Raw genomic sequence first — 125477 nt, forward strand, 5'->3', positions numbered from 1 at the left:
GTAGTAGTCTACTTGGACGACATCTTAATGTATTCAAAGACTAGAGAAGAGCATACGACTCTTGTACGGGAAGTCTTGGAGCGACTGCGACGATACCATCTATACGGAAACCTCGAGAAAACGGAGTGGTATCAACAGGAGGTAGAATTCCTGGGATTTATACTATCGGGAAAAGGGAACCGAGTATCACCAAAGAAAGTCCAGGCGATCGAAGGTTGGTTAGCCCCAACCAAGGTCAAGGAACTTCAGTGCTTCCTCGGGTTCGCCAATTTCCTAAGGCGGTTTATCCGCCGATACTCTGAGGTGTGCAGACCTATGACCGATCTCCTGAAAAAGGGGTCCGTATGGAAATGGGGCAGGGAACAGCAAGATGCGTTCGACGAGCTCAAGAAGAGATTTACGTCTGCTCCAATAGTCCGACACTATGACGAACACCGCGAAGCAATCGTGGAGACTGATGCGAGTGACTGGGCCGAGGCCGCAGTACTCTCTCAGGTGTTCGAGGACGGTATTCTACATCCGGTAGCTTACCACTCTCGCAAGTTCAACGAGGCAGAGGTTAACTATGAGATCTACGACAAGGAGATGCTCGCAATAGTTTCTGCTCTTTTGACTTGGAGACATTGGCTGGAAGGGACGGACATCCCTATCCAGATACATTCGGATCACCAAAACCTGCAGTATTTCACAACGACCAAGAAGTTGTCGAGAAGACAAGCCAGATGGGCCGAGAAGATAGCACCTTTTCGCTTCAAGATCCATTACCGACCAGGCGAAAAGAACGGCAAGCCAGATGCACTCACAAGGCGTCCGGAGTTCGCAATGGAAGGGGGAGTAATGCGTGAGCAGCCCGTAAAACAGCTACTCAGCGCAGAACAATTTGTCAGGAAATCACGGACCAGCGTAGAAACTGGGTCTGAAGTGATTGGCAACCCGAAGAAGAATGGAATCAGTTGGATCAGTGGTACGACATACCGAGCGTAGAGCTGCCTCAGCCACTACAAGGTTGGTATGAACAGGAAAGACGATGGGTTCGGAGGATGGTTCCGGATGAACACCTCCCTGACTCAAACCTTGAGATCTTTGGGCCACCGGAGGCTGCCATCGTAAAGATAGAGCCTGCCGCTGAATGGAGTCCCGATTCGAATGACCCCACCCACGATGGTCGATGGGTAGTACCAGGATACGCGGTCAAGCAGGTCATTGAGGAACATCATGATCGACCCGTAGCGGGGCATCTAGGAAGGGATAAAACCCTTGAGTTGATCGATAGGAACTACTGGTGCCAGGGATGTCCACGGATGTAGCCAATTTCGTCAGGACTTGCGATGTATGCCAGAGAGCCAAGCAACGTCGGAGACACTTGTCACTCCCTCAACCCCTAGAGTTAGCCACCATACCTTGGACTGATATCTCGATGGATTTCGTAGTAGAAATGCCTAAGGAGAAATCAGGATTCCGTAACGTATTGGTAGTCGTGGACCGTTTTACGAAGATGGCTCACTTCATTCCAATGACGGGAATCAATGCGGAACAGACCGCTAACGCATTTGTCAAAGACATCTGGCGTTTCCACGGACTCCCTAGGAGCATCGTCTCAGATAGAGGGACGCAGTTCGTGTCAGCATTCTGGACGGCAGTCACGGAACGATTGGGGATTCGTAGGAGACTCTCCACTTCATTCCACCCGCAAACCGACGGCCAGACAGAACGAACCAACCAACACATGGAAGGTTATATTCGGGCATATACGGCAGGAACAGGCAAGAAATGGAAGGACCTGTTACCTATCTGTGAATATGCCTACAACAATGCGAAACATACGTCAACGGGGCAATCGCCGTTCTACTGCAATTATGGCTTCCACCCTCGAACGGATTGGCCTACGGATGCAGAGATCAAACGATTAGATGCCAATGGGAACAACTACTTGGACGAGATCATCACGGCTCATGAGTTAGCGAGGGATACTCTACAGAAGACTTTCGACAAGATGGCGTCAAAGCCAGGACCAGCAGTACAGCGGTTCACTATCGGCCAGAAAGTCTTGCTGGATACTCGAAATCTAGGAGGGTACTCCAAGTGGTCAGATAAGTTAACAGGACCATTTACGGTCTCAGCAGTGGTGGGCAATCGGGCTTACCGCCTTGAACTTCCGGTAGAATGGAAGGTTCATGACGTCTTTCACGAGATGTTGCTGCGACCCTATCGTGAGGATCCGAATCCCACCAGAAAACAGAATACACGAAAGCGATTGGCAACACCCGAGCCACAGGAGGCATTGGCAGATGAGAACTTCCAGCCAACCTCGAACATACGACCCCACACACGAAGTCAAGGCCTAGCGATCGATAATGACCGGGCACGCAAACGACAACGGAACAGGCGGGACTAAGCTCGATACCTTTCCCTACTCTATGACTTTTCCCACAGGGTTTTTACCATAGAAAGGGTTTTAACGGTCGAGGGCGACGTCTAGGAAGGGGGAGTAGTGTTACAGGAACTACGGAACACTGTTCTAGAGGCTTAGAACAGTGAGGAATACGAGTGACGGGTTGTGACGCGAGGGACGGTCGGGTAACGGAAGGACAAGCATAGAAAGGTATCGGGTAGAGTGGGGGCACGCGGTGTTACCACACTAGTCCCATACTATTATGGCGGCACGCTTACTATTGGGTGTCTCACCCGAAATAGAATAGGAAGCGGAGCTTACGGCTGTAGGCTGTTCTACTTAGGGAAGTAGGTCTAGGATAATAGTATGGTACAGCCCGATGACTGGCAATTGCAAGGTTCATGGTTACGTGTCGGAATTAGAATGGAGGACGGAACTATGCGGGGGCGCTTTTCTATCTGGGTTATCTTCGGGAACATTATCTTATTCTATTATCGTTGTATCAGTTAGTATTAGAAAGCGGGCCTTGGCATAGGTTCCAACATGTATAAATAGGGCAGGATTCTGCGAAGACTTGGGGGTATCATCAACCATCAAGTCAAGGGAATCCGGTTTACAATATCATCAGTTTAAACGCTACAGAATTACCGCTTAGCACTGGCTATTTCCCCAAACACTCCCATTCACAAGCAATCACTCGCCTCATTCCTAGCGCTTCCCAATTTGGATAGTTGTCGGCACAGGGAAGCACGGGTCACGGTGTTCCTAGATCATGGATCATGGATCCTTCTGGAACATGCCCAATTAATAAACAGACGACGGCCTTAAGGCGTCCGGTAGCACCGGAGAGGTCGGTCTAAACACGGCCGAGCAAAATATTTTATGGATGACTATATGAAAAATTCGAAACCAAAGCCGGTTTCTTGGTGGGCGATATCTGGTATGCTGTTTGGCGCTGGATCTTGTAGGTGGATGACGGGCTGTTTCTGTCTGTTTGGAACACCCATGTCAATGGTTGAAGGCTTGGAGAGGCATCAGGTCATAGACGGTCACTCGCTCACCTCAACCGTCGAATATCCCTCGGTGTAATAATTTATTTTCATTATTCCAAACCCAAATCTCTTTTTATTCCATAGTAAGTTGATGGCGAATCACTTAGAGGCGGACATAATCACTGCCGGCAATCAATAAAATGAAAAGAGCCAATTGGTGTCAAATATCGACTAGATAATATTATTCCTCTCTCCAACGACTTGCGCCAAGAAGACTCAAAGATTAGCTAAACGCAGGGGTAAATATTTTCTTCTGCTGGTATAACTATACTCAATCAGTTGGATGCATGGCTAAAATCCTATTCAATCACACAAGACTCCTATATAGAGTCAGTGACCGCAATCAGCCGTTGTCATAGTCATTGATACCCTCAGCAAGAAAGAAAGAATAAGATAGAGAACTGTTTGAACCGCCGCTTCCGTGGGCTTAGGTAAGCAACTACATGAAATTTGTTTGTCAGTGATATCGACCGTTGGAGTTTTCTGGGAAAACTAACGTAAAATTGGCCTGTCTTATTGATTCTGGTGATAGAAGATATGCCTGTTAATTGACTCCAGCCTGTGGTCAAGTTACGAGAGGATGTCAATAGAACTTATCAAGAGGGTAGCAGACTATATAACGAGCCGTGTTTTCTGGAGCTCATTGTCCCTAGCCCGCATAAGCCACACTAGTGCAATCGGGGGGCCCTACAGGCATAAGGAAGACGCCTGTAGTTACCGCTGTATACATATAAGCTTTATAAAAGTTCAGATAGTCCAGTCACTGCATGGCGGGTGCTCCCGTAGTGTAACGCATCTGAGCCGGGATCAAGCGCAATATATAAGCTTCGACTTGAGGGGGCTGCTGGTTTGCAAGTGCACGACAGGAGATAGTAAATCTCGGTTAATTGCACACGTCACTTATTAGTATCAGATATTTATATGGTCCAAAGTTATTGCAAACCTTGCTTATGGTACGTTGGTGGAAGCTTCTTATTTCCACTGGCCAATGGAGCTTGTATGCTCAAACCTCCTCGTAGTTCACTGGGAAATTAGACTTCTACTACATGTACTCTGTATACTCTGGTTCTGAGGTAACTCGAAGTATGTTTATCATAGAATTTGAACAGGGTCACACTAACGTTTGCATGTCTCGCCCCCGACCAACAACTATAGGTCCTGAGCACATGTTCTCAGTAATCCATGAGCACGTACATGTATATTAGCAGTATTAAATTATATAAACACCTCTTATATCCATCTCTCGTGTTTGTTGCTAGCTGATGGACACATGTATACAACTCTGCAGCTATCCAGCTGCAGCCGTATGTGCAAGCCGGTTAAGGTTCTCAATAGGAAATTTAAAGCCAAGGCAGGCTTATATTAAATCTCTTTGTTGAATTGACCTATGTGATTGTCTGGCACAAGCCTATCATTGCAATTCCTGCTAGTGAAAAAAAAGAAAAAAAAATGTGGGATGGCGAATGTATAACTATGTTGTGCACATTAGACTCCCCCCCCATAGCCAACCTGCTACCTTCCTTTGCCCTCATCTCCCATCCTCCCCTTCTCCACACTTCCCCACACTCCTTCACACATCCCTCGACTCAACATTCCATTACTAGTTCCTTCACATCTTGTTCTGCAGCTTATCCATCCTACCTCATTAATTTCCATCTCGGCCAATCCACTCCACGCAAGATGATGCTCCCCAAGTTCCTCTTCATCCTCACCTTTGTCACCGGCATCATTGCACAAGACGCACTCAGTCCCACCGACTGTGTCATTGAATGTGTCGAACTCGTCCTTGGTTCTGGGATCACCGACTGTGTTGGGCCCCAGAAATCACTTGACCCAACACGAGTCCCCTGCCTATGTGAAGACTTCACCTTCATGAAAGCCACCGTCGAGTGCGTCTTGAACTCCGGGAAATGTGCGTATCCGGCCCATATCCATTTTCTCTATCTGCACTCATGATCATCAGTGTTTTATCCCACTGCCGCTGCTAACACCAAAGCCCAACAGGTAAGGACCAGGACACAATCCAGCGTTCGTTCAAGTACGCTCACGGGCTCTGCGATTCCGCCGGGGTTGACCTCGCCGGGAACAGCGCCCCGGAGCTCCCATCAGTCTATGGAGTCCTCACCTCTGTGTCCAGCACCAGCACAGGCACCAAGACATCTACTCCCACCCTTACCATGGTTGACGAAATCGTCACCACCGTGATCTCCAGGTCTACTAGTATTGCGTGTCCGTTGGTTTCCGGGAATGCGACCTACATCGTCATGAATGGCAATACTACCTACACGACGGTGCCAGCAGCCACCAATACACCGTGTGGAAACATCACGGAGACCGTCGATGTCACGTACACGAGGAAGGTCGTGGGCACTCAAACCGGTGTTACATCTACTACTGGCACGGGAAGTACAACTGCTACCAACCAGCCTACGGCCACGGCGGAGAGAGGGGCGGCTGTGGGAAGTGGCGATTTGAATGCCATGGGGCTGCTGTCGTTTGCTGGAATTATCATGTGGCTTCTCTAAGGGTTGCTCGTTTTCGAATCTATCGAGGTGGAATGCATTAAAAAAGACATACATACATGTATTTCTCCTTCTTCTTCTGTTTGGCACTATGGTCTCTCTCTTGTCTGATTTGGTGAACTTGATATTCGGGAGGAAGGAAGCTTAAGCGTGGCTTGATCACTCAGATTTATGGGTCCTATTTTCAGTTTGCAAAAAATTAAATATATTTCCTCTTTTTCTACTTTAGGCAGATCGCCCTTTTTCATACATTCTCACTCGGTGCTTAAGATCTGCAGCGTTATATATCATTCCGCCGCGATAAGCGAGCAATATGGACCCTGTCGGCGACGAGCGATACCCATTGTAACGCAGCGCGGAAACGAAAAATCCTCACGAAAAAAAACCCCCAAGCCCCCCAACTGCCGGGACCACCGCTCTTAGCTTATTATACATACAATGTCGAGCTATACATTATCCCGCACTGCCGGGTTTGCATGCACTGATCCACAGGAACCTACCCCGCTCCGTGCCCCGCGCTAACTCCACGGTTTTATTGGTATATAAACTCGATACCCTTCTCCCGATGTTTCGAATCCCCTCCTCCTCCTCCTCCTCTACCTTCTTTATATCCATCGACAAACCAGCTACAATGACCACCGAGCTTAGAAAACGAGTCGTCGACTCGCCCAAAGGTATTACACCCACCCCTCTCTCTCTCCTACCCACCAGCCAGAACCAAGCGCTTGTCAGCTCCCAAAGTCCTCAAGCCAGGCTCTCAGGCCTTCCAGCTGCCGTGATCCATCAAAAACCCTACTAACACCCCACAACCACCAGTCTGGACCGTCCTCCTGACAAACACCAAATACCTCACCGGGCTGCTCCTGCTCGACTACTCCCTCAAGCGCGTAAAAACAAAATACCCGCTGGTGGTGCTATACACCGACACCCTCGAGCCCGCGGGCCATGCCGCTCTCGACCGCCGCCGCATCCCAAAGATGCGCATCGAGTACCTACTGCCAAAGGCGTCGAAAGACTTTAGTAACACTCCGCGCTTCTACGACTGCTGGAGTATGTTCCCCCCTCCCCTCCCTTCTCCTTCCTCCTCCCCCTCACTCGGCCGCTGACTAGACGGTGAATGGGCAACAGGCAAGCTCCAGCCCTTCTCTCTCATCGAGTACGAGCGCGTGGTCCAGCTCGACGCCGACATGCTCGTCCTCCAGAACATGGACGAACTCATGGACGTGCCCCTTGCGGACAACATCTTCGCCGCATCGCACGCCTGCGTCTGCAACCCGCTCAAGATCCCCTTCTACCCCGCCGACTGGATCCCATCCAACTGCGGCTTCACGCACCAGCACAGCAACCCGGACGCCGCACAGACCGAGGGCGCGCCGTCCACGACGGGGATCGGCCAGTGCAACGGCGGGCTGCAGGTCGTGAGCCCGTCGCTCGCAAACTACGAGCTCATCACCGCGGCGCTGCTGGATCCGAAAAAGACGGATGAGTATGGGTTTGCCGACCAGACGCTCATCTCGGATGTGTTTGCGGGGCGGTGGCGGCCGCTGCCGTATGTGTATAATGCGCTCAAGACGCTGCGGTGGTGCCATAAGGAGATTTGGAGGGATGAGGAGGTCAAGAATGTGCACTATATTTTGTCGCCGAAGCCGTGGGAGGATAGAGGTATTGAGGAGCCGACGCATAAGTGGTGGTGGGATATGAATGATAAGAGGTTGGCGGATGAGAGTGCTGCGGGGATTGAGGCGGATGGGTTTTGAGGGTTTGAGGGTTTGGGTCTTTGGTTTTTGGGTTAGTTATAAGATACCACCTGGTTTATTTTGTTCATATTTCTCTGGGTTTTATTTTATTGTTTATTTCAAGGTTGGGAAATCTAGCTCGTTGTTCCGAGACAATATACAATTCGTTATCATTTCTCATACAAAGCATACTAGCCAAAAATGAAAAGAAATATCTTTTGAAGGAAACACAATGAGGCAAGACTCCACTCAACAGACCATTTACGAAATGACAAAACAGACTGTGTGCATGGAAAGGAGGGACAAAAACACCGAGAACAAAGCTGCGGTACCCCCTCTCCATGCATACAGTCCGTTCTACGATTTCTACAGCTGTGAGTGATATCTACAACATCATGTTTCCCATATCATTGACCTTTTCAAAATAATAAGTTCATCCGGCAATCAAAAAGCAAATTCTAATATCTATAACTTATCCGTCACCCTGCTCGCGGGTAAGCTCAGCTCACTGGTACAGATATTTAGTTGTCAAAGTGCTCTGGCATCCTCTGTCTGAAGAATGCCTCCAAGCCTCCCGGAGTGCTCACTGGTCCCGCCAGGTACGCATCTCCCTCGTCGCTCTTATACGAGATAGTCTCCTCTCCTTTTGAAACGGACTTGCTAAAGCTCTCATGATGACCCTCGCCCCCAGGACAGCTACAGTCACCAACGACCTCCCTGCACTCAGAGCAGACTTCAATGACCTTCGGCCTCTGGACCTCGACTTGCTTCTCAACACAGGTCTCGCACACTTCAACCACCTTCTCGACCTGCACTTCCTTCTCAACGTCAACGTAGCGGGTCACCTCGACCGGCTCGAGCTTTGGAACCGCGCGGACAGCCTCGCGGGTAACCTCGACCTCAGTCACCTTCTGTACGGGCTTAAGGACGGTCCTCTCCCTCTCTTCGAAGACAGTTGCGGCATGCGGGCACGGCTTGCCCTCGGGGCAGATGACCTGACCGGGGTGGACAATGGCGTTGTAGCCGACTTGTTGGACCTGCTCCCTTGTCACCGGGATGGTAGCGACCTGGGCGGCTTGCTGCTGCTGCTGCTGCTGAATGTAAACTGGGGCCGGGGCCGGGGCTGGGACTGGGACCGGTGCGATGTACTGGACGGGTGCGGGAGCAACACGCTGGACCTGTGCGACTTGCTGGACCGGAGCAACCTGCTGAACCGTGGCGAACTGGGCGGGAGCAGCCCTCTGGGCCTGTGCCTCTTGGGCGGAGATTGGGAAGGCCTGGACTTGGCCGTCGTAGATCTGGCGGCATTGTCCATCAGCAGGCCCGCAAGACTGGGCTTGCGCGGCTGCAGCTGCGGCTGGGACTGCAGCTGCAGGCCCAGGGGCAGGAGCGGGAGGGCGGGTGATGCGGGTGATCATTGTTCCGGGGGGATATCCGGGTCTGTCAATGTTAGTATTTTTCAACACATCCGAGTGAGAATTCGTGAAGATTACCCTGCAGGTACAGCAATCTGACGCTTCATGAGGTTAGGCTGCTCCTGTTGGGACCTCAGCTTTTCCTGGGCCTTGTTCCTGGGCCTCTGTGCTCCCGGCCCCCTTCCCTGAGGTCTCTGTGGGTTTTTGCCCCTGCCCTGGTTCGGCATGTTTCCCTGCTGGCGGCCCATAGGCTGGGACGGCTGCTCCTGCTGCTGGGGAGCGGGAGGTGTTGGGTTACCAAGAGCAGGGGGATCCTGCCCCTTGGTCTTTGCGAGTTTCCCGGCCTTGTGCGGGGGGACGAGTCCACCGCCTCCAGAGCCGAGCTGTCTTTCTGCAGGGGCAGCCGGAGCTGGCGGGGGAGGAGGAGGAGGAGGAGCCTGTGCGGCCTGTGCCTTCTTGGAGTTCGGGCCGACAGGGAAGGTGTTCTTGGGGCCGGCATTCTGAGCAGGCTCGGAGGCCGGGACCTCCTGGCCCTTCAAGGACGCCTGGGACTGCGGGTCGTTGTCAATTGTCTTCTGCCCCTTGGTCTGCATGGTGGCCGCGCTGTCCATCATCTTGAGCGCCTTCTCCTGGATATGCTCAGGCCAGTCACGCTTTCCCAAAGAACGCTTATCGACGACGTCGGAGGAGCCGACGAAGCTGTTGCCCATCATCCTCTCAATCTTCGAGAGGGCGTCAGTCTTGCGCTCGAACTCGTCATGGCGGTTCTCGTAGGGGTCGTGGTACACGAGGGAGTCGCTGACGACGCCGAAGGTGAAGGAGCCCCAGTTACCGTCTTGCTCCTCCTGCTCCTCAGACGGGATGGTGCCGTCGAATTTGGGGGTGGCTAGATCAGCAATATCTTCGAGGCCGCCAGAGCGGTGCTCGGGCTCCTCGGCTTCATCCTCGGTAGCCTTAGCAGCACCAGTGGTCTTCTTCTTGCGTAGGCCAACACCGGGGCCCTTGGTGATGCGGGTATAGCTCTTGTCATTGTCACTTGGGGTGTCATTGGTGATCTTGATGTTCTGGCCATTGCCAGAATCCTCTGATGGGCCGCTTCCAGGGAAGCCACTACCGGAGTAGTGTTTGATGGCCTCACGAGCCGGATACTTGGTATCGGTGAAGGAAGGACGCTGCTCCTTCCTCTCGGTCTCGGGAGCAACGACAGAAGCGGGGCCGCTGTATCCGGGGGCAACCTCGGGGTTGTAGGCCTCGCCCTGCCAGTACTTTGGGTAGTCGCCGCCATACCCAAGGTTCTGCGGGTGCTGGGGGAAGCGGGAGGCGTAGTATGGTGTCTGCGCGAGCGGGATCGATAGGGCTGTGAGTGATCGGTGGTGATGTTAGCACGGGCCCAGGTAAGTAAGAAGAAAACGCATTCGCAGTCGGCACATACCAGTGCCAAAAAGGCCTGCCAGAGCCCAGAGGGCTAGCGGTGAATCGTGTTTCATTAAATGAACGACTGGGGTGAAAAGAGAGTGATAAGTTTTTTGGGACTGGGTTGGGAGGCCCTCGTGCGGGGAGACATGGCTTGTTCTTATATAGCCGTCGTTTTCTGCTCCAAAAATGGGCACTGAGCAAATGCGTAAGAACCAGCTGCTCGGAGAATACTACTTGCTCCTCGGTTTATTGATGTTGAGGGGAATCCCCTCTCTCGCGTTGGGGTCTAGGCTGGCACGAACGAGCAACAACTCCGGAGTCCATATTTATCGAAAATCGAGCCTAGTAGTGTTCCCACAGCGCTGTATGAATCCACTCAGAAGCATTCACACCCCCTCAGTGTAGCAAGCCCCTCCTTTTATATATAGTGGTGCTGTGGGGCAGTAGAGTGTGTGTTCCGAGCCAAACGATTGGACAAGAGATCAAGAGACGATGGCAAAATCAACAGGACCACGAAGGTTTCTAGCTAGCTTTATACAGCATGATTGAGGACACCTTGCCATGCCCCCAGCTGTTCCTCGCCATAGGTTCACAGCTGTAGCATACAGCACCGTATGTGGATGACAGCCGCGTATCCTGCACAGCGGTGCTTACATAAATGGAACTGGCCGCCGAGTGACGACGCTAGCGGCCGCAGAATACCGCCGCGAGTGACAGTTCGTGATGACGTCTGCATTGGGTAATGGAGCCGAAAATACTCATTCACCCCGCCAGAGGAAAGTATTACGTGATACACCTCGTCGGCCATGGAAATGACGAGGCGGGATTTCTTCTTTACCCCTCATCACACCATTCTAGCATGACTGATCTCGAGTCGCCGATCGACTAAGTGAGTCCACAAGACTGGTGAATTGACTCGACCTGTGGACTTGGTCAAGTTAGAGACTCGACGTAGGGACTCAGTTATTTGGTAGTTCGGTTAATAACTCAGGACCCAGACAGTCCGCGGAATCAGCCCAAGGTCAGGTTAACAAAGGCACCACCCTCAACTCTCCCGGCTACTAGCGAGAATACCAAATCTCTCCATTTTGGTACGTCGTAGTATGCGGATTGTGGTTTCTCTCTCAATGCACGCGCCGGCCATCATGGTAACAATCGACTTATGTTCGGTATCGGCTTTTAAACCTGATCGCGAATTGAATTGGCACAAGTACCTCCACTCCACCTCCCGATTTTTCTAACTATTCCCTCACCAAGTCCGTCAATCGAAACCCAAACAAGCGCAAATGAAAAAACACACGACATGTCCCTATACACACCACACCATTTTTTAAGAGCATAACTAAGTAAGAGTAGAAGAAAAAAAATCCATGAAACGCAATCCGAAAATAAATATAAAGAATAATAGAAACAATTATGGAAACAGAGTAACAGTCCAATTGGGTATTGAAAAATGTGAGGCTTAATTAAAGCCCCAAGGGAAAAAACAACCATCCCTCAAGCCAGCCGAGTGATAACGCAACCCGCAAAGTGACAAAATTGCAACTTAAATTTTTTGGGGCAATATATATTGACGACAATTCAGGACAGGGCTGTCAATCATGATACGAAATTCTTTAATTATTCATTATAGTGGTAGACCTGTCGCCTGTTAGTTCTAGTTTTCCCATACAGATGAGCTAAGAAACCTACCAAATAATTCGGCAGACCATATGGTTGATGTCCCAATCGTTTTGCCATCTTCGCGAAACCCTCGGTTTCAATGAGATTGTAGAATGCAAAGGGCGGGAACATAGCCCCATCTCTGTGCACCTCCGCTTTCACCAACAATGCCGTCCCACCAACACCATCCAATGTCGTCTCAGTGTGGATGCTTTGGCCTTCCTGCCTTTCATAGGCCATCAATGACCTCCAGGTCGCCATTTCCTTATATCCTTCCAAGATGATTTCATCACGTCCCATCTTCGCTGCCATGTCCAGGGCGTCATTCGACTCGTGCCATGAATTGAAATCGTACGGCCGGACCTTTTTGACACCATTCTCGGCATAGCGCTGGAAGCAATTCGGAACAATGACAGCCCTATCGTGCTTGGCAAGGTCCTGAATGAGAGTGGGGGGGGTCTCAACGATATCTGCATCCAACCACATAACCCAGGCGGTATCGGTTCCAAGAGTGGTGTAGAGTAACGAGTTTCTAGCTCTGCTCATTGCAGCTCTTCGTGCCTTCTGCGCAGCAAGCGCATGGCGATCCTTCTCGCTTTGGGCCACAGGGGTGTCAAAGTCTTGGCGGATGATCGTCACCCCCGAGAATCTGTCCTTTTTCTTTCCAGTCTGTACCTTCCTCACCGCTTCCTCCAGCTTAACGAGAGCGGCATTGCCCTCGCGTGTCTTTGGAACAATGAACCCGAGCTCGATAAGATCATGTGGGTAGTTGAGCTTCACAAGATTGGCCCAGTACTCGTCGTAGAAGCGAGCTAGGGGTGTGAGGAGTAGCACTTTTTCGCGGTTCTTGATGGGTTCGCTGGAGGTTGTGAGATTGTTGAGATAGTAGTGAACCACCGGCGGTGCATCGTAGGAGCCAGAATAGCTCTTTCGCGATTTGGACCCGACCCTAGGAACAGATGGTGATGAAGGGGTTATCATGAAGATTAGGAAGCCCAGGAAGAGCAGGAGCCCCAGCAGGAGCGTTATAGGATTGGAACGACGCAGTGCGCGAGCGGCCATTGTGGATATAAACGAGTAACTGTCAAGACGGGCGGAGAGTCAGTTTCAGAGCTCGCAAGCAGCAGCACCTTGGCAGGTAGTCAGGCGCAAATGTTCCAGAAGCTGGATGGAGAGATATATACCGGACTACACAATGATGAAAAACAGAGAAAGCAGGGGCGAGATGCCAGCCCGCGAAAAGACAATAAATAAAAGTTCGGGTACAATAGAAAGCCGAAGCCTAGGCAAGGGCGAGAATGGAAAGAAAAGAAGGAAGAGAAAGTGATGATGATGATGATGGGGGGAGAGGTGTTTGAGGTTTGTCGGCTTGACAGGTGGTAGGACAAGCACAAAAGGGGGAAGAGGTTAGACTAGGGACAATTTTCCGTCCACCTTTCTTCTTCGACGTCTTCCTCAGCCAGGGTGCGATGTGCGTGGGTCCTTAATTTGGATCGTTTTCGAGGACAAGTGCCCGATTGGCCCATTGCTGCAACGCCAAACATGACTAAGCCTCCACACTTCCGTATCGTACCTGACAAGCCGTCATCTTAGAGCTGAAAAAATAATCATGCATCCGATACATGCGTGTATGGCAACAGATCGACGTAAAGGTTGAAGTATTTGTAATTCTAGAAATAAAGACAGGCCTGAAGTCAGTTTCGCACACAGTGTCAATGACAATCTAGATCACAGCCCTAACCCTATCCTTAAGATCAAGATTAGATTAGATCGTATTTGCCAAGACCGATACCAAAGCGTAGGTAGCTCATTCATTTTCCTCAAACACTTTTATCGAAGCTCCACAGGCAGGGTTCTGGGGAAGGTTCCGATACGATACGATACGACAAAACATCTGGATACGAAGATATAAATAGGACAACGATGCATGTCATCCATACCCAAACGGGTCATGCTCACTACATGACCGCCAGGCAATTAATTGGTGCTTGATGCAGTACTTTGAGGGGACCAGCTGGAATCTTGCAATTAATGTTTGCCGCCCATGAAAGCACATCATGAATGGGCACGCTACTCACAGGAGTTGAATTTAAGTTGAAGTTCCAGGGGTCCCAACAGCCAGGGATAGCCATAATTCACCACTCGCCTGGAGCATTTACCAGGCCATATATATTCAGCGCTGGGCTAGACCGGGCAATTTTTGATCAGCCCGACCAGCCAGATAGATCGTGGTTTGGATCCTACAGAAGTAAAACTTTCATAGCTACATGTAGAGAACCATTGTTGGTGTTTTGCCCCGGGGGTCGAACAGTCCATGTTACAACAGTGACTGGGCTGGGTTATCAATTTCGGGCCGTACATCAATTATTAAACGTCGAACGGTCTACCCATAGACAATTACAACCATCAAGTAGCTGAGGTCTTTAGGCTCTGGCCCAGAACAAAGTCACACTGTTACAATTAATAGCAGCACACACGCTGTATCCCGAAATGCTTTACACACTTCAGGATAGTCTCCGTCTGCTGGAAATCAATGTTCTCCACGAGAAATCTCATCTCGCCTCGCTTGAGTTACAAGATCGAGTGAGCACCCATGATTCGAGCCCCGGAAAAGGAAACTTATATAGCCGTTTTTTTATATTTTTTTATTTTTATTTCCTCGTCAAAACATGTACTGGGGACCTATGAAAAACGGGCCCATGATACATACAATGGAATGGCAGTAAACAAGAGTGGTATCCATTGTATAAGCTACATGTAGTGTATCGTGGCAATCTTCGGCGTTCTTTCAGGGAGACAGTAGGACTAAATCTGTCCGATACTTTACAGCCAAAGCCTTGCGCAAGTTCAGTTACGTTGCATCAGTAATATCAGGATGAAGTTAGACTGTATGCATAAGAGTTGGGTTTACGATTCATATGCACGCCCTTTCAATTTGGCAATGTCCTATTGTAACAGACCGGCAGAAAACCTGGTTAGTCTACGAGATTAACGGTAGTCAAACTACCTCCTCCAGAGGCATTGATTAATAGATGTTTCTATATACGACCCATGGATTAGCAAAGTCTTGCGATGCACAAAACTTCCCCCGACCCAGGGGACCCGGAGGCATAGTCTTTAGTCACAACGCCTCATAACAAAAACGTACTGGGCCTGTTGTAAGAGGCAGAGTCATAACCAAATATTTAGGCAGAGGACTTAGAACCAATTACCACTTTTCCGGGGCCTGATTGACCGACAAAATCCAGTCACTCACTCTTCCAGGTAACGCGGGGCTAACTCTAGCACTGCCGTTATTTGTAAACATGAATCGTAGCTCTACTCGTCTATCAGACTCAATACAACCAAAATGTGGTGCGGCCTGGCTTTGTTACGGAGGTGCAGGGCGCAAATACTACACCGAGGGTTTTTTTTTTTTTTTTTTTTTTTTGTTGTTTAATTCATATGGAGCCGAGGGATGAGTTGTGGTAGAGAAACTAATAGGATCGCCCCCTTCCTTGCTATAATCTCAAGGGTGAGGTATAGATAGAGACTATAATTCTAGCTACAGGCACATGGCCAGGCACATGGTCACGTCGATAGAGACGATAACCGACATTTTCCCGTCCCGAGTGATATCTTATGACTAAAACAACTACTTACTTGCGCTACAGACCACGCGTTGTGTCTTCTTCAGATACGAGACAAATGATTCCATGTGCCCTTATCTAGCATAAGCGGATCATAAGTACAGCGGTCAGTGTAGGACGGGGTGGGGGTTAGTGGGTTGGTGGATTGGTTGCGGTTGATGGATCAAGACAGAACCACAAGTTATCACTCGTTCGTTATCGAACCATACATACATGTAGCCGGGAGGATGCATGTACTCATGTAACTTGGTAGAACTGTTACTCGCAGCAAGCGATTGCAGCTGTTGCGGACAACTACATGTACGTACATACATCTTTGCTTCGGACTATCTGTACTTGTGAACAAGCCGTTCTCTCGCTGTAACTATAAAGGGACTTCCTTCTCCCCCTCTTCTTTTAATACATCGGTACTTCTCTCTCAACTCCTGATGAGACAATCAAAAACTAAAACAGCGGCTTGTCTTCACATATATTGGTGTCAGATGTCCCAGCTTTCAAATTGACAGCTTTGAAACCCGAAGAGTTGGAATATGATCCGTTCAAACCTTGTACTAACCTGTCCGAACCGCGACTTCATGTATATATGGGTTGACGAATCAAATCACTTCAGAATCTCACCCTACCTCTCAACAAGCTCCACAACGACCGCCTGTATACCCTCCGCCCTCCGCCCAGCTAGCCATGGACCTTATCAGACGGCCATCCACCCTCCATCCCCGCCAGACCTGGACACGGACCCAACCTTAACATACACTGCCATCACTCTCACAGACCTAAAGCCCATAACTCAATGGGCTGTAGGTCAGACCACATTCACTTACTCCCTTACTCACTTCGCTCCCCACACGCGATATAAGCTCAAGACCGCATGAATACGATCGATTCAAACCCGGGAAAACCCCGCCCCCTTTCCCCGCAAACCCGGGGTTCACTATTAGATACCGGTCCCAACGGATTCCCACGCGTTCCCCGCCTTGACACGCACCATATCAGCATCGAGCCCAGCCAGTCCTCCCGCTGACTGACAATCGATATGATACTCTATACAAATAGAACCCTCTAGATATGGAGTACAGCATCAGCGTCACACAACACAGCACAGAGTAGGGAGGGAATCGAGCATCCTAACCTCTTTCCGATCATGCTCTACCACTTATTACTGCGCCTCTGATCCCATCCCCCTCTCGATTCCCCGTATCTACAAACACCTATAAGCGAATCACAAATAATCACTCACCGCCCTTAGCTGCCCCCACACCCCGCCCCTCCCCGAAACCCCCCACGGAGCCAATCAAAAGTTCAAAACACGTGCCGCACGTGCACTGCAGATCTCCCTCGCGTGCGCAAACAAAACGGTCGATCATCAAACATATTTCACACGCAAGCACTGATCAGATCATGACGCGCTGGCTGTTTCTCGCGGGATTGTTTCTCTATCTACGCCTCCGTTGCAGGCAAGACACGCTGTCGGGAATCAAACCCAGTTCAATCGCTGTCTCAAACACATGATGGCGTCTAACTCACTCGAGAGAATATTCCACCTCGCCGACTCAAAACAACAACAGCAGCAATAACAACAACAGCGGGCGTGGCGGCAGAGTAGAGAAGAGTATCGATGTCATCAGTGTAAAAAAAATAATGGCGCCCCGGTTTGTTTGTGCAGCAATGTACATGAGTTTTAACCGCCAAGAGATCATGATTGAATCGAATCGGTGATATCTGCAGGTCGCTTCTTGTCGGTCCCTCAGCTTGACCTACATACTACAGACCGGCTAAACCCCGCATTTCGGTGGAGTACATGATTGTGACTGTGGGGTGGAGTGTATTCTGCCTACATTACATGGCGCTGCAAGTATCCGCCTGAGATTCCGATTCCATCGGGATGAGGAGCTGGAATGGTTAATTGTTCAGTAAGAATTATGGGCTCTCTATCCTCGTGATCAGAATGGGGAGCGTACACTACATGTCCATGTACATACTCTAGCCCCGATATACCAGACTTATCATCTGATGCATGACTTGTGCAAAACCAAACTCGATGTTTGGCCCGATCAAATCTGATATAGACTTATTTGAAGTTCGCTTACCGAGATCGCGGGTTTCTGTGGTATGTACGGGGAGGGAGAATCGCATATGCAATGCACGCTTAGGGCATTTTCTGATTGCTATTCTTTCTTCACGGGTTGGCTATTTACAACCTAGAGTACAAATCATTGCCATCGTTGAATAAGTGTCAATCTACTATAGTACAGCTCATCTCATCTCAAAACTTCATCATGTCATGTACCGTACTCTACTTGCAGTAAGCACCCCACGTTCCCGCTCTATGAAGTGCGAGTGCACCCGGTGTTGGCGGTCAATGCCGCCGGGCAGGTAACAGACTGGAAGCTGACAGTCGGGTTATCAGATCCGCCAAACCACTAATCAAACAGCATCAGTCAGCGATCAATACACTGCATTTTTTTTCGAAAAGTCAGGATGGGGTGCATACATCGAATCGCCAGTAACAACCAGCCCTAATAGCAGCAGGAAGAGCGTCGCACTCAGATCTGCTACTAACACCACCGTATCTCTGGCCCCAACCGTCCGAGGGCGCGCCGTACTGGGCGGTGCATCCGTTGAAGATACCGACACCACCGCCAGGCACTAAAACCAATCAATCCACATTAGGCAATGCAACGCAATGCAGTGAGACATCTGTCAAGCGTTATGAAAAACTTACTAGCGATATCAAAATGGTTGTTCCCAAGATCACCACCAGTGTTTGTGGCCTGGAGAATCATCTTCTTCCCAGAGGCAGGGCCAGAGGTAAAAGTGAGCTCATAGCAAGCACAGCACCAGTCAGACTCGGTCTGGCCCGTGATTCTGACGGCACCGTATCCGTAGGCTAGAGTGTCGCTCACGGCCCATGGGATTTGGTTGTTGCACATGAAGGCGACTCCACCGTCGCAGCCAGACTTTGCGTCGACATTTGTCAAGACGTTGTTGTTTGCATCACAGGTCTTGACGGGAGATGTCACTGCAGCCTGGTTTCATTCAAGATATCTGATCAGCAAAACCGTTAAACATTGCTAGTAGCAAATACTATCACATACCTTTCCAGTCCAGGCACAGCTGGGCTTACAGCAATCCCAGTAACGGGTAGTGCTACCAGTTCCACTAACAGCGGCCGCTTGTTGAACTGACAGGAGCATTGGAAGAGCTCCGAGGGCGAGGGTGCTGAAGCGGACCATGGTGGATATTATTGGTGATGCTTGGCTTGAAGACTAGAAAGTTGTCGAGATGTGGGATGAGACAGTATTATCCAAAAAGGAGAAATTGCGAGTTTATATAGAGCTTCAACGGCTCAGATATCTCCACTACTCTATATGAACTCTCATGCCTCTTGGATACTTTGAAGCTTCAATTTGGACTTCATGTCCGGATCAGGGTATCGGATCAAAAGTGCCGTAATGTTCAACTGCTGTGACCGCCTGATAATTAGAATATTCCGGCTTATGCTTGCTCTTGTATCCTATCCACAAGGGTCTACGCAGAGAGAACTGCATGGAGGATGCAGGTTAGTTTTCTCTTTATGGTTATCGACAGCAGTATAAATTGAGGTACCCTCCAAGGAAGCAAGAGGACATCGGCCCAGGGCAACAGGATCGACGGCCAAATTTCGGACCGTCTCCCGGACGGACCGCCGCGAACAGTAAGTGGACAGTGCGTACGTGCGGAGGTCATGCTTACTACCGGGCTTGGTTGTCCGCAATTTCTGCAAGGCACTATTCTTCCTTGGATTTAAGCTTGTTGACTCCAGGATTCGGGATATCCGTGCATATATACCGACGGGAACAACGGGCCGGGTATTATATTGAGAGTGAAAGGGCAAAACCTGGAGTTTATTCTCCGGCCCTGCTGAGATCGGCACTCTCAAACCATGTGCCGATATATTCGACGAGAGAATCATTACTACATAAATGTAGAAACATGAATTCGATTGGTCCAAATTTTCCGTGAAGTATGAAAGGGACCGTTTGGGGAGGCATCTGAGTCTAAATGCCCCACCAGGGTTCAAGTGGGGTAACATGGTTCAAATGCCCGATAATCTATTTCACGGGACCGTTGCGCATCGTGTAGAGGCGTTCTTTGACAGGTGCAGACGAGAGTGAGTTAGTACATGTTGACAGGGATGTTAATGTTCGGGAAATAAGAACTATTCCGTAGCATTACTCTATTTCCTCGTGGAATGCAACGGTATGACCATCTCGAGGTGAGGTTTTGTAAATTAATCAACGGAAAGGGCCTAGAATGCTGCCGGATTTATTGAGGTTCGTGCAGGATGCCCGCTGTACCTATCGTTGGCATCATGATAAATACAGCACTCGGCGGATACGCGGATGTCCACGTACTTGAGATGCTCGACCAACCTCGTATTTTTGTAGCGAATAATACGCTCCATATCATTTATAAATGTGTGCCATAATCATGAAATACAGTGATAAAGAGTTGGTATTGGTTGCAGGTACTTTGAGAGGAATGGAGAGATTCAAACAGGCTGTTACAGACCGTCGACGTTCATAGAACCTTAAGTCATGATTGGTTAAAAGTTCATAAGTGTTCTCAGCCCTACGTATTTTCACTACGTCACGTAAACCGCGTGGCATTGTGAAACATGTATTGAAAAGCTTATTGTTCTGTTATCTGACATTTATGTATAGAAACATGGCAGGGGGGGGGGCACTCTGAAAGACACCAGTAATATACCGCAGATACTTCTGTGAAGAAATAGAAATTACCCCGGGTACGAAACCAAGGATCATCAGGATACGTACTCTATACCATCTCCATTAAGCTTTTGATCTGCATCCCCAACGTTGAGTCAGCAACCGGACTATGATACAGGGTTAGGTATAGGTAGGGCGTTTAGGATGTTTGATGCGCTTGAACGCTTGCATCAAAACCTTACGCGTTTACTATACGAATAACCGCACCCGCGCTCACGTTGGCACTTGGGCGTGATCCATAAACTCTAGGTTGCTTTTGTTCATTATGCACGCGCACTCCAGCCTCCACCAAGCTCTGTAATATTTGTACATACAGAAACGCATAGTGTAGTAAGCACTGATCCTAGCCCTAAGGCAACTTGCTTGAAGCCAAATACTGATTATTGCCGCCCTTCGCTTGAGTGGGAACTTTTGCCTAGGCCATGATAGTCAATCCTTTCAACTTCCATCCTTTCAACTTCCACCCCACAATGCTGGCTTGGGCAATATGTCACGGTCAAATCTCATCCAAATTCAAAGTCTCCTCCCAATTAACCCCTTCATCGTGCCTCTTATGCCCCCGACAACTCGATGCTTAGCAGAGTCTACTAAGTTGGAACAGGAACTATTATCGGACGAATCAGAGAACCATCTTGAGTTTTAACTCAACACGAATGATGGCCTCTTCCTCTATCATATATTATGCATACAAAGTATGTTCTCAGCTACATGGTATCAGGCGCCTACAACTATGCGTACCCACTCAAAATGTGAAAACACCGAACCTCCGATCCCATGATCGGTGTGCCATAACACCCACCTCGCATCAGCATTAAAACTTCAGCCTGCCGCTGACAGCTGAAGCCTCATACTAACCACTTCTTGGGTGGGCGGCTTGGCAGTGGAAAAGGAAGAGGAAAGGTCTTCATATCTATATCCAAAGGAGGGGACGGCTCTACCAAGAACCAATGTGCTGGCACCAGTTATCACATTTCAGAACCCTGGCCAGTCTCGATAGGTGCGGGGCAAACAAATTTGGCGCCGTAATCGTTCGAATACAGGAATTGGGTTAAAGTCGACACCTTTGGTAGCCCGTTTAGAGATGTCTGGTCATGTTACTCCTATATCTTGCAGGAGAGAAGGCGCATTTGGATGGAAATTCTTGCCGGTGGATAGTTCGGGATGGCTGCATATATGGTACAATTCACTCGCAAGGTGAGATATTATTATCTGCTTGTGTGGGTGGGCAAGTTCCTTCTTAGACGCCATATTCCTTACTAGCTCCTGGGATTTTTGCTAGAACAACATGTCAGGCTTTAAAACATTGTGGGTATCGAGTGATTTATGCATGTTGACTTTCCATAGGGTTCGATAGATTTTAGTTTCCAAAAATCCGGAACCTGAACCCACCATCCTGGACTCCACCTAGCCATGCAGCCTACAAGGTAATGACAATGATAAACTTGTTTCGAGGCTGAATATTGACAAATCAATAAATGGGTGTGTACATATATGGTTAGTGCTCCTAGAAAATTTAGTTCTCTGTGATTTGATAGTATTCTTTATGGGACCAATCAATAGGTCATATCTTATGCAGTACGATGCGGCACAGCTAATTGAACCTCGTGTTCAATATACATGCCTTTGAGATCATTTACCGCCGAATTAGCTACTGATAGCACAGGAAAGAGGCAATGATTGCCATATTCATGCCAACAGGACTATCTCCTCTCGATAGCCTGTTCCACACCACCAATGGCCCGGTTGTGCACTTAAGCACCTAGGCTTAATTCAAATTTTAGCTAATAAGGGTTTTGAATAGACGCTCTGGGAAAGTACAAGAATATTAAAGTGGTCAATCCTTATTTGTTATCCCCTTAATCTCTCACTCATTAGTCAGTACTCTACTATTACTGCAGGCGGATCACCAAATGTCTGAGAGAATCGGTTACAAAAATATACGAGAACGGCCCGAAATAGCACTCAAAAGGAATTTGAATCTTTGTAAAACAAGGAGTCAATTTAAGCTTGTGTAATGTCCAAATTGAGGCAGCTAATAGAGACGGGAAGCCTGTCCCCGGGAAAGGAAAGGAAAAAGCAAGAAGCCATTTCGATGGAGAGAGACGGCAGAGTTTATCTTATATCCCAAAAGGGAGTCCTTTGGTTATTGTTCTTACTACTGAGGAATATCATAGGGTTCCGGGTACCCAAAAGCATGGAGTTGATAATTTTACCTGGTAACAAGTGGTTATGACGAGGGTCACAATGACCCTTGGCGGTATCCTCTACTCTCATTCGCCCCTGTTATCTTAGCGTATCTTTTTGCGCTTCGGCTACTACCGAAATTCATGCCTTAGATGCTTTAGATTAACCTGGCGAATGAGGTTGTTGCCCACTACGTGACGGCGTGACAACGTTGAACGTCTGTGCAGCACCTAAGCCACACCGGGAATATATATGTATCGCCGGCGATGACTGTTGATGCATAAACCAACAACTGTCTGAGAAAATATGTACCCCGCGCAGGAGCCGCCTTCCTTCAACCTATGCTGTTACCTCTTTGGTGACTGTCAACCTGCTACCATACCACAAGCCACACCGTTATAGGACGGAGTCGTCGGCAAAACTGATGGCTTAGTGGCTTAAGGAACCCCCTTCACAGGACAGAATTTACTCTTGAAGTGCGGACACAGCCCTCGCTCTGCCACCTATGCAGGAGGAGGCAAGAAACAATAGCGTTACTATTCTTTGATTGAGTTCAAACATCTTCAATTCAACCGGTTCTTAATCTGGCAACCCTGAATTTAACCTTGGAGAGTAGGGGTGGGGGCTTGCACGTGACCTTTTCGACATAATTGCGACACTTGGGTTACTACTACTTACTAGCCATCGGTCAGTATCTAAAGCTTAAATGTGGTAGGATTATTATTATTATTACTAGGATATATACGAACGTCATGCAGTATCTTCTTGGAGCAAGCACCTACATAGAGTACTTATTTGGCTAAAAAGCTCCTCTGCGCATTCGAATGTCTGTGATTCTGTGAATGCCACCCACGTGTGAGAGGGTAAGGCTGGTTGGAGAATTTCTTTTTTTATGTCTCTCGGGTTCTTGGAAACCGCGGTAAGCACATCTACTCCCAGAAGCCTGCGGGAAGGGCCCGTCATGGCTTACCTCTTTGAGGACCAGGAGTATGAATCGAGCTTAAACCATACATACCGGCTAGATACTCTACCGTACACGGCGCCAATTGCCAAGGGGACACCTATTCTAAGGATAGAGTACCTATTCTTTATCTTGATTCTCTCCACTTGCTGCGTGCATCGTGGGTAAGATTGCCGATGGTTCTAAAGTCCTATGTGTGTATATGCATGGTGGCTATGTGAAGCTGAAGTTAAAAAAGATTTAGGGGGGAAAGGGGAGAGGGGTAGATACATATTTACCTACTTACATATTTTCATACCATTTTGCATTGGATATGTAGCTGAGCGTTCCAACTAGGGCCCGATACACCGTCTCGAGACACAAAGTGACAAACCCACCATCACGGTTCAGGCTCACTTCAGATATCGATCTCCGGTTCCGTACATAGGTAAGTAGCCGAGCCGAAGCGAACAAACGAACGAACGAACCAAACCCCTCCGCTGCACCCGCCTTTTCCTTGCTCGAAGAAAAGAACGAAGAGGGTGAAAACCAGATCCTCGCGTTACCAGAAAAGCGTAAATGGTGGGTATGACAGGCCTCCAGCAACGTGTTTAATTGCAGCTCTGCGTGACCAACAGCCTTGGCAAGACTTGCTCCAAATCAATGCAATGGCTGCATGCGGCGCAGGGCGCCCAACAGTAATACAAGCCAATCATCGCAGGCCGTGATGGTGATTTCCGAAGTCACAATTTCCATTTGGGGGGGGGTTTCTGGGAGGGCTGAGATGTCATGAAATTATGCGTTCAATGTATGAATTGCCAATCTCCGCTGCCTACATAACTGATCGGCGGGAGCCCACTTCTTTGGGAAGAGACAGTTGAATCAGTTCTGACAACTGACAAGAACGAATGTAGAATAGAATACATGTGGGGAAATAAAATAGAAAATAAAAAATAAAAAATAAAAAATAATGAAGAGAATTAGCAAATGAGCTAAGTCATGGTAAGTGGATACAAGAAAGAAGGAAAAAATGCTAATATGATATCAGAAAACCTTTAACGATCGTGAGTCAACTCCGGCCAAAGAAGGATAAGAAGAAAAATAAAAAGAGAATAAAAAAAAAAAAAAACTCCACGCTTAAAATACAGAGAGAAAAAAAATGCCCGTCAGTAAATGAAAAACTCCATAGATCTATGCACCCATATACCCGAACCTAAAAAAAATGCCAACCAAAGCAAATAAACAAAACAAGATGACCGCTGTAGAGAAAGAAAGAAAAGGAAAAAATAATACAGAAAACACCAAACCATTTAACGAATGTCCCAAAGGTGTCAAAAGAGAAAAAAAAGAAAAAAACTTCCCAAACTACCTGCAACTCCAATTATCCTCTCTGTCAGTTCTAAAGATCGCCTCAAAGTCCATCATCACATCTGGCATTCCCTTCTCGCACCCATACGTCCCACTATCCCTCCCCATCCTCTCCAGCTCCTCCAAGCCCACATCCCACCCCACACCGCCCTCCCTCCTCCACCCCATATACTCATCATTGACACCCGCCACACCCCTCCCTCCATACCGCCACTCATACTCCCTCCCCACCCTCAGCAGCCCCAAATCACTAACCACGATCTTCGGCCAGCTCCTCAAAATATACCCCTTCGTCAACGGCCTGCCCCTGTACACTCTCACCAGCCTCCTCAACAGCACAACAGCATCCTCGACGTCCTCGGCGTCGCAGTAACTCGATACCGCCTCGAGCTTGCACTTGAGCGCGAAGCAGAGGTCGACCGCCAGCACGGTCAGCCCCTCGGAGGAGAAGATGATCTCGTTCTGAAGCAGGGAGCGGTGCAGGAGTGTGCTGTTTGGTGCGGTGGGCGCGATGCGCGCCCAGGTTGGTGGGAGACTGAATTTCTGGGAGGCGCGGTGGAGGGCGCGTGTTAGGTGGGTTTGTGTTCGGGGGGTGAGGAGTGTTGTGGGATGTAGGTTTAGAGAGGATCTGGAGATGGGGGTGTTAGTATTGCTTTGTGACTATTGATTACTGAGCTGATATAGGAATTTGGGTAGTGTGAAATGTACTAGGGTGGAATGACTACTGATAATAGGAAAAAAAACTACTGGAAAACTACTAGTGGTATAACTAGTAGAAAAAAGGCAGGTATAAAGATACCGGAAATGATAGGAATGTAGTAAAAAAAAAATATTTGTACAACTTATGAAAAGAAGAAAAGTATCTATACGCAATACTAGTACTGGAAGAAAAAAACCCAGTATCTACTAATTCGTATATATAAAACTAAAAAAATATAGAAACAAGAACAACAACAACAACAACAATAATAATAATAATAAAAAGGTTTACTCACGTCCTATCCCTCGATCCCAAAAACAAGCACCCCAAAGCCTCTCCCTCCAGTATCATCTGCACATGAATCCCCTTGGCAATCAACTTCTGCGAAACATACTCCAGCGCCGCCAGCACCGTCGTCTCCGTCATCGTATCCTTTGGATACAGCATTTCGACCTCTGGCACAAACGACCGTGAAGCGGCCGTCGGGTGCATATTGTTATTGTTGTTGCTGAACGGAAGCACGTTTGGTGGAAAAGTAGCACTTGTTGGCGAGCTCGAAGGCGAGCTCTGTGCGGATGCGGTTTGGCCCATGGCTTCTTCTTTCTTTTCTTTCTTTCTTTCTTTCTTTCTATCTTTCTAAATGTGTAGTCTTTTATTTTTTTATGTAGGATAGGTTAAGGTCGAGGTTGAAGCTCAAGTCGGTGGTAGTGGTAGTGGTAGTGGTGGTAGGTAGTGGGTTGGGATTGATGGGGATGGGATGGGCAGGGCTATATCTATGTATTACATAGTTACCTACTTCCAGCAGCACCGTGTAGAGTTTTTTTGGGTAGGAGTTGAGAATGTGAGAGTGCAGGTTTACCTATTCTTGGGACCTTGGTGTTATGCATGTCTCATTGGCTTTGGGTTGGGTTGGGTAGGTAGGGTCTGAGCGGTGCGGGTGAGGAAGTGGGTGTGGTGGGTGCGAGTTTCATGCAGATAGCTTTTTTTTTCTCACGAGTGGTGGGTGGGTGGGTTTATGCAGTGAATGCTCAGCTGGGATGCTACTGTGCTCGTAGAAAAAGAAGCTAGCTATGTCGGTATGTGGAGTAGCAGAGGAGGAGGAGTGAATAGGGAGGAGGAGGAGGAGGCATTGGGAGTAAACGCTGTAGGCGCGATACAAGTATCTCTACTACCACTACATACTACATGTAGCTCTACATATGAGCCCGTACAGGTGAAAGCAGCAGCATGAGATGCATGTAGCTTCGTGGAGCAGAGTACTAGTCGGGACAGGAAAGCGCAGAAGTGAGTACTTACTAAGACTTACAGCGGATCAGTTCAGTTCAGTTCAGTTCAGTTAGTTGTTAATTACGCACACAATTGCACAATTCCACGTTTCCACACACTGCGCGCTCTCTCTCAAACTCTCACTCACTCCCACGTACGTCTCTCTCTCCCTTCCCTATGAGCTGCCTCCGGCCCCCAATTCCAAATCCACTTTCCATCCCGGAGATGAAAAAACAAACCGTCGGGAACGACTATCCCTCCCAGCAACCTCCCAACCCTAATGATGTGTGGCAGGCGCGTATTTTTGGAACATTCCAACCTTGGCACTCCACTCACCAAACTCGATTGGGCCGGGGGGGGGGGGGATGCTAAAAAAGCGTGGGGAAAGTACAATGTACTCCTACATACCCATGTACCTACATGTGTAACGGGAGATTAAACAGTGACGGACAACGGACCCGGGGGGGGGGGGGGGGGCGGGTGACAATGACGGTGACGGCGACGTACGTAGGTGGGAATTTAACGGTTTGTTTCGCTGAGAAACAGAAACAGTCTCTCTGTCTGCAGCGTGGGCGTTAACGATGGATGCTCTCTCCTCCGCCCCGCTCCAATAGTGACATTGGAACCCTAATTACACAATTACACATCTAACTAACACTCCACTCGCTGACGTTAAGGTTCGTGATTCCCTTCACAGCTTTCTTGTTGGTAGATAGGCTTCCTTGCCCAATCCATCATCACCCCCCCCCCCCCCCCCAATCCCAATCCCAATCCATCCATACACTAATCAACCCCAATCATCATCCCTTGCCTAGCTTAGTACTGTAGCTAACTAACTTTAGAATAGTAGTAGACCGCATCCATCCCCACCCAAACTTTCGGGAACAAACAACCACTCGCCCAACCCTGGCCCCCGTCCCCAACAGGCAGGTCCTATGCGGGGCGCGATAGACGCAGGTCGGCGTTCGCGTGTACGTGCATATGCGCCTACATGTAGCTGTGAAGTATTAAACAGAACATTACTTGCTCCATCGCGCGATCGTTAACCACTTGGTTTACCCTATGAGAATTTTTTCTCTCTCTCCCCTTTTTTTTTTTATTTTTTTGCTGTTTTCTTATTTACACGATATGATATGATATGATGATATGATATGATAGTAAGCGCTGACAGTACTGAGTTGATATCATGTACCTGGACAGATATACATATATCTGGCCGGCCGGTACTCCGGGTCTGCAATTGGTACGGTACAATAATATATAACTCCAAACGCAGCATCATCATTCCCCGGCTAACGTAATAACCCAAGCGCTGATGACGATACTCATAGCTACTATTGCGGCTAATATACCACTACCTCGAAATAGCGACTACTCGGAGGAATCGACCACTGATAATTTTTCACCTTTCCGACAGGTGACGGTGACAATCTGGCGAAGCACATAATACAATGCGCGCATATACATACATACATACATGTAGGTATGCGTATGTAGAGTATAGGTATCAAGCATTAAGCGCGGTCCGGCCGGACAAACCACCTGCCTAGCTAGCTAGAAGATATCACGAATCCGCCTAGAGCACCACTACACTACATGCTAGCTAGCCAGGACAGAGTTTTTTTTCTCCTGGTCCGCATAAAACACAAACATGGATAACGTGGCATACCTCCCAACCTCCTCCCTCCACTCACAAGCGCAATGACATCGGCCCGCGGCAGTTTTGCCCGCCCATGAGCTCCTCTGTTATCTAGCTCCAACCCCCAATATGTGTTCTACGTGGCATTATCAAGCGCACCATTACCGTTACAGTCGCTCACCTACTAACGGCGGATCCTATCCAATGGTTCTATTTGCAGTAATTTTCCCTTGGCGTCCAAAAACCTAACTCTTTTGTTAGCCTCAAGTCCCTGGCCGCCATCAGACAGGATCCGCCTTCACCCCGTGAGTGACTGTACCATGAATTCTAGTACATGTAGTTGCCCGGAACCCTGAAGCCTAGTCGAAGCGCAGTACGAGTTCGCGGCTGATTTGCCCGCCTGTGAGCTACATACATGTAGCTAGCGCCTCTAGCCACCTCTCTAATATATATTTTACCGGGCAGTATTGCAAGCGCACCACTACCAGCGCAGTACCATCATCATCATGCGGAAGCAATCTACATGTAGTAATGTAGCTACCAGGGCCAGAGCCTATTCTAGAAGCGCAGGACTCCCGAGTTCGAATTCGCGGCTGATTTGCCCGCAGGCAGGTCGGCGGTCTGGTCTGTATATACACGGGAGGGGACCGAGGGTCGAATCCTGGTCTCGCGGTTAGCTGGCCGTGTTGATTTGTGCCAGCGTGGAACTGCATATAACATACATACATACATACATACATACCATTGGGAAAGGAAAGGAAGGGCTGGGAGAAACGATAAGAATGGCTGGGAGGAGGAGGCGAGGCCCGTAGGTACATACTCCTGTGTGTAGGTAGGTAGGTACAGAGTTGGACATGATAGGGTGGGATGGTAATCGAATGTAGAACGGCGGGGGTTTTAGAGCGGGTGGCCCGGATGGACGGTGCTTCGTTGCTGCTGGTTTTGTTGTGCGTTTGCTTCGTTTCGCATGTATATATATATATATATATATATATATTGGTTCTGGGGGTACGTACGTGTGTATACTCTACGTGGAGAGGGTATGTGCGTGAGTTGGCGGTGAAGTTGGAGTTGGAAGATGGTGCTCTACCAGAGGGTTACTTTCTAGCTAGATGCGTATGATATCTGCCACGAACTACCCTAGAAAGAAAGAAGGAAGCACCTCGCGCTCGGGCGCGGGCAGCAAGAAAGATTACCTACCAAGTTTTCTAGGCAACAAAGACATATGTACATGCAGTGCAGAACATGTAGGCAATTAAACTCGGCACGGAATACTCTACTCTACCTCTACGTGGCCGTGAAGAAATCTGGAAACTTGCCATGGAAAGGCGCGAGGTCGCAACGCCTGAACACAAAATCTTTCACCACCACCGATGGCGCCCAGAGACCATGTACCCCGCCAGACAGCTAGGAGGGAATGACCAGCCTCCCTGCTGTGGCAAAAAACCGGAGTCTTACAACTCTGGTTGGAGGAGAATAGGGTAGATGTTCTGGAGGACTGGCTTGCCTATTCCATCCCATTGAACATGTTTGGGTACACCTCAAGAAGCTTTACCATCAACAGTACCCACATTTGGCATATGGTACTAGATCACCTTAAGTATTAAAGCCCCTCGTGGAGGAAGGTCTAATTTATTGCTGGGAACTGTTATCTGATGATTTATTTAGTAGCTAGTTGAGAGCATGCCTAGGAGAATAGAGCTGTTATAAAGGCAAGGGGTTGGTACACAAGATATTAAATGTCAAATTATTTTTATTTAGCTACTATTTAATAACTATACAAAAAACCAGCTCTCCAAAGGATCGATTGTGGTTGCTGGGTGGGTAGTCGTGATGGCCCGGGAGGTTGCTACGCCGCGCCTTCCCATGGTTTATGGCCTAGAACTATAGCTATTTCAAGATCCAACTACATACTGTACAGTATTTACCACGTCGACAGAGGGGCCCGCTCAGGAGTTAATTGCGTCCGCGGGGCGAGCCATGCAGATAACTACAACATGTGCTGATTCACTACATAGCACTTTGAGCGCCGAGGTCGAGATGATCGTGTTGGATCTACTCTATGTACAGACGGGCCGTTTTTTTTTATGTAGAGTACGGGACGGGTAGGTTTATGTAGGTACATAATGCTTGATTGATTCACTTCTTACTTCAAGCCGTTGCACTTAAGCTTGACGGGCGGGCCGCGGGAGAGAGGCCATTTGGGGAAATGATTGGTTGGTTCTGTAGAGTTAGATGAGTAATCTCATCATACCTAATCATATGCATCTCTTGGCGCCTGCTCCATCAATCAATCACTCGAGCTCGGTCTACTTTTAGCCACCCAGTTATGTCAGCCGGCCAGTTAGCCGGCCAGTCTATCATTCACCCATCCACCACACCTAACCCACCACCGCACCTAACCCACGTGCACTCGCCCACCACTCCACGCCATCACTCCACCCCAGATAGAGGTAGAGATAAAGATAAGGATCCAAATCACGCCCAACCCCCATCCCCATCCTCATCTCCATCCATCTCCTCCATCACGCCTAGCTGGCCATCGACCCCATCCCCATCCCCAATCTCATCACCCAGAATACCCGGACCCGGTCGGTGCACAGCAACCAAAAACGCCAGTGAGCACATGTGTGGATAAATAGCCATCCACCCCCCCCCCCCCCTCCCCTTCTCAACCGCACGATAGTGGTATGTATATATGTTGGATGGGCAATGAGTCAATTGTTTTTTTCCCGCCCGGCTGCTCTACATTTCGATCGGGGGAATTGAATTGGCTTACAATTGTTTGTAGGTTTGTAGAGGCGCAACGCAACGCAACGCAACTACCGCAGTAATTCTTCTCAGCGGACGGTTGCACAGACGTCGAAGCTGCCTTTTACAGCGCGTATGAGGGAAGATTAAGGGGGGCGTTTTCAAGACAAATGACCAGAATAAGTAATTTCAACGTCAATGTGAGTGTCCGCTGAGACGAATTACTGTGGTATGTAGCTGTATGGCGACTGCGACTGCGCACGCTGCTAAAATACAATACTTAAGGCCCGGCCGGTACGTACGGTAATAATACCACAGTACCTACCCACATGCTAGCTGCCCTTTCTCATGTGGCAAGTATCAAATACGGCAGCAGCAGCAGCAGTCTCACAAGTCCTCCGGCCCGGTAGGCAGTAAGGCAGGCAGAAATGGCTAAAACACTTCCTCCTCATCACCCATCGCCCATCGCCATCACCAATTGCACGCAAAATTGAGATCCAGATCGAAAACAAAAAAAAGAGAGGAAGAGGGGGTGACAATATCGAACTGTCCCCCTCCCTCTCTCCCTCCGGAAGAATGGCATAACAACTAGCAAACTAACTAGCTAACCAAAATACAAATAAACAAAACAACCCTCTCCACCGTTAATTCCCTACAAAAATAAAAGAAGCAATCCGGCCTCACCACTGAAGAAAGAAGAAAGAAGAATAATGGAAAGAATATAAGAATAAGATAGGATAAAAGAAAGTACGAAAAGAATGAATAAAAAATAAAAAAAGAATAAGAAGGATATCATCAATCAGCAACTAACCATACACGACGCGACACAACCACCAATTGGCAAAACAAATATAAAAAAAAATCCACCCCAGATCGACCCCCCTCCTCCCATCCATATGCTGCCCGCCCAAAGAAACAAATAGGAAACCGGAAAAAAAGAAAACCTCGCCCAGTTTTTTTTTATCCACTCTACATGACCAAGAAAAAAAACCCACCCAGACCAAAGAAACCAATCCAAAGAATACATATAATAAACCATCAGCCAACCAAAAAAAAAAAAAAAGATACATGATATTTTTATATCCCCATGAAACGCCTGCCTGTTACAAATATACTTTTCCACATTGTCAATGTTCCGTGATAACCATAAAAGAAAAATAAAATAATAAAAAAACCGAGTAATAATAAATAAAATGAAATTGGGGATAAAAAAAAGAAAGAGGCATTATTAGGGGGATGGATGGGATGCAATCATCGACATAAACCAAAAGAAAAATCCAGATGGGGAAATAACACAAGATAAAAAAAAACAGAATGGATAAAAGAAACCCAGGAAGGAGTAAAAAGACTACCGAAAGAAGTAACAAAGAAAAGCAAAAAACCTCCTCTGCTGCACTGCAGTCCACAACAGCCTGCCAGCTCATCCCACATGAAGATCATCAACGATGCACATGGTGGTGCCCATGCCCATGTCCATGCCCATGTCCATGTCCGTGCGTCTGCCTCATAACTCCAGCACCCAACCCCATGTTCGCACGCTGTCCATTCCTCGACAACGGCCTCACAATCTCAACCCGCCTGCCCAGCCTCGAGCTCGGGCGCTCAATAAAGTCGACCTTCCTCCCCAGATGGTGTGCCGCAAAGCCCAACCTCGACAACGGCCGTTCAATATGCACAGGCACGCCGCGCATCCCCGTGCGGGACAGCGGTCGGTCCGCGAAGCGAACATGCGGCTTGGTGCTCTTTGGCTTTGTGAGTTCCTCAGACTCGGCGAAGCCCTCGTCCTCCCAAGCGTCATCTTCCTCCTCGTCCTCGTCCTCGTCCTCGCCCTCGATCGTCTGGTCATCGTCGTCCTCACTCCCGCTCTCGCTCTCGCTGTCGCTCATGTCGGTCTCGTTGTCATCGCCAGTCTGCACGATCATGGACCCGTCAAGGCTCATGTTTGAGAGCTTGCGTGTGAGCGTAGCCTCGAAGCGGAGCTGCTTGACCTTGGCGTTGACATTATCACCATATTGCGGCTTCTGCTGGGCCTGGGGCGGCTGCAGGGTTGAGCGCGGCTCCGGGCGTACAGGTTCCAGGGTATGTGGGCGGACAATCTCGACACCGGGACGCATCTGGCGCTCACTGGAGCTGTTTGCACTGCGCTGCGGCTGCTGCTGCTGTGGCTGGAGTCCCTCCGGGGTGACAATCTCGTATGGTGGACGTCCCCGGAGTTCATCGACGGCTGCAGGAGCATCGGTGGAGTTGTTGGAGTTGGAGTTGTTGTTGGTGGTGGTGTTGGCGGGACGCTGGGCCTGTGGCTTGTGGATCTGGGGCGGGGTCTTGTGTGCTGGGACTGGGGGAGGCTTGGACTGCTCGGGCTTGAGAAGCTCGAACTCGTACTGGCGCTGACGGGCGTGCTCGCTGGAGTGCGATGAGCGGTCATGGGACATTGTGTTCCTCATTGGCTGTGACTGCTGCTCCGGCTTGTGCTCGTACTGGTGGGAGCGGTCGTGGGAGCCGGTGTTGCGCATGGGCTGGGACTGCTGCTCTGCCTTGGGCTCGTACTGGTGTGAGCGTTCATGGGAGGCAGTGTTCCTCATTGGCTGGGACTGCTCGACCTTTCTGCTGCCGTCCGCTACAGGGCTGGGACGCTGGAGGGGGCGCTGGATCTGGCCCTGCTCTGGCCTTGGCGGCTCGTAGGGGCGTCCGCGGGAAGAGACGGTGTCGGCGCTGTGGCGATCAGTGGGCGGGATGGGCCTCTGGATCTGGCCAAGCTCGGGGCGCGTGTTATCATACTGCTGACGCCTGGCTGTCTCGCTGGTCTGGGAGTTGCGGTCGCAGGGCTGGGGGTGGGACTGCAGGTCCTGCATGAGGACCTCGTACTGGCACTGGCGCTCGGTCTCGTACTGGCGCTGCCTGACGTGCTCACTGCCCTGGGAGGAGCGTTCGTTGGACATGCTTGTGCTACGTTGGGACTGCTGGGAGTGGGCACGGGACTCAGGAAGACCGTTATCGTATTGGTGGCCTTGCAGCTCGACACCGCCAAAGTTCCATTGCGGCGGGGGCTCGGTGCGCTCGTGCTCGTGCTGGAAGGGCCGCATGGGGTCCATAACGTCCATGACGTACATGGGGCGCTCTGGGAGGACGCTGGCCTTCTGCTGCAGTGGCTGGGGAAGGGGAGCTTGCTGTTGGGCCTGTGGCTGGGGCTGGAACCTCTGCTGCATTGGCTGCGGTTGTGGTTGTGGTTGCTGCTGCTGTTGCTGCTGCTGTTGCTGCTGCTGCTGCTTCTGTGGTTGCGGCTTCTGATACTGCTGTTGCTGCTGCTGAGGCTGCGACTGTGGCTGCTGCTGTTGCTGCTGCGACTTCTGCTGCTGCTGCTGAACTGGCGGCTGTGACTGCTGCCTCTGCTGCGGCTGTGGCTGCTGCTGCTGGGACTTCTGCTCCTGAGCCTTGGCCTGCTCCTGCTGCTGCTGGTGTCTCGGCTTTGGCTTCGACGCCGTCAACTCCACACGGTCCGGAATCGGGCTAACCTTCATCTGAGGGAGTAGTGGTGGCGGCGGGTCAGACCTTGACGCCTGGCGGCCTCTGTGTCGCTCCTGGATCTCCTGCACGGTGTGCTCGATGACGATGTTAGCCGCCTTGGGCGCCTGCTGCTGCGTTGGCTTCACCGGCTTGCTGGGCACGTTCTCGGTCTGCGAGTTTGTCCTGCGGGGCTTCTCTGTCTTGCGGGCAGGGGACTGGGGGCGTGACCTTGACTCACGTGCTGCGGGGGCGGGAGCGGGAGCGGGAGCGGCGGCGGTGGGTGCTGGTTGTGGCTGTGGTGGAGGAGGAGGAGGAGGAGGGGCGGCCTTGGACTCGAAGCGGGGGACAGCATCGATGCTTGTGGCGCTGCTGCTCGACGTCTGACTGGACGCGGAGGAGTAGGTCTGCGAGGACTGCGAGGACGGGAAGGAGGAGGTATGGGATGAATGCGACATCTGGCTGTTTGCGCGGAGATGTGTGGGGCGGATCTCGTGGATTGGCTGCTGCTCGTAGCGCGGCACCTCGGGCATTGTCATAGAGCGGTCGGCGGCGAAGTGGCGGCGAGGGTCGGCGGGCATGGCGGGCTGCGGCTGCGGCTGCATGGAGATTGACATGGGCATGGTGGGCATCTGGTGTAGCTGGTGCGGTGGGAGCTGGTGAGTGAACTGCTGCTGCTGCTGCTGTTGGGCGTACTGGAGATGGGCAGAGAGGGGCTCGGGGGCTGCGGGCTGCAGGAACACGCGGAGGCGCTCAGTCAGCAGCGAGTAGTCGTTCTGCTCCTCGGCCGAGTACTTGTCCCACGGCTGCTGCTGGAACATCACGAGCGAGTTATACAGCGACTGATACTTTGGCGGCGACTTGCAGCACACTGACTTGACGATAGGCCCGTTCTGCTGGTTGTGGAGAAGAACACTGTTGACCATAGACACTTGTTTAGGAGACAGTCGCTGCACCGGGAACTCGATCTCGTCGGCCATTCGCTTCTCCAACGCCACATTTGCGGCGAACGCGCGCTCGACGTCCTGTGGGATCGGAAACCCAGGCTTCAGGAACGACACATCGGCCTTTGTCATGTCTTTGTAGTACTTTGGTGCCACCTCGTGCGGCAGGTTTTCCAGCAGCGACCTTTTGAGCCCCCACCGCTTCCTCTGCGCGCGCGTCAGGTCCGGATGCATCAGCGTGCCGTGGCACAGCGCGGCCACCAGTGTCGGCGACAGGACGTACAGCTGGTGCCACATAAAGTCCCTTGTATACATGTGCTGCTCCAACTCCCTCGAGCCCATATTGATGATCGAGTCCTGCCTCGCGCCAATCTGCCCGCCCTCGAACCCTCCAAACCCATTCTCTGTCAGGATAAACTCATCCCCCGGGCCGGCCTCCCACAGCACCAGAAATCGCTCCCGCGCGTTGACACGGTAGTCTTCCCTGTCGAGGTCGAAAATTGCGGTGTTCGTGTGTACCTCGTGGTGCGGCGTCTTGAGCGTCTGCTCCGCATTATACAGCCACACGTCCCTCGGGTGCTCCATGGCCCTGGCTTCGATGAATCGCTTCCTCCTTACTCGCGCATCCTCCATCTCGGGCGCATGCGCTAGCAGATGCATCGTGCGATCGCGGGCATGCAGGCCAGTCATCAGGTGCAGGAATTTTCTGAGTGCCCAGACGTCGTCGCGGCGCAGGGTGACGTTTCCCGTGTGCTGCAGCGATTGGATTTGCCAGATGGGGTCGACGAGGCCCTGGAAGATGTCGCGGTCGACATGCTGCAGAAGCTCGAACTTTGCGAAGCGCTCGCGCATGTAGCGGGCGGTGGTCAGGTTGTCGAAGAAACGGCTGTAGATGGCGTCGGCGCCGAAGCACTCTGTCCAGCGGCGCTGCGTGAACTCGCGAGTGGCGGGTCGGTAGATGATGAGTGTGTCGGGATCGCTGCCGGGGGTTGTGGTGATGGTGTTGACGATGCAGGTGGGACTGGAGAGGGGGACGGGGCCACTGTTTAGTACGGAGAACGAAGAAAAAGAAATAGAGAAAGAATCATGACCGTGCGAATAGAGAGAGCGATAAAACACTAGGAAATAGAAAAAACTGAGGAAATAAAGGGAAAAACGAGGAAATTGAGGAAAACTTCAAAAAAGGAAAGAATGAATGAATGTACATTTGGTTCTGATCATAGATCCACATCTGCTGCCCGCTCGCCGGCGGCGCTGTGATGGCCGTATTATCGCAAAACGTCCGCAGTACAAACGGCGGTACCTGGTGTCTGAACTTCTGCAGCTCGCCCAGCGGGTCCTGATGGGCGAAAAAGATGTCTGCCATCATCCGGGACCATTCCACGGGCTCCATTTCGGTGCTGTGGGAGAGGGTTCCGAGCCTAGTAACTCTTTTTGTTGGTAATTTAACTGGCTATTCTGTGAACTTTTGGCCCTAGTTAGTATTTTTGTTTTGTTTGTAGGGTGGTTGTGGCTGTTGTGGTTGTGGTTGTAGTAATAGTTCCAAATAGTAGTGGAGTGGGCCAGAGTGGGTAGTAATAGTAGTAAGATGTAGGAAAAGGGTAATAGTGCGGTTCCTGCTTTTTGTTGATATAGCACAAAGTGTAAGTAACAAACACTTGCAACAACAACAAAAAGCCCACACCACCACCCAAAAAAAACCCCACAACCCACAACCATCACATCACAATCCAGCCCTCCCAACAACCACAACCACAACCATAACCATATCAAAATATCACCACCGCCATATCGATATCGTCATAGCCATCAAACTTTCCCTCCAACACTCTCCCAAACACATTCCCCAAAGGGGGACCAAACGTTCAAGGTGGTGATGAAAAAACTTACGCGAGAGATATCTTTCCCTTAAACCCAAGTGAAAAAATGATGTATGATGTTGTAATGTTGCACGTACACGCCCTAGTGAAGCTCAGAAAGAATGAAAGTGTGGGCTACAGCACCAGTATATAGACTGTATGTATGTATGAAAGTCCCAGAGAGGGAGGGTGTGGTGGAGGGGTGGAGGAGAGATATGTTTTAACGTGGAGGGGGTGTGTGAAGGAAAGGAATCTCGATGTATGTATGCAAAACTGCTAGTCCCGCAGCCGTTGTTATATTACGGAGGCCTATGTAGGGAAAGGTGATCAGGTCAACAGAAAAATTACCTAGTGTGACTACAGTCCAGAATTAGGAAAAGAAAAGAAAAGAAAAAAAAGGGACACTCTCGCTCTCACCTTTGCAAATAACCATGATAACCTACTACCCACTACACTTACTGCGGCCCGGTGACGAGTTTCCCAATGTTCATCGCCCTGGCCCTGCAAGCTCCCAGCCAATCGTTGGTGCCTGTTGCTGCTGCTGCTGCTGCTGCTGCACCCACTCACTCACCTGCCTGCCTGCACCGGGCGGCAAAAAAAGACGAGCAAAGTGGCAGCAAAGAAAAAATAAAAATAAAAATAATGGTAGAGGTCCATCCAAAGAAACAGGGTATATCTTTGGTATATTCAGAGTTATAGTACGAGTATCGTAGCGAGTGCAAGTAGGGTCCTTGCCTGTTCATTTTCTATCTCTCTTGTCTAATTTTGACTCTCTCGTCTCTACTTCTCCTCCTTCTTCTTCATTCTTCTCATCCATGGATGGGTCCTGTTTCTGTCCTGCCCTGTATGCTTTTTTTTTCCTTTTTCTTCTTTTTGTGGTAGGCAGGGGGGGAGGGACAAAGGTATATTTTTGCTTCTTCTACTGCTTCTTCTCCGTTCTTCTCTCGCCGCTTCCACCGGTAAGGGGGGGGGGGGGGGTGCGAGAGTCAGGTCAGTCAGAGTGAGTAGAAAGAACAAAAAGCAGGGTTACAATACGTAGGAGGAGGGGGCAGTAATGTAACTCTGTCCTCAAATAAACAAAGCGGTTAAGGGTATGACTTATTGGCTACTGGTGAGTCGATGATGCTGCTTATGATGAATGATGAGTATGGGAAGTGTAGGGGGGTACATAGTAGGCAAGGTAGGGGGGTAGATTCGAGTGAGGTCCACTGGAGTCAACCGTGAGTCCTTTTTTTCTCCGATGAGCTGGATCCGTTCACAGCCCAGTTCAAGTCTTGTTTTAAAAATAAAGAACTCACTTTTGACAGGCAAAGAACACTCGCAAAGAGGCGAAAAAGAACGGACCAGGGTTTACACTTCTAACTAGGACTAGGATAACGAAATAGGACTGGACGACCCCTCGACGCTCCCCTCGCTCCCCTCGCTCCCCTCCTCTCTCCTCACTCACTTTCAGAATTCCCCCGCGTGCACTAGAAGTTCAGATGCTGATGCTGATGCTGCTGCGGATCTCCCTTTATGTCAGGTACAGAAAAGAGGGCCTACCAAGGCAGGCAGGCACAGCGGTAATATGTCAGACGTATGTATGTCCCATAACAATAGAGTATTAACGCAGCATCATGTATAATAGCCTTCCTGCCTGCCATGCCCACTCTCTTGCCTGCCCTATGATACTGGGGAGAGGAATTAAATTCAGGGGAAGCTGTTCTTTTGTTGACCCCCCTCATAATATTACGACGACAAACGAACGAATGCATAAACACTCCCTCCCCACATCCCTCCCTTTTGCCTCTGCCAGGACGCAAATAGAGGGGGGGGTGGAAGGGCGTAGACGTTTTGTAGATAATACGATAAACGGCACTGTTGACGTACAAGCTCTCTAAGGGCGAAGCGGCGGTAAAACTTAAAGGGGGGGGATCCGCGCGCGACCAGTCAAAAGGGTCAAGCCGAGTCCAGGGTTCTGCACATTTCTAACTTTCTAACTTGCTTGACTTGCATGAGCCCTACCATACGGTCCATACCATACCACCATACCACCATACCAGCCCATCACCCATCATCACCCAGGACGGCCAGTAGAGTACCTAGAGTACAAAGGTCCCATCCATCTCCATCTCTTATCATCCGCAAAAAGAGGTGTTGCCCGACCGCCCAATCCAATCCAATTAACCGGTCGAGCGGTAGAGTATGATCCCACACAGAGCGCGGCGAAAGCGACCCCCTCCCCTCACCATGTACTCCACTCTACCTATGTACCGAGCTTCCAATATACAAATCATATCATCGTGCTGCTTGCTTGCTTGCTTTTTTTCGCGGAGCTAGAGTACGCTACTAGGTACATACATGCTGTACCTCTTATTACACCAGATCCCGTAGAGTATGATATCAGAGTTTCCTTTCTCTGGAACCCACAGAACAGGGAATGGAAGGAAAGGAGGCGCGGCGGTCTCAAGAACAAAATTAAAGGTTCCTCGCAAAAAAGCAAATCAGTTGAGACTGTTGAGGAGGCAAAAAAAAGAAAAAAAAAAGAGGTATCATTGCACGTACATTAGTAGCCTCTACCCAGCAAAGCAGGCAAGCAAGCAAGCAGCATGACCCAGGGAAGTGGTGAGTTGAGGTATCATTAGAAGGGGTGAGGTTAAGTAAATCACTTGCCGAAGTAGTTGACTTCTCTAACCAGCTAGATCAGCGGGCTTAATAGTTACTACTAGCCTGGGACCCCAACCGAGGGATTGCGTTTCGAACCCGAAAAGGCCCCAGGGTTCTGTTGCAGATCACAAATGAAACCACTTTTGGAGCTTGTGCTACCCGCGCTCGAGAACCCGTTCAAGTCACTCACTCACCTTCACCTCACCTCACTCACTCACTTCAAGACATCTACAAGGATTCCGGGGGGGAGGGGGGGGGTATGGGAGAACGATGACCGACATCATCATCCATCAATCTCGCCGTTCTTCATTCGCGGGGTGATAAGGAGCATGATGAGGGTGGGGGGTTGTCAAACGGGAGGATTAAGTCGTCATCTAATCACTCACTCACTCACTCGCCCAAGCAAGGGAAGCAAACGCGCGCGCGCGAAAAAAAAACAACAGCAACAGAACAGCACAATTGCAACACAGTAGAGTGTAGTATCAAGAAGGGATGCAGCATGTAGTTGTAAACCTCCATTTTGACACTTGTTCGCCTTCAATTTCTGCCCCTTCTCTTAGGTACATGTCTAGAGTATGTACATCTCACCCTACTCTACTAAATACTCCTGCACAACATAGCTACATGCTACTCTAACCTGCTTCCAGAGTACTTTGAGTACTTATGAAACCCACATAGCATGGCATGGCATCGCATAGCATAGCATTCACATACACATGCCCATCTATCCACCCACTTGCGTTGCGTTGCGGGACGCCCATTCTGATCCTCCTGCGGTATATTTCCCCAGACTGCACTACACTCCCCCCATATCCATACCCATACCTTCATACCCATATCTACCATACATAACTCTACCCCCATCTTACGTGACCCGCCGCCGCATCCCTCCCTCCACTCCCCCTTTAGCCCGCAGCGCAGAGAAGGAAGCAGGAGCGGTAATCAACAATCTAATCTTTCCGTGTGTCTCTTGATCTCTCCTCGTTTCTTTCCTTCCAACCGTAGAGATGTACCCGCGGCCGCCAAAAAAACAATTCCCCGATCTCTAACAGAATCGCCATCGCGATCTGATTCTCACCCCCCTTTCAACCCCCCCCCCCCCCGTACATACCCCAACAAATTGGAAAACAAGGAGAACCGAAGGTAAGAGAGAAGCCCATTCGGGTCCGTTTGTTGTTGTTGCTTGCGCCAGTCCAGTCGAGAAGATCAATCCAATCAACCGGTAACCGTACCCTCGCTCCCAGCCCAGGGATCCGGCAAAAAACAAAAAGAAGGCCTCGCAAAAAAAAAGAGGTGTGGGTGCTCATTGACAGTCCAGCGGCCGGGAAAGGAAACTTCCACCCTCTCTCTCCCACTCTTCCCACTCTACAACCCTACTGTACTCTACCCAACAACCCTACATGATACTCGATGTTTCCGAGATAGTAGGGTTATATAAAACAAAAGAAAGCAAAAAGAGGGTCAACTAACTCCACACACGGGTATAATGTCGCCATAGCACAGGAAAAACGAGATGGCATGGCCGGGAAACATACGAAGTCTACCCCGCTGGAGTACGTTCCATGTAGTATGTAAACATCTGGTGTAATCCTAGCGCGCTCGTTCTTTGAGTGCACTGCCTGCTGCATATACACAGAAGTCTACAGACAGGAACGTACTCGTCCTCTAGTGTTTTTGTGGTGCCTTTTGCTTTGCTTTGCTTGGCCGCCTGCTGCTTTTTCTCTGCACACCCACACCTACTCTACGCACACACTCTACCTAGGGCCCACCAAACAAATACCGTCCCCTTGCACGAGCATCCCTCCATCCATCATCCATCCTCCCATCACAAAAAGCAAGGAAGAGAGAGGCCTAAGGGAAAGAAGAAAAAAAGAAAGGAAAAAACAAAAAAATCCCTACAAACCAAACAGCGGCGATCCCTCTACATCCCAAAACAATATGTATCCACTCTATTTGCAAAACCCTTTACCCTCGACCATAGCCACCCCCCCCCCTCCTCTTCATCTTTATCGTTCCCCGAGAGAACGCCGAGCTGTAGCCGTACTGTACCGGCGCCGCGCCGGCTCTGGTGACCTTGCGAGATCACATTTTGATTGATTGATTTTGATTTTGATATATTCTACTCTAGCGGCATCATATTAGGAGGAGGAGGGGGGTGTGATAGGGTAGGGTCACATGCGGACTGCGGCGTAACTCGTCCATCCCACCACTACCACCCCCCCCCCCCCCCAAATCCAAATCCAAATCCAGAAATAAACACAAGCAGAGCATGAAGGGAAAAAAACAAAATAGATCGGTGCACAGGGAAAAAATAGGCAGGACAGGAACCAGTTACGGGCCACCAAGAGGACGTAAAAAGTAAAAAAAGAAAAAGAAAGAAAGAAAATAGCAGGAGGTTCACAAGGAAAGTAAGCCACTGACGATCTCTATTTGTTACTTAACCTTAGCAGGGGATATAGAGGTGAGGTAGGGCAGGTGTGTAGGTAGAATAGAGTAGGGGTATGTGCTCTAGAGTAGAGTAATGATAACCTACTCATCATACCCGGCGACGGGCGACGACGGGGCGCGGCGCGGCGGGCTGGCGATCATTTAGCTACCTAGACTAGGTAGAGTATTAGGCAACCCAGGAAGGACTTGATAGGTGACCTAGCTAGGTAGGCCATGTATCTGAAAATAAAAAAGACCTTGTTCGTGAGATCTTTCTACTCTATCCCCACTCGTACTCTCTTAGAGTTCAGCTACTCTACTCCTCTTACCTCCGACCCATATAACCGCAATATCCCCCCCCCCCCCCCTCAATATTCGAGTTTGAGCTCGAGTAACGGCAGAATAGCCCCCCCCCCCCCCAAACAAACTATGGGCTGAAGATAACAGAAGCTTACTCCTTTGTCCGGTACTTTTCTTACCTCCGAATATAGCCCATGGCCCCCAACTTTGCCCCGGGTCTTATGATGGGATGATGGATGGGCATCGAGAGTAGTGGAAATGCATGCAATGCATATGGAAGAATGACCCCCCCCCCTCTCTTCTCCCTTCCCCCACTACCCTCACACCCCGCATAAGTCTTTTATGCATCTATGAGTGCTATGCATCCACTCCATCTTGAGAGATGGACCATGGGGTGCGATGGGATGGGCTAGACCCGGACGGAGCTCAAGTCATCGATGAGTACTTGATGAGTGAACCTGTACGTACGTACACTGCTTCAGCGTCCTCATCTCTACCTAATTCTTCTCTACCCCCCCCCCCCCCAAAACACTCATCCGAGGTAGATCTCTCCCCCATTGAGCGCAGAAAACTGGACGAATGGGAATGGTATGCACACTCGCGTGTGTCCACGCGCACGTAAAGTGGCCATTTTGTATCATACGGAAATAACGCCCTCATCGATGAACTTTCCGAAAGGAAGAGATGGATATGGAGGGATGAATGATACAATGTCCTCCCTCCGGGGAGTCCACTCCACCCCCCCCCCCCCCTTTCCCAGTAATCTCCCATATATTACACAGAATCCTTAATAACAGCCGGGACCACGGGCGTCCTCGATTGCGTTCTACCCCAAACTCCCGAGCACACGACCATCCCTCGATTCTAATCGTGATTCTCTTCCTCTCGTCCAAAAGTATATAGATCATTAATAAAAAAGGATGTAACCGCGGTTAATACATCCTCTCTTATCATAAACCTTACATTTTTGTCTCACCTTAATCCTTATACCCATCGTGATTGATTTGAAGACATATTCCTCAATATTCCCTGCTCTCTCCGATATCAAGTACATCGAAAACGCCTTCTTCCGCGATTCCATCCTTCTTCAACGCCTCCTTCAATACAACCGGTGGCTCCATTACTGGTTCATCGGTCAAAACCCAAGTTCCTATCAATCACAAGATGGTTAGCCCCCAAGAACCCCAAGATTCAAACTCTTCACCCGATGACGCGCGTGCCCGGGAATCATAGGTAAAAATGCGGGGTAGGAGATGTACAGGAACGCTCGAGCGGCGCCGCCGAGTCAAGTAAGGTAGCAACCGCCATCATGTTTGATATAAAGAGGAAATAAATAGACAAAACAGGAAGGGGACCAGGTGACTCACCCCAATGCATGCCTATGGCTTTTTTGCACTTTGTCTCAACGAAAATACGAACCGAATCATACGGACTTGCGTGCATCGGACTCATAAACCTAGAGAACCATTACCCAATCGTGTTAGCCAAAACTGAATATCTTCTTGACCAAAAGTCTATGCCCAAGCTAGAAACCGACTAAAATAAAAACAGGGACAGGTGTTGTGATTTTTCCAGAGTAAACCCTCGCCACACGAGTGATTTCCCGAGAGCGATGGCGGAGGGATCCTGACACAGCCCATGATTCTAGGTATACCATCAGGCGACAATGGAACGCATAGACCTGAAGCGCATATATCTCCAAGTGCGTACAAAGATAACCCATACATGACAAATTCAATGAATCTAGGATGCTCCCTGCGCCCGGTAAAGTTGGAACGCAAAGAGGTGGAATGCTGTAGAAAATTTTGATATTGGTGTGGGGGGGTTAAACGTACCATCTTGGCCAGTAGGCACCTATAGGGATCAACCCGAGGTCAAACCCACCCCTCAGCTCTCCGACTTGTTTGAAGGCCGGGCAAACAGGGAGGTCCTTGAACTCTTCGCCGTAATCGTCTACACCGTCAGGAACCTTTGGAACGGCGCGGTACCCAGTATCTCTGTTGCAATCCCAACCATAGTCAGCAAGTTTTCGTAGATAAACCCAAGGATAAGAAACAATAGGTATAAAATCCAACAGTAAAGGTAAGACGAATGTCTGAACACACTAATTGTGAAACTAATGGGATGATCGGGATAGCTTCTCAACTTCGAGTGACAATACTCAAATACGTTTGCGCCTGGGATAGTTGCGACGGATAACCACCTCATATCCCAGACATCAAACTGTGCCCTGCCGGCCAGCATTCGCCACTCGGGTGGATCCTTGGTTTCGGATGAGGAGTGCTTGCGCAATACGGGATTGTCGGGAAACCGCGATCAGTGCCGAAATCTGAGACAGCCAAACCCGTCGGGATTCTCCGACCAGCCAAGCCGGCAGCGGTACCCCTCGACAACACCCCCTCTCAAACAAAAAGAAATTTAACGACGACAAACAGAAAAGTGTCACCCACCCTGCAAAATATAATTTTTTACCACCACTTTCAACGCTCCAACTTGACCACAACGTGGAGCTTCGATCATGCAGACCACGGTTGCTGGTGTGCTGACAGGGTAAACATCCAATCCTTGCGGTGATCTCACCAGCTTTCTTTCCTTCTTCTGCAGGCCCTGAGGTCGTAACCTTCAACGGCGAGTCAGTCCCTTCTGGACTAGAAGATTCCGAAAGCTTTGCGGCAGATTCTGAATCTGCTGGAGAGAGGACCAGATCCCGCTCTTCCCACCAATCCATTTCTGTGCAGTTGGGGATCCCTGAAGATGTGAACCTACATGCACCACCACAGATTGCACCATCAGCAGATATTCAAATTCTTATGATACCCGAAAAACATGGCTTCATGTCGTGCTCAATTGGGGCGCGGAAGATCAACATACCATGATTTATTGCCTAGTGGTACAAAGAACCATACGTTCGGGTGGCATTTCTTCAATTCCATTATTGTGTTGTAATCCATATGGTCGTAATGGTTATGACTTATAGCAACGATATCTATAGCGGGGATATCCTTTATATCACAGGGCATTTTGGTAACCCTCTTCGGACCCATGAATTGTACCGGACTGCATCTCTGGGAGAACACAGGATCAAACAGTGCCCGGAGACCTCCAGGGAACTCGACATAAAAGCAAGCATGGCCTAGCCAGGTCGCTCGGAATTCTTTCGACTTAGTGGAGCGGGACTTTGGGAATTGAGGGGCCACGACAGGTGGCACAGTGTCCTCTATAGCTTTTCCGTGATAACCCCCACAATAGTTCTTATCTAAGCGCGTACTGTTTGAACATAACTGTCAGAAGGCGCTCCCTATTGGCATTGTTTGGGAACTGGGGTCAAAAATACCTAGTAAAATACTTTATTCCGTCCATGGGTTGTATATCTTTCCAACTGCATGAAACATATTTTTGCGAGGTCAGAACGGCCGGATTTCAAACTTCACCAAGCTTCTCAGGAGAAAAAAAGAAGGAAACGAGAAGAAAAAGGAACAAATATTCAGCTCAATTGTTCAAATTCAAGCGTGGGGGACGAATTAAAACACATGTGATAGCTAGGTAAGGCGATATATATATTACCTAGGCCAGGGATTCTGAAATCCTTTTCTGCATTTCGCATGATGGCTTTTGCTGGAGATATCCTCTGGTACTCTCGAAGGGGTTTCTGGTGTACGCACAGAGGCGTTGTAGAGACTGGCAATGAGGCCTTCACTACTCGACATCTTATTAGATGCAACGGTAGTACTGCACGAGAAACCTTTGCGGTAACTTGGAATGACGTCGGTAGTAACAAATGTCAAAGGGCGCGAGTGACAGGGATTTGTGTAACTCCTTTGTGCTGATGTTCTTTGAGAAAATCTGAGGAGAGCGAAAGAAGGATGGAGGCGCATATAAGAGTACGTTGATTGATATATGGGCAATAGGTATTTGTGTCTTATGGAGGGGCCGGAAAGGGTGAGAGGCGAGACATACATTAGTAGACAAGTGAAAATGTGAGAGTTGACTGCGTGGCCGTGCGTCAAAATTTACCGTGAAAAGCTTCGAGTGACGAGCGGAGACGGCCCTGTCCAAGTCACGTGTTGTGGTGGGGTATGGGTGTCGTGCGTGTTCATTGAGGCTGTTGACGGCGTACAAGAGCTAGATACGGTGTCTGATTGGCTCTCCAAAACATCAATGCTCACGCACAGCTTATGTGCCCCATACATCATGTACCATCATGTACCTACAGGTACATACATTAAAGGATACGGAACTCCAGGACAACAATCCGGCCGACAGGCATCCCCGAGCACAGTCTGATTGGCTTTTTCGGCATCATTAAATCCGTCCGGAGTTAAGATAGCCAAAGGGAAAGGAGCAAATATCTCTCCGCAGGCGAGTCGGGGCTATCCATGGCCGAAATTATGACTGATTCCACCGACACTCCGTGACCGTTGCACATAGGTGAGCATACGATAAAATCTTGTGTCATATGGGATGCATGTAAATCGATTCCTTCTTTGGCTGTGCTTATTTTATTGATTATATCAAGGAATCCGTGATCTCGATGCTGGCACGTTAGTTAGGGCTTGAGGCTCAAAGCAGAGCTCATCCGCTCCGGACGGGTCGATCGTTACATATGAAGCTAGTGGTTCGGTATCGATGCTCCCAAGGGTTAGGTGATCTGGCTACATCAACTATCACTCATATCCGAGAAGCTTGCAATTATTCAAGTCTTGGAATATTTACAATATTGCTCAAGAGTGAATGGTAATTATGACCAGCGAGAATCAAAGGTACCCCCGGATAATATATTTCCGCATTGATCGCCAATTAATCTAAGCTTGTCTTAGAGGATTGGTTCTCAGTCTTAAGAGGCAAGCTATCATTGGCACGTGAATGTATCACCCTGGCACCATCTTTCGTCCCATCACAAATAAGATGCGGCTCAGGAAGATCTGCCTCATCACTGGGGATCCCACGTGCGCGTGAGCGCTTCCCACGATGGATGATGGATGGGATGCCAGAAATCCGGGACACGCTCGAGATCGGGAAAAGCATGGACACGTCGCATTTTTTGCTTTGCTGCCAAGGGCGAATCTAATCTCACCAGTTCTCGCCACTCACGATTCCTAGATCTTGTGTTCGGAAACATGCTTCCCAATCGCGTTAGTGGCCCAACCGCCAACACCACTGTTGCGCCTGCAAACATAGACGCCGAATAAGGGTCTCTCTTTCTTTCATTACTTCTCTCCACCACGACTCCCCCCCCGACAGCAGATCTCCTCTAACTCACAGCCAGGTTTTCTCAATCGACGTATCTACTTCCTTGCTCACAGCAAGAATAAGTGGAATTGACATAAAAATGGCTTCCTTCCTTATGAACCAGATCAATCCACAAGGTTCGCACCTCATCACCCTCGTGAAAACGATCAATAACCCCACTATCAATATTCCTACTAACACAACACACCCACCAATAGCCGACCCCCCGCACCACGGCGGAGCAACTGAAGCCGACGAAGTCGAATACGACCGTTTGCGCGGCCGTAAGTATTGCCCTTGGAACTCTGTCGCAATCAACCCACTAACAAACCCCTCACAGTCGCGCGCGAAGAAGCTCAAAAACGCGGCCGCTGCTTTGACCGGTCCCGTGCTGCCTATGAAGCGGGCGACGGTGCAGCGGCCCATGAACTCAGCGAGGAGGGCAAGCGCCATGGCGCACAGATGGAGGCCTACAACGCGCAGGCGCGTGACTTCATATTCCGCGCAAATAATGCACACCAGCCAGAGGATACGATCGACCTGCATGGGCTATATGTAGAGGAAGCGGAAGAGATTCTGGAAACGCGGTTGAGGACTGCGAGGCAGCGTGGCGATGACCATATCAATGTGATTGTTGGCAAGGGGAACCATTCGGCGGGTGGGATCGCGAAGATCAAACCTGCCGTCGAGAAGATTCTTAGGGCCCAGGGGCTCCAATTTAATAGTGAGCAGAATGCGGGCAAGATTATTGTACAGTTGAGAGAGGGTGGTGGAGCCGGACAGGGGTCTGGTGGATATGGCGGGCATCAGGAGCAGCAGCAACAGCAGCAGCAAAACTACCAGCAAGGCGGGCGGTACCAGAAACATCATCAACAGCAACAGCAACAACCGCAACAGCATCACCAGCAACAGCAACACCAGCAGCAGCAACACCAGCAGCAACAATACCCCCAGAACCAGTACCAGCAGCAGCAAGGGCAGGGGCAGGGGCAGGGGCAACAGCAGCCCGCCAACGAGCTGGAAGAATTGGCGAAGAAGGCAGCGCCTATCTTCATCAAGAAGCTCCAGGGCTGCTGTATTATCATGTAATTGTGATTGGGTCTACGTATACATCCTTTCTTTTTTGTTTAATGTCTACTTGTAACTATTTTGGGTGGGCGGATTTTTCTTGGTTTTTTATGGCAAACGGGCCGGTGGGCGGTTATAAGGAACCTACATACATATACCCAGAGACGGAGGTCTTTGATTTTGATGATATTTATTTGTTGAAATGATTCATGTAACTGAAATATTCTTATTGTGCATGTATTTAATTATGAAGTAACTACAACCCCAGTTCATCATCCAACGACGAAACCACACACCAAAAAGCAACCCTTTCCAACCCCATGCCCCACCACACCTCTGGTGAATGATGATATGAGGCTTTGCAGAACATATTCCAGGAATGCAAATGCCTATCTCAAAAATTCGGACCGTAGAAATATTGATTTTTGCATGAATTGTGGGGTTTCTTCTTGAAACTCTGGCCAAGACCAAAATCACACCCATACTGAGCAATCTGACTACTTTTATAACTATTTGCTTGGTGCGAAATCATAGATTGAGGTACTTATAAGTGTATTTATCTGTCCATGCAATAACAAGAATTTATCAGCGCTACTGCGATGTGGGCAAATGCTATGCCTTGGCGAATTTTGGTGTGTTTTCATTGTCGTGCAGTGGCTTTTGAACTGGAGCTGTACATACATATTGCTTTACCACTAGCACTTTCCGGTACCACTATTTAGTCTGGGTGATCGTGAACCCTCACGTTGAGCGGACCCTCGCCAATTGATCAAAAGAGCTCCTACTTAAATTTCCAACCAGAGTACAGCTCCCCTGGCCCTTCACCCACCAATCACCCACCAACCCTGTGCGTAGGTAGGGTTAGTGATTAAGTATATTAGTTAGGGTTACCGCACCCCGGCCGCCGTGTTTGTGGGGCCGTTCATTCTAGCTACCTACGCAGAGTACACACAATTTTTCTTGTAACGTGTCCTAACAATATCCACGATACGTGGTGCGTGATACAAGTCGACTTGAAGCTTAAGGAACGATCTAGTTGTCTTAGTCATGAAATATCACTTGGATAAGTGAGTCTGGAAATAATACCATCTTTAGGGGGGTTTAATTCATTAATTAAATAATATCGGTTTTTGTTTTAGATCGACTTGATTATTCGTTTGTAGCTAGGATCCGCGGCGCCTATCCAAATCTGAGCGGAAGGCTGCTCGTAGGGGAGTTAGGTAGGGAGAAGAAGGAATGAAGATAGCTTTTGGTCACCTAGTTAGTGGTAAGATATTTACGTCATAATATAGAGCGAAGTAAGACTACGATCGGTACGGGGAGTCTTGAGACCTTGGTGCGGTATTTTTATATACGGTGGTTGATAGGTTGTGTGGGCACCGGTATGTTTACACGGGTCGGAGCATACGGTCGGACGAGACAGGTTATAGAGTGACTGCAATATACTCGTAGTTTTTTGACGGACTAGATCTGCATACACCAAAATATGGTTGTCAAACACAATTTACACCCACATGCAGACCCAGTCCAGCCCGGAAACGTCAAAAAACTACGAGTAAGTAGGGCCGCGGCCGGCTCTATGGGTCAACCAACACCCACCTGCCTTAGACCAGAGCGGTGAGAAATACTGACTCATAAGAACGACAGCATCGCCGATCAGGGACTTATTTTTTATGCACGAACACATAGCAATCGAACCTTATATTTTTAAGAAAAGATCATTCAATCATAAACGATCACTCGGTCTCAATCAAAAAAAAATGAAAGTATTGCGGATTGCTCAAGGAAACCACACTTAAGCAAAAGAGAGAAAAAAGAATCGTTCAATCTCAAGTCCACTTATCCCACGACTCTCTAACTAGATTATCTGGGTGAAGGCCTTGTTGAGCGGGCTCCTAATGTTCTGCACGCCCTTCCAGAAGTCGATGGTGGCTATGGCCCTCTTCGAGATGCCTTCTGCCGTGAATTCGAACCTTGCATAGACCTTTATTATACTTGTCAGCATTGAGAAATACTCAGAAAAGACGGGGAGTTTTACGTCTTTATACGGCCCCGAGGCACCAAAGCGGTTTAGCCCAAACTGCTCATGGGCGTACCGTTCCCATCCCTAAATTAAAGCCATGATCAGCATCAACCCCACAAGCAAAGGGCAACTACAACACAAACCAAAGTACTCAACACCTCCACCGACAGAATCGGCTTCCCATCCGGCAACACAGAGAGCCTATACTCCTTATCCTGCGCATCAAACACCTCCCAGCACGGCATACTGACGACCCTCGCCTTGATGCCCTTCTTCTCCTTCAACCACACACTCGCCTCAATACAAAGACAAACCTCGCTCCCCGTCGACACCAGCGTAATATCCACACCCTGCTCCTCAAGACACACATACCCACCCTTAATCGCCAACTCCATGCTCGACCCCTCAATCTGCGGCAGATTCTGCCTACTGAGCGCCAAAATACTCGGCGTATTCTTCGAGATGAGTGCCACATAGTATGCCGCAGAAGTCTCATTCCCGTCCGCGGGGCGCCAAACCATGCAGTTCGGCAGCGCCCTGAAATGCGCCAGCGTCTCGATCGGCTGGTGGGTCGGCCCGTCCTCGCCCAGTCCGATGGAGTCGTGCGTGGCGACGTAGATGACGTGGTGGTGGCTCAGGGCGCTGAGTCGCACTGCCCCGGAGCCGTAGCTCACAAAGTTGAGGAATGTGCCGCCGAAGGGGATGAGGGTCCCGTAGGCGGAGATGCCGTTCATGACGCCTGCCATGCCGTGCTCGCGGACGCCATAGCGGATGTAGCGGCCGCTGTAGTCGCCGATCTTGGTGGAGGGGTGCTGGAAGTCAACGGCGTTCTTTGTGCGGGTGAGGTTTGAGCCGGTGAGATCGGCGGAGCCGCCCATGAGTTCAGGGAGGATGGATTCGAGCTTGTTGAGGACTGTTTCGGATAGCTTGCGGGATGCGATTGCGGAGTCGGTGGATTTGTAGCTGAAGAATATCAGTGCTCAGTCTCGCATATGAAGAAGGAAAGGGTGCTACATTGGAAGGTTCTTCTCCCATCCCTCCGGGAGCTTTTTGGCCAGTCTTCTCTCCAGCTCAGCACCTTCTTTAGGAAACTCCTTCTTATATTTATCAAAGAGCTTGTTCCACTCCTGTTCGGCGGCCACTCCCTTAGCGGCAGTTTTGCCATAAATCTCATAGACCAACGGAGGAACCTCGAAGTGGCTCTCGGCGTGGAATCCGAACTTCTTTTTGACAGCTTTGCAGTCGTCCTCCTTTAGGGGGTTTCCATGGACATCACCGGTGCCCTGAAGCTTTGAACCAAACCCGATAGTGGTGGTAAGCTTGATGAGGGACGGTTTGTCAGTCACTGCCCTAGCTGCCGCAATTGCTCTTTCGATGCCAGCGAGATCGTGGTCGCCGTCCTTGACGTGCTGGGTATGCCAGCCGTACGCTTCGAACCGCTTGTTAACGTCTTCGGTGAACGCACGGGCTGTGTCACCGTCCTGCTTGCGGTGAGAACCGTTTCATACATGGCGGAGAAGGGGAGTGTTATACAATTGAGATATGGTTATCATCATAGATGGCAATCAAGTTTCCCAGCTTCAGATGCCCGGCAAGCGATGCTGTCTCGGCGGTGATTCCTTCCATGAGGCATCCGTCACCTAAGTAAACGTAGGTGTGGTTATTAACCAGGTCGTATCCGGGCTTATTGAAAACCGCCGCAGTATGAGTCTGCGCAATTGCGAGACCCACGGAGTTTGCAAAACCTTGGCCGAGGGGTCCAGTAGTGATCTCGACGCCAGGCGTGTCTCTCTGGAATGTTTATCAGTTTAATAGTTCCGATCATCATTTGGGTTTAGCTTACACATTCAGGATGCCCTGGAGTTTTGGACCCGACCGCCTGTGAGTGGTTAGTATTATGTCTAAAGCACAGTGACCTAATTATAATTATAGAAACATACGCGGAAGGCCTTAAGGTCATCTAGCGAGAGATCATATCCGAACAGATGCAGCATGGCATATTGAAGCATGCATCCATGGCCATTTCTAGCAACAACGTATTATCAGTACTTTGAATAATTTTCATTGAAAAGTGAGGAAAAAGGCAACCTACGAGAGAACAAATCTATCTCTATTAAGCCAATCGGGATTCTTAGGATTGAATTTCATGAATCTTCACACCATGTCAGTGATGAATTCGGTTTCATTCGACTTATATCCCTTACTTGTTGAACAAGACATGCGAGACCGGGGCCATGCCCATTGGCATACCGGGATGCCCAGAGTTAGCCTTGAAGGTCGCATCTACCTAGATCTCATGCCACATATTAACAAAACGGGTTTTCTTCTGGAGGCCAGGGTATCTCCAACATACGGCCAGAATACGGATTGTGTTGATACACAACGGATCATGTTCTCCCAAAGTCATTTTGGAAAAAAAGGGCAATGCAATGTATAGTATTTTGATATCGATATCACTCAAGACGTACTCGCAGTTAAGAAATACGAGTCTCTCAAAAGCGGGGCCCTCCCATTATGTAGGATGACTTGAAAAGACATTGACGTCACAGTTTGTAAAGGCAGGAAAGATGTGTTACCTATTGCAGCCGACTGGAAACCAAATAATTAAGGTGTGGCGGATCATTACTGTACTTAATTGCATGTAGCAGAGGTAAGTTGACTTGCAACACAATATTTGAAAATCGGTTTTATGTGCTCTGGGCGCTTTTGGCTTCTATTATGGCCTGTTTTCCGGGTGCGGGCGGGAATTGTTGTGAAATAGATTTCGGTTTGGGAGGCTTGCACGTGACTCAATGCCGGGTGATAGTTGGTGATCCGAGCTGGTGGTCAACGGTGCTTTCTATGGATTTGGAAGGTTAAACGTCGCAAGGAGAGGTATTTAAGCGCCGGGTCACTCAATCGTACAGATTGTATGTACAGAAACTAGTAGCCGATAATTATTCGTATGTGGTTTATTTAATATCAGAAAGCCCGGGTTCGCATTAACGTTAGGTTGGCATCTTCACAAGTCCAGCTAGCTGAAGCTTAATTCTGTGCTGCCTGGTCAACTCGCCTACAACATCCCCTGCGGTAAACCGGCACGGTTTGTCTTTGATGGCAGAGACACGTAGCCGTGCAAGGCATTCTAGCTTGCATTTGTTCCCGGGGTTTGACTGCAGCTGGGGAATTTGATGAAGACGGCCTGCCCGTATATATGTTTATCGGCTTGAGCTCGATATAATCTGGGGGCCGTATAGGCTGTGTGTCATTTCCCTCTATAGTATACCATGATGAATTCGGGTGAGAATTTCAAGAAAATTCGTATCGTGGGGTCACAATTCTTAAACAGTCCCCACGAAATAGTTCCCTCCCCCCCCCCGGAAAGTCCCAAGCTTCCTTCTCCCTAAGCATATAAGTAATAGTATCATTCTCGAAAGGGAGAAAGGGAGCAAGAGTACTGAAATTCTAGAGAAGATCTACATCGTAGCACTGTCAGGATACCTCTCCACCATGCCCCGAACAAGTCTCCCCAAGATGCGTAGCTAAAGCCACTACTGTAGGGAATGGGATTAGAGGTACCTATGTGGGTTTGTAGCTACAAGAATTTGGGTAGCTAGGGTTGGGTGATGGTTTGTCTGCAACTGGGTAATTTGGGTTAGGTTAGTTAGTTAGGGTTAATAGGCCTGGAAATAATATTTAACGGAGCGGGGCGAGAGTAAGAGGAGCTAGGGAAGCCTAACCCTACCGTGGCAATCTATCCCTTCCCCTGTTTTCAAGGTACGAATGCTTAACCAGGGTGGAAAGCAGCACCGCTGTATCGAGATTCGTGCTGACCCACAGCTGGCTACCCTCTTGTATATATATACATATTATCGAAGCCGTCCCTCCGCTTCCTCTTTCACGAACTGGTACCGACAGCGATGTGATTTCGAGACATATGCAAAGCTTGAGACCGATCTCATGGTGAGACTACACAGCTTCAGACAACCAGATAACTTAGAACATACCCCGCCCACGGCCACTCCATGCACCCCACAAACTCCAAAACAGATATATACTCGCCGTTTCCGGACAGTCTCTCAACGGACAGGACTGCAGCTGGTCTAGATCTCGAGAAGTCTCACCCCAGACGTCTATTCGATCACTAATATCAAAAGTCTCCAAACCCAAAAACTCACATCTAATAAGCACAGCTAGATCCAGCACGCCCCAAAGCCCAAAAATAGGCACCCCGGGGAAGGACCGGCGCTACAAATGCCCCCCCACGTACCGAGCCCGCGGAAGCACCATAGCCGATCACAACGGATCACTCGCACCCCGTCGTACCCGTGATGCTGACATTTCTAGTGGGGGCCGTCCCGGGTCAAGTATACTCGTTTACCACGAAAAGAACCAGAAAATGCAGTTGCTCTGGGCAAGGATTATTTGTATGGGGTGGCGATGATCTCTCATACAAATCATTACTGTTTCCGTCACTTGCATTTTTTGGTTCTTACCCTGGTATACGAGTATGTAGTTGATAAGTAAGCTACCCGCGATAACTACAGTTATCTCCGCGGCCCCCACGAGGAGGGTTTGTGTAGCGAGGAGTAAATGCCATCGCGAAGCTGTATGGGATGTGGGAATTGGGGATCTGGGTGTCTTGGCTGGTAAAGAAGAGTTGGCCGTGTGGAACCGTCTGGTTGGGTGGGCCAAGTAGGCCAAGGTCGGGTGGTATTGGCGAGTTCTTCAGCTAGTAGTTCTTGGCGTGGGGAATAGTAGGAACCAGCAACACATAGCTACCGTAGTAGTAAACATGAGGGGGTATATTTGAACAGTAGACTAGGCTTGCCTTGGTTTACCAGTATGTTGGGCCTCACACGTTTTGTCTAGATAGATCGATACACAATCACTTAAGTCAAAGCTATACTAAAACTCAACAGTTACCTAGTATCAGGGGAATGATCATGTGTGGTAACAATGAACAGGAAAATCTTGATAATTAATATTTTACAAGAAAAATGCCCCTTAAAGACTACATGTAGATAGTTAAAAACCAAGGTATACCAAGAAAAATAGAAAAATAGAATTAAAGGAACCCCAAAAAGTAAAGGGGCCCCCTTTTTAAAAGAAAAATCATACTCATCTAACGTTTACCATCTAATCTTCCAACTCCATGTACGTATCACATTTAAAAAAATAAAAACAGAGTCGAAAGAAAAGAAAGAACGTTTTACACCCCTCACCACTTTACTTACAACACCAACAACCCACCCCCCACCATCCCCACTATCCCCACACCCAAACCCAGCAACCACGCGTCCCTGCTGCTCCCAAGAGCCACCCTTGCCCCGCCACCAGTGGCCTGTGTTTCCCTTACAACTCCCACCGCCCCGGTCTGCGTCCCCAGCCCTATCGACCCGCTGGACGGCACGTACACGCTCTCATACCTCTGCGGGAACTGCTGCGTGTAGATTGAAGCCACGACGGTTTTGGCACCGTTGGCGAGTGTCTGTGTGACCCTGTTTTGACGCCGTATTAGCAGAGTGTGGGGTAGTAAGTGAGGGGGGGAATTATAAGTACCAGACAGTAGTAGGCTCTGCTTTGGCTGTGGTAGTAAGATCTACTTCTGCAACACCACCGCCGACTCCCTGCGCGGAAACTTGGAGGGCCTGGAGAAAGAGACCTGCTGCAGCGGTTGTGGTAAAGATGGTGAACTTCATTGTGGTGAGTGGATTCTATATTATTATTTTTTTTTGCTATCGGTGGGAGTATTGTTTGATGTAAAGACCAGTTGATGGAAATCCTGAGCTGAAATTCCACGAGAATTTGAATTGCGTACGTGGGCGTCTAACACTCCGCACGGAATCCGGACTGAACTGAAGTGAAGATACGAACTCAAACGAAGGACAGGCAGGGCAAGGGAGGTATGTCGACGTAGCAACAAAAAAAAAGAGAGACTGACTAGCTGATAAGGACTAAGGAGTGTAGTTGAAAAAGCAAGTTGCCCTGACGAGGGATTGTGAATATAGCAGCAGTGAACGGGAAAGGGAGAGACAGACAGGTCAGGTCAGGACGGGTCAATTCCTGTGTTGTTAAGTTCCCGTCCAGTTCAGCCCGCTGCAGGCCAAATCCTTCCTTCAGCCCTAGTCTCACCTACTCGCTCCCACTCCCGCCCTGGGGAAAAAAAAGGGGGGTCGGCAGCACTGCAACTAGATTCAGGGCCTCTTTTCCCAAATGAAGTAATATGCAGCGGGTCCATATACCTGTGTTAATTCACACGGGGACCCTGCATCGGGGCTTTTCGACGGGGTCTAGTCCGTTCCCCGTTCGGTGGTGGGTTGACAGGGCCACGCGGACTCGACGATCTAATCTACTCTATCAATCTACACCCAGTTCGTTCCATATACAGTGGGAAGTTCCGAGCACATGAAGATCACGGAGCAATTGCAAAGTCTTATTGGTCCTGGTCTTAGACAACTTGCAAAGGGAATGAATGGAGAGAAAGGCTTAAATTTGATATCGCCAAGTAAATTGGGACGGACAAACTAATCAGAGAGGGGTGTTTCGCTTGCAACTAATTCATCCACTTGTGGTAGATCGGCGGGTTTGATGTAACGTTGCGCGAGATCCCTGAACGACGCGATAACAGTTGTTGGGCACTATAGTCATGATCATGGATAGTCACTCGAGGATTTGGGCATGACAAAAAATTTCTAGCTAGGTAGAATGTCTACATACTAATATTGTAGGGATTTTATGACATTAGGGCCGCGATTCTTGTATTACTTGGTCCTGACATTTAACCCACTAACCAATAGGCACATCACATATTCACTTACTCTCCGGGCTTTTCTTGCCATCATCGGGAGTGATACATGTAAGTCATTCCCACATTCAAACAGTGCGCAAAGAATCAATTTGATAGTAACGATCGACAGCAAGGAGAAAACAAAAGTAGAAACACAATCAAGCTAAACGTGCCAACCTCGGCATATGTATCCTCCCCCAAACTGTCCCAAATCCTCCACTAATGACCTACAGTCCATATTGTTTATGGTTTGATTTTCGTTTTCAGAAGCAGCTAACATCAACGGAACAACAAAGAGCAAACAAAAAGAAAGAAAAGAAACAGAGCTAAAAACTCGAAAAAAATAAGAAGCAAAAACAGTCGGAAAATCATAACAAAAGAATCCTGGTATCACATACTCCAATGCACCCCTTACAAGTAATACATCGTATTAAGGAGGTTAGGATGAGGTCCGTCGCCCCACAAACCCACCGCCTTCTTGAAATTGGCCGCGGCCTCTTCTTCGCTATTCGAGCTATGAAGACTCGCGGTGTCGGGGGCGTTGAGCAGGCCATAGATATAGCATCTGCCGCGCTCGCAGACAAGATCTGCGTAGTACGCTGGTGGGCAAATACTAACAGACTTGGTGGCACGACCAAAAAGATAGCAGAGATTGTGGGTCTAGAAAGAAGTGTATTAGTAATGTTTATTAAACTGTGGGGACTTGTTTATCAACATACCAGTGTCTGCAATTGGTTGGATTTAAAATCATTCTTGTCGTGAATGACATAATAATGGGCTGGGCGAGTTGTCCCCTGCAAACCGGAGTGTGCCTGCAGGTAAAAGTCGAAATCATAAACAGCAGTAACACCCCTATCCACAACAGTTCCAGGCGCAGGGTTTCCGAGTCTGTCCGCCTTGTCCTTATCCGTGGGATAGAAACGGGTATGGTGTCTTTTCCCCACAATAATTATGCTGATCTTTGGCCTATATTTGCTATCTCCACATTGCTGGCACGCTGCACGGATCAACGGGAGCTCCTCCTTGATCACAGTCTGGAATTGACCTGGAAGAAAAAAGAGTTAGATGATTTCTTAAATACCATGGGGCTTGGGGTCTAGAAACCTTCCGAAACACCATCCCGATAAACAATAATCCTTTGTGGGAATTTCCCGTTCACACTATTCCAACGTTGAAGACGTTCGATCATCATTTCTTTCAAACCACTTATCATCTCCTTGCGGCTTTCCTGAAGCCTTAGCGAGGCTGGCCATTGCGCAAAATGAGCATCAACACTAGCCACTACTCCAGCAATAGACGGTGTTCCCCTTAAACTTCCAGGGGAAGGGTGGGTGACGTCGCATCCAACCTATTAGAGTGTTAGAGTCTTCGCACAAATGTTTATATTCCGGAATCTTACTATCATAGTAGTGCCCTCGGCGAGCATCCCGAGATCTGCAGGTGGTAGCCCATGGTTCCTTCCCATGAGCTTCAGGTTGAATTTAAGCGCAACATTGGCCATGTACTGGGGGCTCATCTTGCTAATTTTGGAGGATTGAGCACAGACTGTGCTGATACCGTACTTGACATCGCCCAGGTATTTCACCATTGAATACACAGCTTTATCTGTCGTGGGCAAAAATACCAAGATGATTTTTGGTTTTTTGGCTTGCATATGGGCAAACGCAGGTGAAATCGCCTTCTCGAGGGAAGCAGTAGAACGCTCGTTTGGATATGGAATAGAGACAGCCCTCATCAGTTGAGGACTAGTGGCGCCAACCCTCATCCCAGATTTGTTGCACATATCTCTGAAGTTTGCGGCAACTCCACTCCAATCCAATTGGGCTCGACCACCAGTTTCCTCGAGGACAATAACTCCAAAATTCTCAGTACTGGCACCTTGGGCAAACTTGACATTTCTCAAATTCCAGCTTGCCCCGATTACAGCCATTGTCGAATTGGCATATTTGATTGTGGGTGGAGTGAGAATTCTGGCAGGCACTGTTATCATTTCCGTCGACACTTGGATGTTAAATGGGCCCTTTTAAATGTTAGAAATCTTGAAAAAAGAAAAAGAAAAAGGAATAAAGCACTCACCAAGTGTGGAGTTGGAGGGTTCAACCCAAGACTAGTAAGGCCCTCCCCAACAATGAACCCGGCATTTTCTTTTGGATTTCGGCAGGCATAGGTAATCATATGCGCCGTTTGCTCATCCATGAGTTTATTCCCGTAGGCTTGGCCCGGAAGCACCGTCGCGATTTCAGGCGGCAGCATAATTGGCATATCCCTAGTGCCAACATCCACGCACGGAAGGTTGGGGTGTCTCAGAGTTATATTATACTCTATATGAGATATTATTAGCAGACATCTTTAAGATGGAGCGGTTGAGTATTACTTCGTTTGAAATATTCAGGAATAGAAACCTCCTTCGCAAACTCCTCGCACATGAACTTGATATCCTTGGCAGCCCTTCCATGTCCAATCCCAATGATGGCCTTGGCCTGTACTTTTGGCTTGCCATTAGGCCCTTTGATATGACTGGTGCTAATCCGAAGACGTTTCAGAAAGCCTCCTAACCGTCCATAGATATTTGGCGGTATTGTAGCGCCGGGAGAAGCCCCAGTGAACTCGTAAATAAGGGTCGCAACATCGGTTTCCCTGCAAGGTCATTAGCATCTCAACTGGTAATATTGAGCAATTTCGAAACAAGAGGCAATACCTATAAAACGCTGTCATACAAACGTTGACATTACATAAAATACGACTAATCGACGGGCGAATTGAGGAGTAGTATCCGCGAAGGGCCACAAGGCCTTTCCCTAGAGGTCGAGGATCCGAATTCACAAAGAATTTGCTCCTCCCGTTAGGAATGATCGCAGGGTCATTGGTGGGCGCCTTAGAAAGTATGATATTGAGTGCCTGGATGGCGCTTCCTGGGTCATAATCGCGGTTGTTTCCATCGACATACTTTTGAAACTCGCCGGGATCAATCAACTGAACAAGCTGGATCGTCACCATATACTTTTTGCTTTTTTCAGTGATGGTCTGGCCCTCATCATAGTAAGTAATCTCGATTTGCAATCTGTCGTTCTCTATCTTAAGACGGGATGGGGTTATAATTGTCTTTGAATAATCGGTAGCAATTATATTCTGTTGTGACTGGAAGGCAGTCATCTCCAAAATTTTAAAGACTCTTTTCTTCATTCTTTTAATTTTTATTTCCGGTTGCATAGCCACATCATACTTGAATAAAGTACTTGTTGGGATAGCTACTGGGAAATGATTCGCTCGGACCAAGGTCTGCACGCCTATGGTACCATAATCTGGACGCAATGGTAAATCGAGGTCGCTTTTCGGTTTCAGCTTTTGTGCTTGAACAGACGCAACAAGCCCATTCTCGACAGCAGTGACTTTTGGGTCGATAGCTGCGGTTCCCCTAAAGCATCTCGCGTTAGAGCAATACCCCCAATAAAAGGCACAAAATAACTCACTGGCTGAATATTGTGTCTCCGCCAAAGCCGCCCCTACCACCGCCTCTACCTCTACCACCACGGCCACCACCATCACCATAACCACGGCCACCGCCACCATCCCCACCACCACGGCCACCGCCGCGTCCACCACCACCCCCCCTCCACGATCCCCACGAAATCCACCAAATGCGCCGCCTCTTCCTCCACCCCTATCTCCTCCCCCACGCCCCCCTCGAGGTGCGCCTCCACTCATGGTCTGGTTGTTGCTGTTTTCACGGAGAGTATTTGACCTTGTGTGTATGCTTGATATAGCTGTTTTGTTCGTACCGGAAACCTCGATGCTTGATGCTTGATGTTTGGTGCTTGGTGCTTGATGGAAATGTACTGCCTCGTTGATGGTAAGATACTGATGATACAATAAGTAGACAGATGGATGAGAGACTAAAATATGTTGCGAACGATGAAGAGAGGAGAGGTGGGAGTTTATAAAATACGTGCACCCTTGTCTTGCAGCAGCAGCGAGGGGCATGGTGTGTGGACCGTGCGTAAGAGAATTGCTACGTGCGACCGTTACCTTGAGGGAATGACACGCCATAACTGTTATGGTTTAACGTATACCAGGAAATTCTTTGTTTTGTTCGCCAATTAAGCTCTGGGGCATCATATCAGGTTAGATACATGTAACTAGGTATCTACAAGTTACCAGTTAGTATCATGCGCGATTCAGGCCTCCCATAATTCCTGTTGCCCCGACAGCATCATACAGCATACGAGCCAGCCAAATGCCATAATTGTTGGGCTCATACTGCTGGCAGGTGTTGTTAATAACCGAGCCGAGCTTCTTGTGTCAACTATCAGAATCTGACCGGTGCTGGATTGGTAAGTAGCTCTCGGGAAGAAGCAGCCTCATTGGAACGATTTTTCCGATTGTTTATTCTAACACGGTGTATATCTTCACCTCGCCAAGCTAAGGCCTACAGCACAACCCAATTCAAATAATACATGTATCTACATCATTGGATGAGCTCTCATACTTTACATATCAGCTTTACTCTCAATTTCTTGTCGACTATCAACTATCTATTCGGCCGCTTTGAAACAGGTATCAAATACCATTAATACCGCGAGCCCGAGCCTCGATCGATATTGTAGTAGTATATAGAGTGCTCGAATTTCAGGCAAGGATCACAAGAGTTTCGGAAACAGTTTCCAAGTATTGCCACAAAATGACTCAATCGCAAGCAGCCATTACGATTATTTACTGTTTCACCAGCCAGAGCCCCAAAGCTCGCATGGTTAACATATCTCCAATTGGCGCACATTTTTCTCCCTTGCTTAAGTGCCAACACAGAAGACCAGAGTATTCTCCAAAATTGAATGGTATGCGCGTAGTTTGAAATACATGTACTTGCGGCATTCGGGAAGCCTGAAAAAAAATTCAGGCGCCAGCTTGGTTGACAAACGAACACCTTAGCACGTGCAGTCATGTCATCTCATCGCCCTAGTCATGAGTTGTCACTCACTTATACCAAACTAACAAACATCAGTGCCAGCAACAACGTATGGTCTACTCTACTGGTCACCAGGACTCAATGGATGGCCTTAAATGTTTTCCCGCTTATTGAGAGCTCATTTTCTATTGTTTGACGAGCCCATCGTACTTCCCATCTCACAAACAGTCATTCCTCTTTTTTAGCAGTAAACTGCCGGCAGAACCCAGAAGTCGCCACCAAAGATTTTTCATGGCATGTGTACCTCATGACTCAACATAGCTCCCTTCTATTGTATCGTTATATCACCTACCAATCTAGAATAAGTGGTTCTGAGACCCAAAAGATATTGCAAAATTCCTGGGATGTTTTCTTATTTGGATATTAGAGTCAATGTGGTGACGTTTTTCATCGAGGACCCTGTTAGTATCCCGACTTGAGTTCCCAAGTTCTGGCCCCAAACAGCAAGCGAAGACGGCAATCACCCGAGCCTCGTTTCGTTTTAGTCGTACCCGTCACCACTTTATTGTTGTGTGACGATAACCAAGACACCCAATATTTACGAAGACCAGTGGTTCGCGGTGTGCTTGATTATCATCCATCACCGGCGAGATCTGCGCTGTTGAGCACTCTTTTGAGGACCCCACCCCTCCGGGAACTTGAGCGATGACTACATGACATTGTAGTAATCCAGAGGTTTTCCTGGAGCTAGATATCAATTGACCCCCTGCGCTTCAATGTAGGTATACTAACTTACATGGCGGTGCGAGAACGGTGATTTACGCCCATGAACTATACAATAATCGCACTACTTACGTCATTTATAAATCTCACATCTAACCTACATATATACATCTAGTAAAAGGCTAAATTAAGAACTTAAGTAACGACAACTTTTCACCATGGGTTCTACTGATTTTGTACGGATAGCGAGCTCTTTACTTTTAGAGGCGCCAGAAAAAGCCTTTTCTATTAAGATCAGATCTATGGTAGGTAGGTTTTGTGGCACCTTTGATAAGAAAATTCCGCTGATGAGATCATGCAGGGACTACCCTTTGTTACCGATCGGAACCATAGTGAAATATTCTGCTTGGGTTTATATAGTAATTAAATGTATACTATAAGGGTGCGTTTAGGAGGTATATACCATTTAGGAGGTCCACTTAGAAGATCTAGTTAGCTGTACTATCCGTTCACATTAGCTTGGTGAACACACCTTTTTCTCCCTTGCCGGTCTTCGAACTTCTTTCTTCCCACTTTTGAATCTCATCTGCCTTTCAAACTCCTCTTCCGAAATTTTTCACGACGATCCAAGAATATTCTGGTACAAACAGTAACAAGAGGGGGAGAAAAAAAAATCCCTTTATCGATTGAAAAATTTCAATTTATCGCTGGTCCTGGATTCTTACTATTGCATTCCATTCTGTGTATGTATTCTGGGCTATCATACATAGGCTAATCAGCGCCCTTTGTTTTCTAGTTGTTTTCTCGTCCATTATTTTGTATCGGCCCTTGCGCGAAAGACTCCAGCTTTAAATTCGGGTTTTCTGGTTGGCGGATGGGAGAATCGGTACCAATTAGGTTAATTGATCTAATAATAAATAGTAGATAGACTATCCCCCTAGTCCTATCGATACAGGTGCTGATTGGTGAATTGCTCGTGATCAAAGATTCTAAAGAGGCCACTCATCCCCTCTTAGAACCGCTTCCATGCACGCCAAGATGGTGGCTAATGCTATCAATTATGATCTGAATTAATCTCTGGCCAATCTCTCTCATCCCTCGGAGATGTTCTGGTGGCAAGTGGGGGGCGAATTTGACTGCATTGTCTGCTTGGAGCGTCTAGATAGAGCTTCAGAGTGTTCCAGTATGTAATACCCGTCTGATTGAGTACTATACTGACCGATATGGCTCTGTCCAGTACTAATACGGGGCTCCGAGCTACCTACATGTACATATGCCACAGCTTTATCCACCTACATATCCCACGATTCCCCCCACGATAAATTGTCACCACAGGTATGTACTGCAGGGGCACACTCCCAGAGCTAACATTTACATAACCGTCCGCCGTAGGTTCGGGCATACGCGAGCCTCCCAACGTATCAAATCCCTAGCGATCAGATCAGCGCATCCCTTCCGGGTAGGTATATAGTAGAGTATTGACGTTTTTGAACTGGGCCATTATTGCATACACCCAAAATCATGAGCTTGGCGTATTTTTGTATGGCATGCAATATCAGTCGCGTCCACAAACGTCAGTATGTACAAGGCTCTGGCATTAAGTGAGTGAACGGATCCTTACCGGCCAACACCCCATTTAGTTCGCTCACTTAATGCCAGAGCCTTGTATCTACACATCTTAACATAGCAGCCCCACTGCATTTGTACACCCCATCCACAAGCGTAACCCCTGGACCGCCGCTGCGCGCAGCAATAGAGGTCTCCCCACAGTCTCAGACTCTCAGGAATAATTCAGAACCCAACCGAACCTGCGCACTGGCCCTAGAATTACCAGAAGAAGGCCGAATGTTGTTGTTGTTGCGGCTGAAACTTCTGGCACCGCACACGCCAAGCATTAACTGGTCTCTGGGGGCGCGCAGCAGCAGTAGGACCTCGTTGTCGGGAGTTACCGAGCAACCCCCCTTCCTCAGAGTTCAGGGGCCTGTTTGGATCGTTCAAGTCGGAAAACGGCCGGAACGATCCCAGACAGACGCAGACGACAGACCACCGCCCACCACTACCACCACCACCGCCGCCATCTAGATATATACAGTGTACATACACATCGGATTCCATGACTCCCACCAAAAAAACACCCAAACGGGTTGCATCTCTACATGGGATTCTAGGCGCCCTCTCATCTCACATCTCTCCGATATAGAATGAGGTGTTATCTGCCTGTCTGCCTAGTTGTCGGGTTGAATTGGCAATCCAGCCAGAATGTCGGACCGGACAGCATCCTAGGAGCTCGAGCCCTCCGAAGGTTCAACCCGTTGTTAGAACATCGCTCACTCGCTCGCCAATTGACCGCGGGAATTAAAGACCTTATTCCCCGCGGCAGGCCTAAGCGTGAACAATGGGGTTATTACCTCCATTAAGGGAATGTTCTGGACGTAATGGGCTACAATCGCGGGAAGCCTTGGGATTTATATAGTTTCAGGTCAATTCAATCCAATTGTAGTCGAACTTTATATTATATATTCTGGGTTCCCTCTAGGTGCTAATGAAACAAAAATAAACAAGACAAGAAGTGGTGTTATATTTACTATATCGGCAGTGTAGGGGTATGTCAGGATGAACCAAGTCAAAAAGTACTGAACTCGAAAAGGTGTCCTCAGCAATAAACGAAGCTCAACGCGAGGGTGAGTAATATCGATATCGCCGGTGCCACCATCATCAACGCACGCACGCACATCTGAAAGAAGGAAACCTGAAGATCCGGAAGGAAGATAGGTAGGCTGAAGCTTCACAACCGCCCCCGCGCCCCCATCTCGAAACGCACAACGATGTCCAAGATCACATATGTATGCATAGCAGAATTGTGTCCCCCCACAAAATATAATTGAGAAGTGTGTGTAGATATATGAATAATGCACATAACCTAATCCGTTTGTCTCTTCTTTTAGGTCGCGGAACTATGAAAAAAAAAACTCCCATTCTAACTAGATCCCCAATATCAAATCCTTCCCAAGTTCGAATTTCGTTCGATTTCCCGCCCGCAACAAGCAAACAAAGAGCCAACATAACAGCATAATAAATAAGTGATAAAAAGAAATCAGGAAAAAAAAAAACGGATAAGAATGAATAGAAAGCTGAAAGTGAAACACGAAATGGTACTGAAGTTATAAATACTGTATGTATAGCACTTGAAGAACCAAAAGTGTAGCTGGATAGAGTCTGCGCAGCACAGCTCTCCCCGACACATTAAAGCGTATTAGAGTAGTAGTACGTAGAATAGAATAGGTAGATGAACTCAAGAAAGCCAGAAAAAGAAGAAGCCTCCGCCGTAAAACAAGAAAATATCAATTCAAGGTCGCCCTTTCCCTTCCATCTATATAAGCAGTTATAGTAATAAAGTTTCCTCCCCCGAATCAAGATTCGCAATTCGAGACCAGCAGGAAGTAGGAAGTTGAATTTTTTGTTATCGCCATTTCAATTGGCCTTTTATCGCCTCCGTTTTCTCGGTATGTGCCATCCGTTCATTTACTCGTATGTTTGTGTGTGTTTGTGTATGAAATCGACAAAAAGGTTGCTGAAAAAAACCACCGCAGGCGGTATTCCGCACACCCTGCCGTACTCGCCGTTCTTCCCTTTTCCCCATCCCCATCTCTCCCACTCAATTCCCCGCTCTAACCTCCAAGGGAAAAAGCAGGAAGAAAAAAGCACAAAAAACGAGAAGGGACAAAAAAAGAAAAACAACCACTACTCTACTACTAGTAGGGTAATCGCTCCCTCCCGTGTGGGGGGGAGAGGGGGGGTTCTTCAGACCGCGAACTCCTCCAAGTCCCTCACGACAATTGCCACGCTCGCCCTCTTTGCAGCCTCCGCCACAAGGTTCATCTCCTTCCGCAATGAGCTCGCGGGATCCTGGTCGCCGCACGTGGGTGTGTTTTTGGGTATCGAGCCTCGGCGGCTGGTGGACCTTGTTGGGTTGGGTGCGAGCAGGTTTGATTCTTTGGCGGGGCCGCTATTCGATGATGAGGAAGGTGAAGACATTGTGTGTAGTAACAGTTGTGGTGGTGGTAGGAAGGCAGAAATGGTTATGAGGATGGCGGTAGATATAGTTATGAAGATGGTAGTAGTGGTGTGGTGGTGGTTGTGGGTAGGCAAAAAAAAAGTAGATACGTATGTATGATTTAGATTACCGGCGTTAATTGTATACGGTAACGATTACTCTATGGGTATACTAGTGGATATTTAACGAGCGGTGTGAATTGAAGCGAGCTGTCAATTGGCGGGATAGAAGGAGAAGCGCGAACGGAGCGAGCGTGAGGGAGAAAGAATGAGTGAGTGAAAATGAAAGAAAAGAAGAAAGGAAAGAAGAAAAAAACCGGGGGAGTAGAGAAATATGTAGTGGTGACTCGGACGAAGAAGGGTAGTAAGGAATTAAAGAAGAAAGATGTGCTGGCGGCGGCGGCGGCGGCCTGTTCCCTAAGTTCGGACGTAGGGTACCGTATATGCAAACAAGGGGAATATCGGAATGGGTGGAGCTTCTTCTTCTTCTTTACTGGGCTGGTCTTTTTCTTTTTTTCTCTTTTTTTTTTCTGTTGTGAGAGTGGGGGGTGTTGAGTGAGGTGAGAATGAACTTCTGTTAGAGTACCGGGCGGACCTATAGTAGGTACAGTACCTACATGCTATATGTAGGTACACATATGCAAATATACTTCACTCATCACTCAGCTCACTTGCACTCTACTGCGATCCATTACTCCCAACCAGCCAGTCGGTCCGATCCCCACATATGCAACCTTGGGGTGATTTTTTTGATATTTTTTTTTTATTAACTCTGCAGATGTAGCTGGCCAGTTTCGGTGGAGATGCTGGGTTGGTTTAGGATTTTAGGGTTGGATTCTATCTGGGCCTGGGGAGAATTGAAATCGCATATGCTAACTACATAAATAACAGCTAACCATCAAGCCGAAGATGGAAATAGACACACAGCTTTCTTTCTTTCTTGGGATAAGAGTTCTGCTACCATACTTTACGCGCAGTGCCACCCCACTTGTGTTTCTCTGCCAATCTCCGTTTGCAGCCAAGAAACAAAAGAACGCGGATTATTGCAATGGCACCTGAAACCCTTGCAGTTTGTGCTTCTTGAATATACTTCCTACCCATACACTTATGGAGGGGGTAGGCATCTAGTATCATGTAGGGAAAGAATGAATGAAGGAACAATGGATGACAGGAAGCAGAATCCCGGGAGAAGAAGGGACCTCAGACTCAAAATGATAACGAGGAGGAGGTCGAAGAGTCGACGAGAATCAAAGTGTCTGTTCTGTACTAGAATATCCTACTACAGAGAGCAGAGGGGCCCGGGAATTTGGGAAATGTTTAGTTTACAGAATGCCCAGCCAAGCTGCCAGACTAGCCTAAGACAATTGCAAGACAGTTACTTAGTTAGACAAGCCCAAGACAGACAGAACGGTGAGCGAGTGAGAACTGAGGTTAGATCCTCCATCTCCAAATCGAACCAAAGCACAGGAGCAGCTCTGGCGTCCGGGCCGAGGGTACATGTGCGGTACCATACATACATCCACTTACCTCCTGGGCACCCAGAGTAAAGTACAATAAGTAGAGCAGGTAGTAGAGCCAGCAGCAGCAAATCGCATCTGTCCCCTGGACCACTCTGCAAACCAATAAACACACACCCAATTGCTATCCAGACGGCCTTCATCCATCCCCTTGCTTTGCCTCATCGAAGTCTCACCACCACCGCCACCAGAAAGCGCACACCCAGCCAAATAAAACCTAACCCGTTGATCCCGGTCCACCTCTGCCTTTTTTTCCTTTTTTCCCTTCGGTTTCCTTCTTTTCCCCACGTCCGCAAGGGTACTCGTTGAAAGTTCGGTGTGTTGTGCGTTGCGGGTCTCTTCTTGCTTGCTGCATGTCTCAGACGTGAATGAATAATGTATTGGATGGCTTACTAGTAGCTAGTTAGACAGCTAGCTGGCTTGGTAACAGTCTGTAACAAATCGAACTGTTCTTTGATTTGATTTGGGGGTGGTGGCCAGGGAACCAGCCAGAACCACCACCACCACTACCGGCCAGCAACCACGAATCTCTGTGCTGCCTGCCCTACCTTTCTAGGGAAGGAAGTTATCTAAGGCTGTCCTAGCGGTGTATGGCTAAATTCGAAACAGGAATAGAGAGAGTGTGGGGCAAGGCAGCTTCCGCGCTGCATAGGCTTTCCCGCAAAATAAAATGGTACATACAGGAGGTGTAGCAGCCTACATTTTCTAGAGCACAAGTAGAGTACCACCGATTCGAATATTTCGGTACAGCAGCAGCCATCAGCCATCGCTACCAGTTGGCTGCATAAGATGCACATCTGGGAAAACAAAAAATCACATGGATATCTCGGAAATAAACCACACATGATAATGATAGAGAGGGATGGATGGGATGGGAAAAGAAAAAAGCGAACTACAATGAGATGAACATAAAAATAGTCATTGGCTAAAGATACAGGTATGTTGATATAATAGAGAGATAGCGATAGTGACATGTAATTACAATGGAGGAGCCCTTTAATCCCTCCTAAATCGACCTTCCATCCCAACTACCAGCCCTTTTGTTTTTTTTTCGTTCATAGAGACGGCCATCTTCTCAAGATCTTTATAACCCCCCCAACCACTCCTCCGCTAATCCAGATGTCCCATTGAAAGATCACGAGTAGCCGAAAGAACACCCGCGATCGTTCTTGAGCATTGAGCGCCCTTCATCTCAGCAATCATGAAATCCATCTGTCCAAAATCCTCCCCTCCGCTCGCCTCGCTGTTACTTTTATATTCTGGGAGAACGATCCAGATCAGTCACTGAGGGTCGGAAGGGTAGCCAAAAACTGGGACGAAAAGAAAAAAAAAATTGTGCACCGAGACAAATTCTTCCGACATCCATCGATTTTCCTTCCAGCTCCTACAACTCAATACAGAAACATACGCACCCCCAACTGAGAACGCTTGAAACCATACACGCAGAGACACAAATAATGGTATGTAAGGAAAGTAATGAAAAGTAGAAATGGGGAAGTTACCCAGATGCTGGCGTAAAATGACCCATAAATAGAAATTTTGTGGACCCAAGGTGAAAAAAAATACAGAAACATTTAAAAGTAAGAGAAAAAAGAAAGGGAAACGAGAATGCAAAACCAACAAGACGCATAAATATTGAGAGTGAGTGTTAAAGAAAAAGGACTGAGCCTGATGGAAACTAAAGGTGATTTATAGAAATAAATATGTCATGAGCTCGGGATCCAAAAAGTAGAACCCGATACCCTACTTGCACATAACAAGCCCCAAGTAGTACATGCATACAAGGACACAAATCACGGTAAAGCGCCTGTATATGTTTAAAGACTGCCCATTGTAGCATAAGTCCTGGGATGAATGACCGAGTGAGAAGAGGAAAATTATTTGTGTCGACATTATTTATATCAGACCGCATTGACGCAGATTCTCTTGGATAATGATATCTGGAATATGTAAGTATGACTTCTTCGATTAAAAGGATACAATATGTGCATACCATTAACAGCTGCCATCACGAAACGGATCTGCGTAGTATCCGTGGCACATGTGAAATGGGTATAGATTTGCTTGGTCTCTGATTGATTCAAAGACACGAAGCGATTCAGAATGTAATCACAAGCAGCAGTGTAGTCCTCGCCACCTTTGAGTTTGTGTCAGTATACAGCCACTCCAAGTGGGAAATGATTAAGTGTACATACCTTCGTAGTCAGAGAAGTAATTCTTCATAGGACTAATTGGGAGTTTCTCTCGGAAGCGATCGATCTTGTTCAAGAACAGGATTATACTCGTCTTGATGAACCACCTTGAGTTGCAGATTGAATCAAACAATGTCAAAGCTTCCTGCATACGGTTTACAGTCTCATCCTCGAACAGCAATTGATCGTACTCTGAGATGGCAACCAAAAACAGAATAGTTGTGACATTCTCGAAACAGTGAATCCACTTCTTACGTTCCGATCGTTGACCACCAACATCAAACATACGGTAGGTCAAGTCCCCGATGATAAAGGTGGTTTCTGTAATACCGGTTGTCTTGACACGCGACCTCAGTACATCCTGGTCAGTAGGCAGATAGTCTGGCTGTGCGATCCTATCGATGGAGTCAAAGTAGCTAGGGTATATGTTAGCATTGACTTGACTAGATATAAAGTTTGGAAGTGACGCGTACTATCTGGCCGAGTCGTTCAACTGGTATTCCCTTGATCGCCTGAAACATTCCTGTACACCACGGTCCGCCCACAAAGTCTTGATAGCATTGCCAACCTCTGGTGGGAGGGATTCGCCCTCGATCTGTGTCGGCTGCATGAAGATGGTCTGTACATGATACTCTGCCCGACTATCATCGAGAGGAAGCTCTAACGTTTCCATTGCTTCCAGAATAACCCTCATTGACTGAACCGTGTTTGAGAAGATGATTTCTTTGAATGATTCACATTCATCTCGGCTATACCCACCTTCGTGGATGAGCTTCATCTGTTTCAGGATAGTTGATTTACCGGATTCTCCAGCTCCTGTAGCGCAGTAAGGTTAACATCCGGACGTGATATTTGGAGACAGGAGATGCAAACCTAGAAGAAGCATTTTGATTTCGTTCCGCTGCATCATCTTGTCCCTCTTCAGCTGGTTCTCAATCTCTTCATTCCTCTGCTTCCCCTCCTTCTCCTCGGTGCTCATGCCACAACCCATCTCGTCGTAAGTATCCTATTGATTGTTTCTCGGTGTATAATAATTAAACGACCTGAGGCAGGCCGATATTAAGAGCTAATTAAAGGTTGTAGGTTGATTTGATTCGCGACGATGTGGTTTGAAGGCCTGCTCTGAAAGATAGAAACGACAGGATTAGAATAAAGATGGACGAGACCAAGAACGGGAAGCGTGTCTGCACGAAATAAAGATGAATCGATTTAAGTGGACGGACAACGGGTGGGGGGTGAGGGGGGAGAGAGTCGGGTGAAAAGGAGACGGATGGGAGAATAAGGAGAAACAGAAGAGAAAAAGGATGGAGGAGCGAAAGTAGAAAGGTAGTGGTTGCAAGGGGCCTCCAGGGGGTGCGCTGCTTCTGCTTGATTTCCTGATTGGGAGCAGGCTAGCTTTTCTTGGAACAATACCCGAACCCGAATAAGAGAGGAGACAGCTGCGCGCAGAGAGTAGGAACATGCGTATAGCTTTTGAAAGACTCTAAGAAATTCCTTCGAGAAGCTTTCTTTTTGTTCACGACATCGGACAGGCACCCTCCACAAAAAATTCATCCGAATAGATGAAGCTGACATTTGATGGGTGACAGACGCGCGCGAAAACAGTAGGCTAGTCAGGGATGGGGAAGGGAGGGTGTGGGAATGCTAGGGTGTGGGAGAGCAAGGCTGCTGGATAATTGAAGGATTGAAGGGACAGATGATGGTGGTTTAGGAGATGGGGTGAAGGTGTTTGCTTGAAAGAAGTGCTCACCAAAAGAATAATATATACCAGTACGACTGCGCTGTGATGGTAGTGATGATGGAGACTGGTGGTGTTTTGAAAGCTTGTTAAAGGCGTTTTGGTTGTTTATTGATAACAGCCAAAATTGTTGTGTAAGATCAAAGGAGGGTAGTGGATGGATGGAAGGGTAGATGATGGATGGACAGATGACCGGGTCGGAATAAGAAAGAGAGTGTGATGGAACTCGGAGAGTAGAAGCGCACAACAAGGAACGAATGATGCCGACGGATGAGGCAGGAAATAATACCGAACCTCTCACGCGCAGAAAGTACACACACAAATACTGTTGAAAGAAGAATAAGAAGAGGCGCAATCAAAGGTGTTTCGCAGAAGCCAACAACAACTGAGAAAAACCCGTGCGACGTCCAGCGAGAACAGCAAATATGAAAGAAGGATGAAGGGGGAGAGGGAAGGAAGGGAGCTGACTGACTTGAGTGGGACTTGACTGACAGAGAGAAAGGTCACGAAGAAAACCCGAGAAGAAGAAGCAAGAGGCTGAGGGGGAAGGGGGGGGAGTATTAGGAAGGGAATTGAGTTCAATTCAGAAGGGTCGTCGCGGTTTGTTCCTGTAAGCGGTTCGCCTCTCTGATTTTGGCGTTGCTTAGCTCGCTCACAGAGAATTAGGAACAGACTATTCGGGGGGAGTGGAGAAGAAACGACGGAGAGTGAAGATAGTTCGTTCGTCCCTGGCTGCCCTGTAGAACGCACTAAGGTTTTTTTTGGGAGGCACAGAGATGGGGATAGCTCTTCGCACGGGATCTTGCAAAATGCACGAGTGGCGGGGAGGGACGAAGACGATGATCGCAAATTGCTGCTCGGCAACTTCTGCACTACTAAATAAGTACTACAATGTCCAGATATTCTTTTTACGGTTAGGGGAGAAACATGCAGTTCATTGATTACATGTGGACGAGACTAGGTAATGTATAATTCTAAATTCCGTTCAACCTGATGGTATAATAATATGCGTGTACAGTACCGTAGCTTTGTATCCTTTGAGTCCTGAATGCCTCACTTACAGAAAGACCAGACCAGACAAGAAGTCATCTCTTTTTTCCCTACAGCCCCTTACCCTACGTAGAGGTAGAGTACCAAATACCCCATGTACCCATGTACCCATGTACCTATTGTCCATACCCTACCCTAAGCTAGGATCGCTTCAAACGAGAATGAACGTCAGATGTCTTACTTACACGCTGATGCTAATGTTCCGCAATTGAGCCCTTGTTCTTATTTACTTTCTCTCTAGTAAATGCAATTTCAGCCTTGGCCATTGTACTCTAGATCAGTTACTTTCTCTAGTACAGTCGCAACTCGATATGCCGGATCTCAATACGCCGGATCCCTTGCTATCCCGTACGAAATCCTCTGGGGTTTTGGTTTTTTTTACTGCAAAATCAATTTGCTATCACGGATTTTTTGCTATCCCGTATGAAATCCTTCGAATCTTGGCAATCCGGCATATCGAGTTGCGACTGTAAACAGGTACAAAGTAAACCCACCAGCTCGTATAAAAAGGGGTATGGAGGGTTACGCCCGCGCACATCATATTGCACAAGATACAGATACATACTAAACATCCTGACATGATACAGGGGTAAGGCCTGTCGTGAGGGCAAACAGTTGAGTTGAAGTCGTTCTTTGAGGCTTCGAGTGGCTTGAGCCCCCTCCTCGCAACCCCAAACCCACACACCACGCGGGCTGGGGCGGTTGTACCTACATGTTGCTAGGACTTCTAAATGCTACGGCACTACGATCCGGCTATATCGTGGGCTTGGGCCCCTTAAATTTTGTGATGATTGTGAAATGGGACCGTTCAAAATCATTGTCAGGTTGGAAACAGATGTGGGCAGGTTTTCTGTTGAGTTGAAACACAAAGCTCATTACTCTACCTCAACGTTACTGATCCTCTTCATGGTAAACCCCTTCTCCTTCTTCATCATGCCATCGTCTTTTTATCCCCCTCTCCCTCCTTCTCGGAACGGTTTTCCCCCTCCATCTCGGAACGTTTTATAGCGCAACAGGACCACGAGGAAACATTCTGTGCATAATAATGTCGTATCTAAAACTTTCACGGAGTACTGCTTCGAAAAAGGCAGCCTTGAGGCAGCCCTTGACGCAACAAACACGGGATCCACACCTACTTTTGATGCATGCATCCGGTCTCGCTTCCGGTTATTCTAGTACCGGTAATCTTAGGCCCGTCACCAACTAAAATTCAACACGAAAAACCCCTACTTTTAGTCGGATCGAAGTCACTTTGGCTTCTATTTCCCTTCTTTCATGCCTTCTTCTAGGGCAACAAATGTCTCAAGTGTCTTGTTGGGTAAGCATCTACCTCCTACATATTCTACAATGAATTGAATGGGATGTAGTTCTTCGTAAATTTGATCTTATGCGTGTTTATATTGTACCTTGTCCTAGTAAATGGAAGTATCTAGCCCTTTGTTGATGGTACATGTAGCCCTTACCAATCGCAACTGGTTCCGAGAATTTCTGCTAGCGACTCTAGGGCCTTTTTATCCTCCTCGTCAAACGCTTTAGGGACTGTGGAGTCAACGTCGATAACTGCGACGACCTGTGTCCCTCCCTTTGTTAGCTCATTTTATTTCCGAACCCACAAGTTCACTACCACCACAACCACAACCACCACACACCCCTTCACCCTTCAGGGTTCCGGCATCACCACCGATCCCTCAAGGGTTCATCACTTCAAATGCCACGAGGGCGAACAGGTACAGCTAAACCTAATGTTGTGCTAGTATAGGGGGCAGGAGAAGCACGTAAGTTTAAGATGATGCTCTCACCTTTCCACCAACCCGTATGGGCACCACTATTTCACTTCTTGAGTCCCCATCACAAGCGATATGATCTGGGAACGAGTGCACATCCTTCCAGGAAAGGGATCAAAAGTGATCGACCCGTTAGTGAGAGGGCCACGTTTTCTAATGTCAATGTGTAGGTATGTGCAAAGAAAGTGTAATGAAGCCACCAACCTCAATGACTTGCGTCTCAGCGGTTTCCGCTGCCTTGCCACAAACCCCACGGCCGAATTTGATAGTCTGACAGGCAACCTAGCGGTTTATCACAAATATTAGTTAGATATTTCATGTCCGCCATGCAGGTACAAAAGAAAAGAAAATACCACAACGAAACGGCAAACTCCACATGGCCCGAAACCTACCCATCTGCCCGGGGAAAAGGAGAAAGACAGTCTTCCAATAATAACATGCCATGGCTCATGGTTACATATGGACATGGCCGCCATATGGGCTATGGGGATTCGAAGCTCGGAGTATCTCGAAACTGTCAAAATCCCCATCCCAGGATAAAGGGAAGGGGGTTGTATGACGATATCCGCAGCAAAGATAATATAAAGAAAATTATATTCTGCACATACCTTTCCCATGAATGGGCCTAGTATCAACTGTTTTGGAGTTGTCGGATCAAGGACGTAGAACCCTTCCAGAACGCGTGTCAGACCTTCTATTGAATTGCCTAATCCGGCCCCGTAATAACAACAACTTGCCCTGCCCTATCCTGTCCTGTAGCTTCCGGGGATTGGGGTTCCTTACCTGCCCAATTTGCATGGTTTGACGGCTCTGGCATTGAATGTAACGCATGCCAGATAAGAGAAGCCGAATTGGCGAGATTGCTTTGAAGCGAAGTCATAATTAGCATGCATCGCACGATGTATATACCTAGTGCCGATAGGTACAGTCTTCTTTCTTTCTCTTGAGAAAGAGGGGGCTCGAGTTTCTGCATACATACCAGACCTTGATGGAGAAGTAGACCCACTATCAGGTCTTTTGCACTGCCTGATCCCCAATCATCATCATGTCGAAGGGAGAAGGCTACATACCCAGTTTCGCTGTCCGTCAAACAGCGCCGAGGCCTGCTCGATGACTTGAGCATACGCCTCTGTTTTTAAAACGCCTCTTGGGAAATTCGATGCGTCGGCGTGGACCTGTGTGGCGAGTTCTATCAGTCAGCCAATCCAGGCTTGTGCGACAATAACTCTAATTGAACGAGACCCGAACCATTCTTGCGGTGTCCGCGGTAAATAGTGGTAGATATTGTTTGGGGCGAATAAGTTTGGTTGGTTGGAGGAGAGATGTCCGGACCCCAGAGATGGCGATTTCAATGCTGACCCCAGACAACTCAAAAAAACGAAATCGTGCTTATAAATTTCACAATAGGTAGATGTTTGGACCCAGAAAAGCAGTTGGGTATCCGGCAAAATGATGTATGTTATCGTACCTAAACACCCCCAAAAATAAATAAAATAAAAAAACCATCGCGATTACCAGCCAAAAATCTAAGCTAACTAATTACGCCTGAGCATTAAGCTAAAAAAAAAAAAGAATAAGAAGGTATATTGTGATATTCATAGCTCATAGCCCTTATTTCATATTGATATTGGGGCTGCATCCGTGGGTTCTAGCTAGTCTAGGTACTGTTTGAACCAATTCACCGCCTGGTCCTGGGAGTTCTCCATATTCTCCCTCTGAGCCTGGATCTCAATATTTCCCCTCAAAGCAAAGCCTAGTGCTCGTGACGTGTTAAAATATATCCCTCATTTAATCTTTATCTCGGTTCGTTCCCGAAGAGCTCGAAGGGGAGAGGAATGCGGAGGGGTCAACTCACCATGTTTGGCGCCGTCATAAGTAACAACCTCGCTCTTAAACATCTTCTGCTTTCCGAGAATCTCTATAATTTTCTCGACGTCTTTCATAGGGAGACGTTCATCCTCCTCAGCCATCGCAAAACTCACAGGCTTCGCAATGAGCTCTATATCCTTTGGAATTGCAAGCAGAGCTATTTCGAAATGCGCTTATGATTAGCTGCTGTTGCAGAGTATCCACACCGATTTCCGTTCACGGGTGCCGGTTTTTCTACGTGACTTGCGGTGAAAATGGAGGACTCACATGGATGTGCCGCAAACACAGCATCAACAAGTCCACCTTCTCTATAAGTCCTATCACTCAAAAGCCATTTCTCCCTTTGGGCGAGCAAGCAAGCATATCTTCCTCCCCAACAAAAACCGGAGACGAAAACCTTGCGGGTAGTGTTCTCTTTGTGGATTGCTTCAAAGAAACCGTTGATTATCTTCCATGAAACGGCCTCTCGATGGCGAAACATCCAAGCTCCAAGCTTCCCTAGAGTTTTACTAGTGTTCCGTCAATAAACTGCTTTCCAACTGGATACGTGACATGAGAGTGGGGGTAGTAGGTATAATAATACGTACACTTTTGCTGTCATAGTCGGGACTGTACCATCAACGGGTGATAAGACCTGCATATTCTCTACTGGAAATGAATCGCCTGCAGTAGTACACTCATGTCAATCCTGTCACTTCCCCACATCTCAACGTGTAGCTAGCAAAGTTTTGAAAATATGGCGACAGGAGTGGCATGTGACTAACCAAACATGAAGTCAGGGACATAAACCGACAAGCCAGTCTTCCTAGCGTATACATCGGCCAATAGACGAGTGTTTATCAAAAGCCAGCCAAATACGTCTGGTATTATTACAATGACTCCCTTTGAGGAGTCTCCAGACGCGACATAGGTATCGAGACCGTGGATAACGGTTACAGTGCCATTTGGCGAATCATTTTGGAGAGTACCTGCAGGGCGTCAGTCAGCGGCAGTGCCACTAAGCTTGAATTAGTTGAAGAGGGCCTGGATATATTCACCTTGGACACAACAGGCAGAAGCCATGATTCTTTTTTGATTATGGTTAGTTAACTGAAAAAGCTTCTATTAGGGATGGCAATGGAAAGTTTCTAAGAAGGTCGTTTGTTTCTGCGAGGGTCATCTGCGGGATGGGGCTCTCATGATATCGCCCAGCGCGACCTAGGGCTGACGCACACTACCGTGATTGGTATCCGGCCAGTAAGCCAGGAGTCTAGGACACCTAGCTCGGGGCTATCGGGCTTTGTACCATCTAACAAGCACTGGTCAATAATTTTATTCTCATAAGCCCAAGCCCTAGAGATCTGTTTATTATTTAGGCCGATGCCAGGCTGGTTTATCAACGCATGTATGTGGTGAGTGAGTGATACACATCATGTAAAACTACATGTAATGAGTTTCTCGGAAGTCTGCAGCCTCCGAACGATTGTTTAGCCAAATAAACTTAAGAAGGTACATGTATTCAATGATTTAACATCGTTCGAGACGCCGAAAAAGTCCCCAGGATCCGCAGGGTGTGGTCGAAACACGATGGGGAGCAAGGTGTCGTTTCGTCTTCCAATTTACTGTTGATAGGGATAGTTCCTACGAGGGACGGGAAAGGCGCCGAGTCTCGCCTTTTCTTTTTTCCTTGACAGATCCACGTTTTCGGCACCCCGGAGAATATCAGCCCCAACTTAGACTAACTCCAATATATGCGAGCTCAATCAAGTGATTGCTCGCGAACAGGGGTGATGGATAGATAGTCAAATGGTGCCTGAATTCGACAGACAACCCAGCCAGGTAGCAACAGTTTGATATGAAGCAGAGCAGGCTATACCACCCGTGTTGGCCGTACCTCTACTTTATCTTTTTTTGTCCTGGATACATGAAGAAAAGACAGTAAAGGGCCAGTCTGTCGATGCTGCTTCACATCACACTCCAGCCGCTAGAGAATTCTTACTCCCGTTTATGCACTTTCTTGCACAGTGTTACACCTAGGTTCCCTGCGTGTCAGCTTTGATCAATCATCTTGTGGTTGTGTGATATGGAGCGGGGATTTATACAAACCTTACGATAAATCAGGATACCCATCCTAGTATGCATATTTTCCAAGTGAATGGAAGGACCCTTAGTGTTTCATTTATATTCAGGTTTCTAATTGATGATGAGCTTAATACAACAACATTTCGATGGCCTTCGGGTAATAATCCTGCACATAATAGAATGCAAGATCCAATTGTGGTTACATTTGAGTGTGAGGGACTTGCATCTTGGGCTTTGGTAATATCTAATATCAGCAAATATTAGCAATATATAAATCCTCGCACAAATCGTAAACACGGGATGGGCACTATGGGGCTCGTGACTTATCAAATCAGCCGAGAACCGCGCACGGCTTGATATGATGATGAATAACTGCTGTATCTTTAAATGCTATGTAGTTGTGCATAGGATCGATGTCGTTTCCCACAGTGCGGTGCATCATGTGACTCATGGATTATCACCCGATTTATGACAATTCAGGGATTTGGTAATTTAAAAAACACCAAGCCTTCGGAGGCTATAGAAGATGTTTCTCTTTATCAAAATGTAATTGTTGTATAGTTTATCTTGTATAATTGAGAGATAGTTATACCATTCTTAGCTTATAACTTTTCTATGCGACCCTTTTAAAAGAGTACAGTCGTTCACCGTCTCTTGACGAATACTGCCACTTGATGAACAGGGATTCCAAGTACGGCAAGAAACACTCAAGCAACAGCCAAACTACGAGATCTCCGGCCAGTCCTTTTAATTTCTATTAGCCCAAAGTCACCTGTTCGTCGACTGGCAGTATTCGTCAACTGGCAGTATTCGTCAAGCGACGGTGAACGACTGTATATATGTATGCGCCATGCGTATATACCGTTTTAGTTGACTTTGTTGAGTTTGATGGACCATGAGCGGTGGTGTCGAGTTTGGGAATTGATATGCAGAGGAACATCGAGCAACTCCTGGTATATATATGGCCTTGTTTATGAGTTCTTTAAAGCAGATTTTTTGTTTCCACAGTAGGTGATGTAATATAATTCATCATTCCTCAAGTACCAGCTTATGGGAGCATCGGTCTCTCCAAATTGTAATTTTCTAATACCATCCGGGCAAAACACATTTCTCCAAGTCATGGTATTTGCAGGAGATTTCATCAACTGAAAATCCTTGTATCTGACGTGTAATCTTTAATTTGCTGCTGGTGAATTGTCGGATATATGAAATGGTGCGTCCTTCTTCACCCTTGAGTAGGTCTGCAAAAGTATCGGTGCACCAAGTAGAAGAGTAATCGTTTGAGATTGTTTGCTGTTCTTAGCAGTTGATTAACCTGTTCGATACAGGTCGGCTGTATCCAAACATCTTGTATGTGTCACCTATTACTTGTCAGTCTTGCTGGTTTATTAAGCTGGTAGATACTTGTAACAGCGCTGGTTATATATGTTCTTAAAAATTATACCGAATATCCACAATCTCTGATGAAGATTAGATTGTAGGCGTAGAATCCACGCTTAGGATAAAGCAGGCGACTCTCACATCGATCGTTGATGTTTGAGATGATAGAAAACCAGATTGTAAAGCAATGCAGCCATATTGCTGTCCACGGTGCACACGTGGATGTTGCTATATGCCATAAATATTTGCGGATGAAGAGCTTCAAAGGAGCCGGAGAAGCTGGGAATGAGATATCGAGAGGAACGGCGGCTTTATATAACTCAATTCAATGCGCACCCCAAGCTGGTTATTTTCGCAAATGTTGAAAGGAAAGGCGCTGGCCTCGTCTAAGGCACCGATAGCCTTGTAATGAAGTGTGGTTTGCACAACTATTGTCGGCACACTGTCGCGCGCGCTTCGACTACAATCCGCACTAGCGCCTGCTTCAGCGTTCTGCATAATCCGCTTCTCTAAACAATTTTCTAGTGCATGAAAGAACGTACCACAGAGCTATGTAGCAATCAGAAATTTATAATGTTTAGTGATGTGGGGTGCACCTTACATTGAGCTGTGGTCCAAGGCTTGTAAGTAAAGTTCGTTGACTCACTGTGAGGTACGCACCTGCTTGCAGATGAGCACATAACCTAAAGTACCTTCCTCGATCTTATGCGCACCGAAAGATGACAATACGTGGACTCCTCTTCAGCTCGCATATGCCTCGGTATAGAACTCAACCCATCATGTTTGCCCTTCAATTAATCTATAGTAGGACCAATCACAGACCTCAGGCGTCATCAACATACATGCGTGCGCACTGTACTACCTCAAGTTATACTGATTATGGGATCCACGAAAGGCTTTGATTGAGGTGTGTTTGTTCCCGTTATATAGGTTTTCACAGAAGATGGGTCATTTGATACTACAAAAAGCTACAAACGGTGTGTTGCTACACTGATAGACCAGCTACTGGAGCGCTCGACTGTTCCAGTTACGAACACATTCCAGTCATGGACATCCCTCAGTGTGGTACGGTCGAGCATGATTCACGAGGCACTTTAAGATAAGGAGGAAGGGGGTATCGAATTGCCTCTGACTCGTGGAGGCTTACCTCGGATTACCATATTCCTCGATGTTCCTCAATGTTTGACAACCTTTTTGAAAACTTCAATCAGGGAAAGTATGTTGAATCGAGTCTTATCGGCTCCAAGTTCGTGGGGGGTCATTTCTCAGGCTACCTCAAGACGACACAAGTGGTGCCTCGATCTGCTTCGTGGACCACATTGATATTATCATTGGTGTCACAGTTCAAGATATAATTTCATATTGGAGGGTTCACCACTAGTACGACTACACCCGTGAGGTACGTCCAGATATAATGTATGATCTCCTCTGAGCCCTAAATCTCATGCAACAAGCTATAAAGAGAAACCACAATTCTAAATATTTATATTATTATGATAACACAGTTTTAGGCACTACATTACCTTCGAGTACTCGGCACTGACTTTATCAAGTACTTGTAACTGCCGAATGTATGTTATAATGCAACGTTTGAAACCGAAACTTTGCCACGAGAACCAGTGCTAGGTGTAACTGGGAGTACGGGGGGTTAAACGAAGAATAAGATTCACTATTGACTCGCCGAAGTAGGCGAGAATTCCACAGACATCGTTTAAACTGACATCTCGCCTAAGAGTCCAGAAGAGGCAAACGCTTATCTTTGATCTTGCACCCATCTATTTATTTATGAATTTGGGCGATAATCCCACTCGCTCATGCAGATCACTTAGTCTTGAATACTCAGGGATGAGAGATTCCAGTATGCCAATTTTTGGATGAACTAGGCTATAACCACAAATTTTATCACAAGGGATGTACATCAACCAGCGATAAAAAACCGCTCCATGGTCATGCCTCAATGCAGATTGTCTCCCTAAGTTCACATATGTGTATTGAAGTTTATATTTAGGAAGATCATGAGGTTGACAGACCTAGGGCTGTTAATACCTTGTTGACTGAAACAACACCCCCTGACCACCTTGAGCTCGAAGTTCTATAATGCTCTAATGTCTAGTGGAGTGGGGAGTACAAACCATCTACGCACAACTTCAATTCCGGTGTATTTCTCATTCCTAGGCCTTATCTTTGCCATTCAAAGTGAAGTGTACGTTTGTGCCACTCAAAGCTAAATGAACATATCTCAAGAGCTTCTCAAGTACAGTCAAATAGCTAGCGAAATTCAAAACATCCTTTCTGGGGGGGGGGGGGGGGGGTTCGAATCCCCACGAAGCTTTTTATATCTTCTCCAGCTATGGCCAGATAGAGAAAGAATAAGAGCGAGAAATGATAACTCCAATAAAGGGTAAATATAGAGAAGAATGAAAGAGAATTGATTATAGCTCACTTGTCAATAGGGGACAACAATGGCGGTTGGTCAGTTGGAGAAGCGTGTACTTGGTCTGTTGAGGGAGCGGGTACGTGGTCACCAAGTAGTGGGGAGATACCTGTCTTTATTGTGGGTTAATTAAATGGTTAACCAGACTCCGTCCTTTGCAATAAATCACGTCTTACCAGTTTATCATCACTAACCTCCGGCCCCGATCACAGCTCCAATTCCAAGATTACCGCCAAGGAGCTGACGAAACACGACATATCCGTTCTTGGAATAAATAAAATGGCAGGCAGCAATTGAGGTCCCCCAAGCACTGTCCAAGCTTGATATTATCTAGATCTCTTCAAGTGCAGGGGTGATGGCTGGAAAAGTATCATTGATACTGCAGCTGCCAGGGTGGATCATTGTGCTAGGGGACACATGTACACAATATCTACCCCACTTCGTGATAACTAACTCTGCACAGAACATACATATACCTTTACAAATAGATACAATATCGTATACAGCGCAGGGTCAGCAGCTCAATGATCTAGCTCATGCGGGCACCATCATCATATCCTGATCCTCAGCGACAACATAGGCATGCAATTAAGTGTACATACTACACGCCCATCGGTCAAGAGCGTTTCTCCAAGAAAGACCAGATCAACCCGGCTTATCTGCCGTTCTCCAGAGGTATGTATCCACCGGCCGTGCACCTGCAGTTGTTGAGGGACGGAAATAGCTGGTAGGTGCGCGGTACGAACCCCGATCCTCGGACGGAATCTATCTACGTTCCGGAAATATGTGTATATGCATGGGCCTGCGTATCCGTATTGATGATATAGTTTCAGTAAACCTTACGGGGAATACGAGAAGGATCGAAGGTAATAATGAGACGATAGTAGTCTGTATTCTGTATCTTCTCCCCAGAATAAAGATAGGAAAATCGAAGCATAGGAGAAAAGAATACGAGAAGTTCCACTGTCCATGAGCAACCCCCTTCTATAGAACAATCTAAAACTGATTACAACCCTCCATCTATCTATCATCATGTTTCTACCAGCTAATACTAATCAATCCGGCCTCTAGACAGTCCCCGAGCACAGGAGCACATGAGCCGGCATTCCTCAACCGGCCATGCATGCGAGAAACTTAAGTTTCTTGTACATCCACCAGACCACTTGACTAAATCCCACCAGCGACGAAGCTAAAGGCGGCACTGAAACCTTCTGTTTGTTTTTGGCTCATTGTTTCTTCGCGCCGAGACCAATCATGAACTATCACTCGACATTAACCATAACTTCGTTAGCTACACGTGAAGATACATGTAGTCCATCACACGACACTCATGGACCATAGACAGAAAGCTAAAACGTTTCGTAATCGATCTCCACACATGGTGTAATTGCGCAGACTGCAATCTATTCTCTGTTGCTCCTTTCCCCCCCCTTCCCCCAATCGATTCTTCACCGTGCACCCCCGAGTTTTCTAAGAAACGAAACGTCAAAAAACCAAAAGCAAGATAGCCACCACAGGCAGATATAAAAAAGAAATTCAGATTAACACCCTTTAGAAATAAAAAAACAACAAAGACGGAGTGGGAAAAAGTGAGAAATAAAAGAAAAACACCATTTGCTCCAAAACAATCCCATGGTAAGAAAAAAGGAAAGACGAGAATGTACAATAGTAAAGAAAGAAAACAAGAAAAAAAAACAAGAGGAGAGATAGGTTCTACTGTTTCTTCTACAGAAGCCATTTCAAAACAAATAAAAACGCAAAATATTAGCTATAAACCATCCACCCAACGTGAAACACTTGATATGAAAAAATAACTGGATAAAAAAAACCGAAAAACGTAACTGATCAAGAATGACACAACCCCCCTGCATCATCCGCAGCACTCCACGCCCCCGCCAGCCCCACAAACCCCGGATTCAGGTCCTCAAACTCATTCACATTACAGCTCCTCGCAAAGTCTGTCGGCGTCCTAGCGACCCTCTGCGGCCTAGCGACCCTCTGCGGCCTCTTCACACCAGCCGCCGACGGCGGCGCCAGCGACGGCGCCTCTCCAATCGCCGGCTCCGTCGTCTCATCCCTCGCCTGCTTCAAGAACGGGATCAACTGCGTTCCGCCCGTACCCTTCAAGCCCTTCCGCGAGGCCTCGTCTCTCGCCAGGCCCTGGCGGGGCTCGTCGAGCGCCATTCCCTGCGGGAGGCGCTGCTTGTTGTTGTTGTTGGCACCGATGGTGGAGGAGGCGGCGGCGAGCGCGGCGATACGCTTCTTCTCGGCGGAGGAGGGCAGGATGATGTAGCGCGTCACCATCTGCACGTGGATGGTGCGGAAGTGGGCGAGCGCGCGCAGGGCGTTGTTGTATGCGGCGGTGAGGGCGAGGTTGTCGGCATGGGCGTTGGCGTAGTCTTTGATGTTTGCGACGGTGGTGAGGTGCTCGAGGAAGCGGCGGTGCGAGCCGGGCATGTAGGAGCGCATGTTCTGGGCAGCGTGTTAGCAACTCATCCTATACCTACAATGTGTGTATATAATATATATATCAAAAAAAAAGAAGAAAATATGAGTGAGAGAAATACAAACCTGGATAAAGTTATTCTGCGCCGGCGGCGCCGTCCCCTGCAGCTGCTCCGCACTCGGATTCTTCCTCTCCCCCGTCTGTCGATGCTCCACGCCCAAAATGATATCAAACGTCTGAATCAGCGAGCTCTGCGCATTACTTCCCCCGGAGTACTTCTGCCAGCTCCTATTCCCCGCGCGGTCCTCGTAGCTAACGCCCCTGGGCAGGCCCGAGTCCTCCATATTCTTGCTGCCGGCCAGGAACGGGCGGATCTGGAAGTAGAAGACGTTCGGGTGGCAGCCCTCGTCCATGCGGTCGAGCAGCTCGCCGAGGTCCGTGATGTGGTCGGCAAACATGGTGAGCGCGCGGATGACGGTGTCGGCGTCGTTCTCGCGCGCGGCGGCGATGGCGCGCAGCATGATTGGGATGCTGGCGGCGCCGCGGGCCTCGATGGCGACGGAGATGAGGTAGAACCAGGACTCGTCGTGGGTGCCGGTGAAGGTGGTGATGGTGCGGAGGTTGCTGAGGAGGTCTTTGCGCTGGTGCGGGTTGAGGCTGTGGTAGTTCCAGAGACAGACGGTGGCGTAGGTGGCCACTGGGGGGATCTCGAAGTGGTCGGAGAGCTCGAGGAGGGGGGCGGAGATGGTGGCTGGGAGGCACTGTGGGGGGGGAGGGGAATGTCAGTAAAATAGTTCACTCATGAGAGTAGTAACAATTCCAATTCTTGTGACTCTGAAGGGGGGGGGGGGGGGATTACTTCAGCAGGCTCATCCCCAGCCCACACATAGGCATGTGTCAAAAACCCCAACACAACATAGGCCCTTCTCCTCTCCCCCTCGCCCTCCAGATGGTACAGACTCAGCATTGGGAGGGCATCAATCACTCCCCGGACCGTCTTTGTGCGAATAAGCTCTGGCAGACTGTCTGCGACCTTCTCCCAGGGCTCATAGTAGGGCGACGAGATGCGTGCCACGGGGTCGACATTGGGCAGGAAGCCAAAATTGGGCGAGAGCCCGTACTCCTGCAGGGTTGGGATGGGTGGGATCATATTGAGTGATGGGTTGTGGCCGAGTGATGGGTTGTGGTGGTGGCGTTAGATGATGATGATAATGCCGGGAGATTGATAAGATAACAGCAGCAGCTACAGTAGCAGGGGTCGGCAGCAAGCAGGCAGGTAGACAGGAGCAAATCAGACCAGTCCAGTCCAAAAGAGAGAGAAAGAAATTTTTTTTATGAAGCGAGGGGTGGAGAGGTGGGATATATAAGTATATTTTTTTGAGTAGAGAGGCGAGAGGTATATAATAGTAATTAGGGAGGTGCTAACACCCGCGGCCCTGGCTGGGTGTTGTCTAACGGGCGGCGGATTCAACCGGTAATGGAGTTATGTCTCGGGCACACGCGGAGGCAAAAATAGGTATGTAGATGTCGACGGATGATGCCCGTGTGCAGCAGCAGCAGCCAGTGATATGGAATTATGTATGTTGGTTAAGTCTGCATGCGATGATAATGCTGAAGCGAAGAAGCAGTAGGAGGAGGAGGAGGAGGAGGAGGGGCAGGGCAGTATATGTAGGAGGTACTTGTTGTATGCAAGAGAAATAATACTAAGTAGCTGGTACTTCTCACTGACAAATAACTGTGGGGGGGTTTTGAGGGAGGGAGAGTGGAGGAGAAGAGTGGGGAGGAAAGAGGCGGAGAGAAAGAGAGAGAGTGTGATACGATATCTACATATACTTTTTTATCTTCCGGCCCCAACATGTCATGACGGAGAGATTTTTTTTTTCTCTCACAGGTTAACGTTGCTAGCTAGCGCGAATGCTGAGAAATCTCTCTTTTCTCTCTCCCTCGATCTTGCCCCCGGGAATAAGAGGGCCGCCGCCGCAACAGTCAGCCATCTAGAAACAAAACGGCCCGCTGCCGAATATGGAGGGGTTAATGGTGGGATGGAAGGGCTATGATGTGCTATGGAGAAAGGAGGAGGAGGAGGGGGGGGGGGGGGAGGGGTGGCATATGTAAAGCAAAACAGTTAGAGAGATTCGATACCTAGTTACCTTGGTGGCTCATTCCAGTTTTTTTTTTTTTTTTTTTTGCCTCTCCGATTTCCGGGTCCAGTGGATTGGCTAGCTAGCAATGGTGGATTGGTTTCTGGAGATCATTGGCCTTCTACAGCATCATCACCATCATCATCAGTCTCGAGGAGTGTAAGGTATTCTACATCTGGATATACGCACGATACGCACAGAGCAGCTACATACTCTACCATTCAGACATGTATGTACTCACACCGTTCTGTGAGATCATGAGTCGTGTGCGTTGCCTGCCTATGTACGATATACCCATACCCCATACCCATACCCATACCCAACCCAATCACTGACGCTGACATCTGATCCCCGGAAGAATAAATCAAACGGCGATATTCCAGGCGTTCCAGGCCTCTGTAAATGGCTGTTCGCGATGCTTGATTCCTGGCCTGCATGTTCGGCAATGCATCACTAAAAACAGCACTGCCCTGCACGTGAGCCTCCAACAACAAAGACCCCATCCCCATTAAGAGCATGCCTGCCCGGTTAGAAGCGGAGGGGTCCTGAGCGTACGTTTGTTCGTCCCTTTGACACGATCATCATCACGGTGAGGTTAATCTTGGTCTTCTGTTAGTTTGTGTAAGTTATGAAGTAATGCATGTAGTAGTAGTAGTAGTTCTGCAGCGGTGGTACATCTCTCGCTACCTCAAGTACTAGTACATACTTTTTGGGGTGTGCCGTGTGTCGTGAGTCTGTGTCTTGCTTTCGACTCTACTATCTTGTTTAGCTCACCACACAGCTACAGCACCAATTCTAACTGGCTAGCCTCCTCCCGAGGTGCGTTATTAAACACTCTTCCTACATTCTCCTCTACTCCACCACCACCACCACCTCCTCCTCCTCTACCACGACCAACACCTCCCCCTACGTACTTACTCCTCCTTTCTCCCCTCAGGTTAATTGCCTCAATCCAATCCAATTCATAATCCTCCGACCCCAATTCATCCGTAGAAACATGGGGAAACCTTCAGATGGCAACCCTTATGTACGTACCCATACCTTCCACCTTACCTATGCCTCACCTGGCCTGCGCATGTCCTACCTGCATATGTACATGATCCAATGGCCCGTGAGAGTGTAGCGACATGTAGCTCTTTCGTTTCGTTTCGTTCTCGCTGCATCGACCCAGAAAACTCGTACGACAGAAGGCCTACGTTACTCTACTCGCTAGCTCGGAACCGAACCGCCGGGATGCTCCAGCGAAACATTTTACCCGCCCTGTGACTGACTGAACTGAACTGACTGAATGACTGTTTGTAGACTGTCTACCAGTCAGGAAGCTTGGATGGATAAACCATATACTAACTCTTAACTTTTCTCCTAATTACCGTATAACAAGTACCACTACTACCAGCTATCTCTCCCCTCTGCTCTACCCTCTTCTCTACTCTCTGCAGCAAAAGAAAAAACAAATTATAGAAACAATTAATTTAAATTTAAACATACGTACCCACCCCTGGCCATGATGGCAGCTGCATCCAATTCCTGCCGGTATGTATGGTAGGCCATGATAATCGATCTACCCACCTCTCATCGACGATCACACCTGCCTTCTGCCCTGCCTACCGAAATTTTCACCCCTCCACCCCTCCTCCGCCGCGCGCTGTGGGGGCATGTTCTCCGGTACCTACACTTTAGAGCAAGGCGGCGGCTATCTACGACAGGCATATGCAAAGTATTGGCAGGCACTGGGACCTGAGGATCACATCCATCGCGTATAATTGTAGCTACATATCATACATATCTCCACATCTCCGGCCGTTGGATTTCGTGTTCAACTCAATTCAATTCAGCCTATCTACCTACCTATCCCTCTATTCTCCCTCCCCTTTCCTTTCCCCCACCGTAGAGGAGTACTATATGTAGAGTAAGCTTAGAGGCACAAAAACCACACCACAACACAACACAATACCACGAACCAGGCCAGCACCAACGCCGCCGGCAGATGGGGGCGGCGTCGATCCTTTATGCAAACCTCCCATGCACCTCCCTCTGTCCTTCCTCCTCGGACTCCTCCCAGGGTGCGATGCAGAAGATATCATGGCAGATTACTCTATGGTGAATTTTTAGATGTAGAGTGCATACATTATACATATGGTGAATTATGAATGCAATGCATATGCCCGCATTTGCACCTCTGCAGATGTCGCTCGTTATCCCTATGTATGCATTGCTTTTTCTTCACCAGAAAGCTTTTTTTTTTTTTTTTCCTTCCATGGGGCATACGTAGTGGGGGGATGAGGGGGAGCCGGAGGTCAATGATCGTCCCATATCTGTTTCAAACCCGGGATATTGCACTCTACCCATCCACCCCCTCCGGCCTCATACTCCTACATACTCCTACACACTCCTACACACTCCTACACACTCCTACTACTCCTCACACATCCTCAATGCAATGGCCGAAGAAACGCCGAGGCAAAGCATAACCGCGTGTAGGAACATAGAAGCGGCCTAGGAATCATATGAAGAAAAGAGCAATTAAGAAAAAGAGTGTTTCGATCCCCGGTCCTGCCCTGCCTGTTTGTTACACTGGCGAAGCACCACTCTACATGTCACATCCAGGATCTGCTCTACGTCCAGAATAGAAATAGACCGGGATGGGGACGAGTGACAAGACGCAAAAAAAATTTCTCATCTGTTTCTATGACCGGATGCTATCGCAATGCCTGACAAATCTCGGCCCGATCTATGGGATATGGGGATGAATCAGGCCGCACGCGGGATTGGCTTATCGTGGGGTAGACTTTTAAGCGGGTATGGATGCTGATGGGGGGGGGGGGGTTGGATTTCGTTCAATCAGATGCGCTCTACGACAGCCACGGCAGGGGATTGCAATTGTGGTGAATTGTGATGGTGAGCACGCGATATGGGATGAGAGGGTTAGGTTTGTGTATGTACCCATAACTCGTGCCGTCGGGTTTGTAATGGTGGCTTATGCCCACCAGCGAATTTGGGGGTGTGAGGAAACCCTTGCTTGCTCTTTGCCCGTTGGCCCAGATCTTGTACTCCTAGATCATAGATGTGTGTGCCTTTAGACAATAGTAGAAATTTTTTGGCCTGCTTTTTATACACTTCATCTACCCAGATTCGCCAACAAACGCCGGATCGAAAATAGCGATTAACTACAAGAAGGGAAACACAGAAAAAAGGAAAAAAGGAAGAAGAGAAAGGAAAACCGCGACTACTCCATCTAAAGCTATGCCTTCTCCTCTGAAGCAGCAGCAGCATCAGCAGCCTTCTTTTGCGACTTCTCCCACTTCTCAACTCTCCGCTTGATATCCCCCGCGCTCTGTTGAAACGGGTTCAACTTCCTGTCAAAGACCATCTTGTTATAGTCCTTCCCATACTTCTGTACCAGGGCCTCCACCCACGCCTTCTCTCTATCAGTCTGGTTCCTCTCGCGCCTAACTACAACTGCAGCCTGCGCCTCAAGCTGCTTAACAATATCGGTCCGCGTGTCCTCGATACCCGTAAACTCCTCCTCCTCGTCGTCGTCGTCGTTCAGAGCTTCCTCAGCACTCTTGCCATACACAATGTTGATGATGTTGCCGTCCTCGTCGCGCTCAATCAAGGCTTCGCCCGGTGCGAGCTTGGGCTTGCTAGAGGCCGGGGCTTTTGTACCAGCAGCTTTCTGGGCAGCGGCGGCAGCGAGTGAGGTTTCTTGGCCGCCGGCGCGGCCATTGAGGCGTGAGACGAGCCCGAGACGCTTGTAGTTCTGTGCGAGGGTTTGTTTCTTGTCCCTGCGGTTTGCCCATTAGTTTAAAATCTAGGAATATGGAATTTACTCCTTCTCGGAGGTGGTGGAACATACCAGTTCTGAGCGATCAGGGCATTGCCGAGTGGGCGGACTTTGTGCACACGCGGGTTTTTGCGCTTGGTCTTCTTGGGGATGGAGGATCTGTTCTTCTTCTTTTGGAGTTCGCGACCCATTTTTGCTGTAGTTCTGGGGGAGTTTGGTAGGTGGTGATAGTGGTGATAGTGGGATGGTGAGTTTGGTTTTTTTGGTGAAAAAAATGGAGCTGGGGTGCGGTGCCAAGAGTTTGTCGCCAAGGCTCATGGGTCGAGTAAGGATTCCTGACTAAACTACATATGTAGACTTGCGGGGTTGGGCTGTTGGGAGGTTCTCTAGGGCGTTTGGAGGAAGAATTATTAGTTGGACCTAGTTAAAAATTTGAGGTTAACTAGCTGTAGCTGGTGTCTATCGGAGATTTATACTTTTAATTAAATCATGGTGAATGATTTGGGATGCGAGTGCTGAGCCATGATGGAAATAAGGGTTGCAAGTACATGTTGCCGCATGCTCTCACGCACGTGGGGATATTAGAGCTTTGAGTAGAAAAAAAAGATCCGCACGAGGATAGATCGATTCGTGATGCTTATAGGCGTGCATTAAAATGTAGGTATATTCCTCGTCTTGAAGCCATCGAGCTAGATCTGTGCTTGCTGTAGGAAGACCTAATAAGTAAAGGGATGGATGATTCTATTGCGAAGGAGTGGAAGGGGCCGGCCTACTGATCTAGTTATACACAAAAAGGTGACACGTTTATATAGTTAAGCTAGACTGTGGACCAACTTACACCAACAATAACCAATACGTGTGGATACAAAGTTGCCATATCTTGCATGGCTTGCACCGCACTTGCTGTCGACCGCAACCGATATTTCATTCAATAACTGACTGGAGTAATATTAATCAGTTATCCCTTCCGCCGTTTTCAAGGTACGACCGTTTTTTGCTTCAGTAGAAAGTGATACTACTAAATCAAACTCTAGGTATTGCTATCACCCCTCTAGCTCTTACTATTTACTTCTTGATTTCCTGCTTAGATAGATCGACAGGCCTAAAGACCGGTACCTTAAGTACATGTTGTAGCTTTTATCTAGCTCGAGTAAGAGATATCGACATCATGATATCAAGTCCCAAATACTAAAAATTGATTCAGGAAATACTAATTATGATTTTAGGGGTCCTGCAGAATCTATCCTAAAGTTGCCCTATTGTGGTTCTCCAGTCTGTTCTGAGGCGCAAAAGCTGTCACTCATAAAAAAGACCAGGCCCCCCACCCTGCATGCGGCTCTTCACCCCACCACGCAGCAACCTCTCCTCCGACTGAAACCAACCCACTCTCACTACCAACCCAACTATCACCACTCCCCCGACGACCACCACCACGATGCCCGCAAGTGTCCCCTCCCCTCTAACCACACTAGACACCACTAACCCCCTCCCTCTGCAGCTAATAATCCTCTCCGGTTATCCCTGCTCCGGCAAGACCCAGCGCGCTCAGCAAATCCACACCCACTTCACCACCAAGATCACCACCTCCACCGACCCTCGAATCAAGCGCCTCAAAGTCCACACCATCAACACCTCGACCCTCAACCTCCTGCGCACCGTCTACCGCGAAGCCCGCACCGAGAAAGAGGCCCGCGCAACCGAATACAGCGCCGTCAAGCGCCTCCTCACCAAGGACGACGTCGTCATTGCCGACGGCCTAAACTACATCAAGGGCTTCCGCTACCAGCTCTTCTGCGAAGCCAAGGCGCTGCTCACGCCGAGTTGCGTAGTGAGTTCCTCGATTCCCATATTATGAGTGGAGCGGAGGAGAGCTGACGCTGGTAGAGGTCCACGTTGCGGCGCCGCCGGAGAAGTGTCGTGAGTGGAACAGCGCGCGGAAGGCCGCGGCCGAGGCAGAGAAGGAAGGCGGCAACGAAGGCGAAGGCGAAGGCGAAGGCAACGGTGATGGAATGCCGTATGAGGATGATATCCTCGAGAACCTCATCTTCCGCTATGAGGAGCCGAATGGTATGAGCCGGTGGGACAGCCCGCTATTTACGGTTCCGTACATCGATGAGACCCCCGACCTGGACGGCATCTGGGACGCCATGGTCGGGAACGCTGTCAAAGTGAAGGCCAACCAAGCCACCGTTCTCGTACACCCCCGCTTCCCTTCCACCCTTCTCCATCTCTAGTAGCTAAATAACACACCGCACAGAAACCGGCATCTGAAAGCGACTACCTCTACGAGCTCGACAAGACCACGCAAGACGTCGTAACGCTGATCCAAGAGCACCAGAGGAGCATTGGCGCAGGCGGTGGGAGCGTGCCGGTCGCGGACTGCGCGGTTGCGCTAGAGCTGCCGAGTAGTAGCATCACGGTGCCGCAGCTGCAGAGGATCCGGAGGCAGTTTATTGCGCTGAATAGGCAGCATGGCGTGGGCAAGGAGAGGATTAAGGAGCTGTTTGTCGAGTATGTTAATGCGCAGTTTAGGTAGTGTGAATTTTATCTCGTTTTTTTTTTTTGCTTTGCTTGGGAACTTTGGGTCATATGTATGGTCTTTGAGTGGGTGGGTGGAGGTGGGTACATTGCGTTATGAGCGCGAAAAAAAACGGCGTAAAATTGGAAGTCTATTGTTGCTGCTGCTGCGTGTATCGATTATCTAGTCCGCTATATCATTAGGTCGGTCATACTTGCTTGTGCATTTATTTGCACGAACTATCACTCGGTGTTGTTTCTGGACCCTAGACACCACCCCCCCCCCCCCCCCCTTCTCAAACTATCACTCGAAGTAGCTCCACCTATCACTCGAGGTCTCTATTCTATCCCCACCGGTTCTCCAATTATAGCTAGTAAAAATCCAACCAAACCACCAGCCAGCCATCCACACAGCAGAGCAAAAAGAGTTCGCAGCCTAGTGCTGCTACATCTCCTAGCTTGGTGATACTTTGTGAGGGTGGCTCGAGGCCAGAATGTTTTCTATACTGGGCTGGCGTGTGTGGTAGTACTGATGGCGGTTGGCTGCTGCACAGTGATGAGCAGCTCCTAATGTAGAATGAATTTCTCAGCTAAGTGGAGCAGATGAGCATGTATTTCCGTTCAAAGCTTTGATCACGTCACTTGCGTTACTTGAAGTACATAAGTCTCGCGGCCACGGTTGGGATTGTATGGCAAGACTACATGTAATGTAATGCATAAGTTTACCAGGTATTTACCAGGTATTTACCTAGCTACATGTAGTTAAGGCCTTAGGGAAGTCTACCGGCCTCAAGTTCTCTTGCAATCGGTTGATGTTGTTTATGTTTTGACAATACTTATGAAAATGTAAATCAAGGTAATGATAATACTACATGTATGGCTGGTCTGTACAATTAATACATGTAGGTGTCAATGATCAGGCGCAACAATCAAAAATGGGTGGAAGAATTTCAGATTATAAGCGGATGCAACCTCTCAGACAATTTTTCATAGCTACATGTACCTACATGTACCTACATGTATATTCTTATCATGTAATTATATTACTATGCACACCTGCAATCTCGAAAAGATCGATTGGGATCTGGTACGCCCCACCCCCCTACCTACTACGTTATCTCCCCCTATCAGATCCCTATTGATCTTCCAACAACAACACTACCTACTAATAAATTTAAGTCCTCTACCAAGACCACACAGCAGTAATAATGACAACAAAAAAAACCTCACCAATACAATACCCACCACGCGCACGCCAACCTGCAAGGCTCCCTCTCTCCCGATCGCTCAAAAACCGCACCTCATCCACCTCATCCCCATGACGTGCCTACATAGAGTACCCAATTAATCCCATATAGCACCTACATACTCGTAGCTTCACAGCGTTTCCGAACACGATCAATATTGCATGACATACAAAAACGTGGATTTGGCGCTTTTTTGCATGGTATGCAATAGCAGTCGTGTTCAGAAACATCATGAAGCTACGAGTACATATCAACCACCTTCCACGGTTAGAGTACGGTACAGATCGCGCTTATGCTTATGCACGCATACCTGCATACCATGCAGGCTGTCTCAAATCGGACCAGGGGTCCCGGGCCTTCCCCCCTCCCCCAGAAGAACCCTTAACCTAGATCAGTAGAACACCACTTAGGGTTAGGATTTTTCTTCAGCCCCGAGATTTTTTTTTCAGAGTTAATGCAATGCAGCCTTTTGTTAACGGTTACGTGTCGTTGGTGTGTTGTTGTGAGACCAGATCTAGATATGGCCCCGGGGAGCTTGACTACATAAGTTTTGTTGGGTGGTAGAGTAGTTAGGGTCGGAAGCGTGGGGTTGGAGAGTAGAGGGTAGGTACAGCACGAGGGGATGGTGTAAGTTATAATTTTGGAATCCTGGAACAAACGAAACATGTGGGTTTGAAATGAAACAAATGCCTAAAACTAAACTATAGCTAAACATGCAGGAAGAAAGAAGGAAAAAGACAGTGGTAAGTATCACACCCTAGCCCAACGCCAACACATAAACAACAAGGGGGAAATCCTTTTGCCAAACCCCATCATGAAAACTCACCCGGCCTCAACTGGTACTTCCTCTTGACTCTCCTCACCCACCTCCTTCTCCTCCACAAACCCCTGGCCCCCTGCTCTCCACCAACCCTATCATACACCCATCTCTCACCCTCCTCTTCAATCTCCACACCGCCAATGTACCTCTCCATGACCCACACTGTACTCCCCAAATCCAGGGTCCACTTCCCCTCCATCCACTCCCATCCTGGCGGACATCTCACATCCTCAAAAAATCTTGTCCCCTTTGGTCGATCACCCGCGATCCTGCTAGGTTCCATTGGCTCGTACGGGGTCGGACTAAAGATCCAGCTCTCGTATTCGCCCCCGGAGCCAGTGAGCCGTTGCAGTTCAAATACTTCAACCTCCCGCGACTCTGGGATCGCATCGAGGACAATATCAGAGTGGATGAGAGAATCCGCGGATGCCGCTGCGCGCGCTTCCTGGGGGCGTAGATGTGCTGCATGGAGGTCGAGAAGAAGCTCTTGGAGGGTCGGGTGGCAGAGCGCCAGTCCAATCCATCCAGAGATGAGGAAAATGAAGCGCCATGGAAGCGCAGATGCTGATATGAACAGAAGTATAGAGGTCAGTAGTAGGGTTATGAAAACTGCCGATGAGACGACTTCATCACTAAAGTTAGTTGGTGGACCGATCAATGATATGATCTTGTCATGGGCTATAGAGAAGTCATCCATGGTATTTTGAAGGTCGCGAAGATTGCGGAAGAAGTCTTTGCTCATCTCGCTAACTGCCTTTACCTCTGGAGGAGGCGCGATGGCTGGCCCGTGGGCGTTGTAGTTCTCCATGTGCAGACTCGGTGGTGGCGGGTGACGGATTATGAAGCTGGGGACCATGATAAAGAGGAGGACGCAGGCCACCGGAAGCACAGCGAGAAGGTAGGGGTCTAGGCAAACGAAGGAGTAGACAGCAAGGGCGGCGAGAGTGTGGGAGGGCTCCCGCCATTGGATGAGCCGTATCAAACGGTGCTGGAATACAAATACCACACCGATTCTACATATTACAGAGGTTAGAAAGGATAAAAGTGTCTACTTGCTGGTGAAAGAGCTTATCCCACGCTCTCAGGCCTGAGGACAGACTTTTCTCCCAGCAAGTACGATCACCAGATGAAGCTTCCTACCTTGCGTTGAATCTCCTGAAGTTACTGCTCATGGTCGTCAAACTAAACTGTGGCCTATCCTTATCCTTCCTCTTATCCCGTGTATCCGAATAGCTCTCCCACGTGTAGTCGCTTGGTAGCATTTGCTGCATGAGCTTCGCAAATATGCGTTCCTGCAGCCCCGAAGCACCGTGGCCACCTTCCTGTGTATCGCTGTGCGTGCTCCCGCTGTCTGAACTTCGTGACTTGTGGCGTCGGTGGTGCTTATGTGCCTGGTGGGCTGCTCCGGCCAACGTTTTCCCGATATCGCGAAGGCTGGGTGATGGTGATGTGGCACGGCGACGGCGGGCGCCACGGCCAGCGTCATTTTCGGAGTCGCTCATGGAGTATCTCCGGTTACGGAGACTTGGGTCATAATCGACCAGGAGCGAGTCGTCCATGGATTTTTTCTGGTGTTTGCAGTGGTTTGTTTGCGGGAGTTGTGGGCACTTGTAAGAACGGTTCTGGCCGGTTGACATGTGAAGCCAAGCTGGCTTGATGACGTCGGGCGACGGTTCTGGGAGAGCTGTGTTACCCGGCGATTACATATTTTGCACTTTTTTGGTTGGATCACGTGACAGATGTAATTGTTTCCAGTATGGAGAGTCTCGAATACAAAGGGAAAGGGATTGCCGAATCTAAAGCTGGAGGTCAGAGTGGGTCTTGGAGACAAAGCTTCATCTGTGTATTGGAGGGGAAGAAGCTCATACGTGCTGATCTGTTCTCACAAACACGGAACCCCTCTCCCCCCTTTGTTTCAATTCTTCGTGGCTAGCTTTCTATGTAGATAGATGATGGGTGCAGAGGGAGTCATTCTGTCAAAGTATCGTGAGGTTTGCATTCGTGAGTGAGGTGTAATGTAGGTCGTTGCTAGGCGGCAGGGCCAGTAACAAATGGACATCACATCTCAGCCACGTGCAGCCGAAAAGGGTTATAGCCTGTGGGGTTGAATGGAACAGTTCCCGAACTAAACCCACTGCAGGTAAAGTAAATAAACGAAACACTCGCTAAGACCAGCGCAAAGCAGACATCGCCACGGCAACCAGGCAGGAAACCCCGGCACCCTTTGGAAATCCTCCTACAGAACGAAGGACTGCTGGCAGTTGCAGAAATGTGTGCATTGTGCAGCTGGCTAACCAACCACAGCCAGGAATGGTAGCAGAGCACCACAGAAGGGTTTCTCTTGCCAGTGCTGCCTTGCCCAAGGGAGAGGTGTTGTTGGGGTGCAGTGCAGTTGCTGCAGCAAGACATCAGACATACATACGGACGAAAAGAAGAGGAATAAGAAGAAGAAAGAGTTGGCTCATCAACTGTCACCAGTTGATCTCCCCTGAGCTTCTCCCGCTTCTTCCCCTCCACCTGCGTTTATCGTTACCTCATTGCTCTCTTCAACCAGAAAGGGAAAGTAAGCGAAGAAGGAGAAGGGGGAGAAAAAAGAAGGGAGGAAAAAAAGGAGAATTCATAGCATCCATTGGAGAGAAGGAGAAGAATTGGAAAAACAAAGTAATAATAGGAACGAGCCCGACAAGTGTTTTTGATGTAGCTATCCATAACTATCTGTGCGTTTCCCGGAGCACGACAGGTACAGCACTGTAGATTACAGGGAATACATAGTAGGTTGAGAACGTTCTTCACCGTCAGTCACTCCATAATTCAGTCACCGAACTTCTTGGGGAAGTTACAATACCAGTTTGCTGGCCGGTGTCACCGAGGGGAAAGAGCCTCTCTCCACTTCGTCCACTTCTTCTATTTTCACAGGCCTCAGAGAGATTTATCGATCGACTACATACTCTTGCTGTACTCTCTGCCCGCGCATTCCCTTCCTTTCCACTTCACATCATACATACTCCAACTCATCTGTCGTTCTTCTTTGGGCAGCTCATCTTGGCCCGTTTATTCATCTCCGCAATGTGTCGCGGCTTCCACACTTAGCCATCCAGACAGCAACATCCATTAAATACTTGCTTGTACTTACATATCTGCTCCTCGCCGCTGTCTTAGCAACGAGTTCTTGCCCAAAGGGTTGTTGTGTGTTGCTTGCTGCTGCTCCTCATCTCATCTCGTCGCCCTGGAAATTGTAGTTAATTCTTTTCTACCTATTCTGGATTTCTAGACCCTGAACTCCTTGTCCAGAATATTTCCTTTCATCCTTCCGCTCTTTTTCAGGGTCCTAAAATATTTTCTACAACACCCCAACCCTAGTAACTTTCATTCCCCCGTTACACTCCATTTCATTCGTTCATTTACTCTCGCTCGTCTACGGTTATCCACCCGTTCAAGGCCTAGTCTGGGTTCACTCCCAACCCCACCCCTTTTCATACTCCACGGATTCAATCATCCACCCCCATCCCATCCTTTCCACACAAACAAAGTTAGTGAGTTTTGAGTGTGAGAGAGATAGAGATAGAGAGAGAGAGAGAGACGTCAGCTCCTTTCACTGTTGTTGCTGCTGCTGCCTCTCTATCCCTCTAACGTAGTCCCTCCACTTACCCAGTCTAACCACTCCCACCACACCAACACTTGTGTTGCCGGTGACCGTAGTGGCTCGTCATGCCGGTTCGAGTCTCACAGCAACCGCCTACATCCAATAATTTGTCCAATTCATCTACCACAACAACCACAACCACAACTACCTACTCCCTTCGTCGGGATTCGCCTGCATCGTCTCGGGGGGACGATTCGAGTACTAGTTCTATTTCATTAGGTATGAGTGGCCACCACTATCCCTCGGCAGGAAGGAGAGATGAAGGGGGAGATCTTCTAACATTAATTTGTGCAGTAGATGGAAGACAGAGGAAACGCTTGAACAAGACAACCTCGGACTCCCACACCTTACCTCGCTCGAAACCTTCGTTACGAGAACCTCGATCATCACCAAAGACTACTACTACTACTACTACTACTACTACTCAACGTGCCCAGCGTCATGAGCAGAAGCCTATGAGTAATAAGGCTTTGGACTTTCAGAATTCAAGATCGTAAGTTAAGCTCCGTCTGGTCTTACACGGACCACCGCATCCCACCCCCTTCCCCTTATCCCAGTCTCTGGGATTCTAATAGGATCCCCGTGAGTTTACAGTGACAATGCTAGTGTCTCCTCCTCGAATGCCCTCGCCAATAACAACAATCCCAGAACCTTCCTACATCCACCGAACGGCCACGCAGGGGCAAATGTAACTACGTTTTATGCTTTTGGTCAGAATTCACTAAACACGCAGCAACCCGCAGAACCCCTTGGGGAACCATTTGATTTTTCGCCTTCAGGAAACTTGGAGGACATTCATAGGAGTATCATCGATACAGAGCAGCTCAGCCAATTTCCAACACCGAGACGGGGGAGAGGAAACACAGACGCGATGGAAGAGAACCATCACAGAACTCAACCAACAACAATGGAGAGCCGACCGGCAGTTTTGCGACGACCAAGTGTCTCGAATAAGAATGTGAACAGTCAGGGACCGACCCATTATGAGCAGCGAAGTCGTCGCCAGAGCAACGCGCCTACGCACCAATCCTCGAATAACTCCCTTTCGTCAACTTACCGCAAGTCAATGGCAACAACAGATACCGAGAGCTCAAAGCGGAGGAGGCCAAGTGCGGCCAATAGTTCGCTTACACCACCAGTTCCAAAGGAGTACGTGCCTGGTAGTGGGTACTCCTCCAAGACTTCTGATGCTGTTTATAAGGTCCCTGCATCTTCTAGGACTGCAAAGTCAAAGTCTTTACAACCGCCTGCACGACATCAGGGGCAGTCGAAGCCATCGCTATCTCCCGAGCATGGTCGTGCTCAATCGATGGCTTTCCCCCCAAAATCCCCTAAATCGCCGAGTCTGTTGAATAAGCTAGGAGCCACGAAGCAGGGCGGTATTCCATTATCTACTTCCTCGCGAAGAATCTCAACAATTCCCCACGCCTCAGGCCTGGGTGCTAGAACAGTTAGCCCTACTGACGCGAGGCGCGCGAAGCGCCTCTCAGCTATCCACTCCCCAACTCCCCCTTCCCTACCCTTACCCGTAGAAGATGCGCGATCGGCTCCAGGTAGCCCATCAATGATACCAAGAAAAAGCGTCACACCATCATCCTCAGGGACAACCCCCGAGCCCCAGAGGAAATCTTACAGTTCAGGTTTATCGACCGCGTCTACAAACACATCGGCGCGAACATCCATCGGTTCTTTACAACCGAAATTAAGTCAGAATCTAGCTGTCTCACGGTTACCCAAACCGCCTAGAGCTACTGTAGAAAGAGATGAAGAGATCCCCCCTGTTCCGCCTTTGCCGAAGGAATTGGCTTCCCCTATGGTTGCCAATTTTAGCGATGCAGGTTACAACTCCAATAGTAACGGCAGGAAGAGCGGCAATAGCACCAATGGGTATTTCGGACCGCGGAAAGACAGTTTACCAACAGAACCGGAGCTCTTCGACATGGAATCTGATGCTTCTTCGAGGCCAGCAGTGCCGGAGAAGCAGAAATTTTCCGAAAAGACTGAAAAATCGGGAAGGACGTCGAAGGAGAAGTCGCCGGAGAAGACTACAAGGGCCGACAGAGAAACACGGCGAAAACGTGGAATGACACTGGGTGGTATGAATGTGGGGCAGGGAACGCAAACTCTAGAGTCCAAGAGCTCGTCTTCCAGCTTGAGGAAGAAGGACCTTGTCCCGCTGCGCCTTCCGCCTTTGAATTTGTTGCCATTGAGCACCCCGACAATTGCTCGAGTCAATGCTTTGGGCCCCCATTCAGATTCAGATGAGCTTACGCCACCGCCGAAACGTAGTATCAAAACGCCAAGCACACCGATGACCGCATCGAAAGCTGGTTTCTTTGGAAAAGGGAGGGATAGGGAAGAGGCGGCATATAACCGAGCAACCAGCTCTTTCAACCACCCCACACAGCCAGCTGAAGATAGTCCCTCAAGTCTTTCATTGAGGGCGGGCTCAAGTGCAAGCAGTAGTATTCCGGTTTCAGCAAGCAGCAGGATGGGAAGGCAGACCATCAGCCCATATGTTTCGCACTCACTCCCGAAGGGTACTCCGACTGGGGAATTTGAAGGGGAGGGCAAGGATCATAAGGGAAGACTCATTGGAGTGACTTTGGGTGGCGGAGCTACGAGGGAAACCAATAACAAGAGCAGATCCAGGAAGAGCCAGGAATCAGTGGGGGGTGCACCAGTAGTTGAGGAGACACCGGGTACCCCTACGAGCGCAAGCTCAATCAGGAGGAAATTGAGCTTGAGCTGGAAGAAGAGCAGTTCTAGTAAGCACAGCCATGCTGCGACAGAAAGAGCTGAGGAATATGCGCCGCAGAAATACGATACTGCACAGAAGTTCGATTCGATGCCGCCACCCAAACTTCCGAGCTCTGCCACATGGTCAGCAACAACGAGCCACCCGCCAAGCCCCGTGAGAATCCAGAAGGTGGCTACTTCCGGAGGAGTTCAGAGTAGAAGAAAAAGCTCGATTGGCAATGGTGTTAATCTTTCAGAAAGTTGGTGTAAGGAGACTATTGCATCCGAGAAAAGGTCTACGGAAAGCGTGGTTTCCCAACAAGCCCCCCCGACGCCTGCTAAAAATTCAACTGGAAGCTCAATTTTGGGACCAATGACGAAAATGCTGAGCAGCAAGCATTCTTTAGGTCAAATGAGACACAAAACTCAACCTGCAGTGCCGGCGCATGCAGATCCCACTATGGATCATGACGATCTGATGGCAGAGGATGAGATGAGGAAGATAGCGAGCAAGCGAAAGAACTTGGATGCTATGGCTCAGGAATTGGAGGAGTTGAAGCGCCGTGCAACACCAAAGGAACGCGTTTCTCCCCCTCAAGCTCTTCGTTCAATCCCCTTGAACATCTTTGAACGCGGCGAAATCGTCGATTATAAGGAAATCTATTTCTGTGGAACCTCTGATGCCAAAAAGCACGTTGGTGATTTGAACTCGACAACCGCGCCTAACTTTGGATATGATGATGAGCGTGGTGATTATATGATAGTAAAGGGTGACCACCTGGCATACAGATACGAGGTAGTTGATGTGCTTGGTAAGGGAAGTTTCGGACAGGTCGTTAGATGTGTAGATCACAAGACTGGAGGTTTGGTAGCTATTAAGATTATCAGGAACAAGAAGAGATTCCATCAGCAAGCTTTGGTGGAGGTTAATATCCTCCAGAAGCTGAAGGAATGGGTATGCAATCATGTTTCCTCGGCTGAGAAGTGCTTTATTAATGGTATATTATAGGATCCACATGGCAAGCACAGTCTTATCAATTTTACCCAGTCATTTTACTTCAGAGGACATTTGTGCATCTCGACAGAGCTGCTTGGAATGAACTTGTACGAGTTTATCAAGTCAAATGATTTCCGCGGATTCTCGCTGCGGCTCATCAGGAGGATGACCAAGCAGATGCTGAGTAGTTTGGTGCTGTTGAAGGGAAAGAAGGTCATTCATTGTGATTTGAAGCCCGAGAACATTTTGCTGGCGCATCCCATGCGTTCAGAAATCAAGGTCATCGATTTTGGAAGCAGTTGTTTTGAGCATGAGAAAGGTACCTTTATATTCTCTATTGGTATTTCTTTTTATTGATACTAATGAATACTTTAGTGTACACGTACATCCAGTCTCGTTTCTATCGTTCACCTGAAGTTATTCTTGGAATGACCTATGGAATGCCGATCGATATGTGGAGTTTAGGATGTATCTTGGCTGAGTTGTTTACCGGTTACCCCATCTTCCCAGGAGAGAATGAGCAGGAGCAGCTGGCTTGCATCATGGAAGTGTTTGGACCACCCGAAAAGCACTTGATTGAGAAAAGTACAAGGAAGAAGCTGTTCTTCGGTATGTGGCTTTGTTTTCTTCGTTCTGGTTCAGTGGCTAATAGATTTATAGATTCTTTTGGGAAGCCGCGAATGATCGTCTCGTCCAAGGGCAAGCGAAGGAGACCTAGCTCCAAGACGCTTCAGTACGTCTTGAAGTGTGATGATGAAGCATTCCTCGACTTCATTGCTAGATGTCTTCGCTGGGATCCGGAGAAGAGGCTTAAGCCAGATGAGGCCATGCACCATGACTTCATCACTGGCCGTAAGGCCACAAGGCCAAGAACGGCGACCGAGTCACCGATAAAACGCTTCAATACCTCGAACTATGGAACATCGACTTCTTCCAGGCCGCTTCCTGACCCACCTGCCGCTAAGCCCAGGATCACTCACGGGTCGTCAACAACCCAAACCTCCAATGCATCGCCAATGAAGGGTTATAGTTCAGTCAAGAGGAACCCTAGCACAGCAGGGGCAGGGGCAGGGGCGATTTCAGGAACAAAGAGGAATTCCATGGGTGGAGCAGCAGTACAGAGTGGGCTACCAAGGGTTACAGCGGCTCAGAGGAGTGTAAGCGGAAAGGTGCCAACGCCGTCGTCAAGTTCTCACGGTTTAAGAGGGTCTGCGGGAACTTCATCCTCGATTCGTCTGGTTAGGGATGATGAGTCGAGTGACAGCCAGACAGCTCAAAACACACATCGAAACCAAAATCGATGATTATGATTGAAATGATTATTACATGACCCTTCTCCCGCCTCTATACTTGTTCTTGTCCTTTTTTTTTCTTGTCGATTTTGCCATGTTTAATGATCATTCTCAAAAAACCTCTTTTTTATCTTTTTTTTTCTATTTTCGCGTGAGGGAGTTTTTTCTTTTAACGGTTTCTTTCTTTTCTCTCCTCTCATCACCGCGGTACTGGGCAAGGCTGGGGTTTCATCATGTTAAGGCTTTTTTTCTGCGTCTGGTCGAGCATCTTCTTTTTTTCTTTTTTTGTCCCATCGTTCTTATTACTTATACATACTACGTACTTTATTTTTAATATCAACAGTGCGGTGGGAGAAAAAAAAGAGAAAACGAAAAAGACCAGTCTTTGTTTTGTCCTCTCGGTGTTTGTTGAGAAAAAATGCGGGCCAATGTGCTAATTCTCTCCTTGTTTGTTTTCTTGCGCGGACGGGATGGGTGGGATAATACCCGGGTTATTTTTTTTATACCACTTACTTTCTTTCTTTCCTTAACTTTTACCTACCCATCTCGTTTGACCTGGTTTCTTGTTATAATTCCATTTTGCTGGGGTGTTTTTTTTCTTTCTTTTTCCTTACTCTATTTTTGGGTCCGGTTTCTGTTGGCGGGTGATCAAAAAAAAATTTAACTTGTTAGTATTCTGTCTATCTATATTCTGGATGTATTTGCCTGTCCTGCTGGTTACTACTGAAATGTCACAGAGGGTGGTTTGTTGGTTTGGGGGGTGGGTGGGGACTTTGGTGGCGTGGAGGGACGGATGGAGGGTTGGGTTGGGTTGGTAATTGGGTCTATCTATTGATATGATTGATACCTTTCTAGCTGCTCTATAACTACTTACATGATATACACAACACACACACACCACACACACACACATGCACATTTTACACCTCTCCTTGATATCCATACGTTATCATTCATTATGCTTGCATGCATCCACCGTTTTGTTACTCCCTCGTTTACGTTTACTTGGCTGCTTTTGAATACATGTATCTGCTTGGCGGGGTGAATGGGGTGGGGGGGGTGAAACGGGGAACGGGGAGCGATATCTGCACTTTGGCGTGGTGTGTTGAGATGAAAGGGGGGAGTGGGGGGGTTGTATATATAACAGTATTCGCATACCTTAATGTATTTCATATGTGTAGATACTTTATCCATGTACCAGCGCGTTCCCCCTCATGTACTTACATGTATTCCTCGTGATATGAAACGACCTCATCCCGGATCACGAAATATCACTCGACGACATTTCCGGCTGGTTTGTATATACTTACAGGGATCATGGGTTGAGGAGATCGTGGGCGAAGGGACATCTGTACGAGGTGAGTGATTGGCTGTGACTTTGATCGATTGATAGACAGGGAGGGGGCGCGCAGGAGTATTATTTGTGTAGAGAAAATATTTGTTAGGGGTCTATAGTTTTTCTTGTCTGTTTTTATAGAATAAAAGTCTTGTTTTGACATCAATGCAAAAGGAGAGGATCATAAGCAGAATTTTGGACTGTGAGCACGCATGCAGTCGATTGGTAAACCAACGATGAAATGAAAACCAACAAACCTACCCCGCAAAACAACCCACATTATGTAACTAACGCTACTAAAGTAAGACATAAAACCACCCCACAATTATCCAAACCTAAAAACACCAACCCGCACTCCACACGACGCCCTAAAGTTGAAATAAGAAGTGGCGGATCGCCACACAACCCACCATCCCAAAGAAGCAGTGTCCGCCCCACCTATCTCACTAAACTTTTAACTTTACACCGACGTCTTTTGCAACTCGCGAGGCATTAATTTTCCTCGTATGCGCGCAACTATGCCTCACCATGGAACCACCGCCGCCGCCGAGGAAGGATTGAGAGGAAAGTTAAAAAGTTAGAGAATAAACTGTGTATTTCTACCCATTCTGATAAGATGTAAAAAAATATATCCCCGAAATTATTCTACTCTAATGATAGTTGTGATAGAAAGGGATGAGAAGGAGAAGAAGACAAGGAAAGGTGAAATCGGAAAGAGAGCTCGTCGGTGGTCCTCCACCGAAATTAAGCCCTAAAAAACCAAAGCACCCACCTAACAGAGTAACCCTACAGTTCTCTGATCCCGGGCCCGATATGAGGGTATGGGAATAAGAAATGGAATGATTGATGTGTAGAAATGAAAACTCAAGAATTAAGAAAGAGAAAAAGGAAAGAAAAAGCATATGCAACGCCCCAGCCGTTCAACTTTTACCAAAGGAAAGAAGAAAATAAATTTACAAAACAAGATCTTTAGCTAACGATCCGGTCTCCCCCACATGGGAGCGTTTGATCCCGTGGAGGACGGCATCAAGGACGTTCTTGGCGATTTGCCTTGGCTCATGAGCGGGAACAGATCCGGGGGCGTATACACCGGTCTCAACTAGAATGCTGTACCATTCCTCATCAACGGTTTCGTGGTATTCGTTTGTTCCCTTGATGTCTATTTCGTCTCCAGGTTAGCTACGTACTGATCAAAGAGAGAATAGAGGAATGATTAGGTACGAACCTGATTCACAAGTATCACCAACAAAGTAAACTGTCTTCGGGGCTCCCTTGGCTCCGAACCTAGATTCACGCCATTGCTCAAGAACACGGGTTGCGAACTGATATGTTCCAATCTGCGGCTTCCCAAAGGCTGTCGAGGTCTTCAAGTTCTTTCCGGTCTGGTGCTTGTACATGGACTCGACAAAGACCCTGAAAGCACCCATTCCATATCTGTTGAGCTCATAGTTGGTTGCCCAAACTACATCATTGTGGCTCCAGTAGATTGGTGGTCCCTCCTCAAAGGTCTCTGACACAGTCCCCATGCGCCCATTTTTAGACATGAGGAGTTCCAAAATGATCTGGGCATCGTCACCCCAATGCCTACTGTCCGCAAACACAAAGATAGCCTCAATCTCGAGTTCTTCAAGATCAAGCTCCTTGCAAGAGTTGTGCTCGGAGTCTTTGAGTTTTCGGAATGGGGTAACGGCAGGGTTCGACTTCATGAGGTCACCTGGGGTAACGATGTTCTTGAAGCCATACGTCTTGGCAACGTCCCGGCACTTTTCACCCTCACCTCCCACTACAAGAACGGTCCCGTAGACATCAGCCATCTCTCGCATAGGAGAGTGTCCGCAAATAAATTGATCGGGGGACACAACAGTTTCGAGCTGTTTGCTAAGGTCCTGGCATCGTTCGGCCTCAGTTTTACCACCACCCTATTTATCATTAGTATTGTTTCCTGATAAAATATATAAAGTCTGGCCGAAGAACAACTCACGTTTGTAACAAAAATATACGGAATATCAATCCCAAATTCGTTTTTTCCATTCAAGACCTTAAGAGCCTCCACAGCCTCTGGAATTACTTCGCCCCCCTTGAGAAGTACCCCATCGATGTCGAATGCAAATGCAAAATCCGGCACAACTTTCGTCACGGGGCTCACATTAGGTGAAGGATAGCAAGACATATCCCAAGAGGTTGCGCTATCAGAGAACTCTGAGCTCGAGGCTGTGTCCTCATCGACGGGACTTGCAGGTGCAATCATGCTACCAACATCTGCACCCGCACCCGCACCCGCACCGATGCGGAGAGACTCTTGGAGACTTTCTTTGGTAAGGGGGTTCGAGACTCGAGTGATAGTTTCATTCTCGGAGTCAGTAGAGTCCCTTCGTGAAATGATTTGAGGCATGTTTGTGGATTTGATGGTAGGTTTGGTACGAAAAGGCTAGTGAAATGATGGAACTGTGGAGTATAAAAGCCGAGGGATTGGGCCAAAAGAATTAGAGTAAGAAGCTGCTGTTTGGTAATGATGTACTGTGTATGAATGAGGTAGTAATATAGTGAATTGAGTAGAAGCTTTGAGGGGGGGGCTTAGAACCTCTTTATAACTTTGAAGCTCTCACCTTTAATCCACTATCATCCCACACACAGGGCTATCCCGCTCTAGCTATTCAGAAGATCCCTATACCCAATATTACTTTTCCTGCCACTACTCCAGTATCCAGTAATATCTTAGTCTTACTAGTAAGGCAAAGCAGCAGATCGTCACTGCCTTTTCCGTGGTGACATCAGAAGGGATTATTAGTCAAGTTTCGAAATATTAGGATTAGATCCAAATTTTTGATTATTCGGTAGGCTCCTCGTTCCCGATTGAAGTATATACCCAGATGGACAAATAACAATTACAGGGTCTGCCTGCAGTAAAGGGATCGAGGAATTGTACATACTAGTAAAAAAAAGAGATGAGAGGGTAGAGAAAAAGCTGTGATTACTATACTTGCCAATCCACTCATCCAGCCAGTATATAGCTCGCACGCGCCGTTCTCCGAGGTACGTCCCCGACCAACAGCAGCAGTAACATCAATAGCGTATAACCTTTCTTTCTACATACTTGTGAATCCCAAAACACATGTAGCCGGCAGGTGTATGTTCAATGACGTTTATCTGTAGATAAGTAGCATAGCACAACCCTGCACAAGTCGGCAACATGCATACAGGGTGTTGTGGCTGCAGTGGGCGTGTAGATCATCCACATGTGGCACGCTGATCCGGTATGTCGTAAAAACGTCTTTCTTGCCGTCGCCCAATCCTCTCTTTCACGGCCTGCCAGGTCCAAGAATCAATCAGATCAACCACGTCCCTGGGCGAGACCCTCTCGCTGGAAGAGCCGCTGCCCAGCCCTTTTCAAGATCGACTTACGCCATGCCCGGAATAATTCCCTCAGCCCGTACCTCCTGTAAATCATCTCTTTTTCTGTTAGCCGCAACAACTGATATCTTCAACCGCCTAGATACTATCATGCTATCCTATGAACGCGGATGCGAGCATTGAAGGGAAAAATGATGACTGGAAAACAAGGAAAATTTCCACCTCAACCAACATCTAAATGAATGCGAAAAAATACTCATCGGCCGGCCGTAGCATCCCATCGGCTATCCAGGAGGGAAAAAAAATAGATGTCAAGCTCCAACCAGGATTGTATTCGAGATTTCAAACCCTTAACCAAGTGAAACCCATCTTCCCGGCATGTAAGTATCAAGCCTCTGCCGGCCGGTTATCAAACACTGCAACCCCCCACCAACCTGGAATGAGAGTGGGCCATATGTGCAATGACATCTATTAATACTTGAGAAGGAGACAGAAGAATGGGCTCGAGTTTGGGAGTTGCAAAAATAAATCCCGAGATAACCACAGATTCCGTCCGATTTGTATCTCATATCATCCTTTAATTCCTTTCCTGGAGTCCAGGTATGCACGCACAACGTCACTTACAACACCATGAATTTTCTCAAGATAAGCAGTGTGCCACTATGCAGAGTTTCTCAAAGAAATGGACTAGCCGGTGCGAATTCGGCGTTCAAGGCCAGTAACGAGGCGCTAATTTCTTGCGATTCTGGAATATTTTCTGGGAAGTAGCACAATTTTTAATATTTCCAAACCATTATATATTAAAGTCGGTGTTTGTTCGGGATTCCCGGTGGTGAGAACACTTAGGGTTTAAGATCATCATTAGTATTCAGACCATAGAGTAAGCCTGATATCGGCGTACGTTGACGACCAAGTATTGAACCCCTAACAGATAGATGCCCCCAAACATATTTGTTGCAAGGCCTACAGTTCTATTGGTGAAAAACAGCGGTCCAGATAAGTCTTTCCTAGATCGTTCCAATCCCGGGACATGTACAGAAAAATGGAAATACCAATAGTAGGTCTGTGTACACACAAGCGAAACCAAAATGTCTGTTTAACTGATTTATACCCAGCCCCACGAGCCCAAGAAACCCTTAGTGACAGATCTCAAGGTGCATGCAAGAAACTTACCATAAAACTGGGCTCGAGCACCATACCTACTCGGTACACTCAGTTTTAAGCTCTGCTCGGAAATGATCGTAGGCCCGACACGGCTTACTCCCCCTCACGGCATCTATCAACCCCGATTTTCGCGAATCGAACCCACCTAAACTAAGGTCAGTCGGTTAAATGAACTATTCGTTACGGGTTAGAAATGCAGAGATTGTAGATAGTTACCGTATATATCAAAGCCCTCACGCCCCACTTCCTCACCGCAAACTAGACCCCATTCTAGAAGATCTCCTCTCCACTGGCCTCCGGGCAGAAGAGATATTCACATGCATGCGGTGCAATTCAGTTATGATTCCAGGCCCTCATGGGTTCCTGGGCGCGAGATGTAGTCATCGGAATGCGCAGCGGCAATGTAATGGGGAGTCAATTAATCGAGTCGCCAAAAATGCAATCTTGCAGGCCGAATGAGTTTTTTTTTCATGCGGGCATGCGGCTACCCGCAGCGTTGTGCGGCATCGCAACCAACTATGGACATAGCTACTTAGCCACTCCACGTGTGTATTTCTAGTTTTGTCGATCTTATGTTATTTTACCTTACATGCAGGGATCTAAAGGGGAGACGTGTCGATTTTTCTCGATGTTCGTATCGAACCGGCTAGAACCTCCACTGCGGGTACCGATTTATGGAGAGAGCCGTAATGTACACCAAGTAAATCAAGTACATCTATTCCGACATTGAATGGTCGCTTCAAGTGCACTAATCAGGGTCTCGAGTGGAAGACGTATTCCTGGTTTTGTTTACGAAACCACCAGAACATCCTGGGACGTGAAGCATAGCTAGGCTTATTTATGACAGAAAGTCCTAAGAATAATTATAAGCAGTGCAATTCATGACAAGAGCGCGATCAAGTGCCTACCATAATACGTAAAGAAAATAAGCCCAAATATTCCTGATAAAACCTTTCTATCTAAGTGTTGAAGAGATGTAATAATACTCTATGTTAAGCTTAAGCCCAACTTTATAGTTGACAGATCAGAATTAACACGTATCCACACAGTATGAGTTGCGGTGGTTGACAGAATTCCCTCATTGACTATACGTAGTAATAATAATAAAGGGAGAGTTATCCTCTTAGTGGAGTCGATTACTCGCCTATGCCATGGCTCGATATTCGAAGATGGTTATTGCGGTCGTTTCACAGCGGAGTGTTTGTGAGAGTTTCTTGGGATGAGTACATGTAGACTGGACCGTCAATTAGGCGATGATTCTAAAGACAAAGAGCATGAACCTCATAAATTACATGTAGTTGAGTGACCACTTGTCCGCACCACGCGTCAGGACAACTTGCTTGTTAACTACAATACCTGTACTAGCGTGTGTTGAAAACACCATCGAAAGTACGACTAAGAACGACATCTAGATCTTACTTGATTGACTACTCTACCTAATATTTCCCCCACTATGTCGATAAAAATCCATAGGGAAGAAATCAGCTTCTTATCCCTACTTCCAGCCTACATACTTCACAGCGACGTCCAAACGCCACGCCGAGTGATACCCGATGATGGCCATCATCGTGGACTTCGGAGTTTAGTACCTACCATTGCAGTTAGCGGTGTGTCACGTGTGTGTCACGTGTAGGTTAAATCCTCACGAGAAAGCCCTTTTTCCCTACTCTACAGGAGCCCAATGTTCGGGGTGGCGGGTATATACATCGCGACCACATACACATAAGGCATCTCACGATATCCTGCAGGGCCAAACTCTTCTCGCTTCCATTAATTAATTCAGCCTGTGTTTTGCGGAAGATTACCCGGCCCGGCCGTTGCTCAAGTGTCGCTTAACGGAAGGGGGGTTAAGGAAATTAATTGGGCGGGGGAAAGCAATTACAACGAGACGAGAACTCTCGCAGAAAACCGACACACCTAGTTGGACTGAGGAGAATTCAAGTCAATTGAACTTCCAAGCTTCCCTTTCATACACCATAATCTTCCAGACATGGCTCCAAAGGTATAAGAACTCCAGATTTCTCTTTTGTTTTTGGTGGGGTCATTATTTTTGCCCCCACCTTCTTCTTGCATGCTCTGCGCACGATTTCTAAGCAGGATGAAAAACAGGTCAATATCCAACCCGATTTCGCGACGGTGTATGATTTCATAACCAAAGCAAAGAGTCAAGATGGCGCACAAGCTCCAAACATCGTTCCTCTTTTTGCGCAGATTCCGGCCGAGTTCTTGAACCCCTCGAGTGCATACCTTAAACTGAGTGCAAAGTGAGTCACAGTAGCAGTAATAACCTCAAGCAAGTTGGAGGTATATCATTAATTGTTTTTTTAGGAGCAAAACCAAGCAATCTTTTCTCTTTGAGAGCGCCTCAAGTAGGGAAACAATCGGGCGCTACAGTTTCCTTGGATGCGGTAAGTAGCAGCCAGAAGATTAGAGACCCTCTCTCTCTCGACTTCTAACTGACCCATCCTGACCAGACCCCCGCAAGGTGATCAAAACCGGCACCGGTCATGGCCCCGAGATCGACCCCCTCACAGAGCTCGAAAAAGAGCTCAACCAGTACCGCGTGGCCAAGATTCCAGGTACAAAGCTCCCGCCCATGTCGGGTGGAGCGATTGGTTACGTTGCATACGACTGCGTCAAATACTTTGAGCCCCGTACCACTCGCCCGCTCAAAGATATCCTCAAAACGCCGGAATCGCTGTTTATGCTCTGCGACACCATTGTCGCCTTTGACCACTTCTTCGCCTCGATTAAGGTGGTAACCTACCTCAGCATTCCCGACGGCGACATTTCCCAGCCCGAGTTTACCGCCCTCTACGAAACCGCCCGGGAGACAATCTCGGAGGTAATACACACCCTCCAAAGCGGCGAAATCCCGCTCCCGCCCCAGCCGCCCATCGTCAAGAACCAGGAATACCTCTCCAACATCGGGCGAGCCGGCTACGAGGGCCACGTGCACAAGCTCAAAGAGCACATCATTAAGGGCGACATCATCCAGGCTGTCCCCTCACAGCGTTTCTCCCGCCCGACGTCGCTCCACCCATTCAACATCTATCGGCACCTGCGCACCGTCAACCCCTCGCCCTACCTCTTCTACATCGACTGTACCGACTTCCAGCTCGTTGGCGCCTCGCCGGAGCTCCTCGTCAAGTCCGAGAACGGCCGCATCATAACCCACCCCATCGCCGGCACCGTCAAGCGCGGCAAAACCACGGAAGATGACGACCACCTCGCCGAGCAGCTCAAGTCCTCACTGAAGGACCGCGCAGAGCACGTCATGCTTGTCGACCTCGCGCGCAACGACGTCAACCGTGTCTGCGACCCCCTCACCACCACCGTCGACAGACTCATGACCGTCGAGCGGTTCTCGCACGTCATGCATCTCGTCTCGCAGGTGTCGGGGGTGCTGCGCAAAGGCATGACCAGGTTCGACGCCCTGCGGAGTATCTTCCCGGCCGGCACGGTCTCGGGCGCGCCAAAAATCCGTGCGATGGAGCTGATTGGGGAGCTGGAGGGCGAGAGAAGAGGCGTGTATGGCGGTGCAGTCGGGTACTGGGGCTACGAGTCGGATAGCATGGATACCTGCATTGCGCTGCGTACGATGTTGGTTAAGGACGGTATTGCCTATCTCCAAGCCGGTATATATTCTGTCCTTACCCTTTGTCTTATTTACCGGAAATCTAACAACAATATCTACAGGTGGCGGTATCGTGCATGACTCCGATCCGTACGACGAATGGATGGAAACAATGAACAAGCTGGGGGCAAACATGCATTGCATCACCAGCGCGGAAGAGAAGTACTCCAGCCTCGAGGAAGGGGACTCGCTGCAGGACTTGAAGAAGGGCCACGAAACTGATCCCGATACCCCTGTCCATATGGGCGATGGCTCATGAGCGCCTTCTCTTCCGTATACCAAAAATGGGGAAATGTTGGCCAGGAGCCAGCAGATATATCTTTCTTTTTATTTGTATTTAGTTAGTTTGTGGAGTTATTAAGTTGTGACGGTTACCCATAGCATAGCGGCCCCGCACTAGGGATTTTTCTCTTTTCTTCTTCCCGGAGCGCTTATCTGATCTACATACATGGCTGCTCGTTTGCGAAGATATCTGGCAGTTGCTGATAGCGCTTTATGTATCAACCTGGGAGTGTTGGATGTGTTGGTTCGGGAGAGAAGTCGAACTGGGGGCAAACAAAGAATATCAAATCTCTGGGGCATGATTCCTCTCGTATCAAGATAAATAGTAGAGACCAATAGTGAAATGCTGCTATCTTTATTACTGTTGTTGTGTTTGTTCACACCCAACCAGCAAAGCCCCAAGCTACATGATGGTATGATGTCAATGATTGATACGCAAAGGAAAAAGAACCCACGACGACAGGGTTATCGTCCACCCCACCACAACCGCCTCCCTCACCCCCACCCCCACCACCATCACAAACAACCCACCAAACCCCCGACACAATGCCCCACAGCGACACCGACTCCGACACCGAGGCCGCAGGCCTCGACCTCTTCACCGAACCCGCCGACTTCCGCCCCCCAGACAAGCCCGCCACATTCGTACAACACACCCTCACCACCGGCGCCCGCGAAACCCTCAACCTGCGTCTCGTCGGCCACAACCCCCTCTGGGGCCACATGCTCTGGAACGCAGGTCGCATCACCAGTGAGTACCTCGAAGAGCACGCCTCAACCCTCATAGCCTCCAAGCGCATCCTTGAGCTCGGCGCCGGCGCCGGCCTCCCCAGCCTCGTGTGCGCGCTGCGCGGCGCTGCCAGCGTCGTCGTCACCGACTACCCCGACCCGGACCTCGTCTCGAACCTCCGCACCAACATTGCCGCTGTGGGTGCGCCGCCGAATATAGTCGTCGAGGGCTACATCTGGGGGCGGGATGCGGGCGAGCTGATGGGCGACGGGGGGAGGTTCGATGTGTTGGTGCTGTCGGACCTGCTGTTTAATCATTCGCAGCATGGGGCGCTGGCGGAGACGGTGAGGGTTGCGATGAAGCCGGATGGGGTTGCGCTGGTGTTTTTCACGCCGCATAGACCCTGGCTGTTGAGTGAGGATTTGGCGTTCTTTAAGGTGGCGGAGGAGGCGGGGTTTGTGGTAAAGAAGGTGTTGGAGAAGAAGTTGGAGGCGCCGATGTTTGAGGAGGATCCGGGGGTGAGTTTTGTTCCTTTGCTGGTTGGTGGGTGCTGACGGGGTGCGTAGGATCGGGAGTTGAGGAGGACGGTGTTTGGGTATGAGCTGAGGTGGGCGGACCCAGGGAAGGTGCAGCTGCCATAGACGGTCTCGGTAATCTCGCCAATCTCGCTAATATAGAAAAAATAACTATTTCCTTCAGCTAGCTTTTAGAAGCCAGGACGCAGCGCGTCAGGAGTACCTGCTGTCCATTGGTGACCTTTTAGCTAGTATTGTGACAAGGCTGGTGGACCGTCCCGAATGCTTGTTGCAGGTGAAAGTCTGACCCGATTGGGAAAGCGATTTGGCAGTAGATACTCTATTTTCAGAAAGATCCATCTCCATCCGCAGCACAGCACAATATTGTAAATTATCTGTACACTCATCGGAGAGGTGGGTGTAGACCAAGCTTCTGATTTAAGGATTGAGGATGGGTTGGTAGCTCCGAAGGGAACATAGGTTTGATATCTGAGCTCAGGAGAAGCTGGGCCCTCAATCTCATTCTGCATTGAGGAGAAGACTGTCATCCTTGAAGATTCCAGGAAGTAGTCAGTAAGAGGAGCGAAGAGAAGAAGCCCCGGGCCTAGCTAGACCTGCATCGACATCAGCATCAGCATCAGTGGTATCAAGGACGGTACCGCTTGGCTGCATGCAGTCCCAGGTGAAAACACTGGCCGGTATCACTCTAGATCTGCCTTGGATTTGCAACCCCTTTGTTTTGTGCGGGCATGTTTCCTGTTGTTGAAAAGATCGAGATATGAAGTGATAAAGAGGACAAACAGAGTTTGGCTTACTGGAAGATTGGGTGTCACATATGCCACCTATCCTCTCCACACAACCAGCCATATATTTTCGGATCACAATATATCACTCGCGTATAAACCAACCCCAATGACATAAGCTAGGGCAGCCTTTATCTTTACATAACCCTATGTAATACTCCAGCGTCCTACACCTACAGATTTGTCTTCGTATTTCCGTGGTAGCTATAATGGGTAGCGTGGATATGGAAAACCCATTTTTGCTTCTCCCAGGCAAACGATGGCACCGAGGTTTGGAGTGCGCGCGCGGGATGGCTCAGTGTATACATGTAGCTACGTAGGCTCGATCGGATTACTCCCTAGACAAAGATATGGCCAGAGGATGGAGAGTATACCACTTGGTACTTATAGTTACTAGTTACATGTAATGTGGTTGATGATTACACTAGAAGCTGCGAACGGGATCTGTGGGCCTGGGGGAGTAGGGGAACGACGCCATTACCAGATATGCAGTTACGCTCCGGGACCGTCGGTCTAGCTATAAGATGAGATGGGGTGTGTGGGGTATATGAGCGATAATTATAATAACGGAAAAGGCCTAAAATGACACAGTTTTCGGTAGACGTGCTCTACAATAACACATGAATGCAAGGTGACACAGTTCGGTATAATCCAAAACGAATATCAATTAGTATACGTATTGGCTACTAAAACAATAATAATATCGAAGGGTCAGGGTTCAAGTTCGGTCTCCGCCTTGGCACACTGCCAAGCTAGCTCAAGTATCACTACTCGTCAACACCGAGAGTACCCAGGATACAACCAATCACACATAAGGTCCTGGGTTCAAACCAGGGGTGGGGGTAGCAGTCGCAAATGTCTTAATAAGTCGCTGCAGTACCTTTTGTAGTTATAGATCAACGCTTTGTTCTTTCTTTCTTTCTTTTTCTTGTAGTGGAATAAAGTCGAGTAGACACGAACTGTGTCTTTTTGCATCATGTGTTATTTCGGAGCACGTATACCCAAAACTGTGTCATTTTAGGCCTTTTCCGTTATAATAATGAGTAGTTACGTGGATCACAGAATATCACTCGGTCTTCTGGCCCCTTCGACTAGGCTTGTTGTTTGTTACTAGAAGGCGGCCGGTAGCGGCGGATAACGTCTATAGGTGAGAGGTGGGCGAGAGGCTTCTATGGTTAGATTGTTGGGATATTAGGCTACTGTCACCTCTTAAGTTCTTCTAGATATAGTCGCCTACAGTTGCATGAAGGTCTCTAGAGCAACGACATACTTAAGAGGTGTTTGGCTTACTAACTAGAGTCAAAAGAAATGAAAACACATATAATCAGTGAGGGGCCTAGGACCACGGCTAACTCTAAAAGGAGGAGCTTTTTTGGCACGATAGTACTTTAGTGTGTTTCCACCATCCCCAACGCCTGTCCTGACCAAAGTACAATCAACTATACTTGCGGTAAAAGGCCTAGATTTAAAGTTAAATATAACTACAAAGGTCATAGAGTGAGTAACGATGTTATCCGCTCTGAGAGTACCGGGTTACCCTGAAGTACCCACTCACTAGACCATCAGATGTAACGAACAAATAAACAAACGAATAAATAAATATCAAGCGACTAGTAAAAAATCTGTATCGAGTGATATCTCATGACGAAAACTTGTCCACAACATAAAACTCTACACCGCCCGCAATAGCAACCCAACCTAGACACAAATCCATCATAGGACGCAGCGAGCCTTGTCAGGTGGCAACCAATCGCACATAAAACAAAAACATCACCATCTAACGTGCTGTCCATGCCTACACATATATAGAACACAATTCTCTTTCCCGGAGTATTACAACACAGTGAATGGTCAAGACACTTTGGGGCTCTACCAGTTTTTTTTTACATTAGTATATATATAAGAACGTTTTTCTCAGTTCCCACAGCTCAAAGACCAGGCAATCAATAACGTTAAACGTGAAAACCTGGTATGCCACTTATCCACCGCTATATTCATTCCCCGCCCCAGCCTCAGCTCAGATCGAACAAGCACACAAGACCAACAAAGCCAGAAGATAAATCATATATCAGACCACTCGCATCTATACCCGACCGGCCTAAAAAAGAAAAGAAAAAGGGGAGGGGGGGGGGGACAAAACGTGACACGAGTGACGCCACGGAACCTAACCTCACCACGCAACCTCACCGCAGTGAGAGCGGTGGCGAGATGGGGTGTTATGTAAATCCATTTAAATATAAGTTCCAGATGGGTGGGAATATACTATGTACCCCGTGGGCGGGCTAGATGTATCAGCTTAGTAGCCTAATCGGCCGCGGAACAGGTCAGTCAGGCCGGGGGCGTTGGTCCGGCGGGGGGAGTATCTAGCCGGCTAGCCTGCTCGCAGCGATAAAGACTTGCGCTGCGGTGCCATTCTACAAAACTCTGCCGGTAACTCCAAAGTCCGGAGGATGACACAAATGCGTAGAGAACGACTCACCGATAAAGCCGGGAAAAGGAAGTCGTGCGAGTGATCTGTCATGATTACGATATTTTAATATGATGGATGAGTGCCGGTGAGTTGCAAGCCCCCCCCCCCCCCTTTCCGGCATTACTCGCAGCGAAACCTCTTGCAACAATAACGCCCACAGACCGCACTCTCCTGCACCTCCTTCCTCTGTCCGTAGATCCGCCGTCCGGTCTGCGCAAGCAAACAAAACAAAACATACCCGCCGGATCTCCAACAGAAAGTAGGAAATGCCTCGGGGTCCAATACCAATGTTGCAATGGTTGAACACCAACGGCGGCCAAGGCCAGGCCATGGGACATCAACCGGACGGACCGTCGACAAGAACTCAACGAGCAGAAGATTTTTCTTCTCTCTCTTTGGTATATATATTAACGAATTTTTAAAGTATTCCATTCCGGCTGTCGTCGCCGGTGTGTGGGGGACGACCCACGGGCAATCTACATAAAATCTCCATGTATATATGTATGATATGTGCACGAATCTACATCCATTGATTGATTGACCCGGGATCATCCCGCCGCACGTACTCTACAGTATGTACCGCAAGATGCCGAGAGAAGAAAAGAAAAGGAAAAAGAAAAAAAACTGAAGGAAAGTAATTTGATTGAACGTGAAGGAACGTGGTGGTTGGGGTGGTGATGAAGATCCCTCCGTCGGGTTATAAACCCGAGCAGTTGCAATTGATCCTAATTAATTAACGAGATGGGCCAGCCAGCCAGGTAGCCAGGTAGGGTTGAGTAAAGTAGAGTAGAGGGTACAGCTGCAGCTGCAGGCGTTAACGTACATGAAGTATGTACATACATACCAAGTACCTACTCTATTAAATACCCGCAGCAGCAGCGAGTGGAGACAGATGAGTAAATACCAATCACTCAATCAATTGCAAACGTTAAACTGCCGCCCCACAGACTCTGGAGACAATAGAGACGTCCGTCCGATAATTGATTATCACCATGCAGCGTAGATTGCAATTGCGAAGGTCTTCCTAGATATCACGGGCAGCGGTGATGGTGAACTGCCATGTGGCCAGTCGGGGAAACCTATGCTTCCTCTTTCCATGCAGGGCCGTCGACCGCATGACAGTAAGACTAAGACACCGTTGATGCGGAGCACACCGGCGGCAGGTGGGCAGCTAGGCAGGCATGTACCTGCTCTGGAGTAAGTAGAGCAGAGAGACGCCCCCAAAACCAACCGGCCACGGTGTAGGACATCCTGCGACGGGCGAGGGAGCTCCGCAGTCCCAGTGCAGCGAGCGAATGTTAGAGAAGCATCCCGTCGCCCGTCTAGACCATCATCGCACGCAAGAGTGCTAGTCCATCCCAGGCCAGAAGATGTGAGAAAGATGGTTAAAGTTAGATAGAGGTGAGGTTGTCCCGGCCAATCATCTCTCAGCAGTCACGTTTCCCCAGCGCCCCCAACGTTACACTTCGTGCCCCCCCTTCCCAATGGCCGGTGCACGATGCAGATGTGTGCTATCTAGATCTGTCTCTGTCCTGTCCTGTCCTGCTTGTCTTTCTGTCTCGCTTTCCCTGGCCTTGTTCTGATCTGGTCTGGTTCTCAATATTTTGTTTTTTTGGCCCCAAACTCTTAATTTCTACTTCAATTGAAAACCGGGGGTTTTGTTTGGCCCCCCAGATATGTTTTCTTTCCCCTCCCTCTGTTAATTGCGTAGTACTTCGCGCGCGCGGGCGCACAAACAGGAGGAGGGGTACAGCATGTACGCGCGCCCCCCCAAAAAGAAAGAGATCGTCGGGGAATCTAGGTTATCGCCAATTTGATGACAGCTTTGAAATAGCTGTCGAGAGGTAGAGAGGAGCACGAGGACAATCCTACATACCCCCCGACGCCGGCAGAAATCAAAAAAGATGGTCGGGGCGGGCGTGCGAGTGGTGATTTAGGCTAGGGACGAGTACCCGAAACCCGTAAGGAACGTAAGTGGTTGGAGGTGGGGGAAAGGAAGAAAAAGGCAGGAACAACAATTGACAACGGTAACCAACGAACGAAATCTAAAAAAGAAATTGCGGCTGGATGAAAAGAAAAAAAAAAACGAAAAAAAACGACGAGAGAGAGAAAAAAAAAGTCACGATGGTTGTGCAAAACGCGCTATAGGTGATCATGAGGACCCCCAGGCGGTGAAATAGATAACGAGAAGGGGTAAAAAATAAAAATACGGGGGTTAAAGGCACAGCACAGACGGGGTAACATAGACTTGTAGCTGTAGAGTAGGAATACTGAGTTCCGCGATTTATATTGCGACGCCGGCTAGCTCAAAAGGGTATCCCGAGATCCTCAGCTTCTTTTCTCACTACCTCGACCGGTACTAAACACTTCTTCCACTGCATGCAGAGTCCTCTAGTTACAGCGATGTGAGTGAGGGGTTGTGAATCTAGGATGGTACAGCCCGCACATCCACAGACACAAGCGAAAGACAGCCACAGCCAGCTAGTTGGGTATAGTATGGTTTCATCTGTACTTGCAGGGTGCGGCCCGTGAGGTACGTCTAACTTCTGCCAGACAGAAAAAAGACCACCATCAGAAAGAAAAAAAAGGTACCGGGATGGATTACCGACGCAGGTCAACAGCTCCACTGGTCCATGGCCGTGACCGACCGTCCGCTGGGAAAGTAGGTACAAAACAAGCATTCGTAAAAGGTGGTGATATTCATTCGACTAATTCCAATTCCACACACAACCTCATGGCCGGGCGTGTGGCTTTGTTTGGGTAGATGTGTCTCGGGGCCCTAGTGTTGAGATGGGTTTAGTGTTGTGGAAAAATTCCATTGTGAGGCTTTTTCAAACCCAAGATCAATTGGGGTTTGTGGAGAGAAGGTTGAATTGAGTTGAGTTGTGGGGTGGTTTTCTTTGACGATACGATACGTTGTACCGGGTAATTGGGTTCTGTAGATAACTACATGTAGTGTGAGGTGATGTTCGAACGTCAACTCTGTCCCCCTGGTCTTGTCGTCATTTTCATATCTGTAATCTCTGGGCCGGAAAAAACCAAAGTGGTGTTATTTGCTCTGGCCGTTGAATAGTTACCGAATTTCTGCTGTTATTGTTCCTAATGAAAATCCATCCAGGTACGCAGAAATTCAACGAACCACCTTTAAGCCAGAAGCTCCATGCCATACATACAGACCTACAAATTACGGTATAATCCGTATCAACATGAAATATCCCTACCCGGTACCGCTCGGACCAACTCAGCTTATGTCATAACATATTGAACGCCGTCCAATGTTTCTCGGGGGGAAGTGGTCTAGAACATTAGCATATAGCTAGCCAAGAGAGGAAATTTCCATCTTCAAAATTTGGTTGTGAGCTAGTACGTGCGTCGAAGCTGTTACTACTGCTGTCGCTGCTGTATTCAGCTGTTGTCGAATATCGTGGGGATCGACCATATATAGTCGAAACTTTACTCCAAACACTGGTATGATAGAAAATAGTATATATAGAAGCAGTAACCTTCGCTACGGCTGTAGCAGGTAAAGCAAGGGAAAAAACCAGGAGAAAGATTCCGGTGGTCCGTGGTTGGCCAGTGCATCCAGATTGACCGTCGCTCCCAGCCCCTGAATATCGGGGGACCGTGAGGGTCGAAACAATTGTACATAATGCTTCAGTTTTGAGGTCCGATTCGACCTTGGTAGCCTCGGTGCAAAGTCTATAGCAGGTACAGATTTTCGCGTAGTCCGTTTAGTTTGCATTTAACTTTCGGTGTTTCGTTATCAACCTTTCCCCCCAGTGTCTCAGGAGAATTATCCATCCAAAAGGGTGCACACTAGAACCCATCCTCCGTAGAGTAGTAATATCCGAGTCTCGAGAGGCCAAGAGCCAAAAAAGCTCCGGTCTCAGAACGCGTGTACGAGTGATAGCCATGGCTCCTCCACGTTTTCGAACCTTTGGCCGTTAGAAAAAGTCTTAGGGCCAAGGAAAGATTCGCGCAGGGATGACGGAAGGGCGTTGCAATTTTAGAAACAGCAACAGAACTTGGCTCTTCCAGAATCACTGGATCTCCCGTAGGTTTTAGCCAAGAAGGGAAGTAGCCCCTGGCACGTGATAATCGGGGCCAAGGAAACCAACCTCACCCAACCATCGTCCCCCCACACTCGGCCTGTCAGTGGGATGGACATCGTGGAACTTGTTCTCGGTTTTTGGGGTACCAGTAAATCGCTCCCGCAATGCACGAAACCAACAGCCCTGTGGATACAGCACGGACCAGGAATGATGGTTCGCATCTGGAACTGGAACTGAAACCAAAAGTACCACGATACAGAGTTTGGATCGAACAATACTGGATGGCTGGATCAGTGGCCAAACGTACTCCACCTACCTCAACGGTTGGAGGAGTTGAGTTTAGTATCCATCTACTGAACACAATCAATCGATCCTGCCAGGTGTATGATGATGATAATGATGATGGTGACATCAGAGTCAAGAGGAAGGGAAAGGAAGAGAGAGTGAATCAACTATGAAGGATTGCCATTGGGGTTTCCTGGATAACCCCCGCAATACCCTAAACCAAAGGCTTTGATGCTCATCAGAGAGGGGATAGAAAGGAAACGAGTAATGTCATCTGTGATCTCCACAACGTTCGGTTTCCAGGTATGAGTGAGGCACAAACAAAAGCTTAATCCTTGCTGGCTCAACCAGGAGATCGAGGGAAGGAACCAAGGCCCGTGCCACCTCCCGTGTTTTGGTAACACACCCGAGATTCCCTCTCGGTGGCCAGAGCAGGGGGGAGCGAACACACAAAGCCCCCAGGGCTAGCCGTTAGGGTTCGCAATGTCCGTCGAAACTTGGTGGCCCCCGGTAATGCCCGTCTTTGCATGATGTCATTTATTCCGAGACGCTCGCTCGCTCGCTGGCTACCAATCCCCGATCCCGGCGACGGAGATTGTTTGACTCAAGACCTTGGTTTTGGATGAGCCAATCAGCCACTGTGAATGGACTCTGGAAACGCCTTCAATCACACTCACCGAAATCTTCGGCGGGTAGCCGTTGTGCAGGCGGTTGGGCCCGAATGCTGCTTCCTGCTGTATGCCGTCGGACTTTTAGTGGCATGTCCTCCTCCCCAATCTTCGGCGAGCCGCCTCTCGGGGCGCTACATATGGAGTCATGATGACGCGAAAGTGGCTTGCTTTAGACCTCCCGGTCAGAGTTTCCAGAAGTCAGCTATACACTTCGGATATCCGAACCTCAAAGTCACAAACACTATTTTATATGTACAATTTTTACCGCAGCAACATCACCCGTAACAGGATCTTCCTAAACACCGCCATTTAAAACCTTTCATGTATATGGACAGAACATCTGCATTACATGCTCGGGAAGATGCCCTAATCAGGCATGCATCGATTAACTAGAGAAAGAAGAGCCGAATCCAAATGCCGGCGGTATCTTGAAGATCTATTGAATGGGATCCGTTCATCTATCAACAGCAGCAAAAGATTCCGTTCCCATGATCCATCCCGTATTTTTTCCCCCTCTTCCCATTGCGAGATTCCGGATTCCGAATTCATGATGTATGCAAACATCACCAGGTTAGGGCTCTTGATATGGCTTGAGTACGATCTTGTCATTTCACAGCCCTAATGACCTGCCCTACGCTCCCCTT

General features: G+C 48.4%; 26 protein-coding genes across 26 annotated transcripts; 8 read left to right on the forward strand and 18 right to left on the reverse strand.

The window, feature by feature from the left end:
* Positions 1 to 5124: 5124 nt before the first annotated feature.
* Positions 5125 to 5969, forward strand: LAJ45_08304 (uncharacterized protein; the record flags this gene model as incomplete). Its single annotated transcript, XM_046117855.1, has 2 exons — positions 5125 to 5356; positions 5449 to 5969. 2 exons carry the CDS (start codon positions 5125 to 5127, stop codon positions 5967 to 5969), a joined length of 753 nt encoding a protein of 250 aa, XP_045968781.1.
* A 628-nt stretch (positions 5970 to 6597) lies between these two features.
* On the forward strand, positions 6598 to 7723 carry LAJ45_08305 (uncharacterized protein; the record flags this gene model as incomplete). The annotated part of the gene is made up of 3 exons (XM_046117856.1): positions 6598 to 6640; positions 6783 to 7016; positions 7095 to 7723. 3 exons carry the CDS (start codon positions 6598 to 6600, stop codon positions 7721 to 7723), a joined length of 906 nt encoding a protein of 301 aa, XP_045968782.1.
* A 500-nt stretch (positions 7724 to 8223) lies between these two features.
* LAJ45_08306 (uncharacterized protein) lies at positions 8224 to 10604 on the reverse strand (the record flags this gene model as incomplete). The annotated part of the gene is made up of 3 exons (XM_046117857.1): positions 8224 to 9142; positions 9196 to 10474; positions 10550 to 10604. The coding sequence occupies 3 exons, from the start codon at positions 10602 to 10604 to the stop codon at positions 8224 to 8226; spliced, it is 2253 nt and encodes a 750-aa protein (XP_045968783.1).
* A 1549-nt stretch (positions 10605 to 12153) lies between these two features.
* LAJ45_08307 (uncharacterized protein) lies at positions 12154 to 13257 on the reverse strand (the record flags this gene model as incomplete). Its single annotated transcript, XM_046117858.1, has 2 exons — positions 12154 to 12174; positions 12226 to 13257. The coding sequence occupies 2 exons, from the start codon at positions 13255 to 13257 to the stop codon at positions 12154 to 12156; spliced, it is 1053 nt and encodes a 350-aa protein (XP_045968784.1).
* A 4891-nt stretch (positions 13258 to 18148) lies between these two features.
* Positions 18149 to 19057, reverse strand: LAJ45_08308 (uncharacterized protein; the record flags this gene model as incomplete). The annotated part of the gene is made up of 4 exons (XM_046117859.1): positions 18149 to 18244; positions 18316 to 18470; positions 18547 to 18850; positions 18920 to 19057. The coding sequence occupies 4 exons, from the start codon at positions 19055 to 19057 to the stop codon at positions 18149 to 18151; spliced, it is 693 nt and encodes a 230-aa protein (XP_045968785.1).
* A 6025-nt stretch (positions 19058 to 25082) lies between these two features.
* LAJ45_08309 (uncharacterized protein) lies at positions 25083 to 26376 on the reverse strand (the record flags this gene model as incomplete). Its single annotated transcript, XM_046117860.1, has 2 exons — positions 25083 to 25713; positions 26081 to 26376. The coding sequence occupies 2 exons, from the start codon at positions 26374 to 26376 to the stop codon at positions 25083 to 25085; spliced, it is 927 nt and encodes a 308-aa protein (XP_045968786.1).
* A 6504-nt stretch (positions 26377 to 32880) lies between these two features.
* On the reverse strand, positions 32881 to 37279 carry LAJ45_08310 (uncharacterized protein; the record flags this gene model as incomplete). The annotated part of the gene is made up of 2 exons (XM_046117861.1): positions 32881 to 36907; positions 37092 to 37279. The coding sequence occupies 2 exons, from the start codon at positions 37277 to 37279 to the stop codon at positions 32881 to 32883; spliced, it is 4215 nt and encodes a 1404-aa protein (XP_045968787.1).
* A 6858-nt stretch (positions 37280 to 44137) lies between these two features.
* On the reverse strand, positions 44138 to 46825 carry LAJ45_08311 (uncharacterized protein; the record flags this gene model as incomplete). The annotated part of the gene is made up of 7 exons (XM_046117862.1): positions 44138 to 44268; positions 44486 to 44574; positions 44954 to 45115; positions 45569 to 45880; positions 45990 to 46385; positions 46453 to 46497; positions 46683 to 46825. 7 exons carry the CDS (start codon positions 46823 to 46825, stop codon positions 44138 to 44140), a joined length of 1278 nt encoding a protein of 425 aa, XP_045968788.1.
* A 1622-nt stretch (positions 46826 to 48447) lies between these two features.
* On the forward strand, positions 48448 to 49436 carry LAJ45_08312 (uncharacterized protein; the record flags this gene model as incomplete). The annotated part of the gene is made up of 3 exons (XM_046117863.1): positions 48448 to 48484; positions 48566 to 48631; positions 48688 to 49436. The coding sequence occupies 3 exons, from the start codon at positions 48448 to 48450 to the stop codon at positions 49434 to 49436; spliced, it is 852 nt and encodes a 283-aa protein (XP_045968789.1).
* Positions 49437 to 51273: 1837 nt separating this feature from the next.
* On the reverse strand, positions 51274 to 53845 carry LAJ45_08313 (uncharacterized protein; the record flags this gene model as incomplete). The annotated part of the gene is made up of 10 exons (XM_046117864.1): positions 51274 to 51399; positions 51454 to 51522; positions 51582 to 52401; positions 52453 to 52919; positions 52972 to 53229; positions 53282 to 53317; positions 53379 to 53463; positions 53531 to 53590; positions 53643 to 53725; positions 53792 to 53845. The coding sequence occupies 10 exons, from the start codon at positions 53843 to 53845 to the stop codon at positions 51274 to 51276; spliced, it is 2058 nt and encodes a 685-aa protein (XP_045968790.1).
* A 2805-nt stretch (positions 53846 to 56650) lies between these two features.
* LAJ45_08314 (uncharacterized protein) lies at positions 56651 to 57119 on the reverse strand (the record flags this gene model as incomplete). The annotated part of the gene is made up of 2 exons (XM_046117865.1): positions 56651 to 56918; positions 56980 to 57119. 2 exons carry the CDS (start codon positions 57117 to 57119, stop codon positions 56651 to 56653), a joined length of 408 nt encoding a protein of 135 aa, XP_045968791.1.
* A 1499-nt stretch (positions 57120 to 58618) lies between these two features.
* Positions 58619 to 62188, reverse strand: LAJ45_08315 (uncharacterized protein; the record flags this gene model as incomplete). Its single annotated transcript, XM_046117866.1, has 9 exons — positions 58619 to 58867; positions 58927 to 59252; positions 59312 to 59555; positions 59607 to 60227; positions 60284 to 60528; positions 60582 to 60844; positions 60906 to 61622; positions 61678 to 61868; positions 62045 to 62188. 9 exons carry the CDS (start codon positions 62186 to 62188, stop codon positions 58619 to 58621), a joined length of 3000 nt encoding a protein of 999 aa, XP_045968792.1.
* A 2749-nt stretch (positions 62189 to 64937) lies between these two features.
* Positions 64938 to 65915, forward strand: LAJ45_08316 (uncharacterized protein; the record flags this gene model as incomplete). The annotated part of the gene is made up of 4 exons (XM_046117867.1): positions 64938 to 65016; positions 65071 to 65168; positions 65226 to 65292; positions 65524 to 65915. 4 exons carry the CDS (start codon positions 64938 to 64940, stop codon positions 65913 to 65915), a joined length of 636 nt encoding a protein of 211 aa, XP_045968793.1.
* A 1719-nt stretch (positions 65916 to 67634) lies between these two features.
* LAJ45_08317 (uncharacterized protein) lies at positions 67635 to 67868 on the reverse strand (the record flags this gene model as incomplete). The annotated part of the gene is made up of 1 exon (XM_046117868.1): positions 67635 to 67868. The coding sequence occupies one exon, from the start codon at positions 67866 to 67868 to the stop codon at positions 67635 to 67637; it is 234 nt and encodes a 77-aa protein (XP_045968794.1).
* Positions 67869 to 71299: 3431 nt separating this feature from the next.
* LAJ45_08318 (uncharacterized protein) lies at positions 71300 to 72586 on the reverse strand (the record flags this gene model as incomplete). Its single annotated transcript, XM_046117869.1, has 7 exons — positions 71300 to 71343; positions 71397 to 71540; positions 71599 to 72011; positions 72069 to 72199; positions 72261 to 72292; positions 72355 to 72411; positions 72469 to 72586. The coding sequence occupies 7 exons, from the start codon at positions 72584 to 72586 to the stop codon at positions 71300 to 71302; spliced, it is 939 nt and encodes a 312-aa protein (XP_045968795.1).
* Positions 72587 to 72661: 75 nt separating this feature from the next.
* LAJ45_08319 (uncharacterized protein) lies at positions 72662 to 74271 on the reverse strand (the record flags this gene model as incomplete). Its single annotated transcript, XM_046117870.1, has 6 exons — positions 72662 to 72717; positions 73346 to 73400; positions 73623 to 73658; positions 73806 to 73820; positions 74084 to 74205; positions 74265 to 74271. 6 exons carry the CDS (start codon positions 74269 to 74271, stop codon positions 72662 to 72664), a joined length of 291 nt encoding a protein of 96 aa, XP_045968796.1.
* Positions 74272 to 75842: 1571 nt separating this feature from the next.
* Positions 75843 to 77418, reverse strand: LAJ45_08320 (uncharacterized protein; the record flags this gene model as incomplete). Its single annotated transcript, XM_046117871.1, has 8 exons — positions 75843 to 75953; positions 76183 to 76266; positions 76372 to 76449; positions 76776 to 76873; positions 76951 to 77030; positions 77147 to 77151; positions 77238 to 77342; positions 77416 to 77418. 8 exons carry the CDS (start codon positions 77416 to 77418, stop codon positions 75843 to 75845), a joined length of 564 nt encoding a protein of 187 aa, XP_045968797.1.
* A 401-nt stretch (positions 77419 to 77819) lies between these two features.
* LAJ45_08321 (uncharacterized protein) lies at positions 77820 to 80145 on the reverse strand (the record flags this gene model as incomplete). Its single annotated transcript, XM_046117872.1, has 9 exons — positions 77820 to 77920; positions 78023 to 78193; positions 78304 to 78545; positions 78624 to 78699; positions 78801 to 79004; positions 79074 to 79102; positions 79249 to 79368; positions 80047 to 80048; positions 80122 to 80145. 9 exons carry the CDS (start codon positions 80143 to 80145, stop codon positions 77820 to 77822), a joined length of 969 nt encoding a protein of 322 aa, XP_045968798.1.
* Positions 80146 to 85756: 5611 nt separating this feature from the next.
* On the reverse strand, positions 85757 to 87507 carry LAJ45_08322 (uncharacterized protein; the record flags this gene model as incomplete). The annotated part of the gene is made up of 3 exons (XM_046117873.1): positions 85757 to 86383; positions 86483 to 87118; positions 87217 to 87507. The coding sequence occupies 3 exons, from the start codon at positions 87505 to 87507 to the stop codon at positions 85757 to 85759; spliced, it is 1554 nt and encodes a 517-aa protein (XP_045968799.1).
* A 4232-nt stretch (positions 87508 to 91739) lies between these two features.
* Positions 91740 to 92473, reverse strand: LAJ45_08323 (uncharacterized protein; the record flags this gene model as incomplete). Its single annotated transcript, XM_046117874.1, has 2 exons — positions 91740 to 92283; positions 92355 to 92473. 2 exons carry the CDS (start codon positions 92471 to 92473, stop codon positions 91740 to 91742), a joined length of 663 nt encoding a protein of 220 aa, XP_045968800.1.
* A 1244-nt stretch (positions 92474 to 93717) lies between these two features.
* Positions 93718 to 94818, forward strand: LAJ45_08324 (uncharacterized protein; the record flags this gene model as incomplete). Its single annotated transcript, XM_046117875.1, has 4 exons — positions 93718 to 93723; positions 93781 to 94110; positions 94169 to 94477; positions 94540 to 94818. 4 exons carry the CDS (start codon positions 93718 to 93720, stop codon positions 94816 to 94818), a joined length of 924 nt encoding a protein of 307 aa, XP_045968801.1.
* A 2040-nt stretch (positions 94819 to 96858) lies between these two features.
* Positions 96859 to 98425, reverse strand: LAJ45_08325 (uncharacterized protein; the record flags this gene model as incomplete). The annotated part of the gene is made up of 2 exons (XM_046117876.1): positions 96859 to 97879; positions 98007 to 98425. The coding sequence occupies 2 exons, from the start codon at positions 98423 to 98425 to the stop codon at positions 96859 to 96861; spliced, it is 1440 nt and encodes a 479-aa protein (XP_045968802.1).
* Positions 98426 to 100574: 2149 nt separating this feature from the next.
* On the forward strand, positions 100575 to 105549 carry LAJ45_08326 (uncharacterized protein; the record flags this gene model as incomplete). The annotated part of the gene is made up of 6 exons (XM_046117877.1): positions 100575 to 100728; positions 100804 to 101002; positions 101104 to 104203; positions 104258 to 104564; positions 104621 to 104854; positions 104906 to 105549. The coding sequence occupies 6 exons, from the start codon at positions 100575 to 100577 to the stop codon at positions 105547 to 105549; spliced, it is 4638 nt and encodes a 1545-aa protein (XP_045968803.1).
* Positions 105550 to 107826: 2277 nt separating this feature from the next.
* LAJ45_08327 (uncharacterized protein) lies at positions 107827 to 109265 on the reverse strand (the record flags this gene model as incomplete). The annotated part of the gene is made up of 3 exons (XM_046117878.1): positions 107827 to 108032; positions 108099 to 108792; positions 108855 to 109265. The coding sequence occupies 3 exons, from the start codon at positions 109263 to 109265 to the stop codon at positions 107827 to 107829; spliced, it is 1311 nt and encodes a 436-aa protein (XP_045968804.1).
* Positions 109266 to 113378: 4113 nt separating this feature from the next.
* On the forward strand, positions 113379 to 115284 carry LAJ45_08328 (uncharacterized protein; the record flags this gene model as incomplete). The annotated part of the gene is made up of 5 exons (XM_046117879.1): positions 113379 to 113390; positions 113498 to 113652; positions 113717 to 113796; positions 113863 to 115026; positions 115088 to 115284. The coding sequence occupies 5 exons, from the start codon at positions 113379 to 113381 to the stop codon at positions 115282 to 115284; spliced, it is 1608 nt and encodes a 535-aa protein (XP_045968805.1).
* Positions 115285 to 115853: 569 nt separating this feature from the next.
* On the forward strand, positions 115854 to 116678 carry LAJ45_08329 (uncharacterized protein; the record flags this gene model as incomplete). The annotated part of the gene is made up of 2 exons (XM_046117880.1): positions 115854 to 116555; positions 116604 to 116678. 2 exons carry the CDS (start codon positions 115854 to 115856, stop codon positions 116676 to 116678), a joined length of 777 nt encoding a protein of 258 aa, XP_045968806.1.
* Positions 116679 to 125477: the final 8799 nt, after the last annotated feature.

This window comes from Morchella importuna, assembly GCF_003444635.1.
Source record: "Morchella importuna strain M04M26 chromosome Unknown Morimp01GS029, whole genome shotgun sequence".
Lineage (NCBI taxonomy): Eukaryota > Fungi > Ascomycota > Pezizomycetes > Pezizales > Morchellaceae > Morchella > Morchella importuna.